Source organism: Hemiscyllium ocellatum, chromosome 5, assembly GCF_020745735.1.
Source record: "Hemiscyllium ocellatum isolate sHemOce1 chromosome 5, sHemOce1.pat.X.cur, whole genome shotgun sequence".
Lineage (NCBI taxonomy): Eukaryota > Metazoa > Chordata > Chondrichthyes > Orectolobiformes > Hemiscylliidae > Hemiscyllium > Hemiscyllium ocellatum.
Window position 1 is genome coordinate 3,153,937 of NC_083405.1, and position 144,179 is coordinate 3,298,115.

The following is a 144,179-nucleotide window of genomic DNA, read 5'->3' on the forward strand; positions in this document are numbered from 1 at the left end:
CCAGAAGGGATATACTTGCAAGATATGGCTGTTTACAGATCATTGTTACAAATGTTGAACTGCGCCATGTGCTAGTCCATTGACCAGTCTGGCCCACACACCTCTCTCCGTTGTTCAGGTATGTCTTTAACCAGTCTCTTGTGAGGGATTGTGTGAGCAACTGCCCAGCTCCAGTATGGAAGCTCTCTGGACAGATTTTGGAGATGGCCAGTGTTTTGGAGGTCATGGTGAGGGCCAGTAACACTGTGTCTGAACTCAGGCTTTTCCTCAAAGTAATTTCCAACAGCTTTGCTGCCCACAAGATGGTGCGTTCACTGAACTGAACATGAATCGGCTGTTTACTACAGTCACTGAACTGTAATAGTTAGCTGTGTGCTCTGGTAAATCAATTATTGCTCACTTCAATTGTTTTCAACTGAAAAATATTGATGTTTGGTTTATCTTAAAATATGTAAGAAACAAAGTGATATTAACACTTCATTATACAAAATGTAAAAGTGACCTGTTGTATATTTCCCATTGATTAATCATGTAAAAAAGAATCAGATATTGCCTGTGAAGCTGGATTCTGTGAACAGGACTATGTCCCTGGCAACTTCACCACCCTCTCTAGGAGGTTCTGTCCCACTGACAGGACATAGCCAGACTGAAGGGGCTGCTGTTTGATATATAGTCAATACAGTGCTCAGATAGTCAATACAGGATCCAGATGCTGGTTCCTGTAGCTGCGAGACTGCTCTGCGGCTGGTTATGAGGGAATCAGTAGAAGGGAAACAGATAGTTGACCACTGCACATACACCTCTCCATTTCATTTATCGGTAAGAATGGTCACTGCATAGTCCTTATGGGAAGCAAGGGCTACCTATAATTTTGCAGACCCTCCTAACCATTATATGGGTTCCTAATGGGACAGACGTTAAACAGATTGAGAAACTAATGATGATGCATCTATGAGGTGCAATTGGCCAACAGCAGTGGCCGAATCATACTCTGTATAAGTCAGTCTGCAACTCACAGCCTGACATACCTGCCACTATACAGTAACCATCACGGCCCGACCTCCCTCCCAGTGTACAGTAATCGTCATAGCCAAACATACCTCCCACTGTACAGTAACCATCATGGCCAGACATACCTCCCACTGTACAGGAACCATCACGGCCTGACACACTTCACACAGTACAACCATTGTACAGCCTGACACAGCCTGAAAATGTACAGCCTGTCTGTGTACAGCCTGACACACCTCCCCTGAAGAGGTGCTCACGCCCGAAACGTCGATTCCCCTGCTCCTTGGATGCTGCCTAATCTGCTGCGCTTTTCCAGCAACACATTTGCAGCTCCCACTGTACAGTATCTATTATGGCCTGGCATACCCCCTACTGTACAGTAACCGACACAGCTCAATACACCTCCCACTGTACAGTAACCATCACGGACCAATATACCTCCCATTGTACAGTAACCGCCATAGCCCGACGTAACTCCCACTGTACAGTAACCATCACGACCCGACATACCTCCCACTGTAGTGTAACCATCACTGCCCGACATACCTCACACTGTACATTAACCACCAAGAGTTCAATGCTTAGCACTGCTGCCTCATAGCACCAAGGTCCCAGGTTCTATTCCGGCCTTGGGTGACTGTCTTTGTGGGGTTTGCCCATTCTCCCCGTGTCTGCGTGGATTTCCTCTGGGTGCTCCGGTTTATCCCACAGTCCAAAGATGTGCAGTTCAGGTGAATTGGCCATGCTAAATTGCCCATAGTGTTAGCTGCATTAGTCATAGGTAAATATAGGGCAGGGGAATGGTACTGGGTGGGTTACTCTTCTGAGGGCTGATGTGGACTGGTTTGGCCGAAGGGCCTGTTTCCACACTGTAGGGAATCTAATCTAACCTCCAAGGTTCAAGTCAGGAATTTAATGGAATAATCACTTCTCCGAATGAGTGCAGCTCCAACAATACTCTAGTATGGACTTACCAGCAACAAGCAGCACAGTTGTGTGGGGAAGACCATGTCTCAAAAACTTGATTGATTTTTTTTAAGGAAGTGACAAAATTGCTTGATGAGGGCGTGGATAGGAAGATGGAGAAAACTGATGGCAAACTTGCAGACATGCATCACAGCATGCAGTGTGAAACGTAGCAGGTCATATTGCAGCTGTAGAGAAACTTAGTTTGGGTACATTTACAATATTGTGCACAGTACTGGTTGCCACATCAGCAGAACGATGTGGAAATGATGAAGAGGGTATGGAAAAGTTTGACCAAGATGTTGTCTGGTTTGGAGGGTATCAGCCAAAAGGAGAAATTGAACAAACATGGTTTGTTTGCACCTGGGCTTCATTGGCTATGGGGCTACCTGACAGATATTTACAAAATTATCAGAGGCATAGATACAAATAAGTTAGAAGTGTTTTTTTTTCCAGAGTAGAACTATCAATTACTCATGACCGTAGGTTTTAGGTAAAAGGAAGAAAGTTTAGGAGAGATGAGCGGCAAGGTTTATTTTTACTTTCCCAGACAGGATATGTAAGTGCCTGGAATGCACTGATAGAGAAGAAGAAGTTAACATAGCAAGGTTTAAGAGCAATCTTGGCACAAACATGAATAAGCAGGGAACAGAGCGACATAGAGGCTGTCGGAGCAAATACTTTCTTTTTAACTTTAGAAGGGCATCGTGTGTCAGTGTGGGCTTGCTGGGATGAAGGGCCTGTTCCTGTGCTGGATTGTTCTTTAAAACAAGATTTGAGCGCGGGAGTGGCAAGATGTTGACTGAATGATTACTGATGATCAACAGCCACATTCGGTGGATCTCTCCTCAACAACTTGCAGTTTCATACCCTCCCTCTCACAGTAGGGAAACTCAATATGGAGAATTGGACGTGAACATCAGAGCTGGTAACTGGTGACTCCATTTCGCCCCTCGCTCCTGTGACCTTCTCTCTTGGACACCAACGTCTCGAGGGACACTGCACAGACAGATTCTGCATGCACTACACACCCTCCAATGATGGAATCTGTCACATGCCAGTCTCACCATGCCATCCCAGCACATCACCGACCCACTGACAGTCCGCTTCTGCACTTTAATGCTGCAGCTCAGGGTGCACTGACAACCTCATTGCAATGTTGTTGCAAGGACACTGTGCTCAGGGACACACACCCAGCTTATGGCCTGTCCATCTGGGCTGCTCACTCGGTGTTTGTACACACTCACTTTGAACTGACTTGAATGCTCACAGAATTATTGCCTTGCCTTATCCTGCCCTCAGCAGTGTTTCCCCTCAGCCAGAGCTACCAGGCTTACCCTCCTGCTGCATTGTCTTGGTGTTTAGCACAGACACAAACCCAGGAAGCTGGATATCATTACCCACAGTCAATCACGGTGCCCAGCACAGTGAGACAAGGGGTGTTTCAGATCCCAGTCAGGGAGCTTGGACACGGTCAGTCAGCCTTTTGTGGTTTTTAGGGTCAGAATGCTCCCCTGTGATGGGGTGAGGAGCTGAATGTTAGGGAGCCCCCTATCCCTCTTGGCTCTTTCTCTCCTATTATGCGATGGTTCCTTCTGGGATGTGAAAATTAGCAAGAGGTATTAAGGGAGATTGAAGAGGATGGTACAGCTGTTTGTGATAGGACAGCTGAGGGAAAGGTGGCGTGTTGGTCTGAGTGAGTGAATAGGCAGCACTGACATCAGGCAGAGTTGGCTATGGGCCAGAGATGAGGTTCGAGAGACTGAGAGAAAGTGCTTCATTCCGTGAGGGTGGGCAGGTCACATGCACTTACAGGTGTGAGTGTCGGTGAACATGAGCATTGGTGAGAAATGGGTGCAGAAATAGAGAGAGAGAGAGAGAGAGAGAGAGAGAGAGAGGTCACAAAGTGCAGATGGTGGCACTTAGTCTAGTGGAGTGGGGAAGGTCACTGACCTCCTTCCTACACTGCTGGCCATTCACCCAGAAGGTTCGCACCTCACTGACCCAATGGTCAGCCTCGGATCAAGCTGGAAGAGTCTGGTGCCATGGACTACCCTACCAGTCCTGGAGGCAGATAACATCCCTCTCTTACAGCATGGTATCCATTAGAAGCTCAGGGGCTTGACCACAAAGTGAGGCCCTAGTTTTGCCACCTCTGCCATGTCCAGGCAGTCTCGGATTGACAATCCAAGAGTGCAATGACATTTTAAAGATGGTCCCTGTGACAGGCAGGACAGTGCATTTTGGGATACCTAAGCAGTTGTTATGATGAATGGAAAATCATCGCATTATTGTCAGATGAGAGGAAGACCACACCGGCAGGGAGGGTATTTAATGGGATGGTAACATGAGAAAATACACTTAACCTTGTGGAGATAAACCATCCATGGACCTCACTAAAATGAGACTTGACCGAATCATAAGATGGGTTCGGCCTCTGTCTGTTTGAATCAAAACAGGGATGCAGTGTGAATATTGGGAGCAACAAAGTTGGAGCAGAGAATTATACAGGAGATTCAAAACTTGAAAACAGGGGTAACGCAATGGTCCAGACTGTAAAAAGAAGCCGGGGAAAATCCCTGCCTTATAATTATCTGCATTTTCCAATCCTCACTGGATGCAAGGATGGTGCCAGAGAAAGGCAAACACCGTTATTTTGTTTAATGTGTAATATGGGACTGACTGAATAGGTCGCGTCTGGAATTCTGAGACGGTGGATAAACGATCACTGAAGAAGTCACAGGGACTTCAGGACGGTCGGTCTGGATTTGTTCAAGGAAGATCGTGTGCAATTCATCTGACTGTGTCGGTTTGAGGCAGTAACTTTTAACTTCATGTGGCTTACTTGGAGTTGATGAGAGATCCCACGGCAGACTGTTTAAAAAGAGAAACTATGGCGTCCAGGTGAATGGAGCAATCAACCCCGAGAAGTGGAAGGCAAGGCATTTGGGGACATCAACAATAGAGAGGAATACACAATAAATGGGAGTGTGGTCAGTGTGGGCAGGTAAATTAAGATAGATGGAAACATCAATAACTTCGTTAATGTAGCAAATGGCATCATTTCCTCTAACAGCCAAAGTGCAGAATTTCAGAGGAGGAAGCTTATGCTGGAACTATCTAAGTAATGAGCTCAGTCACAGCCTGTGAACCGTGTGCAGTTCTGGTCACCCCATCACATGGAAGGATGGAATTGGACTGGAGAGGGTACAGAGGAGATTCATCACTCTGTGAAAGTGCAAGTGCAGTTATGAGGCATGATTGGAATGGAGGATGCTGAGAGGAGATTTGATTGGAGTGCACATGCTATGACAGACCTGGGTAGAGAGGGAGACAACACATTGGTCCTGTTGGACAGCTCAGTTACCAGTAGCGAATATTTAATGTAATTGGATAAAACATTAGCGAAGTGATGAGGAAAGTTGTTATTTCATCCAGCGTACGGTCTGGATCTGGGAGTCACACATGAAAGTGGAGGAGAGGCAGAAACTCTCAAACCATTTTGCAAAGTTCTGGGATCTGCACCTGAAGTCCTATCATCTCTGGGGAGAGAGAACACGGGTTACCATGTTTTGAGAAGATTTGTAGCTCAGACGGAGGTTTTGGATGTAGGTTTACTTGCTGAGCTTTAAGTTTCATTTCCTGACGTTTCGTTAACGTACTAGGTAACATTTTTAGTGGACCTCATGCAAACTAATGCTGAAAACTCATGCTTTCTATTTATATGTTTGGGTTTCATTTCTTTGGGTTCCTAGAACAAGAGTTTTTAAATAAAACATTACTTCTTGTCCAATGAAGACAGTGTTCAGAGTGATCTCCTCTATACTGTGCTATTTTCTAAAATTTTCAAAGGTTACCAATATCTGCGAGGATCAATACACAGAGATGAAGTGAGAGGGCAGGAAGGAGCAGCGTGTAAGCTGATTAGCATCACAATAATACTGATTCCATCATTTATCTGTACCTTCTCTAGTCCAATTCCATCCTGCACACGGTCCACAAGCTGTGACTGAGATCATTATTTCGACAGTTCCAGCATAAGCTTCCTGCTCTGAAATTCTGCACTTTGGTTGTTAAAGGAAATGATGCCATTTGCTACATTAACGAAGTTATTGATGTTTCCAGCTATCTTAATTTACCTGTCCACACTCCCATTTATTGTGTATTCCTCTCTATAGTTGATGTCCCCAAATGCCTTGCCTTACACTTCTCGGGGTTGATTGCTTCTTCCGCCTGGACGCCATAGTTTCTGTTTTTAAACTGTCTTCCATGGGTCTCTCGTCAACTCCAAGTAAGTCACATGCGGTTACAAGTTACTGCCTCAAACTGACACAGTCAGATGAATTGCACACTATCTTCCTTGAACAAATCCAGACCGACCGTCCTTGATTCCCCGGGACTTCCTCAGTGACCGTTTTTCCACCGTCTCAGAATTCCAGACGCGACCTATTCAGTCAGACCCATATTCCACATTAAACAAAATAACGGTGTTAGCCATTCTCCAGACGTCCTGCACCATTCCTGAATCCATAAGGATTGGGTAATGCCGATAACTATAAGGCAGGAATTTTCCCCGGCTCTATTTAACCGTCTGAACCATTGCGTAACCCCTTTTTTTCAGGATGTGAATCTCCTGTATAATTCTCTGCTCCAAGTTTGTTGCTCCCAATATTTAACACTGCATTCCTATTTGATTCAGACACACAGAGGGCTAACCCATCTTATGGTTTGGTCAAGTCTCATTTTAGTGAGTTTCATGGAGGGTTTATCTCCACAAGGTTAAGCGTATTTTTTTCATGATACCATCCACAACCTGCCTCATTAAATATCCTCCCTGCCCGCGTGGTCTTCCTCTCATCTGACAATAATGCAATGATTTTATTTTCCTTCATCATAACAACTGTTTGGATGTCCCAAAATGCACTGCCTTGCCTGTTACAGGGGCAATCTTTATAATGTCGTTACACTCTTGGATTGTCAATCCGAAACTAACTGGACATGGCAGAGGTGGTAAAATTGGGGCCTCACTTTGTGGTCAAGGCCCTGAGCTTCTAGTGGATAGCATGCTGTAGAAGACGGACATTATCATCCTCCAGGACTGGCAGTGGAAGTGATGACAGCAGACCCTACCGGCTTGGTCCGAGGCTGACCACTGTATCAGTGAGGTGCCAGACTTCTGGGTGAATGCCCAGCAGTGTATGAAGGAGATCAGTGACCTTCTCTCCTCCACCAGGGTATGTGTCATCATCTGCACTTTGTGACCTCTCCCTCACTCTCTCTCTGTTACTGCACCCACATCTCACGAAGGCTCATGTTCACCCACCCTCACACCTGTAACTGCATGTGAGTTACCCACCCTCACTGCATTTCTGAGTTCGGAAATAATGACGGCTGGTGACAACGGCACAACAGTGGGATGAACATGTATATTGACTCAATTAATCAACTTGGCAAAGGTAGCCACAAAGAACAATTCATAGACTGTATGAAGGATTGCTTTTCAGAGCAACATGTCATGGATTCAACCAGAGAATGGGTTACTTCAGATTTGATATTATGTGACAAGGAAGTATTGATAAATGATCTTGCAGTAAAGGATCCTTTTGGAAGCAGTGACTGCAATGTGCTATAGTTTCAAACTCAGATTGAATGTATAAGGACAGAGTCACATATGATAGTTTTAGTGTTGAGCAATGATAATTATATTGGGCTAAGTTGGCTTGGGTGGACTGGCCAGGAAAAAAAGAAACAAAACTATCAAGTGCAGGACAGATAAAATAAACGGTAACGACACAATGAGATATTAGCAACCTCTTAATTAAATTGGTGAGAGGAAGAGGAATTGCGTAATGGAGAAAAATCATCCACGATTTGACACGGAAATCAATAATAGCTTGAGGGAAAAGTCTCGAGAAAATCATATTACACAAGTTAATCACACTCTGGAGGACTGGGCAAGGCAGTGGGTTGGTGGTGTTATCGCTGAACTGTTAAGCGAGAGACCCAGCTAATGTTCTGATGACCTGGATTTGAATTCTGCCATGATAGATGGTGGAGCTTAAATTCAAATGTAGAATTAAGATACTGATAGTGATCATGAATCGATTGTACGGGAAAACTCATTTGGTTCACTGATGTCCTTTAAGGAAGGAAGCGTCCATCCTTACCATATACTCAACACTCTCTGGCTGAAGACGTTTCTCCTTATCTCCGATATAAAATGTCTTCTCTGAACTATGATACTATGCCTTTGGGTCCTTTCCCTCCTAACAATGGAAGCATCTTTCTGACATTGACTCTGGCCAGGCATCTAGTATTTTGTATGGTTCAATTAGATCCCCTCATCCTTCTCAACTTCAGCGAGATTAATCACAGAGACCTCATATGTTAGGCTTTTCATTCCTGAGGCCATTCCTGTGAACACGCTCCAGGGGCAGTACTTTCCTGAGATATGGGGCCAAAACATCACATAATAATCCAAATGTTGTCTGATTAGAGTCTTATAGAGTCTCAGAAGTACATCCATGCTTTTATATTCAAGTCCTCTCACAATAAATGTCATCAATGTATTTGCCTTTGTGACCAGTCGTGCCACCTAAAATAATGAACTTATAATGGACAATAGCAAATTACCATGGAGTTACAAAAATTAACAATGATTAAAGCATGCTGTGAAATGGATCCCGGCATTGAGTAAACTCTCTGTGGTAATTCACATGCTGCAGAATCCAGACAGGCTGCAGCTACCCACAAAAGATTTGTAAAACAAACTTGACAGCTACAGACCCTGCAATACACAACTGGAGTTGAATTTGATTGCGACAATGGAATGCCACCGTTGGGCCATCAATGTGCCAACCCTTGATTGGGTCTGATTGATCAGAGTTATCCAACATAGTCATTCTGTTGACAGATCTTCCATATCCTCCCAAAATGTGGTAATGACTCTGAAGAATGAGGATCACCGCAAAACCCGCAGTAAATCAAGAATAACCAGTAAAGCAGAAGATGCCTCCAAGTCCATTGTAAGAAGGAGAAATCAGTACGTGGAACCCGGCAACGTTCTGTTGGGGTGGTATACGATCATACAAAGTTAAGTTAAAGCATAAGGTAGTTTGTAGTGTGTTTCATTACATTATAGTAAAATTTATTGTTCTAATATTAATTGTGTTCAATAAACAGATGTTGTTGTTTATGAGTCGACTCACAGTTCCTTTGGTGAATATAAGGTTTTAAAACACACTGTGTCATGATATAAAAGTTTCCTAACAATTGCAGTTCACCTGCAAGTTTACCTTGAGACAATCTTAGTCAAGAACTCCCAAGTCTCTTTGCACTTCAGACTGAAGAATTTTCCCTCATTTAGAAAATAGTCCATGCCTGTATTCTTCTTACAAAGTGCATGACCTCACACTAGACCCCATTGTACTCCATCTGCCACTTCTTTGCCCACTCTCCTAATGTGTCTAAACCCTTCTGCAGCCTCTCCATTTCCACAATGCTACCTCTCTCTCCACCTATCTTTATATCATCTGAAAAGTTAACCAGAATGCCCTTAGAACATTCATCTAGATCATTAATTTACAAAGTAAAAAGTCGTCGTCCCAGCACTGAGTCTTGTGGAATATCACATGTTACTGGTTACCGTACTGACATGATCATTTTTATCCTCACTCGCTGTTTTCTGACTTTTTAACATTTGTTGTTTCTCAATTCCACCCACACAAATTCTACACCATCTGTCCATATTTCAATGATGGGAACTGAGTGATGGGACTGCAAAACACTTTAGCATTGTCACTAATTTATAGCTTGGATATGGACTAAACTTATGACATTGTCAATTCCACTGAATTATGGCGACAAACTATGCCTTTGACGAAATATTCTATTTGCATTATGGAAGAATATAAACATATGAACCTGCTTGGAAGGACACAGACAATTTCAAATGTTTGTATTCTTCCATAATACAGACAGAATATTTGGTCAAAGACATAGGCTGTCGTCACATTCCAATTGAATTGAAAATGTAATATTTTGACTTTTTTGTTTTTGTTTGTATATGAACAAGACAGTAGTTAATAAGGAGATATAAGAGAGTCAAATGAGCAACAAATATTGATGTATGGAGCATAGAATGGAAAATGTGTCTGTGTTCAATTGTGTTGGAAGTTTAATGGACATGCACGGATTATTTAAATGGAGAGATTGGATTGAGGCACAGAGGAATCAGGCACCTGGATCACACAAAAAAGGTCGTGTACATCAAGGTTTTAGAGAGGTCAGACAAATGTTGCAAACTTTTTCAAACAGAATTCATTCAGATGTAGGAAGAATTTTCTACAGTTTTACAGGGTACTTATGAGACCACATCGAAAGAGTTATGGCCATAATGACCTGAAAAGCAGTCCAGAGAAGATTCACTCAACTGACTCCTATGAAGAATTATATTTCAGGAAGTGATGTTGTCCGGACTGGCCATGGATCTCCTGGAGTTTAGCTGGACAACATGTGATCTTGTTTAACCTCAGAATATTCCGAATAGTCTTTTTAAGTTAAATTCTGAAAGAATATTTCAGTTTGTATGAGAGATTACAATAGGTGGATGGAAAGTAAAACTGGAGAGTATCTCATTTCGTAAGATGTGGATTGTTTCAGCCCTTTCAGAGTGTTGTGTAGTCGTGATCTCTCTTACCAGAGAGCGATGAAGGATAGGGCATTGAATATTCATAAGGCAGATGCAGGCAGATTCTTGACTAAGAAGTACAATCTCACGTTGTAAGGGCAAAGAAGGAATACTTACGTCTGATACTAGTTTCTACATTTTTGTTTTCTTCAGCCACCGAAAAGTTAGGAGACCATTCTCATGAACAGATTGATAGGCACAACTTTCCAAATGTGTTTTTTTTAAAATGAAAACTCCTTTATAAATGAGATTATGGCGAATAGATGTCTTAGTAGTGCTTCCTTTCAGTTGTTGTTTGTGAGGTGAGTTTCATTAGCAAAGCCACCGATCTGTTGCTTCTGTTTAATTTCCACTAATAATATGTTAGCGAACCCCAGTGATTGTCGTGGTGCAGGGACATAACATTTTTGTTTCAGGGAGAGTTACAGAATTCTGAACAAGTGACAGTGAAGGGACAATGGTTTCGATTCAAGTCAGGATGCAATTTGACCTTGGAGATTATATTCTTCACCAATTGATGCTCACAAGCTATGGAAATGGTGAGACTATTTTCTGTTTACAAGAATTGAAGTGATAGAGTTTTGTGATACACAAATAGGCCATTCAGCGCAACATATCTACACCAATCAGAAAACACCAAACTACATTCATGAAAGTTACCTCAAGGCGTAAGGCCGACTCTGCTCTGGCATTTTGTGCTCATTCAGCTGCTGATTAAATACTGCATTAACTTGCGTTATTTGTGATCTGGGCTGTCAGTTGGCTGTTTATTTCAAAGTATTCACACGACTTCAAAATCTGCAACAAGCTCATCAGATCAATAAACATGGTGACATTGTTCAATTATTATGAGGAAATTGGATTTTTCAAAAATTCATTTGGGATTTTAATGGAGCTAGACCAGCATTAATTTGTCCTTGCGAAGTTCCAGTCCAGTTGGTGTTAGTCCATCCAAGTGGTTGTTGAGAGGGAGTGCCAGCTGTGCATCTTATGTACTGGTTTAGCAGGGAGTAAATACTACTGGTGGTGGACGTAGTGTTAAACAAGCCGCTGTACTGTGATGCTGGATCAGTGGTACTGGAAGAGCACAGCACTTCAGGCAGCATCCAACAAGAAGCGAAATCGATGTTTCGGGCAAAAGTCCTTTCCTGATGAAGGGCTTTTGCCCGAAACGATGATTTCACTGCTCGTTGGATGCTGCATGAACTGCTGTGCTCTTCCTGCACCACTGATCCAGAATCTGGTTTCCAGCATCTGCAGTCATTGTTTTTACCTAGCTGTACTGTGATGAACAGTTGGCAGGAAAGCTGGTTTTTTGTCAAAGCAAATATGTGGCAAGGAATTTATTATTCTGCAGAGAAATAACAACTTTACAACTAGAAGTCTATATAACAAAGTAGGAAAGTTTGTTTCTATGTTATTGGTGCCCTTAAACTAATGGTGTCAAACAGCTGGAATAATGTTGGTGGGCTTATTGAACGAAACTTACACTGAGCATGTGAATTATCTTGGATATTTTCAGAGTTGGATGGCCTGTCCTAGGTTTAGTAAGTGCTGATGCTCCATGGGATGATGCTGATTTGGAATCTCCCCACTTACTGAGTACACTACAATGGAACAGACCAGTAATTACCGTTGGGTGGTGCTTCACAATATATCATGGAATCATATAATAAAGAAGATGCCTATTAAATCTGGCACCATCGAGTGCTAATACAAGTGTTTTTCCAACTTTGTGCGGTTTCCTTCCTCAACCACCCTCACAGGCTATGCATTCCAGAAGCATATCACCTTCTGGGTTCAAAACAGATTTCAGAAATCCTCACTCAATCTCTTGTCTTTCACTTTTAACGTGTATTCCCTTGTGTTTAACCGTATGACTAAGAGGAACACCTGCTGTCTGTTCACTCTGTCTATACCTCTCATGTAGTTATACACCTCTGTCAGTTTCACACCATAACCTTCTCTGCTCCAAAGTAAAACAAAAGCAAATCTAGCCTAATTTAATGGTTTGAGTACTCCCTTGTGCTGTTATTCTTTCAAAGTGCAGCATCTCACATATTGCAGTGTTAAGTTTTTCGGTCATTGATCTGGCCATCTGAAAAATCCAGTTGTACCCTCCTGTAACCTAACACTTTCTTCCTCACTGTGAACCATGGAATAATCATTGTGTCATCCACAACATTGTTTATCATTCTCTAACCCCAACCTCCATCTCCCACATTCTTATCATCGACGTGTATGAATATCAGAAACAAAACTTGATTTTCTACCTGTTCTACAGTCTTTGTTGCAGAGGAAGAATTGATAATTCCAGTCCATAGTTTTCCCTCCTTTGGTGAATTTGCAGCATGATGCAGGAGAGGGCTTTTATTAGGGAGCCACAAATACTCTTTTGTACATGGAAATGAATTCTGCTTTTATACACTGGCCATCTGTATCAATTATTCATAGAACATAAAACATAGAACATAGAAAAATACAGCGCTGTACAGGCCCTTCGGACCTCGATGTTGCGCCGATCCAAGCCCACCTAACCTACACTAGCCCACTTTCCTCCATATGCCTATCCAATACCCATTTAAATGCCCATAAAGAGGGAGAGTCCAACACTGTTACTGGCAGGGCATTCCATGAACTCACGACTCGCTGAGTAAAGAATCTACCCCTAACATCTGTCCTATACCTACCAACCCTTAATTTAAAGCTCTGCCCCCTAGTAATATCTGACTCCATACGTGGAAAAAGGTTCTCATGGTCAACCCTATCTAAACCGCTAATCATCTTGTACACCTCTATCAAGTCACCCCTAAACCTTCTTTTCTCCAATGAAAACAGCCCCAAGTGCCTCAGCCTTTCCTCATACGATCTTCCTACCATACCAGGCAACATCCTGGTAAACCTCCTCTGCACCTGTTCCAGTGCCTCCACATCCTTCCTATAGTATAGCGACCAAAACTGCACACAATACTCCAGATGCAGCCGCACCAGAGTCTTATACAACTGCAACATGACCTCAGGACTCCGGAACTCAATTCCTCTACCAATAAAAGCCAGGACACCATACGCCTTCTTCACAGCACTGTTCACCTGGGTGGTAAATTTCAGAGATCTGTGTACATGGACACCAAGATCCCTCTGCTCATCCACACTACCAAGCATCCGACCATTAGCCCAGTACTCCATCTTCTTGTTACTCTTACCAAAGTGAATCACTTCACACTTAGCTACATTGAACTCCATTTGCCACCTTTCTGCCCAGCTCTGCAGCTTATCTATATCCCGCTGTAACCTGCCACATCCTTCCTCACTGTCATCAACTCCACCGACTCTCGGATCATCCGCAAACTTGCTCACCCAAACTTCTAGCTCCTCCTCCAGGTCATTTATAAAAATGACAAACAGCAATGGTCCCAAAACAGATCCTTGCGGAAAACCGCTCCTAACTGCACTCCAAGATGAACCTTTACCATCACCTACTACCCTCTGTCTTCTTCCAGCCAGCCAATTCCTAATCCAAACCACCAACTCCCCCTCAATGCCATACCTCCGTATTTTTTGCAGTAGCCTACCATGGGGAACCTTATCAAACGCCTTACTAAAATCCATATACACCACATCTACCTCTTTACCCTCTTCCACCTCCTTAGTCACCTTCTCAAAGAATTCAATAAGGTTTATGAGGCACGGCCTGCCCTTCACAAAACCATGCTGACTATCCTTAATCACATTATTCCTATCCAGATGTTCATAAATCCTATCCCTTACAATTCTCTCTAAGACTTTGCCCACAACAGAGGTAAGACGCACCGGACTGTAGTTACCAGGGTTATCCCTACTCACTTTTTGAACAAAGGAACCACATTTGCTATCCTCCAGTCTTCTGGCATATTCCTGTAGACAACGAGGACATAAAAATCAAGGCCAATGGCTCTGCAATCTCCTCCCTTGATTCCCAGAGAATCCTAGGATAAATGCCATCAGGCCCAGGGGACTTACCTACATTCACCCTTTCCAGAATTTCCAACAACTCTTCCCGACATATCTCAAAGCCATCCATTCTAATTAATTGTGACTCAATATTTACATCGGCAACAATGTCCTGTTCCTGAGTGAATACTGATGTAAAGTATTCATTCAGTGTCTCCCCAATTTTTTCAGCCTCCACACGCCACTTCCCACTACTATCCTTGACGGGACCTATTCCTACCCTAGTCATCCTTTTATTCCTGACATACCTATAGAAAGCCTTTGGGTTTTCCCTAATCCTACCAACCAAGGACTTTTCTTGTCCCCTCCTTGCTTCTCTTAGCTCTCTCTTTAGATCCTTTCTGGCTACCTTATAACTCCCAATCGCCCCAACTGAACCTTCACACCTCATCTTTACATAGGCCGCCCTCTTCCCTTTAACAAGGGATTCCAATTCCTTATTAAACCACGGCTCCCTCACACGACCCTTTCTTCCCTTCCTGACAGGTACACACTTATCAAGGACACTCAGTAGTTGCTCCTTGAACAAGCTCCACATATCGATTGTACCCTTCCCTTGAAGCCTACTTTTCCAAGCCACGCATCCTAAGTCATGCCTCACCGCATCATAATTTCCCTGTCCCCAGCTATAACTCCTGCCCTGTAGTGCACACTTATCCCTCTCCATCACTAGAGTAAAAGTCACCGAATTGTGGTCACTGTCCCCAAAGTGCTCACCTACCTCCAAGTCTAACACCTGGCCTGGTTCGTTACCCAGAACCAAATCCAGTATGGCCTCACCTCTTGTTGGCCTGTCTACATATTGTGTCAGGAAACCCTCCTGTACACATTGGACAAACACCGACCCATCTTACATACTCGAGCTCTCGCTTTCCCAGTCAATAACTGGAAAGTTAAAGTCCCCCATAACAACCACTTTCACTCTTCTCCTGAATTATCCTCATAATCCTTTCTTCTACATCTCTAGGACTATTAGGAGGCCTGTAGAAAACTCCTAACAGGGTGACATCATCTTTCCTATTTCTAAGCTCGGCCCAAACTGCCTCAGATGGCGAGTCTTCATCCATCGTCCTTTCCACCGCTATAATACTATCTTTGACCAGCAATGCCACACCACCTCCTCTTTTACCACCACCTCTGACCCTACTAAAACATTTAAACCCTGGAAAGTTTAAAGGCTTGTACATCATTATTCTTGGATTCGCTTCTGGCACTGTGCACTGCAACATTTCCATTTTATGTGGACCTGCAGCTCATTCTTTATAAGATTCGCTGCAATCCCGTCCGAGCACAGGGAACTGTTTTAATCTGCAGGATGGGCGCAGGCTCATTCATGAAGTTTGTTTGAAAGAATTAAGGTGATGAGGATAAAGATTCAATTAATTCCTGCGTTATAAGCATGCAGTAGAAGATCAAATCACATTCTCATTTCTACATGGAATTGGAAGCAAATTCATTGAAAAAAACACCCACCGTTCTGGATATTGTTTAGTGACATAAAGTGACATAATGTTGAGATAATGAATTAGAGAGAAAAGAAAATGTCTGCCCTTGATGGAGATACAGAAATGCAGAGTGGATGTACAATAGGAAAAAGAATCCTGTTAATAAAATAAGTATGAGAAACATTTTCCTAATATTCATAGGACACCAGATCCCAATTTTCCTTAACAGTGATGTTTGATTATCCATCAAATTGCATGGTATTGCCTGCCACAGATGGTCCTTCTTACAGACTACCTCCTCCCCTTCCTACTCTTTCCTTACCCACCTATTTCCCTTGCATTGCTCCTTCTGCTGTGACATACCCTTCCACTGAACATCTCCCTTCACACTTCTTGCACTGTGTGTCACACCAGTTCCCTATCACTCCCACTTTCCCTGACTCTCCTTTTCACTTTTTGCTCTCACACTAAAGGCTGGAAATTGCTGACTTCTGTGCTACTACATGTCATCAGTGAATGTTGCGTTTGAAATGATCACTGTCCAACAGCAACAGAAAACAGCATGTTTGCCACTGTCTGATGCGCCGTGACCAGGATGGCTTTGTTAATTATTGGTACAGAGTGGAGTTTCTTCTTGTCCCTCTATCACAACTCTTAACCAAACAGACTCATTACCAACAGGACAAACATCTTGGGACAGAATTGAAAGTCCATGTATCAATTTTCTTTTGTATATTGTGAAGATTCAAACAAAGAGTATTTTTGTTTTTGCTCCTTGTTCTTTTAACTGATCTTCCAATATTATTTGAGGTGAGATCAGAGAGACTTCCCTTTCAATCGAAGTAGGTCTTGACTGAGTGTGGAATCAGGACCCTGAGCAAAACTGTGATTAATGGGAATTAGGGAACATTCTGCACTGGTAATGGGAACAATGGGAAAATGATCTCCACAAGTTATCTTCCAAGTTACATGCCATCCTGACGAGGAACTAACCAGATGTTAAGACATCTTGGAATGTGCCTACAAGCAGCTCTGTGTGTATGTGCATCACTTGGACACAAGAGATTCAAATAGGCTGGACTATTTCACCTTTTCAGTGACCGAAAAACTTAACACTGCAATAGGTGAGATGCTGCACTTTGAAAGAATAACAGCACAAGAGAGTGATGATGTTTGACACGTAAAATCTGCCCATGCTAGTTCCTTCCAAAACCCGTGGATAACTGTGCCCTCTACCAATATATCTTATGTTTCCACAGTTTCATCTAAAGTTTCAGAAAAGTAAGACCTTGCTGAATGAGTATGAACCTCGTGTCACCAGAAGCATGATATGACATTGAGGTGATGATTCGGATTCTTAATTCAATTGGGTACTTATAGAGGATTGATCATGTGATTCATGGCCACTGAATTCAACATTTTCGTGGTGATTTATGACACGCAAAATGTTATTAATATATAGGGCTCTGTCAAATAAAAAACTTTTAATTTTTCATTCAAGGACCTTAACCAAATTCATGAGAGTTAACTGAAATGGCAGCTTCACTGTTCCCTTTCGCATCAGAAAAATATCCACACTCCAAACGAAAAGGGAAGTTGGAAGTGGTGAAAAACTTTAACAAGTCCAACAGCATCTGAGCAGAAACAGAATTAACGTTCTGAGACTAATATGACTTTTTCAGAACAGACTCATGTTCGTCTCAATATGTTAGCTCTCTTTCACTCTCAAGATATTGACTCATCAACTGTGTTTCACGAACATTTTCCACTTGTATTTGAGATTTCCAAGTTCCCTCGCATACGCTAGCACAGTGACATATTTGGGTGGGTGGCACGGTGGCTCAGTGGTTAGCATGGCTGTCTCGAAGAATCTGGGAACCGGCGCTCAAGTCCACCCTTGGGCCACCGTCTGTATTGAGCTTTCATATTCTTCCCGTGTTTGCAAGTGTTTCGTTTAGGTGTTTCTTATTCCTCCCAATTGACAATGAAAAATTGTTCATCTGTAACTACTTGCTTTAGCTATGGGTGATCGAGGAATCGTGTAGGAGGTGGATTTGTGTCCAATATTCTTCAGAGGATCAGTGTCAGCTCGATGGGCCGAAAGTTTTATTTTAACACTTTAGAATTGCACATCATTATTATAACAAAGGCAATGGTTACTGGGGCAAAGATCTCTGTATCAGCACGTTATGACCTTTATTTCTACTGATATTGCTCCGTATTCTTTCAATGGTCCTGCACATTGTGTTATCCATGTCATGGTTTTTAATTCTTTGCATCAAAGAGCCAGGAGGGGACATGAAAAGTCGTTGGTAGATTGCATCAAGGAAAACCAGAAGGCTTTCGATAAAGTCTGGTTGAAGATTTGTAGCTCGGGTGTCCGTTGTTGTACTTCTGTTCGCCGAGCTGGAAGTTTTTGCTGCAAACGTTTCGTTCCCTGGCTAGGGAACATAATCAGTGCTATTGGAGCCTCCTGTGAAGCGCTGCTTTGATGTTTCTTCGGGTATTTATAGTGGTTTGTTCTTGCCGCTTCCGGGTGTCAGTTTCAGTTGTAGTAGTTTGTATGTGGGGTCCAGGTCGATGTGTCTGTTGATGGATGTTCTTGCCGTTTCCGGGTGTCAGTTGATGGATTTTCAGCTGTAGTGGTTTGTATATGGGGTCCAGGTCTATGTGTCTGTTAATGGAGTTTGTGGATTAATGCCATGCCTCTAGGAATTCCCTGGCTGTTCTCTGTCTGGCTTGTCCTATGATGGTAGTGTTTTCCCAGTCAAATTCATGTTCCTGGTTGTCTGAGTGTATGGCTACTAGGGATAGCTGGTCGTGTCGTTTTGTGGCTAGCTGATGTTCATGGATGCGGATTGTTAGCTGTCTTCCTGTTTGTCCTATATAGTGTTTTGTGCAGTCCTTGCATGGTATTTTGTAAACTACATTGGTTTGGCTCGTGATGGCTATTGGGTCCTTTGTTCTAGTGAGTTGTTGTCTGAGTGTGGAAGTTGGCTTGTGTGCTGTTATGAGTCCTAAGGGTCGCAGTAGTCTGGCTGTCAGTTCTGAGACGCTCCTGACGTATGGTAGTGTGGTTAGTCCTTTTGGTTGTGGCATGTCCTCCTATTGTTAAAAAGATAGGGTTTAAACCCATCTAGAAAGAAATATTTGGATTAGGTATAGTCAACACGGTTTGGTGAAGGGTAAGTCATGCCTCACAAACCGTATTGATTTTTTTGAGAAGGTGACCAAACATTTGGATGCGCGTAAAATGGTTGATGTAGTGTATATGACATTCAGTAAAGCATTTTGAAAGGTTCCCCACGGTAGACTATTGCAAAAAAATTACGGAGGCATGGGATTAAGGGTAATTTAGCGTTTGGATCAGGAATTGGTCAGCTGAAAGAAGACAGAGGATGGTAGCTGATGGGAAATGTTCATCCTGGAGTTCAGTTACTCGTGGTGTACCGCAAGGATCTGGTTTTGGCCCACTGCTGATTGTCATTTTTATCAACGATCTGGATGATGGTGTAGAAGGATGGGCTCGTAAATTTGCAGATGACACTAAGGTCGCGAGAGTTGTGGATAGTGCCAAAGGATGTTGTGGGTTACAGCAGGACACAGATAATCTGGAGGCTGGGCTGTGAGGTGGCAAACGGAATGCAATGCGGAACAATGTCAGGTGATTCACTTTGGATGGAGCAACAGGAATGCAGAGTATTGGGCTCTTCATAAGACTCTTGGTAGTGTAGATGATTAGAGATTTCTCAGTGTCCATGTACATAGATCCCTGAAAGTTGCTACCCAGTTTGATAGTGTTGATCAGAGGGCATATGGTGTGTTTGCTTTTATTACTAGAGGGATTTTGGTTCGGACCCCTGAGGTCATGCTGCAGCTGTAAAAAAAACTCTGGTGCAGCCGCACTTGGACTATTGAATACAGTTCTGGTCATCTCATTCATGGAACAATGTGGAATCATTGGAAAGGGCTTAGATGAGCTTTACTAGGTTGTTGTCTGGTATGGAGGTAAAATCTTATGAGGAAAGGCTGAGGAACTTGAGGCTGCCTTGTTTGAGAGAATGTTGAGAGGTGACTTAATTCAGACATTTAATATAATCAGAGATCAGATAGGTTGGACTTCGAGAGCCTGTTTGTTTGGATGATAAGGGCTAGCATGAGGATATGTAGCTTTAACTTGAGTTTTAATGGATATAGGACAGATGTCGGAGGTCGTATCTTTACTCAGAGAGTAGCAGGGATCTGGAAAGCACAGGCTGCAACAGTAGTAGGCTCCCACCTTTAAGGCCATTTAAGTGATCATTGGATAGGCAAATGGATGTAAAATGGAGTAGTATAGTTTAGATGGGCTTCAGATTGGTTTCATAGGTTGGTGCAACATCGAGGGTCGAAGGGTCTGTACGGACTGTAGTGTTCTATGTTCTATATGTGCACATCCCCATCGAACTGCATATCCAGTGATTAAAAGACTTATGTAGTATACTATTCTTTCCATCTGAAATTGCCCTGTCCACGTTCATCGAATGCATGTTGTGTGGAAACAGGTCCTTGGAAGAATAACCTGACCAGGCCCATTCATCTACCTCCCAATATTGACCACTCACGTTTGTGCCTAACCTACACATCTGTGAAAACAATGAGAAGGTTAGCTTGGCCAATTCACCTAATCTGCATATCTTTGAACTGTGGGATGAAACACATGCAGACTTGGGGAGAATATGCAAACTCCACACAGAGATTCGCCTGAGGTTGGAGTCGAACCAGGCCCTAGCACTGTGAAAATGTACTGCTAAATCCCTGACCCACAAAGCCACATCAGCAATCAGCATTCTGTTTCCCAAATGTAATAAGTTCTGTTGATTTGCGTTGCATTTCATTCTGTCTGCCAGAAAGAATGATGGTGACGGGAAATATCGTTGTATTCCCCTCAAATCTCCCCAACCACTGCTGACATTGCTTTCTGTCTTCTAATTAATGTTATTTTCATTCTGTCTCTGGCTCATTAATCCAGAGATTTTAATGAACAAGGTCTTTGTACATTCCATATTTTTGTCCCCTCTGTCTCTCTTCCCTGAGTGTGGTCATCTTCTTTCATTCATTAAAGCGACATGGGTGTAAATGGCTGGGTCAGTATTTACTTCCCTTTCCAGATTGCCCATGAAAATGTGTTGGTGAGCTGCCTTCTTGAACAATAGCAGTCCATATGCCGTAGGCTGCCAGTGCTTAGATCTGTCTGGTTTCATTTCTTTGAGACCTTGGCCATTCAGAAGGACAGTTGAGAGTCTATCACATTGCTTTGGGTCTGGTGTCACATGTGGGCCTCACTACGTGAAGATAACAGATTTCCTTCCACGGAGGACACAAGTGGTCTAGGTGTTTGTTTTTATTTAAGAATTGACAATCTTTCATTAGATTGTTAACACAAATACTCCATTGAATTCAAATTCCACAATCTGATGATGCAGGGTTCAAGTCCAGGTTTGAGTCATTAGCTGGGTCCCTAGATTAATAGTCTGGAGATAATAGCACTAGACCATTGCATTTCCTGCATCTAAACTGGTAATGGTAGTGTTGCTGTTATTGTAACTGAGGTACAGAAAGTTTTTCAGTTACATTGTCAACTACTTCCATGGAGAACAGAACCAGTAGTATTTCAGCTCATGGGAACTGTGCAGAGCTGCAATGTTTTTTTTCAGGCAGGAATAGAAACTGAGGAGAGAAAGCCATTTCTTAAGGCTGAGCGGGTGTGACATGTATACAGAGATTTGACTTGGACCCGTCACTGGAAAGTGAAAGGAGGTTCTCTGGATTGTTTTCTTGGGTTTGTGTTATCAGATACTACAATGACTTAGGGAAATCTAAGGGTCTGGTGTCTCCACTCTGGACAAGGTTTGGGCACTGCATTTTGGAGAGAGTCTGGGTCTGCAGAGACCGCATAGGAAGGAGCAGGACACTGCTCTATCCTTTCTGAGATTTCCACAAATATTTCCCAATGTTGAATAGTTTCCATGTGCAAAGTGTGAAGCCAGTTAATTTCAATAATGTGGAGGTCACAGAAACCTCCTCCATCATAACCTGGAGTCTCACACCAGGGAGAGGACTATACTCAAAATGCCCATCAGCTGTTTTGATTCTGGAACTTTCCAGGCAGGAGTGGGTGAAGCATCCATTTTGCCAGAGTGCGATCCTCTCATGTACTCACAAGGTGACAGAGGCCATCTCCGTCCGGTGAGGTGAATATGTTGGTTCTGTCTCTACAGAGGAAGGAACAGAAAATCTTCCCGTGATGTTAGGGAATATGGTGACTGGCGAAAATGTGGAACATCAAGAAGTTAGAAATAGTAAAGAGGAAGTACTGGGCAAAAAAAAAACCAAAGCTCATTGTATTGAATGTTGGTACGTTGCTGGATTAAATGAGTTATGAATTGAGAGGGTTACAGAGTTAGGGCTGTAGAATTGTATTTGCCGGGTAGCTCTTTTGGGAGCAGGTATGGAATGGCCTGATCCTGTACAGTCAATTCCTTAAATCTTTGAGGGAGGGCAAAGTTTGTCAAAGCTTTTTGTGTTATGGAAAGGATACTGCCAACTTGGAAGTAGCTACTGTGACCAAAAATATTTAAAACAGGAGAGAGAGGGAAATCAGAATACCAACTGATAAATAAATCAATCTCAGATGTGAGAGAAAATATTAGATTGTTTTTTAGTAATTCGTAATAACTAGATCTTTGGACAATAATGATATGATTTGTGGAGTCAGCATAGATTTGAGAAAGGGAAATCGTTTTTGATAAATCATTTGGAGTTTGTGGAGGATGTTGATTGCGACATCGACAAATGAGAGCCAATGGGAACAGTGTATTTGAATTTTCAGGAGGCATTTGACAGGTAAGTGAAGAATGTTAGAGTCCTTGTGTAAGGAGTGAATATACTACATGGATTGAGAATTGCATAATGAGGAGAATACAGAGAGTAAGATTCTGCTCTGGACTAAAGGTCATTGCTCATCGGGTAGCCCATATATCATTGTTTGGAGCACAGCTGTTCACAAGGCAACGAAATGATTTTAATGTGAGCAACAAATACAGTTCTTCTCATTTTGTATTTATTAGAAGATGAGAGATTGAGAACGGCAGTTATCACTTATACAATTCACACTAGCCAGCAAGTAATCAGGACAGTAAATGGTATGTTGTCCTTCATTACAAAATGATTCAAGTGTTGAAGTAAATTCATGTCCCTGCAGTTGTAGCGTGTGGATTGGATAGTAGTTAGGCCACTGAGTACAGATTCTCTCTCCCTTATAAGGAATTATTTCATTGTGACTGAGATAGTTAAAAATAGTTTCACCAGACTTATTTCTGGGATGATGGTACCGTGAGGAAAGTGTGAGGAAAATGAATGTTTAATCCATGGCGCTGAGAGCGAATAACAGGCTTTTATATTTAAACTTGAAGATTAGGTACGACACTCATATTGTCAGGAAAAAGACAGTGGTCAGGTAAAACATTACATTTTGTCATGATAATTGATTCCCAATAGCCCACATACCTGCCCGGAGCCCCCATGTTGGTTGAGAGGCAGCTCCAAGCTCTGAATGTACTCTCACTGTCTCAATATGCAGTTGGTGTGAGAACCTGCATTGTTCACAAATCTGTCCGCAGCCACAATACTTTATTCCTGAAAGAAAGAGTTAGGAATCCCCACCAGTTTTTAATCCTAATCGCAACACCAGTATGCTTTCTCGGAGACAGAAGCTATTTCATTGAGACTTGGCACGAACCATCCACTTTCCCTTCTCACATTCTGTAAAGCAAGTTAAAGTAACACGTGTACCACTGGCAATGGATCCAGGAGGAACAACATGGAGCACTTTATCTGTATAGTCGCTGCTTCACTGTTTGTCATGTTGGGGCATCAATGACATCTTACTATTTCCGTATAATTGATTTGACAGGCTGAGTGCCCTCTTCCTGGTCACATGGAAGAGACTCAACGACCTGATTGGCAACTCCTGGTTCCTGTTTAACACCTCGATGTGCTGACTACACTCCTTCCCTCCTTGTGTAATAGGCAGGAAGGACTGCATTGGCTATGTCTGTTCTTGCCAAATAGTTTCAGTGGATTGAATATATTCCGTTGCAGCCAGCTTGAGATGCTGAATGAGCTTCTCTTATTTAACTGTGGGAAAGAGAAATTTCTAGTTGGACTATTACAAGAATGTTAACTTCAATTTAGCAACGCAGTTTAGATGCTATCCAGGTCTTGCTGCACATGAACACGGACTGCTTCAGCAGTGGACAGGTGACAAATTATTCTTAACAATCTTCAGTGAATACCTCCCACTTCTGACTGTATGATGTGGGAAAGACGTTGAAGCAGCCGAGGATGCGCCCTAAGATATCCTGTGACAGAGATGATTGATCCTCACCAACCACGAATACCTTCTCTTGTCCTCTGAATGCTTCTAACCAAGACTCATTCCTATTGCATTCAATTTTGTTTGGGTTCCGTGAAATCCTGCCTTGATATCGGCCAGTCACTCTTACTGTGTGTACATATTTTTATTCATGTGAATAGGTCACGGTGTCTTTGTGAGCAGCGTTTCCTTCTCACAGAGGGTAGTGACTGTTGGGACTTCTGTATTCCAGAGAGGTAGGGGAGGTAGATCACTAAGATGTTTACAAGGGGACACAATGGATATATGAGGCATCAGAATGTTGAGGGCTGCAATGATTGAGCATAAAAGAAGAATTGAGGATTTTGCAGAATACCTACGATCATATTGAAGGGAAAGACAGGCCAGAAGGGCTGAATGACCTATTCATGTACCTGATGTTCTCTCATTTTTTTTATTGGGAAGTTATTTTCCTGAAAATTCTGCTACTGGATGTTGCAGTCAGGGAGAACAGCGGATTTTGTGGGCCATCTCTGGGTGAGGTATGGGCGCTGTGCTTACAGGGAACCTGTATCGGCAACATGACCAAGAAATGAAGACAGTTCTGTAAAGACTGTGGAGTGAGATGTTTCACACCGTCACCTACCCTTTCTTTTCCCAAGAATATTTTCCAACGCCAAGTCAAAAAGTGTGTGAGTCTTCATCTGCTGAATGGTTTCCGCTGTTTCTGTGCACCAGTTTACTGGGTAAATGGTCTCCGACTGTTCCTGTCCAACAGGTTTGAGAGGTTCAATCGAACATATGAACTAGGGACTGAGGAGAAGGGCTGGTCATTAGACCTTTGGTGCCTTCTCCACTAGGCAATAAGTTTGTGGCTGATCAGGTTGTGGTTTCCTTTCTGTAGTTCATTGTCATTTACCATCCAATATCGAAGTAGCATGGCTTTCAATAAATGCAAACACACAAACATCACAAACGTCTGGGGGAGACCATTTCCACTCAAGCAGCCCGTTATGAATTTCTCCTCATTCCTGTTCAGACTGGCGCTGGAGAGGTCACTGTTTCATTTTCTAGTCCCCCTCCTCCATTGGTCATGGCACATTTTAAATGTGACTGGGTTGGTGATATAATCATTGATGTAGTTCTCAGACTAGGTCAGGTTCTTTGTTCGGGACAAGTCAGATAGATAGCTTAAATGTGGAAAAGTAATTTATCAATGTAAACTTACTTAACCTAATGGAAATATACATGACAAGCAGTGTGGACAAATATGTACATTAATATTTATCTTTCAATGTATACTGAGACACAGTTTGTATACACAGAAACATACACATACACAGGCACATACACTAAGACACTCACCGTGGCACACACACAAATGCACACAGACACACACATACACATGCATGAAGACAAAACAAACTCTGCCAAATATCAGCTTGAAAGAGATTTTCGTAGCAAAAGTTTAATTGAAGAAAAAAGGAAATAGTAAATTGTATTTTGCATCTGAGGTCATTCTGTTCACACAAGCTGCTGTCAATCGGATACCTTCCTGCAACATTTGGATATAGCAGAATTCCCTTTGCTTCTGGCAGTGTGGAAATTCCAATGAATCCTCAACAATAATCCTTCACGAGTGCTAAAGATGCCTGATGAGTTTTCCCCTCTCATATGTTGCTGTGAAAAGGAACAAGGAAATAAAAGAAACAATAAGCTGTGATGGCTCTAGCAGGTTGCATTTTCTCCAACTTTTAAATGAAATATACAATAACGTTATCTGACCACCTAATTGGACCAAATGAAGCCTCCTCGAATATGCTCTGCATTGTATGACTCCGTCCTGTTCCCTGATCCATGTGGGAGCAATATATAAGCTATAATTTGAAGATGCGTTTGTATGTGTCCTCATCATTTTGTCGAATAAATTCGTGTCTTGGGGCTATCTGTGTTAAAATGAATACATTGTTCTCTTAAATTTGAATCTTTAGTTCCAGTTTCCCACACCAGTGGAAGTGTCCATCAGCCAAGCACCTGATGCACTCTCCTCAAGATCTTATATGTTTCAGTATGAAACTATCTCATTCTCAAACCTTAAGTGCCCTGGCCTTGTAGAGGTTTATAAAATTATGAGGGGGCATGGAAATGGTGACTACTCAAGGACATTTTCTGAGGTTGAGGGAGTCCAAAACTAGAGCACATAGCTTGAAGGTGAGGGAGAAAGTTTTAAAAGAAATAAAAGTGGTAATCTTTTCTCGGAGTGTATGGAATGAACTGCCAAAGGAAGTATTGGCGGCTGGGAAAATTACAACATCTAAAAGCCATTTGAATGGGTACTTGAATAAGAAGGGTTATGGACCCAAGTCCTGGCAAATGGAACGTGATTAATTGAGGACACCAGGTCGTCATGGACAAGTTGAATCGAAAGGTCTGTTTCTGCGCTGTATGACAGAATAAGGCCTTCTTTCTAGGAACACGTACACCTTTACAAAGCTTCAGAATCAATTTAGTATATTTATTTTTCAGTTTCGGGAATCATTACGACATGCAATACCTCAGATGTGGCCTCAGAAAGCCCCTGTAAAGGTGCAGTAAAATATCCTGATAGCTTTTGCATGGAATAGAATAATTCCATGTACTTTCCTAACCACTTACCACATCTGCATAATAACTTTATGTGATGCATGTACCAGGATGCACAAATCCCTTTGTACCACTGAGTTTTGTGATCTCTCTCCTTTTAAGTAGTTTACTATTGTTTTACCCTTTTGTCACAGCATAAACTTCATTCACTCAAGTTATACTGTTTCTGCTAAAGGTTTACACAGTAACCTCCCCTGTCTCTACCCCATTAGAGACTCTCTACCTCCACTTGACATCTTATTGGATTAATATCTTGGTGGCTGAGCTAATTGAGGTCCAACCCAATCAGTCCCCATATCCGAATCATTGACAGGTTCGAAATAGTTGTTGATCTTGCACTGATCTCTAATGAACTCCACCACGTTAAAGCTTTCCAAATTAAAAACAAACATCAATCCCTACTGTCGATTTCCTGATAGTTACTCAGGGTTCCCTGTTCCTGTGTAGCAGCTTAGAAAGGTTGGATGGCCTCCTCATGTGCTGTGTATTGCACTCAAATAGCTGAATGACTTTGTCATCTTCCTTTGTAAATCCTTAGAGGGCAAAAAGATGTCCTCGTGTCTCATTGCTGACGGATTGAATTGGATCTTCCTCTCCCTCTGTAACAGAATCGAAGGTTTGAGTGAGAGAACAAGGCATGGGTTAGGAACAGCAGGTGGCCATTCGGCCTTTCGCTCTGCTGCTCCATTCAGAATGTGCATTGTTGATGTGATTGTAACTAAACATCCCTTTCCTGTCTGTTCCCAATAAACATCAATTATTTTGTTCATTAATGATCTATGGAACTCAATTTTGAATGTTTTTATTAACCCAGTCTTCACTGCTGTTTGGGCGTGGGAACACTACAGATCACACAACACTGAAGAGAAAGGAACATCCCTGTCTCAGATAGAAATGGAAATGTCCTTATTCTTAAAATGTGTCCCCCTCAAGCCAATCACCACTCTTTTGACACAGGAACACAAGAATTAGAAACAGATATAGGCCATTCAAAACTCAAACTTTCCACATTTCCTTTAACAACTGACAATCAAATACTTACCAAATTTAACCTCAACTGAGGTTAGATGAACTCCAGATACCATAAGCTCACAAGAGTGTAGGAAATTGGAACATAGAACAGTGCAGCACAGCACAGTCCTTCAGCCTTCGATGTTGTGTCAACCTTTTATCTTCATCTAAGACTCATCTAAACTTCATACCTTTCATTTTATTATCATCCATGTGTCTATCCAAGAGTTGATTGAATGTCGCTAATATATCTGGTTCTACTACCACCGCTGGCTGTGCATTCCATGCACCTATCATTATCTGTAGAAAGAAAATACTCTCTCTGGCATCTCCTCTCAGCCTTCCTCCAATCACTTTAAAATTATGCTATCTGCGTGATAGCCATTCCCACACCTGTAAAAAGTCTCCAGTTGTCCACTCCATCTTGTTGTCCTAATCATCTTGCACACCTATATTATGTAGCTCTCATCCTTCCTCACTCCAATGAGAAAATCTTAGCTCCCTTAGAAATTCTCCATAAGACATGTCCTCCTGCACAGGCAACATCCTGGTAAATCCTGTCTGCACCCTCTGGAAAGTTTTCAATTTCTTTCCGTAATGGTGCGACCAGAACTCAACACAATACTTCATGTGTGGTCTAACCAGGGCTTTATAGAGCTTTAGCTTAATCTCGCGGCTCTTAAACTCAATTTCTCTGTTCACAAAAACCAACTCACCATGCTTCTCTTAATACCCCTATCAACTTGAATGGCAACTGTAGGTACCTAAGGACGTGGAGTCTAAGATCTGTCTGTTCCTCCACACGGCCAAGAATGCTACCTTTGACCCTGTAGTCTGCACTTGAACTCGATTTTCCAAAATGAATCACTTCAGAAAATAGGAAGTTGGAGCACATTTAAGCCATTTAGCCAATCAGATCTGCTGTGCCGTTTGAATACGGGTGAAACGTTTCTCAGCCACATTCTTCTGCCTTTGCCAACTGATCAAATGGTTCCCTTATTAATGAATAACGTATTTATCTCTATCTTAAATAAATTACTTTGTCAGTGTGCAGGAGTGTGCATGTCTTAGTGTGTAAGTGTTGATACCTGTATCTATATGTGTTGTGTGTTTAATGTGTCTATGTATGTTTGTGTGTATCTCTGTCTGCATCTCTGTTATACATGATCTTTGAAGGTTTTGGGGTAAATCCACTGAAATTGACACCAACACCCTCCCCCTTCCTCCATCTCTACTGTCTGTCAATTTTAAGTGTAGAGCTGTAAAATGCCACCCTCTGCTGTTCTACCCTGGCTAAACGTCAGATTTTATTCTCTCTCAAATGACATCAAATTCTGTAATTCTCTCGGAATGCACGTCTGCTGGAGTTTTCAAATAACGCTTGTTTAAGCACAGAGCACTTTCGTCTGTTACCTAGTGATATTGTTCTTGAGATATTACCAGCATCACTGGTTCAGTTTCAGGACTTTTCAATCTTTTCTCACTTATAATCCGTAAGAGTGCATAACAAAAGATTTTAACGTTAAAGAACGTGTAATAAATGCATTACATCAATTTACAAATGTTTCAGTCGACCTTCATTGGATGCAGTTGCAGTGGACATACTCTTTATTGTGTGCACTCCGTGTCACAAATAATCTTCAAGGAGAAATCACTGCCACGTTGTAGAAGGAGCACAGACATTACTCTACATGAGCATTCTCCACTCGTAGGGACCTCAGTTCAATTACGATACTCCCTAAACCTGCTTGTATGTGTGTGTGTGCATGTGTGTGTGGTGACAGTGCTGTCAGTTTGGATGGTGCTGTGAGCTGGCTCCTGCCCAGACTGAAACTCTGATGTGAGAAAGTGAGGTCTGCAGATGCTCGAGATCACAGTGCTGGAAAAGCACAGCAGGTCAGACAGCTTTCGAGGAGCAGGAAAATTAACGTTTTGGGCTAGAGAACGTCACCAGGAATGCCATCGATGTAGTAGAGTGTGAAGGCCAACTGAGGAGGCATTGCTTCACTTTGAACACCACAGAGGCTGACATATCCGCTATGCACATGGACACACACAGAAACACGCAGGTACACACAGAGACGAATACAGACACGCAAAGACACACATTATTGATTATAGATACACATAAAAAAAAAACTGACGCAGTAACACAGATACTAATACAGACATACAGAGACACATACCGATACACTGATATGCATGCGCAAACAGATACACTGTCATCAATACAGATATACTAAACACACGCTGACACACTGATGTTGATACAGACATCGAGAGTCTGCCACTATTGAATTTTCGCGTGGTGACATTCCCAATATTTCACTTTGTCTGTGTGGCGTGTGTTAATATTTCTGTTGCACTGCAGGAGATCATCTGCACCCTCTATAACTTCCACATTTTTCTATGACAAGGCGACCAGAACAGAACACAATGTTCCACATCTAGCGTTACCTCACGGCGATGAACCCTTCCACTAATTAAAGCAAACAGTGAGAAAAGCTCAACTCGCAACGTAATCTGTTAAAGTACAAGTGCCAAATCTCAAACTTCACTCTTTAAGTATAAATAATTTCAATTTATTCCTTAACTCTAAAAGTGAACATTGAACAACAGCTATTCAAAACTCGAAGCCCCTCTTTCTCTAAACAGATTGGTATTTGCTTCCAACTTTATAACAACATAATGTTCCAATAAGAAAAACCCATATTAAAATTGCATTAACTAAATTTCAAAACTACACAGCATCTTTCATCTCCAGTGTCATCTTTCTTTCAGCTGAAGATCTTCCTGGGTTATCTACTGAATTTTAGTGCAAGGATGTTTCATACAAAAACGGTATCTTTGTCAGAGAGTGTTTTGCATGGCCGTCTCCCTCGATGGCATATACTCTCAGCCCAACTCGCGAACTGCCTGCCTCTTTTATGCCACCCAATATTTGATTATCTCATTGGTTGAAAGACGGCAAAACAATACTTTCAAAATCGATCGACTTTTAAGTCCTAGGGCATAATTTAAACTAAATGATTAAATTCGAATTGTTGTCAATCAGCAACCAAAAGTCAATGTATCTGTTTCACAGCCAAAAGTTGAATGCTTTATATTTTCCAGTATTCTCTGGGACTGCTAGCTGGTCATACGAAGGCGTTTGCAAGCTCTCAGTGCAGAACAGCATTTAATCTCTCTTAAAAGGTACTATAAACACCTTCAATTTCATCACAGTGGTTTATTCCGAGCATTATAGAGCTGTAGCATAATCTCTTACAACTCTGAAACTCAGTTCCATAGCTTGTGAAAGCCAACACAATATATACTTTCTTAACAAGCACATCAAACTGGGTCTAGATTACGGTGGTGTTGGAAAAGCACAGCAGGTCACCCAGCATCCGAGGAGCGGGGAACTTGATGTTTCGGGCAGAAGCCCTTCATCAGATGATGAAGAGCTTCTGCTAGAAACATCGATTTTCCTGCTCCTCGGATGCTGCGTGACCTGCTGTGCTTTCCAGCACCAACCTAATCTTGACTCTGATCTCAAGTATCTGCAGTCCTCCCTTTTGCCGATTTACCATTAACCTGGGTGGTAATTTTAGATGACTTACAGTGTGGAAACAGGCCCTTCGGCCCAACAAGTCCACACCGACCCGCCGAAGCGCAACCCACCCAGACCCTACATTTACCCCTTACCTAACACTACGGGCAATTTAGCATGGCCAATTCACCTGACCCGCACATCTTTGGACTGTGGGAGGAAACCGGAGCTCCCGGAAGAAACCCACGCAGACACGGGGAGAACGTGCAAACTCCACACAGTCAGTCGCCTGAGTCGGGAATTGAACCCGGGTCTCAGGTGCTGTAAGACAGCAGTGCTAACCACTGTGCCACCGTGCCGCCCGACTGTGAGAAATATCCCGACATGGACCCCAAGATCCCTCTGTTCCTCCGTACTGCCAAGAATACTGCCTTTAACCCAATATTCCACATTCAAATTCGACCTCCAAAGTGAATGTCTTCACATTTTTCCAGGTTTAACTTGATCTGCTTCTCATCAGCTCAGTTCTGAATCCTGTCAATGTCCCATTGCAACTTACATTATACCTCACCATTATCCAGAACTCCATCAACCTTTGTGTTTTCAGCAAACGTACTAATCTGTATGTCCACTTCCTCATCCAAGCCATTAGTAAAAATCGCAAAGAACAGAAGTCCTAAAACTGATTCTGTTGGACACCATTAATCACAGAGCTCCAGACTGAATGCTATCTATCTAATACCAACGTCAGTCTTCTATGGGCCAGGAATTGTGTATCCAGGCAACTGTATTTCCCTGCATCCCATGCCTATTTACTTTCTGAATGAGCCTACTGTGGGTAACTTTATCAAACGTCTTGCTAAAATCTATATACACTACATTCATTGATCTACCTTCATAAATGTGTTTTGTCACATCCTCAAATGATTCAAAAAGATTCGTGAGGCATGACCTGCCCCTCACAAAGGCATACTGACTATCACTATCAAGCGATGTTTTTTTCCATGTAATCATAAATCATATCTCTCAGAATCCTCTCCCATTTTTTGCCCACCGCTGTCGTGAGACTGATTAGTCTATTATTCTCAAGATTATCCATATTCCATTGCGTGAACAAGGGAATAACATTTGCCAACCTCTTTTCATCTGTCCTGACTCCAGTAGACAGTGAGGATGCAAAGATCATTGCCAAACGCACAGCAATCTCTTCTCTCAATTTACTGTAGAATACTTACTGATATTCTGTTTGGCCAAGGAGAATTATCTATCCTTGTGTTTCTCAAATTTTTCGTCACACCCTCCTGTTCTAGCATATCAGCCTGTTTCACGCACTGCCCATGAACTTCAATGCCCCTCTCAATAGTGAATACTGAAGCAAAGCATTCATTAATGACTTCCCGTAGCTCTTCCAACTCATGACGCAAATTGCCACCGCAATCTGTGATGAGTCCTACCCTCACTCTGCCCATTCTCTTGTTCCTGACATACGTGTAGAACATCTTCGCTTTTACCCCCCAAGACTTTTTCATGCCTGCTTCTTGCTCTCCTGAGTTCATTCTTCAGTTCTTTCCTGGTTAACTTGTAACCCTCTCGAGCCCTGTCTGATCCTTGCATCCTCAACCTTAAGAAAACTTTCTATTCCCTTTTGACTAGATGTTTTGCATCTCTTGGCACAATGGAAGTATGAAGCTGTAAATGGAAGGAAACTACATATCCTGTCACTTCCAGCATGGGCTTCAGGTTTCCCCACACTGGGCAGTGATCTAACGCAATGTTACTGAACAATGTACTAGGGTGATGGACACAGCTTTACATACTAGGAGAGTAACTGCTCATTGGTTTTCAGATCAATGCACTGGGGTGATGCACAAAGTCCTACATGCTGCGAGGGTAACTGCTCCAGGTTTAAAGATCAATGCACTGGGGTGGTGTACACAGCTCGACATGCTGGGAGGGTAACTGCTCCTGGTTTAGAAATCAATGCACTAGGTTGGTGTACACAGCACTACATGTTGGGAGGGTAACTGCTCCTGGTTTACAGATAAATGCACTATGGTGTGTACGTAGCTGTACATGCTGCGAGGGTAAGTGCTCCAGCTTTACAGAGCAATTCACTGTTATACACTGCACAGCTGCCCACAGACTGTTGTGATTCGCACTGTCTGTACAGAGTACGGAGTTGTATTGAGCAGTACTCTAGCCTGGTCTGGACTGTGCTCCATGCTAAACGGATGTCTCCTCTGTATTATGGTGTCTGATTCTGTGTTGCGGATTGGGCATCTGATATAATTGACCATTTGAGCTTATCTCTCAGCATATTAATTCTATGTTCTTATTCTTGTTGTTGGACGTGGTCCCCAAAGTCTAAAATCTCCAGCTAGTCCTGTGTCGTTGAGAAGAGCCACGTTGATTCAATTTGTCAGTGAAGTAATCATCTAATTATAACATGAATATCTCTACCTTAACCTAGCAGTTGGTGCTCATATCCCTGGATTCCCATGGACATCATTATCAAGCTCAGAAACAATTGCAAGATGTATGGCTTGAGCTCTCCTGTATGTTCCGGCTGTGGGTCCCAAGTGGCTCCTTAGGGTATCGAGAGCTGGCATTGTGAAGGCATGTTTGTTCAGAATTCTTCCTCCCATGGGACAACTAGGACACCAGACACAATGCTTATGGTTACACAAAGGCCCTGATCAAAATAGCCAAACTGTCCGCGCCCAAACTGGTTCAGAAAGGACTGCCATGTCCTATGAAACAGTTCAATTTTCTGGTGCATGATAATTATAAGGAAGACCAGGGGGATGTGCTTCATAACCAACCTACTCAACCCCGAGATTCCTGGGGATGTCCGATACCCATCTCATCAGAATGTTCTTTCTAGCACAAAATGAAAGAATATTAAACAATTTCTTCCCAAAGATCGGTGATCTGGCAAACCCAAGAGGCGGGACATCAGATCTACCTTGACATCGATTCCCAAGACCCCTTCCAAAACACTCACTATAGGGCCCTAATAGCTACGAGGTTAGTGGCATGACCATAAACAATGATTATGCGTACCCACTTTTTTTTATATTTGGGCACACCGGGGAAGCTCCTTTCTTAACTTTGGCAAGCCATTCCGATGCCAAATAAACCATGTGTAGTCCCTTCAGTTGCATAGCTAGCGTCCTATTGCAAATCAAAATCTTCCAGACATTCTTCAAAATATCCGCCCGCTCCTCTGTTCAAGATTCCACCCCCAATTGCTGAACGCAAATTCCACACAGCTGCTCGATGTCCTTTGAGACACTACCTCCTATTAAATGCTAGAGAGTGCTGACCGAGAGAGTTCCCGTGGACTGGAGCACTTTCACCTCCATATTTGATTTATGGGGACTAACCATTAATGTAGTATTTTTCTGTATAAAATCCCTAATCTCCCAGATAGCTCATATTTCTGGCTCAGCTGCTCGAAAGACGCCATGCCCACCCCGTCAATTAAGTCTCCCAAACAAAAAGGTCCTCTGGACTCCCAGAGCCAAAAGCCAGAATCCATCAATCCCACAATGGGAGTAAAAGGGGAAGTGTTTTTTTTGTAAATTGCCCTCACTTTGTTGCATCATTCTCCAAGCTTTAACTATGTTAAGGACAGTTGGATTTCCGCAATGATCCATAACAGTTCGCAGCTTGTCCATGAACAATAGATTAATGAGGGGGCATTTTGCCTGGGAGGCATTGATGTCCAACCACATTGACTGCAGGTCTTGGCAAATCAAATCTGCCGAATAGGCTAGGAGGGAACTCAATTGGTATTTGTTAAAGTGTGTAAAATCCACATCCCTCAGCTCCCACGGAAACTGCAATTGGGTGAGCTCCGTAAGAGGCCGCCTTTGATGTCAAATAAAACATCCAAACCGACTGTAAAGCTTCGTATAGGCTGCCTGGGCAGTATCAAAATGTGCATTTGCCTGGAATATAATAAACGGAGGAACACATTCATTTTGACCGGAGATATTCTTCCCAACTAGGATATAGAAAAATCCTCGCAGTGCTGAAGGTCCTGCCTTATGTTCTCAAGCAACTGCAGGTTAAATAGCTTTATCTAATTGATTGAAGGCTGGTGTGATAAAAATGCCTAACTACAGAAAACCTCCCTCTGACCATCTGAAAGGGAATCGCATTCCACCTCCAAGATCGGGTATTCTAATAAGACCCCGACAGGCATGGTGTCCGATTTGATAAAGTTATTTTTATACCTCAAGAAAGATCCAAATACATTAATCATTTGGGGCACAGATATTATCAAGTTAGTTCGAAAGAAAAGAACGTCATCTGCATAAAGTGTGACTGTATGCCATCCTGATCCTACCTCCAGGGCAGTTACATTGTGGTCCCTCCGGATGGGCTCTGCCAACGGCTCAATCACCACTGTAAATAGTAATGGTGAAAGAGGACACCCTTGACGGCTGCCTCTGCCATTGCTAAAATTGTCAGACCTTATAACATGAGTGACAAAATAATACTGTCACCCGAGGAGAAAGTGAGGACTGCAGATGCTGGAGATCAGAGCTGAAAATGTGTTACTGGAAAAGCGCAGCAGGTCAGGCAGCATCCAAGGAGCAGGAGAATCAACGTTTCGGGCATGAGCCCTTCTTCAGGGCTAAAGAAAGGCTCATCCAAAACATCGATTCTCCTGCTCCTTGGATGCTGCCTGAACTGCTGCGCTTTTCCATCAACACATTTTCAATACTGTCACCCACCCGGCAAAAGCCCCTCCAAGGCCAAAACATTCCAGGACATAATAGAGGTACGGCCACTCCACCCGGTCAAATGTTTTCCCTGCATCCACTACCAAGTCTGGAATCGACCCTTGCTGGCACACCTGAACCATATAGGCTCTCACCTATTATTATTAGATGACCTGTGACCCGTAATAAAACCTGTCTGGTCCTATTTCACAATGATGGGCAAGACCTTCTCTAGCTTCAACGCCAGCATTTTCACCAAAATATGAAAGTCCACATTTAATAAAGATAAAGGCCTTTATGAAGTGCAATCCTCGGGAGAATAAGACAAATATTTCCTTCTCTCGGAGAGGATGAGAGGCAGGCCTGAAGAATTGTACATATCCAAATTGGCCCAGTCAGCATGTCTACGAACTCCTTTTAATCCTCACACTAAAATTCATCTGGGCCCGGTGCTTTACCACTCTGGAGCTGTCTCACGGCCTCCTGTATCTTTTGGCATGTCAGAGGGGCATTTGAAAGAGACACCTGCTCTGAAGTTACACCTGGGAGGTCCAGAGTACTAAAAGAAGGCTTCATTGTCGTCAATCTGTCCTTACAGCCCTCTGACTGGAAGAGCCCAGAAAAGAACTTCATGAATGCTGCATTAATCTTTCTGGGATCGCAGATGATGTTAACAGCACACGTACTAATGGATGTGATAGACTTGGGGCAATCTTCCTGCTGGCCAAGTCTGCCAGCTAGCTCTCCGGGTTATCACATTAATCGAATACTCTCTTTTCGGAAATGAAATCGCTATTTTTGCTGTCTGAGTGAGTGCAGAATTCAGAGTCGCGTGGAGCATTGTAATCTGCTGCAACTTAGTTACAGTCTGTCAAAATACGCTCTGTCAACTGCTACTCTGAGTCACCGAGTAAGAAATAATCAAACCCCTTGCACAGGCCTTGGCAGTCTCCCAAAGCACCGTCAGATTACTCCGTCCAAATTAATATACAAAATTTTTTAATCCCATGAAAAATATTCAATAAGAAAGCAAATCTTAGCAGGACTTATACTCTTAATGGCAAGGTGCTTGGGAGTGTTGCTGGACAAAGAGACCTTGGAGTGCAGTTTCATAGCTCCTTGAAAATGAGAAAAGCGTTTGGTATGCTTTCCTTTATAGGTCAGAGTATTGAGTACAGTAGTTGGGAGGTCATGTTGTGGCTGTACAGGGCATTGGTTAGGCCACTGTTAGAATATTACGTGTAATTCTCGTCTCCTTCCTATCGGAAAGATGTTGTGAAACTTGAAAGGGTTCAGAAAAGATTTACAAGAATGTTGCCAGGGTTGGAGGATTTCAACTATAGGGAGAGACTGAACAGGCTGGGGCTGTTTTCCCTGCAGCGTCAAAGCCTGAGGGGTGACCGTATAGAGCTTTACAAAATTATGAGGGGCATGAATAGGAGAAATAGATAAAGTATTTTCCCTGGGGTCGGGGAGTCCAGAACTAGAGGGCATAGGTTAATGGCGAGAGTGGAAAGATATAAATGAGACCCAAGGATAAACTCTTTTGCAGAGGGTGGTACGTGTATAGAATGATCTGCCAGAGGATGTGGTGGAGACTGGTACAATTACAACATTTAAGAGGCATTTGGATGGGTATATGAATAGGAAGCATTTGGAGGGATATGTGCTGGGTGCTGGCAGGTCGGACTAGATTGGTTTGGGACATCTGATCGACATTTATGGGTTTGACCAAAAAGTCTGTTTCCATGCTGTACATCTCTACGACTCTATGACAAGTTATCCTTCAGGAGGAAGGTATCCATGCACCACTGCTGCGAGCCTGTCACATTGCCACCATCCTAAACCTCCATGTACACTGTCGCATGATCAGAAATGAACTATGTTCCCAATTCTAGAGGATAGCACTGAATTCAAAAAGGCCAATAGGGCAAAGACATGTCGATCCTAGTTTGGCACTTAAAAGGGTTAGGTACAAAGGTGAAGTCCCTAACTTAAGGGTGAACAATCTCCACACATCCACAAAGCCCAGCTCCCTCTTTAGATCCACCAGCTGCCTAGGTTGCAGGGAAATATCGTCGAGAACCCGTAAGACCCTGTCCACCTTGGGATCCATATATTGGTTAAAGTCTCCCCCTAAAATTGTATGACGACCCCCAAGGGCCATCAATTTGGAGAGTGCATCCGTTAATTTGAAGGGTGTACCAGGGGCAAGATGGAGGACGGGAAAACTTTCTGGCTGTAAGAGCTGCTCCTTTTTTTGAGGTATTTTAGATGCTGGAGGTGATTTCCTAGAATTCCAGGAGCAGCAATTAGTTTTATATGCTGTTGCATTGTTTTGGAACTTTGGGGGAAAAGAAACAATGTCAAAACAACAGCAGTTTCAAAAGCGGGAAGAACAGACAAAAGAAGCACTTGGTGACGATAGTGCGGGGGGCGGGGAAAGAGAGAGAGAGAGAGACAGAGAGAACCTGCACAATTACTGCTTTTGCTGTTTTTGAATTCATGAATCGCTGGAGTGCTTCTGCAAAAACTAATAAACAGTGAATTTCACGACTAATCTTGGAGAAACCTGTTTGGGCGAAGTTCACAACACAGAATCAGATCAGTTAATCAATGTTTTAATTCTGTACAATAGAAAAGCTGCAGTAGTGAGTATAGGGGGTTCTTTCTTGAGCATATGTTTTTGGAGATAAGTCTGTTGGTTAAACTTAAAATAAAAGCCATAGCTATTAAATTAACCTGGAGCAGTGTTTTGTAGAGGAATAAGACAGTGTTATTTTCTGGGTCTGTAAATTATGACGGAGCAAAACTGGCCTTTGCAGTGATATGTATTTCTTGTCAGATATGGGATTTTAAAGAGAGCTTAAGGGTTACTCCGGATTATATCTGCCATAAATACTGTTGGATACAAGTATTACCAGATCAAATGGATCGGTTGGATAGACAATTAGAAGCGATGAGGAATTTGCAACAGCAACAGTATGTGATGGATGGCAGTTATAGGAAGGGGGAAAGTCTCAGATACAGTCACATAGATGGGTTAACTCCAAGAACGGTTAGAGAGGTAGTGACCCAGGGCAGGAGGTTTTTGTGGATGTTCGCATTCCAAACAGGTATGCTGTTTTGGAAAATGTAGGGGGTGATGGATTCTCAGGGAAACGTAGCACGAACAGTCAAGTTTATGGTATTGTGACTGGCTCTAATGTACTGAGTGGTACATCGGCTTCCAAGAGATCAATTGTGTTAGGGGATTCTGTAGTCCGAGGTACAGACAGACGTTTCTGTGGCCAGTAGAGGAAAAGCAGAATGGACTATTGTTTCCCCGGTGCCAGAATCAAGAATGTCTCGGAGAGTCTGCAGAATATTCTCACTGGGGGAGAGGCTTCAGCGAGAGGTTGTTATCCACATTGGACCAACGATATAGGAAGAGAAAAGGTTGAGATTCTGAAGTGAGATTAGAGAGAGTTAGGCAGAAATTTAAGAAAGAAGTCCTCAAGGGTACTAATATATGGATTACTCCAGCGCTACAAGCTAGTGAGGGCAGGAATAGGAGGATAGAGCAGATGAATGCATGGCTGAGGAGCTGGTGTATGGGAGAAGGGTTCACATTTTTGAACCATTGGAATCTCTATTGGGGTAGAAGCGACCTATACAAGAAGTACAGATTGCAACTAAATTAGAAGGGGACTAATATCCTGAAAGGGAAATTTGCTAGAACTGCTCGGGAGGATTTAAACTAGTAGGGTGGTGGAGGGGGGGAGGGGGGCGGGGTGGTACCCACGGAGATACTGAGGAAAGAGATCAATCTGAGACTGGTACAGTTGAGAACAGAAGTCAATCAAACAGTCAGGGCAGGCAGGGACAATGTAGGACTGATAAATTAAACTGAATGTATTCAATGCAAGGTGCCTAACAGGGGAGGAAGACGAACTCAGAGCATGGTTAGGAACATTGGACTGGGATATCATAGCAATTATAGAAACATGGCTCAGGGATGGGTAGGACTGGCAAATTAATGTTCCAGGAAGGATAGAAAGGGATGCAAGAGAGGAGGGGGAGTGGCATTTTTGATAACGTATCGCATTACAGTTGTGCTGAGAGAGGATATTCCCGGAAATATATCCAGGGACGTTATTTGGGTGGAACTGAGAAATAAGGAAGAGATGATCACCTTTTTGGGATTGTATTATAGACCCTCCAATAGTCAGAGAGAAATTGAGAGACAAACTTGTCAGGATATCTCAGCTATCTTTACTCAGTTCAACTGACATACAGCAATAAAGGGGGTCAGTATTTTTTACCACTATGGGTAAGAAAGAGAATTTGAATGCACCACTTTATCTGGGTTCTGCTGTAGAGCTGAGCAGGGCAAACCTACTGGGTCACCAATATCTTGGATCTCCCCCGAAAATATATCACCTTTAATGACTTTTTAAAAATGTTGCCGTAGGTCACCTCACAACCATTAAGAAGTACATGGACCAGCATCAGACTCTTGTAGCATTCCCGGCTACAGGCTGCATGTAGGAATGTGGGAATAATGTATATCGTGCTGTATTTCTGATGGTGCAGAATATCTCCTTCTCTGTATGATTGTGGAAGGGTAGTCATTAAGCAGCCTAAGGTAGAAAACTGTTGGGTTCTGAAAGCATGTATTAATAATGGTTATACAACTCAACTGCAATAGCTTCAAAAAGTATGTTATTAAGAAAGTAAATGAAAAATAACAGCTTATTACAATCTGAAACCAGAGAATGGAGAATGGAAAACAAGGAAATGGCAGAACTGTGAAGCAAGTACTTCAATTCTGTCTTCAGAGAAAAAAAATCAACAAAACAAAAATAAACTTCCCAGAACGACTAGGAAACCCAAGTCAGGTGAAAAAAAGAATAGAATGAAATTAGTAAATACATGTTTTTGTAGAAAATATTAGGACCAAAAGTAATGAACATAGACAACGTCAGCATAAGTTTATGAAATGGTAATCATATTTGAGATACTGGCCGGTTGGTTAATTATGGTGAAGCAATGGATGTAATGTTTTTGAATTTTTGGCAAGTTTTTCGGTAAAGTCCCAAAACTAATGTGCAGCATCATATCTAATGGAACTGGGCTAACGTATGGACATGGCCTTAACTCGGCATAGCTGGCAGGAAACAATGAATGGTATATTTTGATATCGATTTTGAGTTTCCTCAGGTGTATTTTACAGGGTAAATACAAGACATTTGTGCATCAAACTGGCACCGTTTTAAATAATTTGAATACTGAATATTGAAAAAATTAAAGGTATTGCTAGAAGAAAGTCCATGAGTCAGGACCTGAGTCAGCTCCTTACTATCGGTGACACCTGCATCCGCCATCACTGGACATCAGCTTCATCACCACCTACACCAGAGGCCACCAACATCGAAGTTGCTGATCCTCAGGTGCCATCTTTGCCGCTGGGCCAATACTCTTCCATCACCGCCTCGTCGCCCCCATTGCCAGACACTCCAATGTCAGAGACATGTCTCTTACTGTTGTGCCCACCTCATCGATGCTGCCATGATACCCTTCCATCGTCTACTTCATCAGCATCAACACACCACCCAACCAAAACGCAGTCCCCGATCCTCTGGCATCACCGTTTGCTACTGGACATACCTCACACACATTGCCTCTGCTGATTGTAGCAGTCGCCAATTCCAGATCCAGTGCTTACTCCAGAAAAGTAAGTAGGGACACACTCTCCTCCTCACTGGGCCCAGCTCAAGGTTCATACACTGTACTCCACGTGAGACCTCTCGAGGGGCATGCCCTGTGTCCATTCAAGGTCTGCGTGTTTGGGCTCTCGTTGCTGCTGATACTGTCCAAGCTACAAAGTCAGTAAGTTACAGAGAGAAAAGAGAGGGGAAGAAAATAAGGGAAAAAAGCAAGTCAGAGTGTACAAGCCTCTAGCAAAGGAGCCCTTGAACCAGAAACACTGGAATAAAAGGACCCTTTTATTGGAGACTAAGGCTCATGGTGTATCACAGGGATCAGGGATTAGGCCCCAGCTATTCCTAATACACATCCAACATTTGGTTGAGGGAACTGAATGCAATATTTCCCAGCCTGCTGACAGCACTAAGCCATGTTGGATTGTCAGTTGGTGAGGAGGATGTAGAAAAGCTCTGAATTGATTGAGATAAGTGGAGTGAATGTTTGGGAGATGGAGAGCAGTATGAGTAGATGTGACGTTGTGCAATTCGTTGGATAAATAGAGGAGCAGGCAACCATTTAAAAATGGATTGGTTCTAAAATGTTGGTCTATAAAGTGACTTATGCTCCTTTATTTGTTTCCGTCTGTGCAGCCTCCGAGGTCCATGTAGGGCACAGAGTTCTCAATCCAGAATTCAATACTGGGAACGGCATTGGCACGCTGACCAGTGTATATAGGCCCAGCAAGTGGAGAGCTGAAACTGATCTGGATCTCCCTGTACACCAGTCACTGAAAGCAATATTGCATGAATAAAAATCAGCTAGTAAGATAAATAATGTTACAAATTTCAGGGGGATTTGTGTCCAGGAGTAAAGTTGTCTTACTGCAGCTGTACAGGGCCTTGGTGAGACCCCATCTTGAACATTGTTTAGTATTGTGTGCAGTTTTGGTCTTCTTATCTAATAAAGGACAATGCTGACATTGAGGGAGAGCAGTGAAGGATGACCAGACGGATCTCTGGGATGACAGGCTTGTTGTCGGAGTAGAGTTCGATGCGACTGGGCCTGTATTCCATGGTGTTTAGGAAAATGAGTGGTGTTCACAGTGAGATATATAAAACTCTGACAGGGTGAGACAGATTGGAAGCATGGATTATAATTCCCCTGGCTGAGATGTCTAACACCATGGTCCATAGTATTAGGTGCAGACTGGCCACAGTGCATTGAAATGAGAATAAATGTCTACACTCAGAGACTGGTGAACCCAGGGAATTCTCTCCCAGATCAGGCTGTGGAGCCCATCATAATCCTTGTGATTATACACAAGGATTTCTAGACAGTAAAAGGGTGGCGATAACAGGCTTATGGTGTTTAGATAAACAATCAGCTATCTTTGTATTGAATGGGGTAGAACATTCTACTACTGTAGTTCCTATTTTATATTTTTCCAATGGTTAATCATGTTGCGGGATATGTATATTGTTTGGGAAAACGGCATTGAGCTGGAATGGGGGAAGGCTCAATGTGTTGATTGGCCTACTTATTGCCCGATGTTTCTGTGCAGTCTGTGGAAAAGCTCTGTCAATGTTGTCAGAAGCTCTTATATGTTAAGAAGGAGGTTTCTGCAAGGACAACATGACTGTGTTTCCCATTCCCTTTTCCGATACTGACGCTGGTGCCGAGTGTTCTGTCCGGGTTTATCCTTTAAGACTTCAGAGCACTTAGATGCTATTGAGTGTCTTCCTTGGCCAATTTAGAGACCGTTCAAGAGTGTTTCACATGTCTGTGTGTTCGGAGTCAGTTTTAGGCCAGACAAGGAAAGCACGGGAGATTCACTTCCTCAAAGTACATTGGAGAAGGAAATTGGTGTTTACAAATTGGCTTCAAGATCACTATTACTGACCAGATTTTACAACTCGATATTTTATTAATTGTTTTTAACTTCCACCAGCTGCCAGAGCATTGGCCTGGTCTGTATTAGTAATCCAGTGACATGTCCACAGCCGCACCATCTTCGTTTTGGGTACACTGAGCAGGGTATTTCTGTGCTGCTTGACAGATCTGTCGGAAATGACTCCCTTTGGTTTGAATATCGTGATGGGACAGACGAGGTGGTAATGACAGATTGTAATTATTGTCTATTAGGAGTCTGGACATAGCTGAGTAATTTTCCACATTGCCAGGGAGATGCCAGAGTTGGACCTGGAATGAAACAGCTTCCCCAGGGACATGGTTTGTTGTGCAGCACATGTCTTCAGTCCTATTGCAGGAATCGGTCAGGACCCATTGCCTTGTCTTCTGTGTCCAGCTGTTTCTTCACGTCACGTGCAGCGAATTGAATTGGTTAAAGGCTGGCATTTGTGATTCTGTGGGAATCATGGCGAGGATGAGGGAAGAAGGAGCAATACTTTTACACAGAGGGTGGTGTGGGTATGGAATGAGCTGCCAGAGGAAGAACGGCAGATGCGTGTACAGCCATAACATTTAAAAGACATTTGGGCATATGAATGGGAAACATTTATAGGCCTATGGGCCAAATGAAAGCAGATGGGACTAATTTAGTTTGAAAAACCTGGCCAGCATGGACAATTAGAAAAGATTCACGCAGAGTCAGTGTGGTTTGTGAAAGGGAAATTATATTTTGCTCTGTAAGATCATGCAAAGTGTTTCTGGAGATCCCTGAGAACGTAACAACCGGAATTAATAAAAGGGATCTGGCAGACTCAAGGCTTTCTAGAGATTTTCCACAAGGTATCACAAAATAAAGGTTCTTACACAAGACAGAAGGACATAGTCTGACAGAGAATGTATTAGCATGAGATGACGATTGGTTAACACATAGAAATCAGAGAGTCAGGATTAATGGATCATTGTGGTAAAAGTTTATCTACTGGAGTACCACAGATATGAGTCCGATGTCATCAGTTATTTACAATCTATACTGATAGCCTGACGGAGGACACCACAGAGAGCACAATACTATTTCATTGTGGGGCCCGTTATTTTAAGCTTTGTCAACCCAACATCAAATCACCACCTATTTTCAGATAAAAAGATACAGTAATTAGGAATAGACAGACGCCATTCCACACTCTAAACCTGTCCCACATTCCCACTGTCTCTTTCCGATTAAATACTTATCAAACCCAGCCTCTGCTGCTGTCTCAGGAAGAGAATACCAGATAGCATAACACCACACGAGAATTAGAAAAGGAGCAGAATTAGGATATTCGACCCATCGAGTCTGATATGCTGTACATTAATTTCTTATATGTTCCTCAACCTCATTCTTCTGTCTTGCCTAGAATCCTTGAACCCCTTGTAAATCAAAAACTGATCTATTTGTGTCATAATGAGAGAAGTGTCTGTGTCTGTGTCCACCTGCTTGTTATATGAGTATTTGTTTGCCTACGTCTGTCTGTGTATCAGCTTGTGTATTTCTATCTGTGTTTGTTTCTATTGAGTGTGACTGGATATGTCTTTGTGTGCTTCTAAGTGTGTGTATGCTTGTCTTCTTGTACATATTGTACATGATAGTATGTTGGGGTATTTACCAATATTTCTAAGTAATTCTATGCCTGCATCTCTGTGCAATGAGGTATCTGTTTTTCTTTTGAGAGTGAGAGAGCTTGCGCTGGAACTGCCAGTGGTTTTAAAGTGAGAATTGCCTTTCACTGATCATTTCTCCTTTCTCAGTTGGTGGGATGTGAATGTTTCAGAATCTGCAGACAATTCGTCCCAGTCCTCTTTGGCCCATACCAAGGTCCTCCCTCCACGACGTGGCGAGGGGAGAGGGAATAGATATCAGGCACCCCACCACCTATGTTGTCCCTTTCTATCCTATTCCAGGCTGTTTCTCCTGGAATGGGAGAAAGGGGGGTGGAGGGTGGGAGGATGGGAGTGGGTAGCCCTGCTGTTAGTGCTGGTCCAGGTGGGATGACATGGTGAGGCGCCCTGAGTGAGTCAGTCCAGTGTTGTATTCATTCGTGTTATCAGTGTGGAGGCAATTGCTTAAGTGACAGAGAAAGTGAGGGAAGAAGTTGCTGAATTCAATAGTGAGAGTGTCAGTGCTTGAGCCTTATTTGGAGATAGAGCTTGAGCCTTGTTTGGGGGCTAGTTGCTATAGCAGGTATACAGTGAGTGTGAGGGAGCAGACAGAACACAGTGACACTTATCCTGGCAGAGTGGAGAAGATTATTCATACTTGTCCTGTATTGTTGGACATTTATTCAGATCATCCCAGCATCAAGGTGAGCCTCCACGAACGTCTTGTCCATGTCTTTCATTAATAATGACACAGATCATGTCCCTCAGCTTTCACAGAATCAGTTTAGGTAGAGCTTACAAATAGCAAGGAGAAGCAAACATTGGTGTTTTATATATCTAAACCAAAAAGGTAGCAGAACATCTGAACATTGTGTGCTCTGGAAATTACACATGTAAGTATTGTGAATACTGCAGTCTTATTGGATGGTCTCAGTTTGTATCTAAACTGCATTAACTAAGTGACTGCCCATGCAGTGAAAAATAAATTCCATAAGTGTGTATGCGGTGGGTTGAAGTGTTTGTTGTGAACAAAACTAGATAGCAGGTTATTTCGGAATAGTGATATACCTCACTATTGTGCGGTAAGAAAGACTAATTACTAACCTTACTTTGAAGCAGCTTTTGAGTAATAGAGACGTTAATAAGGTGCATTTTACATGGCGTCCATGTACAATATCAACTTGGGAACATTCTGGTCAAGCATCATGGAAGCCTGATGGGTAGAGGGTCAAGTTCGCTCCAGTACATTGGGAAAGTACAATATAACATTCAGTGGGAGACAAGCAATGATGTTCAACTCATAGAGTCCTAGAGCTCATGGAGTTCTTCAGTTCAAAGTGGTCTATTCTGAACAAAATGTCAATTCACACAAACACATTTCCCTGCCATTGCATTGTATCCTTCTAATCCTTTTCTTTCCATGTATTTGTCCAAATGCCTTTTAAATGTTGTTAATGTATCCACCTCAACCACTTCCCTTAACAGCTCATTCCATATGCATACCAAGATATGAGTAAAGATCATTGCTTGTCAGTTTCCCTTTTATTCTTGCCCACTGATCTTAAACTGATGCCCTCGAGTCCGTCATTGCTGTCCAACCCTGGGAAGAAAAGATTGGATTCATTCACTGCATCCATGCCTCCTGTGATCTTTTAAACGTCTACGCGATCCCTCTCAGTCTCATACACTCTAAAGTAAAAAGTCCTAGCTTGTCCAACCTCTCCCTAAAATTCAAACCATTAAGACCTTGGCAACGTCCTTGTAAATTCCGTCTGCAATTTTTCCAGTTTAATAACATCCTTAGATGTGGAATGGCGTCTGTCTATTCCTAATACAAAGTGAACAAAGCTGATTATGATGCTTCAAATAATGTCTCACCAGCGTCCTGTATAAATGTGATGTAGCTCCTCAACTTCGATACTCAGTGCTCTGAATGATGAAGGCCAGTGTGCCAAAATCCTTCTTCACTGCCCTGTCTACTTGTGAATCAACTTTCAGAGTACCGAGCACCTGAACTCCAAGGTCCCTCTGCTCCACTACACTCCTTAAGGCCCAACCATTCACCATGAAACTCCAACCTTGACTCGACTTTCTAAAATGCAGAACTTACACCGATTTGTATTAAACTGAGAATTTTCCATTTCTCAGTGCACTTCTCCAGCTGATAAAGGTACTGCTGAAATTTCTGAAATTCCTGATAACCTTCCTCACTCTCCATGATGCTGTCGTCATCAAACTTGCAAATCATGTTTACCTATTACATACATCTATGATGTGGATATATATACATATATATAGAAACAAACAATGTTTCCAGCACCAAACTCTGAGGTATATTACTATTCACAAGTCTCCATGCCGACATTCATCCTTCTTACACTACCCTCTGCTTCCTACCACTAAGCCAATTTACCAGATCCCCCTGGATTCCAGGGGATCAAACATTCCACAGTAGCTGATCTTCTGTAACCTTATCAAAGACCTTACTGAAATTCATATAGACTATATAGACCATTCTGCCCTCATCACTGTTCCTCGTCACTTCATCAAAGCACTGTAACAAGTTTGTGATCCATGATCTCTGTGGCAAAAAATCATGCTGACCACTGCTAATCAAACCCTGTCTTTCAAGTACATGTACAGAGGAACCACAATTGCCCAAATATCAATTATCCGAAATTTGGATTATCCGAAGGTGTGCTCAAGGTCCCGATAGAAACATTCTGTCTTTCAATCCTGATTGTGTCTTTTGTTTGTAGGTACAATGATTAAAAAAAACTTGTCTTACTAAAATGCTGCAAAGAACAGTCCAGGCACCGTCTCCAAAAGACTGGCTGACCGCCTTCTCTCTTTCTTTCTCTCACCCCAAACTTTCCCTGGAGTTCTACACGGGGTTTACCCTAAACCTCCCCCCTTCCCCAGATAACTGTGCCAACATTGCCCTGTAGACAGCAAAGGTGGAACTTGTCAAAACGTGTGTGTGTGTGTGTGCGCGCGCGCGCGTGCGTGCGCTATTTGAAGATTTACCCCCACAAAGACAGCTGTAGTAGCAGTCCTGTTGGTGTACAGTCCGGCTGCCCTGGGGAGGTGGTTGGGGATGCTGGTTTGGGGGTACACGGCGAGGGGCAGATTGGGGCGTGGACGGGAGTCCGAAGATGGGTGGGGATGGTTGGGGGTGTGGGATTTGGGGTGCGGATTGCAGGCGCAGGGTTAAAGTCGTGCGGGGGTGTAGATAGGGTTTAGACGATGGGTGGGAATGGTTGGGCGAGCAGCGTAAGGGGACCAATATTGGTGTTGCAGGGTTAGGAACAGGCAGAGGCAGATGGGTGTAGCGTTGGAAGGTGTTGTGGGCTGGTGGGGGTGGTGTTGGGATGGGAGCAGACAGGGTTGGGGCGGGGGAGACAGGCAGCAGCATTGGGTGGGAGTGGATGAGGATGTGGGCGGGTGGCAGGGGATGTGGGAGCAGGCAGGTTGGGGGTGCATGGGGGCAGACAGGGATGTGGGGTCTGAGTGGACTGGGTTGTGGGCAAGCGGGGGGCAGTGTGGGACTGGACAGGGTTTCGGGGTGGACGGAGCATAGCTGGAGTTGGGTGGGAGTGGACAAGGCTGGGTTGTGGCAGATGTGGCATGGGATCTCGCACGAAATGTGCTTTTGCCTTTTCTCCTGAATGGGGAGCAGACCTCACAGAAAACTCCAAGCCCCAGATTGCATCAATTAACCGAATAATCAATTATCTGAATGAAATAGTGCACCATCTATCTCAATCGGATAATTGAAGTTCCTCTGTATACCTTATCTCTCAGAATCTTCTCAAGTAACCATCTACTACAGATGTTTGTTCTACTGATCTATAGCACCCAGGTTTATCTCTGTAGCCCTTCTTGGATAAGGGCACATCATTTGCTATCCTCCAGTTCCCCAGGAGCTCACCCGTTGGCCAGGGAAGGTGGAAAAGTACCAACCTGGGCTCCCATAATTTCTTCTCTATCCACCTGCAGAGTTCCTGAATAGATCTGGTCAGGATCAGGAGATTTATAGAAGTACTGCAAAGTCGGAAAAAATGCTTCTCTTTCTTGAACTTTAAAACACTACAGAGTGAACAAGTGACTTAATGATCGGTAACAAATTAAATAGTGTATTAATCATAGGAAGTGACTTCAGAAGAATTCCAGAAATTTTGGAAACCTGAGAATTCTCAGAAATTGATGATCTAGAAAAGATCAGAGGATGTTGGGGTCCAGAAGAGAGAGAATGATTGTTACGGGTAACTCCACAACAATTATAAAGTACTTGGATGAGTTTTCTGCAGTGTCATAACATGCCCGGTTCTGGGCCTCATGTCTGAAAGTGGGACTAATGTAGATCATGCTGTATTTCGGACGATACAGAGTCTGTCTTTCTGTAATTGTATGATTGTGGAGTGCTCATCATTGAACTATTTAAGACAGAAATCGATGCTTTTCTGAAGAGTATTTCAATGAGAGTTATACGAGCGAACTGTAATAACTTCTAAAGTTATGCCAATGTGAAAGTTAAGATAAAGCAATTGCAGCTCAGTACATTCTGAAACCATAGAATGGAGAATGGAGGACAGGGAAATGGCAGAACGATGAAGCAACTACTTCATTCTGTCTTCACAAAAGATAACAAAGCAAAAAAAAAAGTCCCACCAATACCATGAAACTTTAGTCTGGTGAGAAAAAGAGAATTGAATGAAATTAGCAACTAAACAGTTTTAGAGAATGTATTAGAACAGAACATAATGGACATAGACAAAGTCAACACTGAAAATGTATTGTTGGAAAAGCGCAACAGGTCAGGCAGCATCCAAGGAGCAGGGAAATCGACGTTTTGGGCATGAGCCCTTCTTCAGGAAGGGCTCACTTTTTCCTAGAAGATTTTAACCTACTGTGAATCCTCTTGCAAGGATGCCTTCCTTGAAGAAGCTCTCTTCCTCCCCCTAATCTGCAGTCCTCACTTTCTCACAGACAAAGTCAACATCGATTTATGAAATGGGAATCATATTTGACAAAGTGCATTTCATCAAAATTATGGAGAAGCTATCAATGCAATACGATTGGATTTTCAGAAAGATTTTTGATAAAGACCCAAGCCTATTGTGCAAATTTGAATCCTATGGGACTGAGGCTAATACATGGTCAAAGTTTGTGAGAAAATTTGTAGCTCGGGTGCTCGTTGTTGTGGGTCTGTTCGCCGAGCTGGGAGTTTTTCTTGCAAACGTTTGGTCCCCTTTCTAGGTAGACATCTTCGGTGCTTGGGAGCCTCCTGTGAAGCGCTTCTGTGCTGATTCCTCTGGCATTTATACTGGTTTGGATCTGCCGCTTCCTGTTGTCAGTTGCTGTCCGTTGCAGTGGCTGGTATGTAGGGTCCAGGTCGATGTGTCTGTTGATAGAATTCGTGGATGAATGCCATGCTTCTAGGAATTCCCTGGCTGTTCTCTGTTTGACCTGCCCTATAATAGTGGTGTCCCAATCGAATTAATGTTGCATGTCATCTGAGTGTATGGCTACTAGGGATAGCTGGTCGTGTCGTTTCGTGGCTAGTTGGTGTTCGTGGATGCGGGTTTGTTAGCTGTCTTCCTGTTTGTCCTATGTAGTGTTTTGTGCAGTCCTTGCATGGGATTTTGTACACTACATTAGTTTTGCTCATGCTGAGTGGTCCTTTGTCCTGGTGAGCTGTTGTCTGAGGCTTGCTGTTGGTTTGTGTGCTGTTATGAGTCCTAGTGGTCTGCAGTCTGGCTGTCAGTTCAGAAATGCTCCTGATGTATGGGAGTGTGGCCAGTCCTTTGGGTTGTGGCATGTCCTCATTTCATTGTCTTTCCCTGCGGCATCTATTGAGGAAATTTTGCGGGTATCCGTTTTTGTTGAATACCTTGTATAGGTGTTCTTCTTCCTCTTTTTGTAGTTCAGGTGTGCTGCAGTGTGTTGTGGCCCTTTTAAGTAATGTCCTGATGCAATTTCGTTTGTGTGTGTTGGGGTGGTTGCTTTCATAGTTCAGGACTTGGTCTGTGTGTGTGGCTTTTCTGTATACCTTCGTGGTGAATTCTCCGTTCGGTGTTTATTGTACCATCACGTCCAGGAATGGGAGCTGGTTGTTCTTTTCTTCCTCTCTCGTGAATTGGATTCCTGTGAGTGTGGTGTTGATGATCCGGTGTGTGTTCTCTATTTCTGTGTTTTTAATGATTACGAAGGTGTCGTCCACGTATCTGACCCATAGTTTGGGTTGTAATTGTGTTAAAACTGTTTTTTCTAGCCTTTGCATTACTGCTTCTGCTATGAGTCCGGAGATCGGTGAGCCCATGGGTGTTCCGTTGATTTGTTCATATAACTGGTTGTTGAATGTGAAGTGTGTTGTGAGGCACAGGTCCAGTAGTTTAAGTATGCTGTCTTTGTTAATAGGTCCAGCGTCCTGTTGTCTGTTATGTATGACCAGCAGGTTGGATATTGTTTCTCTGGCTAGGGTTTTCTCAACAGAAGTGAACAGTGCCGTTACATCAAATGAGACCATGGTTTCTTCCTTGTCTATGTGTATATTTCTAATGATGTCCAAAAATTCTTGTGTTGACTGTATAGAGTGTCTGGATCCACTAATCAGGTGTTCCAGTTTCTTTTGTAGCTCTTTAGCCAGTTTGTGTGATGGTGTTCCTGGAAGTGATACAATGGGCCTGAGTGGGAAAAACGGATACCCGTGCAACTTCAGTAACAGATGCCGCAGGGAAAGACAACGACATGAGGACATGCCACAACCCAAAGGACTGACCACACTCCCATACATCAGGAGCATTTCTGAACTGACAGCCAGACTGCTGGGACCACTAGGACTCATAACAGCACACAAACCAACAGTCACCCTCAGACAACTCACCAGGACAAAGGACCCGATACCCAGCATGAGCAAAACTAATGTAGTGTATAAAATCCCATGCAAGGACTGCACAATACACTACATAGGACAAACAGGAAGACAGCTAACAACCCGCATCCACGAACATCAACTAGCCTCGAAACGACATGATCAGCTATCCCTAGTAGCCATACACTCAGATGACAAAGAACATGAATTCGATTGGGACAACACCACTATTATAGGGCAGGCCAAACAGAGAACAGCCAGGGAATTCCTAGAAGCATGGCACTCATCCACGAATTCTATCAACAAACACATTGACCTAGACCCTATATACCCACAACTGCAACGGACAGCAACTGACAACCGGACGCAGCACATTCAAACCAGTATGAAAGCCGGAGGAATCATCACAGAAGCACTTCACAGGAGGCTCCCAAGCACTGAAGCTGTCTACCTAGAAAGGGGACGAAGCGTTTGCAAGAAAAACTCCCAGCTCAGCGAACAGAACCACAACAACTAATATATGGTCCTGGTTTTAGAATGGGAGACCTGGCAGGAAACAGTGAGTAGGAATAAAACATTTGTTTTAGAATGGAAGGCTTGGAGGATATAGCAAGGATCGTGGTTTGGTACCAGCTATTCCCAATACACATCATATCTTTTGTTGAGGGCCTCAAATGCAATATTCCCAAGTCTGCTGATGGCATTAAACGATGTTGGATTGTGAATGGGTGAGCAGGATTCAAAAAAGTGATTGAGACAACTGGAGTGACTGGGCAACTACGTGACAGATGAAGAGCAATGGACGGAGATGTGACATTGTGCACTTTGTTGAGAACAATAGAATGCCAGCAATTGAAAATAGATTGATTGAAACATGTTGATCCATAAAGGAACTTAAGCTGCATTTTTGTTTCCTTCTGCGCCGACCTGTGAAGGCCATGCAGGGCTTTGAGTTCTGAAACCAGAAGTCAGTACTGGGAATGGCACTGATACACTGACCAGTGTACACAGACCCACCAGCTGTAAAATTGAAAAGGATTTGGATCTCCTAGTACACCAGTCACTGAAGGCAATATTGCTGGAACAGAAAGCAGTTTGGAAGATAAATGGTGCGTTTAAATGGAAGATAAATCCTCCATTTCAGGAGTATTTGAGTACAGGAGTAAGGATATCTTACTGCAGCTGGACAGGCCCTTCGTGAGACCCCATTTCGAACATTGTGCAGTATTTTGTGCGGTTTTGCGCTCCTTACAGATACAGTACAAACCTGACATTGAGGGAGAGCAGTGAAGAATGACCAGGCTGATCTCTGGGATGACAGGCTTGTGGTGTGAGCAGAGTTTGGGGCGACTTGACCTGTATTCCATGGGGTTTAGGAAAATGAGTGGTTATCTCTGTGAAATATCTAAAATTTTGACTGGGTGAGACAGATTGGAAGCAGGGATGATTTTTCCCCTGACTGGGACGTCAAAAAACAGGGGGCCACAACATTAGATGCAGACAGGCCACTCTACATTGAGATGAGAATAAAGATCTTCACTGCTGAACTTTCTGAATTTTCTGGGACATAAGGCTGTGGAAGCCAAGCACTGAATATAAATGAGGATTTCTGAAAATTAAAGGGATGGACAGAGGGCAGGAGTATCGTGTGAAGATATAGGATCAGCTATCATTCCAGGTTTTTCTCCAATAACACGGTAGTTGTATTCCTGTGGAACACCGTGTTGTAGAAAATCATGCAATATTAATAATGCAGCCGAGGGGAAAAAGTGGGGAAGGGGCAAACACCCCCTCCCCCCAAAATCAAAATCATTAAAAAACAAAACTTTAAATTAACCTAACACACATGAGCATAGTCTAAGAAAATCTTCAAATCATATATTGTAATGAAACAATGTTGTAAATGTAACACTTTCACATCAAGCCACATATTTCAGCACTGTACCTTTCACCAAGCTCTTCGCCAGAAAGCGCGTGAGCTAACTGACCACATGATCCTGACATGGAATTCCGGTTTAAAATGAAGGTCCTTCTAAATGTAGACTACAATTCCTAATTTCAGTCTCAGTTTCAAGCCTTGCAGAGCAGGTTGCATTCCTGCTTTAGTGAACACACTGTGGTTGCATTTTGCAGACAGAGAATCCTGAGGCTGGGTTTTGCTGTTCAGCTGGTTCCAGGGATGGAATTGCGTTACAGTGAATGGGAGATCGCTTTATGAAGAGGATGCACAATTTACGAATTATGTTGCAGACAAGTTGTGTTTAATAAACATGCACTATTGGAGAACTGCCTGTATATTGAAGGGAGGATCAAAATTGATGGACCAAAGCAACTACAGTAGTTCCCAATTTATATATGCCGATGATTAAACAAGTTAGGTGATATGAACACTGTAAGGGGCAAATCGCACTGAGGAGATTTTCTCCTTTATCTAGAATGAGGGATGCCCAATGTGTTGAATGACCTCCTCCTTTCCCAATGTTTCTGTGCAGTAGGTGGGATAGCTCTGCAAATTCTCAGACGTTCGGAAGGAGATCTCTGTGGGGACGTCAGGACTGTGTTTCCAACTCCCATTTCCAATAACAAGGCTGGGACTGGGTGTTCTGTCCCAGTTTATCCTTTAAGAACGATGCGCAGTTTGATACAATAGAGTGTCTTGCTTGGAAGTTTCGGCGACCATTGAAGAGTTTATCACATGTCTGTGTGACTGGAATCACTTTTAGGCAGATCAGGAAAGCAAGGGAGACTCACTTCCTGAAAGTACATTTGGGAATGAAAATGGTATATACAATTGACATTGGCTTCAAGGTCACTATTCCTGACACCAGATTTTAGATCTCGATATTTTATTAATTGTTTTTAACTTCCATCAGCTGCCAGGGCATTAGCCTGGTCTGGATTAGTAATCCAGTGATATTTCCGTAACAGCACCATCTCCACATGGGGACCTATCAGAAACCACGCTGAGCTGGTTATTCCTGTTCTGCTTGACAACTCTGTAAAACGTATTCCCACTAATGTGACTATCGTGATCGGACTGAGCGGGTTGTAATTGGACAGATTGTAGTTATTCCCTCTTAGCGGACTGGGTACAGTTGAGTAATTTTCAACATTGGCAGGGAAATGTGAGCGTTAGAGCTGTAATGAACCAGCTTCCCCAGGGACACTGCTTGTTGTGCATCACAAGTGTTCAGTCCTATTACAGGAATAGTGCCAGGGCCCATTGCAATTGGATCATCCATTCAACACACCTGGCTGAGGATGGTGCAGACACTATATCCTTATCTTTTACACTGATGTATAGAGCTGTTACATTATTTAGGATGAAGATACTTGTGGAGTCCTCTCCTCCTGTGAGTTGTTTAATAGCCCATTGACATTTCTAATTGGACGTGGCAGGACTGCAAAGCTTAGATCTGATCTGTTGGTCTTGAGATAATTTTGTCCTCTCTATCAGATGTTAGTCCTGCTATTTGGAATTAACCGGTCAAGTACCACAGATTTAATGGTTTGTTATCAGGTTTGGGTACACATGGTCCTGACTCTGGTATGTTCACCCACGCTCCTTACTGAACCATGGATTAGTTCAATGGTAATGGTAGATTGAGAGATTATCCCAGGGAAAAAAGTTACAGATTGTGACTGAACACAATTCTGCCGCTGCTGCGGTGATCTACATCATCACATGAGTGCCCAGTTTGAGCTGCAATACCTGTAATTCAATTCTACTGACTGTCCCCCAATTCACACCGAGACCCATTCACCGATCAGCACTCTACTCAATGATCTAACCTGGTTTCTGATATAGTGGCATTTCCATTTTCATATTCTCATTCAGTTAGGATCGCTCCATTGTGTCACGCCTCCAGTTTGTCACCTTACTTATTCATTTGAACCATCTCCATTCCCGTAATGACATCTTCTTTATATAAAATGAATGTGTTTCCCTCTGTTTCTCTCCCTGACCATGATTAAGAGCTCTGCAGTGCCCGAGATGCAGCCCTATGCACCTTCAGAGCCAATGAATCTGTGCATCTGGTGTTATTCTTCACTTCCCTGGTACAAGGAGCTCCATATTGGACAGAGCTTTTGAGCATCTGTGGAACTAGTTCAAAAACAGACATAGCTGAAGAAACTAAGCAGGTCTGGCAGCATCTTGTGGAATGAAAGCAGAGTTCATATTTCAGGTCCAGTTTCTCCAGAAATATTTGTGATTTATTTCCAGTATCCATAATTATTTGTTTATTTGAAAATTTGTGCTGTGCCTATTCAACCCTTGAGAAACTCAGCAGGTCTGGCAGAATCTGCAGAGACAGAGAAACCGAGTTAGCGTTTCAAGTCTAGTGTGACACTTCTTCGGAATGGAAAATGATTGGAAAATGGGATTTTTAATCCCTTCACAGAGGTAGGGGAGTGGGTGATGCATAAAACAAGTGTGACAGAAGATAAATGGGCGTTTAGCTATGGTGAACGAGAAGATGATGCGAAACATGCGAATTGGGGGGAAGGGGTTCTCTCTATTGAGCGCAAGATAAAGAAGATGCAAACACACAAGGTCATAGCCAGAATAGGAGAGAGAATGTCTGAAAATGGAAAACAGTCATAATGGGGGCAGGCTGTGAAGTTATTAAATTGAATATTAACTGCTACAGGCTTCAACGTACCAAAGTGTAAAGTGAGGTGTTACTCGAGCTTGGGTTGTGCTTTATTGGAACATTTGCAGCAGCTCAGGACCGAAATGTCAGCATGAGAGCAAGGTAGGTTATTGACATGGGAAGCAGTGAGAGGGTCAGGGTTATTCCTACAGACAGAGTGGGAGTGTTCCTCAAAGCAGTTTCTGTTTCGTCTCCCCAGTGTGAAGGATACTGCATTGTGAGCAGCAATGGCAGGATTTTTTAGATTAGATTAGATTCAGCCCAACAAGTCCACACCGACTCTCTGAAGAGTAACCCACCCAGACCCATTTCGGTCTAATGGATCTAACACTATGGGCAATTTAGCACGGCCAATTCACCGGCCGTGCACATTATTGGACTGTGTGAAGAAGACGGATCACCCGGAGGAAACCCACGCAGACACAGAGAGAACATGCAAACTCCACACAGTCGCCCAAGGCTCTAAATGAACATGTGTCCCTGGTGCTGTGAGGCAGCACTGCTAACCACTGAGCCACCATGCCGGCCTCCAACTGTTTGGAGACGGTTTTGAAACAGTATAAGTGAATGAGTGTGAAGTGGAGGTGGCAACGCGGGAGATAGGTCAGTCACAGCATAAGGCCCTTTCCACTGTAGTTAGGGGATTCCTGGTTCGAAGAAAAAGTGCTCACATCAGAGGCAGCTCACTGGAATGTGGCATCATCAAGCAGAATCGTCAGAGACAGAGTAACTGGGAGAAAGGAGTCACCCTCCGCTGATCATGCGTTCAGCCACATGCAGAAGTTCCCTCTGAATGATTGAAAAGAACCAGACATTAAATGGAGGAGTTCTGACTCACATCTGGTCAGAAGCGTAATGTGGATAGAAACCCAGAGGAAGGTCAGTGAGTATATATGGGCAGACATTTAAGCAGATATCCCATAATGCTCAGCAATTATTTGATTCTGCTCACAAAGAAGGACTCGATAAGGAGATGAACATCCATGTTTGACTACAGCTCTCAAGGATCCTATTCAATCACAAATTGATGAGCATTGGTATCGGGCCAGATTTAGGATGTTTTTTTCAGGGACTACTGGCAGATGCTAGGCATGACTTTCAGCTGTGCTTCCTGAATTATCCCAGAAACCCCTACCGTTGCTGTTCCATCCTCTTCCCTGCTCGTCTCCCCTTCCTGATTCTAGTTTCTCCCTCTCCAATTACAAAGCATGTTCTCTCACATTATGGTCCCTCCCCACATGACCTTACGCTCTTTGATCCAGTCTACCTTCTCTGCACTAGCATTTTGTGCTGCCACTTTGCCTCTGGCTCGGCCTCTCCATTCATGCTGTTTTACACCTTCCACTCACATCTCATTCTGCAAAGTTTCCTTCTTGGAGTAAACCTTATTGAAAACACCTCTGCCCCTTTGCCCTGAATTCACACAGTGATCCAAATTTCAAAAAGTATACTTAGTCTACATTTCACTCTGCTAACTGTAACTGCATTCTTAACGTGTCGTGTAAGAATTCCCTTCGTTACATTTATTTGGCCAGAGATACGTTTTCACTGTAGAGATCAGCATCCCCTTTAGACAAAGGAATTCAGGTGTTTGATGCCTTTTTGGCACTAGTAAGAGATTCCTGCTACCATGGTATTGTAACATGGAGTAAAACAAATCACAGTATGAGGTTTGGGCTGAGTGTTGTTTACCTGTCATTTTTAATCTGTGGAGGTTAGATAGCTTTTTGAAGTTGGCTCCGTGGGTCGGCACATTATCGAGGTCCAAAGGGACTATACTGTACTGTAATATTCTAGGTAATATTGATGAAAAGGAGGTCATCCGGAAAGTAATAGCACAGGAATGTGCACAGAAAGTAGAAGCTAATGTGGGCTATTTGGCCCCTCGCATTCTGGCATTTGACAAGATCGTGATTGACTCCTTTCTGATTTGTATCCAACATTCTCTTCTACCCTCAAAAATGCTTGATCCCCTTCTTAACAGGAATATGAGTACATACGCTCCACCCTTCAATTTATGCAAAGAATCCATCTTCATTGCATTTTTATGGTTTGAAAAACGTAATGAGGGGTCAGATGAACAAGATGAAGCAAATGTGTGAGATAAGGAATTGCAAAATCGTCCAATAGAAGAAAGAAAATAAGACGAGAGCTGACTGAGTTATAGAATGCAATGAAATCTGGGTGCACATCTGCGTTATTTGTAAAATGTTTTATGCAGGTCCATTAAGTAATGAAGCAACATCACAGAATTGTATCAGTTATTGAGAGCAACATTGAATATAAATGTAGAGGTTAATATTTCAGTTGTATCAGGCACTGGGTGTTGGCAAATCCAGTTGTCGAGATAGCTAGTTAATCAATCAAAACGATACTAATTGCATGGGTTAATTCCTGCTCTCGCTTGATAGTTTAATTGAGTATAACATGTCTGCAGAGAGGATCCGCTGAAAGAGAAGCATCTAGGAACTATTTTTGGGATGATGAACTTTAACCAGTGCAGTGCCACAGGGATCAGTGCTGGGGCCGGAATTATTAATCGCACAATGACTTGGGTGTTAGAAATGAAAGTACTACCTCCATATCTGTGAGTAGCAGAAACAGAAGTGAGAAGGCAAATCGTGAGGATGATACAAGGAGTTTATCATGAGATAGAAAAAAAATAAGGCGAGTCAACAAAAAGTTGGCATCTGACATATAGCTTGGAAAGCTTGTACTGATTAACATTGTCAGGCAAAATAGAAGAGTGAATCTAATTTACAAGAGAAAAGTCTCAGGAATTTCAGGCCCTCAGCTGACAGTTAAAAAATTGACATGCAATTCAGCAATTATAGGAAATTCGAATGCACTATTAGCAATTATTTCAAATGTGATGGTGCATAAATATCATTCTAAACATGTACACGTTTCCATGCAGACTGAACGTGCAAAAATGTGAACGGTTCTGGTCTAAGTTTCTAAGGAAATATGTAGAGGAGATAACAGACGTATTGGTAGCAGATGGGAGAAGCTCCAGAGAATTAATCCTGAGAATTGAGGTATTTTCTTATGGAGTGAATTTGAGTAGCTTCGTCAAAAATTCATTGGAGTTTGGAAGAATGAGAGGAGATCTTAATGAAAACAAAAACAGATTGTCAGTAGGCTTGACAGACTCATTGTCAACAAGGTTGTCTCAGTTTGTGGGAGAGTCCAAAACCAGAGGGTACAGCCTCAATCAAAGAGAGCGTATCTATATGATGGAGGTGAGGAGTGCCTTCTCTCTCAGAGGGTTACTAAATAATAGGCCTGTTGAAACCCTGTTGCTAAGTGTAATCAAAGTAGATGGTTATCAGATTTCTAAGCAGCAAGAGCTATGGGGATAAGGCAAGAAGGCGGATTTGAGGATCATCAATCAGCCATGATGGTAATGAATTGTGAAGCAGACTTGATTTGTTGAATAGACTATGTTAGCCTAAGGTCTGATGAACATTGTATTGGATCCTGGCAGATTAGCTGGGGATAGAATGCTAAGACTTCCGTATAACATGCAAACTTATAGTCCATTTGTTAAACATGAGGGATCGCCCATTCAAAACAGCAATTAACTTTCCTTTCTACAGGTGGTTTTATTTTAGATTTTTCTACCTGAAAAATTAGTGGAAGCAAAGACCCTAAACGCCTTTTTAAGGCAGAGGTAGATAGGTTCTGGGTCAGGAAAGGGCTGAAAAGATTTGCAGATTATGGATTCTAGATTATTGGTGCCGGAAGAGCACAGCAGTTCAGGCAGCATCCAAAGTGCAGCGAAATCGATGTTTCAGGCAAAACCCCTTCATCAGGAATAAAGGCAGTGAGCCTGAAGCGTGGAGAGATAAGCTAGAGGAGGGTGTGGGTGGGGAGAATGTAGCATAGAGTACAATGGGTGAGTGTGGGAGGGGATGAAGGTGATAGGTCAGGGAGGAGAGGATGGAGTGGATAGATGGAAAAGGAGGTAGGCAGATAGGACAAGTCCTGACAAGTCATGGGGACAGTGCTGAGCTGGAAGTTTGGAACTAAGGTGAAGTGGGGAAAGGGGAAATGAGGAAACTGTTGAAGTCCACATTGATGCCCTGGGGTTGAAGTGTTCCGAGATGGAAGATGAGGCGTTCTTCCTCCAGGCGTCCGGTGGTGAGGGAGTGGCGGTGAAGGTAGCCCAGGACCTCCATGTCCTCGGCAGAGTGGGAAGGGGAGCTGAAATGCTGGGCCACGGGGCGGTGTGGTTGATTGGTGGGGGTGTCCCAGAGATGTTCCCTAAAGCGCTCTGCAAGGAGGCGCCCAGTCTCCCCAATGTAGAGGAGACCGCATCGGGAGCAACTGATACAATAAATGATATTAGTGGATGTGCAGGTTAAACTTTGATGGATGTGGAAGGCTCCTTTAGGGCCTTGGATAGAGGTGAGGGAGGGGGTGTGGGCACAGGTTTTACAGTTCTTGCGGTGGCAGGGAAAAGTGCCAGGATGGGAGGGTGGGTTGGAGGGGGCGTGGAACTGACCAGGTAGTCAGAGAGGGAACAGTCTTTGTGGAAGGGGGAAGGGGTGGGGAAGGAAATATATCCCTGGTGGTGGGGTCTTTTTGGGGGTGGCAGAAATGTCGCCAGATGATTTGGTTTATGCGAAGGTTTGTAGGGTGGAAGGTGAGCACCAGGGGTGTTCTGTCCTTGTTATGGTTGGAGCGGTGGGGTCTGAGGGCGGAGGTGCGGGATGTGGACGAGATACATTGGAGGGCATCTTTAACCACGTGGGAAGGGAAATTGCTGTCTCTAAAGAAGGAGGTCATCTGTTGTGTTCTATGGTGGAGTTGGTCCTCCTGGGAGCAGATACAGTGGAGGCGGAGGAATTGGGAATACGGGATGGCATTTTTGCAGGATGTAGGGTGGAAAGCGGTATAATGCAGTTGCTGTGGGAGTCGGTGGGTTTGTAAAAAAAAGTCAGTGTCAAGTCTGTCATCATTAATGGAGATGGAGAGGTCCAGGAAGTGGAAGGAGGTGTCAGAGATGGTCCTGGTAAATTTAAGGTCAGGGTGGAATGTGTTGGTGAAGTTGACGAATTACTCAACCTCCTCGCAGGTGCACGAGGTGGCGCCAACGCAGTCATCAATGTAGCGGAGGAAGAGGTGGGGAGTGGTGCCGATGTAATTACGGAAGATGAACTGTTCTACGTATCCAACAAAGAGACAGACATAGCTGGGGCCCATACGTGTTCCCATGGTTACCCCTTTGGTCTGGAGGAAGTGGGAGGATTCAAAGGAGAAATTGTTAAGGGTGACGACCAGTTTGGCCACACGAATGAGAGTGTCGGTGGAAGGGTACTGTTGGGGACGTGTGGAGAAGAAAAGACAGAGGGCTTGGAGGCCCTGGTCATGACGGATAGAGGTCTAGATGGATATCCATGGCGAAGATGAGTCGTTGGTGGCCGGGGAAACACAAGTCTTGGAGGAGGTGGAGGGTGTTGGTCGTGTCTCGAATGTATGTGGGGAGTTCCTGGATTAGGGGGGATAGGACAGTGTCGAGGTAGGTAGAGGTGATTTCAGTGGGTCAGGAGCATGCTGAAACAATGGGTCGGCCAGGGTGGTCAGGCTTGTGGATCTTGCGAAGGAGGTAGAACCAGGCAGTGCAGGGTTCCCGGACTATGAGTTTGGAAGCTGTGGGTGGGAGATCTCCTGAGGTGATGAGGTTCTGTATGGTCTGGGAGATGATGGTTTGGTGATGGGGGTGGGGTCATAGTCGAGGGAGCAGTAGGATGATGTGTCCTCGAGTTGGTGTATGGCTTCAACGGTTTAGAGGTCAGTGCGCCAGATTACCACTGCACCCCCTTTATCCACTGGCTTGATGGTGAATTTGGGATTGCAGCAAAGGGATTGGAGGGCTGCACGTTGTGAGGTTGAGGGTTGGAGTGGAGGGGGGGTAGACGGGTTGAGGCGGTTAATGTTCTGGTGGCAGTTGGAAATGAAGAGGTCGATGGAAGGTAGTAGGCCATCGCGGGGTGTCTAGGTGGATGCAGTGTGTTGGTGGTGGGTGAAGGGGTCCTCGGAAAGTGGGGTGAATCCTGATTGTGAAAGTAAGCTTGGAGACGTTAACGACGGAAGAATTGTTCGACATCACAGTGTGTATAAAATTCATTGATGCGTGAACAGAGGGGGATGAAGGTGAGTCCTTTGCTGAGGACTGTTAGCTCGTCCTCAGTGAGGGGGAGGTCTGGAGGGATGGTGAAAACTCAGCAGGGCTGGGAGCTGGGAACTGGTGTGGGTGTGGAGCTGGGAGTGGGGGTGGGGCTGGTAACTGGAGTGGGTGGGATGGTGCGGGGAATGGGGGTGGAGTCATGAGCAGGGAAAGTGTTTCCCTCAGGGTTCTGGGGGGTGGGAATAGTGACAGTGGAGTCTGTGGAGGGCGTGTCAGCAGAATGCAGGTAAGTGGCGCTGGTGGGGGCGGAAGTGGTATCAGGCATGGCAGTAGGGGTGGCAGAAGACACTGATTGTGTGATATCAGCGATGATGTGAGGGGCGGACGTGATGTCACGTGTGATGCAAGAGGAATTGTGAGGGGCGGAAGTGGTTGTGGGAGTTGCCATTATGAGGGCAGAAGTGACATTATCAATCAGCGTGAGGGTGGTAGCTGCATCAGCTGCATGGCTAATGGCATCAACATTGATGCCCTGGGGTTGAAGTGTTCTGAGGCGTCCACATTGCAGATTAGTTGGGGATACAGATTCAATGCTATAATCAGCTCAGCGTGACCTTATTCAATCAGGTTAAGCACAAAGAGCTGAATGGCACGCTCCCAGTTTGGCTGCGTCCATTTCTACATTCTTTGATATTGTGTTTAAAAAATCATACACAACTCATCTATGATATCAAAAGATAAATAGCAATGCTGAAACTGTAGGTGGAGCCACCAATAATTTACATCATAACATTCATATGCACATTGTGAATATTATACAGTGCTTTATAATTTCATTCCTCTCTCCTGAGCACACTCATGTAAACAAGACAAGATTATCAACTTTTTCTCAAAAGATATCTGAATATCTGAAGCTTCAATTGAATAAACTTCCTCTGGCAGCATCCAAGGTATTTGCTTACTTACAAAAAACACTGACCAAATCTGCAAATTCAAGATGTAAACTCACGAATTCCTGCAAAACTGTAGTCTAGCATGCTTACTGAAATGTTCAGTACCACTCCCCCCACCCCCATCTCCGCACGCAGACAATGAGGGAGCTGTGCTCTGCATCTTACACAGGCCATGCTTTTGTTTTGGTTCAAAGATTGTGAGAAGATTTGTAGCTCGGGTGCTCATTGTTGTGGTTCTGTTCGCCGAGCTGGGAGTTTTTCTTGCGAACGTTTGGTCCCCTTTCTAGGTGACATCTTCAGTGCTTGGGAGCCTCCTGTGAAGCGCTTCTGTGTTGATTCCTCCGGCATTTATACTGGTTTGAATCTGCCGCTTCCGGTAGTCAGTTGCTGTCCGCTGCAGTGGCCGGTATATAGGGTCCAGGTCGATGTGTCTGTTGATAGAATTTGTGGATGAGTGCCATGCCTCTAGGAATTCCCTGGCTGTTCTCTGTTTGGCCTGCCCTATAATAGTGGTGTTGTCCCAATCGAATTCGTGTTGTTTGTCATCTGAGTGTATGGCTACTAGGGATAGCTGGTTGTGTCGTTTCGTGGCTAGTTAGTGTTAGTGGATGCGGGTTGTTAGATGTCTATGAACACCAACTAGCCACGAAACGATACGACCAGCCATCCCTAGTAGCCATACACTCAGATGACAAACAACACGAATTCGATTGGGACAACACCACTATTATAGGGCAGGCCAAACAGAGAACAGCCAGGGAATTCCTAGAGGCATGACACTCATCCACAAATTCTATCAACAGACACATCGACCTAGACCCTATATACCGGCCACTGCAGCGGACAGTAACTGACTACCGGAAGCGGCAGATTCAAACCAGTATAAATGCCGGAGGAATCAACACAGAAGCGCTTCACAGGAGGCTCCCAAGCACTGAAGATGTCACCTAGAAAGGGGACCAAAAGTTTGGAGGAAAATTTTGTTTTGGTGATCAATCTTTTGGAAGCTGTGAGATTGTTTAATTTGTGTAATACTTATTCTAAGTATCATATCAATGATAGAATTAGTGTCATACTCTATTTTTTTAGAAATTCATTTATATTTCTTCCTTCTGCTCCATAGATAATTCCTGCATTAATCAGTACTGACTGTTCTGTTATAACATAGGAGCCCATATCATCAAACTCTGCTGTGATTTCCCACATGTACTGACTTTATTCCTCTCCCAGCTTTTACCTGAGCCTGAACAAGTTTGTGTACAATCTCAGCATTCCATTTTAAAGTGAATTGAGTTTCTTCTTCAGTTTCATCTCTGCCACCAAAACTTTCCCCTTTTCCCAGCTCTATTGCAGCCTCGATCTGAATCCCTGCCTTAGACACTCTGCTTTTGAAAACTTCATCCATGTCGCTGTCTGCTCCAATCTCAACTATTCTAATAATCGTCTCATTAGCGACTAACTTCAAACTCTCAATGAACCTCAGGTTATCCTCAACTCTGCTGCTTGTCCAACAACTCACACGGAGTCTAATTCACTTATCACCCCTATAATCGTTGACCTACAGTGGTTTCTGGTGTGGTAATATCTCATTTTAAAGTTCCCATTCTAATCAGTGTCTCTCTCTGCCCTCTTGTTTCCAATTAGTATCATTCCTCAAGTAATTTCTCATAGATCCTTCAAATTTGTTCTCCCTTCCAAAATTGTGCTTAAAGTGAATGTGTTTCTCTCTGTTTCCCTCCTTGAACATGATTTGAGCCCTTGTACAGTTGGTGGTATTGTGCCATTGCTTGTATTTTCATTCACTTCCCAAAGCGTCACACGTGGAGCTCTCTGTCAGAAAGGGACATCATTGACTTTGACACATGACTTTCACAATTATTCTCTGCCAATCCATTGAAACTCCATGTTAGTCATCGTCAGCTGATCATACTTGAATCCACATGGGCAAACCCTTTGGAGGTTTGAGAAGAATCAGGCATGAATTACAGACTTTCGGTCTGCAGGTACAAGAAGTGGTTAGGAAGGCAAATGTAATTTTCTCCATCATTGCTAAAGGGGTTGAGTTTAAAAGCAGAGAGGTAATGTTGCAGCAGTACAAGGTGCTGGTGAGATCACATCTGCTGTACCGTGTGCAGATTTTGTCTCCGTACTTGAGAAAGGATGTACTGGCAATGGAGGATGTGCAGAGGAGGTTGATTCCGGCATTGAGGGGGATTGATTTATAAGGAGAGACTGAGTAGAGTGGCATTATATTAGTTGGAATTCAGAACAATAAGGGGGGATCTTATAGAAACATATAAAATAATGAAGGGAATGGATCAGATCGAAATAGAGAGGATGTTTACACAGACATGTAAAGCTAAGATAAGAAGGCACAGCTGCAAGACTAGTGGAAGCAGATTTAAGACTGAATTGAGAAAGAATGTCTTCACCAGAGGGTTGTTCGTCTGTGGAATTTCTTGCCTAGTGAAGTAATTGACGTTATTCAGGAAACTGTTTTAAAGTAAGCTTTATTTATTTCTAACAATGGAAGAAAATAACAGATACTGTGAAAGGTTGAGTAAGTGGAGCTGAGTCCACAAAAAGATCAGCCATGATCTTATTGAGTGATGGAGCAGGGTCGAAGGTCTGGACGGCCTATGCCTGCTTCTAGTTCTTATGCTACAATCAACAGCTTAGGCACTTGTTGGGAAAATGAGCTAGGAAAATGAACTGAAAGGAAGTTCAGTTGATAACATTGGCAGATATTTAAATTAATATTTCACAATTATTCAACATGATTGGGAGACGATGGCCTTGTGGTTTTATTGCTAGATTGTTAATCCACAGACTCTGATAATGTCCCGGAACCCGGGTTCAAATCCTGCCACAGCTGATGGTGAAAATTGATTTCATTTCAAAAAATCTCGAATTAATAATCTCATGATGACCCTGAATCCATTCTCAATTGTTGGGCAAACCTTTCTGGTTCACTAAAGTCCTTTCGGGAAGGAATTTGCCATCCTTACCTGGTCTGACCTACATGTGACTCCAGTCCCACAGCAATGTGGTTGACTCATAACTGCCCTCTGGGTAATTAGCGATAGGAACTAATGTTGACATAGCTAGTGATTCCCTAATTCCGAGAACCAATTTTAAAAAGACACTTAAAAGGAATTGATGAGATGGTAAACTTTGTATGATAAGCAAATAGAGTCAGGGTGAGTATCCAATGAAAACAAAGGCGCACAAATGATGAAAAGTGCTGGTAGACCAGAGGTTTGGGACTTTTGTTTAGAGCCCACCAGTTGAAAACGAATAAAGTTGGAGACACTTGATTTAGGAAGGTCAATTGTTAAAAATATGAACAAACATAGCACGAGGGTCCATGTGGAAATAAAAATAAGACAAAAAAAAAGGTAAAACTTTTTTTTGAACAATTGGATAATGACATCGGGAAATTCCACACAGGAAAATGGAAACTCTCAAATATCTCAAACAACTATTTTATATTGGTTGTGACACTGTTTCGACAGAGAGTATCCCAAAGATCGCAGGCCTTATCTTCAGGACAACCAGTTTGATAAAGGATATGATTACGGATAAACTATCCACCAAAAGCCAATGGTCTGTTTTCTGGATTTTGAAAGAACATGCTCCAGACATATTCCTGGCATTTGTTGAAATATCACTACAGTGCAAGGGGATTTCAGCTGATTCAAAGGTCTTACTGTGATGCCTGTTCTCAAGAAGAGAGGAAGGCAGAAAACAGGAAAATAAATGCTAGGTAGCTTTACATCTATTATTAAGAAACTGCTCGAGACCATTATTCAGAAGAAAAGACGGGATTTACAATAATTTAGTGGGATAATACAAACTCAATAGAGTTATTTGAAAAAGAGAATCAGTGATAATAAACGTAAACCCTTAGATTGTGTAATTAGATTTGGTAAGCATCTTATGAACAACCATATAAAGCAAGTATTGCACAAGGTAAGAACTTGTGGGTTATTGTTCAGAGATTGAACATTTGTAAAGACACAAAGGAGTGAGTCTTGATGAATATGTCTGTGTGAGTTTAGACAGACATAATAAGTGGATTGCAACAAATGTCAGCCCTTGGATTCCCAGTTATTTACTCTCTGTGTTAAAGGTTTTTTTGGGGGTGATGTAGAATGAAGTCAATGCATAGTTGATGATGATAAAGATAGGTTGGAGTGTATGGTGTGATAAGGATGAAAGAAATCTGCACTATGTAATTGGAAGGTAGAGTTCATTATAATAAAGTGTGAGGTCAAGCGCTTCAGAAGGAATAATAGGAAAGCAAATGATTATTTATATGAAGAGAGGCTGTGAAAACAAAAGACCAGCGCAGAGAGATTTGGGTGTTGTTGTGCGTGCAAGGTCTGAGAAACCATAAGGATTGATCAATTTCCAGGACCAGATCATGTGTATGCAAAGACATTGTGGAAGTAAAATTATGTAGGTGGGAGAGTTGGACTGAGATATTGCAGATGGAGTTCCATCCTGTCAAATGCGAGGTCATGCATTTTGGAAGATCCAATTCAAGATCGAATTATACAGTAAGTGGAAATGTCCAGAGGAAAATTAATGTACAGAGAGATTTCTGGGTGTTCAAGTCCTTTGATCTCTGGAGGTGACAATGCAGGTCAATAGATTTGTCAAGAAGACATATGAAATGTTTTCCATCATCAAACGGGGTATTGAGTACAGGATTTGGCAGGTCATGTTACAGTTCAATAAGACTTTGGTTCAGCATTATATCCGGTACATTTTTAGTGATCCACATTACCAAAACGATGTGGATGATTTGGAGAGAGTGCAGAAGAGTTCACTAGGTATTACCTGATATGGAGGGTGCAAGATATGAAGAGAAGTTGAGCAGATTAGTATTATTTTCATTAGGAAGATAGAGATCGGGGAGGGGGAATCTGAATGAGGTCTACAAAATCATGAGAGGTATAGATAGGGTAGATAGAAAGAATTTATTTCTTCCCAGTGTGGCGTACTGAATTTCTAGGGGCGACGAGTTCAATGTGAGATCGGATATGTTGATGGGAGGTATATGTGGTAAATTCATTATGCAGAGGGTGGGGGTGCCTGGAACGTGTTGCCAGTAGTGGTTTTAGTGGTGGACACAAGAGCGACATTTAAGATATATCTAGACAAATATATGAATGGGCAGGGAGCAAAGGAATACAGATCCTTAGAAAATATGCTTTGATGGAAGAACTGGATCGGCGCGGGCTTGGAGATATGAAGGGCCTGTTCCTGTGCTGTAATATTCCTTGTTATTTTTTTCTTTGCTCTTCGTTCTTTGAAACTATGGGAACCCAGCAGATATAGTTGAATCATTTATACACACAAGTGAGTTACTGGAGGACTGGAGGGTGGGTAATGCTGTGCCTTTAGAAAGGCTGGAAGGAAAAGCATGGAAACGATAGATTGGGTCTGACATTGCTGATGAGTAAGTTGTGGTAAGAGATTCTGAAAGATAAAATTTACATGCATGGAGAGGGAAGGGCTGATTTGTGTTTGTCAGAAAGGGTTTGTATGAGAGGAATCATGTCTTAAAAACATGATTCTAGTTTGTTTTAAATGAAGTAACCAGAAAGATTGATTGTAGCAGAATGGTAGATGTTGTTTAAATGACCATAGCAAAGCCTTTGATAAGGTTCTGCATGGTAGACTAATTAATAAAGTTAAAGCACATGGGATTGCGGGTAAGCTTGACAACTGTAAATTGTCAATTCTGTAAATTCGGCTTTACAGAAGGAGACAGAATAGAGGATTTTTCTTTGGCCTGGAAGCCTGTGACAAGCAGTGTTCCATCGGGATCAGACTTTTCCTTGTCATTGATGTGAAAGGTTAGGATGATAATATCGAAGGCATGGTTGGTACATTTACAGATGATACCAAAATTGCTGTTATATTGGGCAGTGAGACAGTTGTCTGAAATTGCAAAGAGATATTGTGCAATTAGGTCAATGGATTGAGGAGTGACAGATGGAGATTAGATAAAGTAAAGTAAACGTGAGGTACTGCATTTTGGTGAAATAAACAAGTGCATGACATAAAACAAATAATTATATGGTCCCAAGTAGTACACTAGGCCACAGAGATCGAGGAATGTTTGTACATAATTCTTTGAACTTTGCATCAAACGTGGTAAAAGTATTTTAGAAGGCATTTAGTACGTTTGCCTTCATCTCTCAGACGTTTCACTATAGGTGGCGGTATTTCATATTGAAATTGTACAGGGCAGTGATTAGGCCTCTTTTGAAGTACTGGGTCCGGTTCTGATCACTCAGTCAGAGGAAGGACATTATTCAAATTTCGCAAGGTTTGTTAAGGTTTGTAGCTCAGGTTGAGGTTTGGGGTGTAGGTTTGCTCGCTGAGCAGAAGGTTTGATATCCAGACGTTTCATTACCTGGCTAGGTAACATCATCAGTGGCGACCTCCAAGTGAAGCGAAGCTGTTGTCTGCTGCTTTCTATTTATATTTTTCTCCTGGTTGAGATTCCTGGGGTTTGTGGTGATGTCATTTCCATTATTAAGCTGATTAGGGTTAAATATATTTACCAGAATGTTGCTAAGAATGGAGAGATTGGGGTATAAGGAGAGATTGGATCGTATCATATGTTTTTTTCCCTGTAGCACAGAAGATCCAAGGGTAACATTATAAAATCATGAGGGATATTGATAAGGCGAATGGCATGTTTCCCTCGGACGGAAGAATTCTAAACCAGCGAGAATATTTTAAAGTGAGAAGAGAAAATTTCAAAAGTACATGTGTGGCAATTTGTTCTTACGTAGAGATATTAGTGAGTGTAATGCTCTTTCAAAAGAAATGGCGGGTGCAGGTACAGTTGCAACATATAAAAGATGTTTGGGTAAGTACAGGAATAGGAAAGGTTCGGTGAGATATGGGCCAAACTTAGGCTGGTAGTGTTAGTTGAACAAAAGGTGTGGTTCCATGTTGTTCAATTCTGTGACTGTGATTCTTTTGCCCTTTATAAAAAAAAGTTAATGACTTTCCAATATCAGTGTCAAAGTGAATACTTATTCTTAAAATGGACTTCCTAGTTTTAGACTCCCATACACGTGGAAATTCCATCAGGTATTCACCTGATACACGGTTTTCAAGATCTTGTTTAGTACAACAGAAAAATCAGTTATACTGAGACCTAAAATGTATATCCTTCATAATACAAGGCCTTCAACACAGAAACAATAAAGTGAAGTACCTTTGGAAGTTTCTAAATCAATTTTTTTTCCCAGAAAACAAAAGAACTGTGGACAACGGATATAGACTGATCCCTGGAACAATCCACTTTCAGTTTTCCAAGCAGAAAATCAATATAAAATTCTACTCATAACTTCCTGTTGTAAATCAGGAATGAAAAAAACAGAATCGCCTGGAAAATCTCAGCAGATCTGGCAACTTCCATGAAGAAAAATCAGAGTTAGCATTTTGGGTCTGGTGAACCTTCCTCAGAATGGTGTCCTTCCTCAGTTTGAATCTTTCTTTTTGTCAGTTTAGGATTCAGAACAGTTCACACTGCATCAGGTGTGATCACAGCGATTCCCTGTACTGATGCAGTAAAACATTCCTACGATTTAACCCGATACCCTTTGCAGCATCATTCCATTTACCTTCCTAATCATTTGCTGCACATGCTGACTAACTTTATATGATTCATGCAACAGTACTCACAAATCCTTCTGTGTCCCTGGTTCCACAATCTCTCACATTTAAACAGTTACTGCTTTTATATCCTTCTGCCAAAACACTAACTGTCATAATTCACATTAAACAGTCTCTGTTGAAGGTTTTCACACTAAACTACCCCTGCCTGTATCCCATTACTGACTCTCTGCATCCAGTTGACAATGTATTGAATGGCTATCTTGATAAATTAGCTCATTGAGCTTCAATCCATTGGGTCATTCAAATAACTGTAAGACGTTGAGTGCCTAAAAGATTAATCTGCATCAGTTTTCCAACCTGCAAATCCATATCAATCTCTACACTCAACTTCCTGTGATATTAAGTGATCTGCTGTGCTTGTGCAGCACCTTAGGCAGTTTGAATTGCCTCGTCCTGTGCTGTGTCGTGTGCACTGAAGGGCTGATTAACATCACCATGTTTCTGTCTAAATCCTTAGAGGGGCAGAATGGTCCCCCACTATCTCATTGCCTCACTAGCTTAATGTGGTCTTTCTCTCCTTTAACTACATGGAGGGGTGGATTGAGGGAACAACACAAGAGCTAGAATCATCATTTGGCCAATTGGCCCCTCAGGCCTGCTGCAACATTCAGAATGCTCCTAGCTGATGTGATTGTGTCTGAGCATCCCTTTCCTGTCTGTTCCTAATAAACACTGACTCTGTTGTCTATCAAAGTTCAGTTTAGCTCAGCCTTGAATACCTTCATGAACCAAGTCTTCACTGTTCCCTGGGAATGAGAACATGCCCAAGCAGAAAAAAATTATCCTTAACTTAGACTTAAATGGAAGCCGCTTATTTTTATAATTTGTTAACTTCAAAAGAGATCATCACCACTTTTGAGGAACAGGAAACAACAATAATTAGGAATAGGCAAAAACCATTCAGCCTTCAAAACGTGCCCCACATTACCACTGACTATATTTTGGTTAAATAACTATTAAAGTCAGCAAGCACAGCACACTCACAAAGACATTTCCAGGTATCAAAGAATCATAAGAAACGAGAACAGAATAAGAACATTTGCTCCACCGAATCTGCTCTACTGCTTAATCATGGCTGGTCTGTTTCTCAACCACATGCTCCTCACGTCTCCTCATTATCCTGTATTCCCTTATTAATCAAAAGTTTATCTAACTCTATCTGAAAGACACCATCGTGTCAGTGTGCTTGCATGTTTTTTTTTCCATATGAGTGACTGTATGTGTGTTTGTGTGTCTGTTGTATATTTAAGGAATTATTTTATCCTGGGATCTTTAAAGTTGTTTCCAGGCACAGGTACCGAGCAATCTTTAAGAGCAATGAGAGCAAATAACTTGTGAGGCCTTAGTTTTTTTTCTTAAAGTTGGAACAATAGAAGCAGCTTCAATGAATACAGTCAAGGTCTAACAGAACCAGGGCATATAGTCGGCAGTTTGCAACAGTTGTAGCCGGGATCGCAACAGGGTTGGAAACTGGACTACATGTCGCTGGCTGCTACTTTCTCTGAATTTTCCCTTAAGGGTTGCAAGAGTTGGTGGCTTCAATTTGTTTTCCTGAATTTCCTGCCCAAGGTGTACTTATGAACTGTTCCAACTTGGAACAGTTACTGTTTAGTAGTAAAATAATTCTTTAAGTTTTACTATGTTTTCCAACAGAGTTAAGTTATTCCACATTCATCTTTCTTTGATTACAATTTTACTATTGTGTTTGAATAATTTGTCTTTTGCGTAATGTCAATTAGTTTGGTCAATTGAATTGGATCTGGAAAACAGCACCTTACATTTACCTTTAAAATAAGAAAACGTTAGGGTCCAGGTTAACTTCTTAATCACATTTCAGAGTTCTGATCACATCTGTAACACTTTGTAATGGGATCACTCTTATTTTGGGGACAGTGGATTAATTGAAATGGGGGATAATACCTTGTTTCCTCGTGTGTTTAAAATGATGTAATATCGTCCTCTGCTGGTTCACCAACCCCACTGTGCAAGCAGCAGGTTTCATAGAATCCGATCAGTGAGGAATTTAGTCAATCTAGTTCACACTGACTTGCCATAGAGTGTCATGCAATCATTCCCATCCCGGTAACCCTGTGTTTCACATGGCTAATGCAATTAAGCTGCACATCTCTGGGCATTATGGGTAATTTAGCATGGTCAGTCTACCTAACCTGCACATCTTTAGACTACAGGCGGAAAGTGGAGAACTCATAGTTTGTTTGAGAATGCATCAATGACTGTGAATCAGCCACGTTGTGCGACTGTGTGATGCTTCACAGAATAGCCTTGGCAACAGAGAGGAGTTTGTCTGATCCCTTGCAATGCTGTCACTGGGATATTAGAGAAGGAGGTGGACATGTCTAGCATTGACCTGCTGGCACCATTGGGTCATTGAGAATGCTTTCACACTTATCATTTGTCAGAGTGTAGAGCAAATAAAATGCAAATAGCACAACGTGCAATCAAATTATCTTGTCTCCTGCCAACAATGGTTCACTGAAGGCAACTGCTGTGGAAACACTCCTTAAAATGAACACTGCTTGTCATTAATATCTTCCAAAGATAAAGTTATTCTATATTGCAGATGTTTCTCCATATAAGCCTCAGGACAACTGCAATCCTCTACGTACCCCTCTAGAAAGAGACTGTATGTGTGTATGTGTGTGTGTACGTGTGTGTGTTTGTTTATGTGTGTTCGTGTGTGTGTGTTTGTTTATGTGTGTTGGTGTGTTTGTGTGTGTGTGTGTATTCCTATTAATGTTGCTGTCAATTTATATGATGCTGTGACCTGCTGCACTCCCTCTCTGACTGGGTTCCAAACAGGGGTTTTCACCTTCCATCACTGTCTGTGCAATGGAGTGGAGAGGCCAGCACAATGTAGAATTACATCATATTAAGAAACGCAGGGACCATCAAATCAGTCTCACACAGAGATACACACAAACACTAATGCACACAGATACACACACTAATACTTACATGCAGATGCAGCCATACAAATAAATGGGCATATGCGCACACAAACAGACACACACAGAGATACATTGACATGAGACAAACATGGGAATCGATGGGTCTTTCTCTTTCTTTGTGGCAAATTCTCCCTATTTCACCCACTCTATAAGGAGGGCAACATTGTTTCTATTTCTCTGTTTGCAGCATGTCATTTTTTTTCTCTGGGTCTTTGGAGTGTGTGTTGTTATTTCTGACTCTCGTTTGGTATCAGTGTATGCCTTGATCACACCAATGAGTCTGTCAGTATTTCGATTGTTCTGCAGGAGAAAGTAAGGACTGCAGATGTTGGGCGTCAAAGCTGAGAGTGTGGTGCTGGAAAAGCACAGCAGGTCAGACAGCATCCGAAGACCAGGAAAACTGGCATTGCAGGCATTAGATCTTCATCAGTCCTGTCTGTAATCCCGATTCTAACCTGGCCTGCTGTGACTTTTCCAGCACCACATTCTCTTTCAGTTATTTTGACTGGAGTGTGACACTATGAAAAACTCGATACTTGATGTCACCAATACTGGAAGAATTGCGAAGTGTGTGGAGGACGGAGTCCAACAACAACAGAACAATGCTAACTTGGTGTAGAGTTCAGGTATATTTCATACGACAATCAAAGCAGGACAGTGTGAGGTGATGCACTTTGAATGGAAAACTGGCTGTACTGTTATTGAGGGGGTGCAGGAGCAGAGGGACCTGGGTGTATTTGAGCACAGATTATTGAAAATGTCAGGACATATGGGGAGAGCAGTAACTATCACAGATTAGTTTCAGTAACTGAGTTGTTTACCAGGGGAGGTGTAGGAGGGATCCTCTGTGCTCCCTTCCTGGGAGGTGGTGGTGACGATGTGTTGTGATTCCACCCTCCTGCCCCCCGAGATCATGGGGATTCCGTTTGTACCAGCTCGAAAGCAAAGGGAGATGGCATCAGGGACACGGCTTCGAAGTTGTGCCGGGGGGAAATGGAGCTGCCAGTGGACTTAAAGTGAGAATTGCCCTTCACTGAGCATTGCTCCTTACTCGGTCGGTAGGATGTGGATGTTTCAGAATTTCCACACGAAGCAACCCGGTCGTCTCAGCTCATATTACGGTCCTTCCTACATGACAGGGGAGGGGTTAAGGGAACGGATATTCGGCACTCCACCTGTTTCCCCTGGATTGGGAGAAAGGGAGTGAAGGAGTGAGGGTGGGGCTTTCTGATAATATGCTCTAGGTGGGGGTGGGGCGGAGTGAAGACGTTTTCGGTGGGGGTCTGTCCACAATGTTGTGCATATGTTGTGTTATTAGTGTAGGGTGTATACTGAAGATGACAGAAGCAGAGAGAGACAGAGAGAGGGAAGATGCTGCATGCAGTAGTGACAGAGGTGAAGCATGAGCCTTGTTCGGGGCTGGGTACTATAACAGGTATACAGTGAGTGTGAGGGAGCAGAGAGAATACAGTGACCTTTATCCTGACAGAGTGGGGAAGGTTATTCATGCTTCTTCTGTATTGCTGGATATTTCTTCAGACTGCAGATACTACATTGTGTTGGATGGTGAGCCCAGACCATGCTCGGTGGGTCTGGTGTTGGTGTGGCCCCCTCTGGGAAGAGAATGGTCCTTCTCTGTGCTAGCTTACCTATCAGGACCTTTGTGCACCTGTCTAAAAACCGTGGTGTAATTGTCCCTTATCTGCCATGCTCGGGGTAAACTGTGCAGGGCAGCTCCGAACCAAGAATTCTCAACCGTGTGCCCATTGGCCTTTTAAAGATGGCACCAGTGCCAGGAATCACGGAATATCCAAGGGCATCCGGACGATGGTAAGTACCTCGAGCCATGATAGTTGGTAGAAACAGGCTGGCATTGAATGAGAGCGACACCATGGGGTGGGTGGGTAGTTAATGAGGTGACTTCGATAAAATAGCACCAGAAAACTAGCTCATCCTCATGTGGAAGTTTCCCTCAGTCAGAGTCAACGTAAATGACACTGAGACAAATTATTATTAGATTCAGCCCAATGGGTCGATGTCTATGCTGACCCTACTACCAGTTAAAAAGCTGCAGAAGAAATGTTAATCCAAAACTCTGCTGAAATCACTCCAATATCCTGTTCACCCATCATTCCTGGAAGCACTGGCTCATCTTACAGGATACAGTCGAAATGTCGACATTTCAGCAATCTGGAACCTGTCATCACATCCTTCCATCACATTGTCTTTCAATCTCGCCCTCTGTGTACACCACAAACCTCTCCCATGTGTTGGTATTTAAACTGATTCCCCCACCATCTCTCTTTTGCAGTGATTTTCACACCCACAGCACTCCTTCGTATGGCATAAGGGAGATATAGAGCTGTAAATAGATGTAATCTGCACATTTTGCACTTTCGGCATCTGTTGCAAGTTAACCCACACTGGGCAGTGATCTAACACAATGTTACTGAGCAATGCACCGGGGTGGTGGACGCAGTTCCATACCCTGGTCACATGTATCCTCTCGGTTTATAGATCTTTGCACTGCTGTGGTCTACGTATCTTTCCACTCTGGGTAGATTGGGGATTGCATTGTACAGTACACTACTCCCGTTTGCATAGTGCTCCCTCCTGAACATATATCTTATCTGGGTTTATAGATCAATGCACTGCTGAGGTCAGCACAGTGTTCCACTCTGGAGCGATTGCAGGGTTGTGTTCAGCAATACACGAGTAAACCTGATGAAGGGCTTATGATCGAAACGTCGAATTCCCTATTCCTGAGATGCTGCCTAACCTGCTGTGCTTTAACCAGCAACACATTTTCAGCAATACACGAGCCTGGTTTGCGAAGCGCTCCATGCTGAATAGATATCTCCTCTGCGTTTATGGTGTCTGGGCTGGTTTTCTGAGGTGGATTGAGAATGTGATACAACTAATGATTTCAATTGATATGGCAATGGCTTTAACTTTGTTCTCATTCTTGTTATTGGACCCTCCAAATTCTGAATCCTCCAGCCAGTCTCATTCTTCAGTCGACCTCCATTGTTCAGTAACTTGTTGTCCCATGTGTAATTGTTCAGTTCTATTGTGAGTAAACCTGTTCTGTCTATTTCCCTGGCCTTTGCCATTGCCCACCTTGGAGCATCGGGATTCACCGTAATAAAGGTAAGGTCACTCCTCAGACTCAGCGCTCCAGGGAATATAGCCCCAGCCAATTCATACCATCCGTTTAGCTCAACATTACCCCATCCTAACACCAGCAGCATAACTGGAAAACTTTTCTGCACTCTTTCAAGTTTAACAGCATCTTTCCTATAGCAGGGAGAACACAACTCAAGGCAGGATTACAGAAGTTGATGAATCTTGTGTGTTGGCGGAAATGACTATTGCAGATACTGAATATTAGTGTCGATAATGTGGTGCTGGAAAAGCACAGCATGTCAGGCAGTATCTGAGGAGCAGGAAAATCAATGTTTCAGGCAAAAGCAATCTCGGATGCTGCCTGACCTGCTGTATTTTTCCAGTACCACACTCTGAACCCAGTGTGTATCCCTGATGGCCTCCTTATTCAAAGACTGTAATTTTTCCTCCCACTTGGTTGATGCCCTACAGTGCATCTTATCCACTTCCCGCACCTTCACCCTTGAATCGCACCCCTCCAAACCCAAAAGGGAAAGAACACCCTATGCCTCATCTTCCACATCACCAAACTTTCAGATACAATGCATTATACTCCCACATCTGTGCCACCTAAAAACAGACCCCACCACCAAATATGCATTTCCCTCTCCACCCCAATCTGTGCTACATAAAGAACATTCCCGGCGCCAATCCCTTGTCAGGTCCATGCCAACCATCAACTAACCCTCCACTCTCAGCACTTTCCCATGCCACAGCAAGAGTTGTAAAACCTGCACCTTCACCTCCCTACTCATTTCTGTCCAAGACCCCAGAGTGACCTTCCACATCCACAGGAATTTTTCCTGCACTTCTACACATGTCATCTACTGTAACCATTGCTCCCGATATTGTCTCCTCTCCATTGGGGATTCACCATGCCAACTTGCGGAGCATTCCAGATAACATCTGTGGGACACCCGCACCAACCAATCACACCGTACTATGGCTGAACACTTTACCTCCCCTCCCACTCCGCCAAGTACCTGGGCTTCCTCCACAGCCAGTCCTTACCCACCCGATGCCTGGAGGAAGAAAGCTTCATCTTCCGCCTTGGGACCCTTCAACCACACAGGGTAAATGCAAATTTCACCAGTTTTTACATTTCCCATCCCCCCACCTTATCCCAAATCTAACCTTCCAACTCAGCACGGCCCTGTTGATGTGTCCTACCCCTTCCATCTTCCTTCCACCTAACCGTTCTACCCTCCTCTCCAACATATCAACCCAACCCTAACTTCACCGATCTATCACATTCTCAGCTACCTTGCCCAACCCCATCACCCTCTTATTTATCTCTCAGCGACCTTGGGCTACAAGCCTCATTCCTAATGAAAGGTTTACACGCGAAATGTTTCTCCTGCTCCTCGGATGCTGCCTGATTGGCTGTCTTTTCCAGCACCACATTCCCGACTCTGATCTCCAGAATCTGCACTCCTCACTTTCTCTCTTGAGTTAGTGTATCCAGAAATTTACCCAACAGATATCTTACACAGTTATTCTGATATTTTATCCTTGTATCCTTTTTATAAATATAGTGAGAAATATACGATACTGCAGTTCTCTAACAATACCCATACATTCAAGGAAGAATATTAGAAAATTGGAAGATTTATAGTCCATCCATCAGTAACACTCATCCATTCCATCCAGTCTGAGTAAATATTCCCTTTTGTTGTGGTATGAAATGTGATGTAATGAAGTGGTTAACTGAACCTGTTTGTTCAGTGACTGTGATTAATGTCAGTCTCCACGGATTGTAATTATCCAGTGGAGTGTTTCCATCTTCCAATCATAAATGGGCTCCGTTCGATGTGTTATCACACAGTATGAGTGGGAGCATCAACAACAGCACGAACAGGGATCAGTGGCTTCGGAGTCAGAGCGAGGAGAGATCAGAATCTGAGAATATTAGACTGGAATGTTCCAACAATGGAAAGGAGGTTATGTTATTTGATTTGGTATCTTTTGACCAATTCTGATCGGTTGTCATTATCATCGCAGATCTATTATGCACTTCACATCATTCAATATTTTCATTATCCTCTCCTGTCTATCGTTGGTGTCCCTGGTAAGTCTCACTGTTCAGATTTTTTCTATAAACCAGTTACGACTGACTGCATTTCTGTTACTTCATATAGTCTACATCGCTTGCCACCAATAGTGTTCCTGTTGATACTTTGAATCCAGTTCAATTCCTGTCTCCCTCCTTGCATCTGGCTGTGTTACTCATGGGTCTCTATGTTGACCTATTCTGTTGCAGATGTGAACCATTGTCTCTCTGTCCTTCTTATTGAAATATTGGGAGCTTGGATGTCATTGTGGTCTATTATGTTTACAAACTCCACTTCCTTCCTGGGATTCCATCCCATCCCTGGCCAATATACTTTATTTTCATTCATTTCTTGGACTTGAACATCGCTGGCTGGCCAGTATCAATAGCCCATCTCTATTTACTCTTGAGACGGTGGTGGTAAGCTGCCTCCTTGAATTGCTGCAGTCCACTTCCGTCGGTTGACTCATAATGCCGGTAGGGAGGGAATTCCAAGATTTTGACGCAACGACTGTTAAAGAACAGCATGGGAACTTGCAGGTGGTGTTTGAAACTGATGAATCACACCTTTGATGATCCCTTTGGTCATGAGCTGATTCCTGACACCATACCCTGACAATTATTAACTTTAACACTCAAAGCTCCAAATGTAATTCAGTGGTTTGATTCATCTGCTGTTTGAACCTTGAGCTGTGAAATACAGACTTAGTGATGACAACAATCTGCTGCTGACACTTTCAGGTTGAAATCTGTAGAAACAATCTGATTCGAACTCATCCCAAAATCCCATCCGTCTGACATTCCTGTGCACGCTGATCTATATCGCTATTGTGTCTGCAAATGCCTCTATTTTAATATTCTCAAACACTTTAACTCATCTGTTCATGGAACTTCCCTCAGTCTCTCTGTGTCGATTATCCAAATCCCTGACAGTGGTTCACATTCAACCTGGTTTCCTTCGCGTGTATTTTCTGTCATGCAATGATTTTATGCATTCAACCACGCCAAATGCATCACACACATACACACACACGTCCAATGGAGATAGAAATCCTCCTCTTATCGGCAGTAATCTGATGTGTGTGTGTCATTCCTACATGATAGTAAAGTTTTGCAATACTCCCCATGCTGGGCAGATAGTGCAGATTACTGACCAATACACTAGCATAGACTGCACAGCTCTCGATGTCAGTTTCTCATCTTGTTCCAGCTTATGTTGTTTGAAATGTTTTGTGAAGCAGATTCAGAATTTGATTGAACAAACCATTTCAGCTCATCTGAAAATACCTTTATTCAATGTTCTCAATCTTGTAATTTTGCTCTCGAAGGATTCATTCCTTCAGTTAGTCCCACTGCCCTGACTTTTTGTCCATATTTCCACAACATGCTGACAGGTACTTAACTATCTGTTTCTGATTTTAATCTGAATCTCTCTGACCCTCTGTACCTTTCCTTGGCCTTTGTTTCTGCCTTCCTAGTGTATCACTGCTGGCATTGTGAAGTTCAGAAACAACGAAATGGTGTGTATCAGGCTGTTGTTCACTTCCTGTTGTGTCCCATGTGGCGCTCCATGGACAGAGGGGTGTATGTCAGGCTGTTGTTTATTTGCATCCCTATTGGAGGAGGTACCTGAAGAGTATAAGAAGGTGAAGAAAGCCATCTGAATTACATATGGCCTTGTGCCAGAAGCGTACAGACAGTGTTTCAGGAATCTAACAAAAAGTCCCTGGTAAAACGTGCATTGAGTTTGAAAGAATCAAACAAAGTAACTTTGAAAGGATATTGAAAACAGAGCAAATCCATGACACTCTTAGAGAAAGTCTCATTTCAAAGGAGTTCAAAAATTAACTTCCTGCAATAGTGAGAACTCGTGTTACACAGCAGAGAGTTACAATGGCAAGATTACAAACTGAAATCAGTGATGTTTGGATTTCATGAGGGATTGAAAAGAGTGTGTGAGATCTTCTTAAAATATATACCTGTGAGAAAGATTTACTGGTATAGGCCACGGATAGCAGGTAAAGAGATTACAGCATTAAGAGGTACAGAAACGTGTAATTTGTTAATGCTGAGACATGAGGAGACATGTCATTGCGAAGGACTATTGGAGAGATGAGAAGTGCTCCATGATGTAACGTGAGGTTGGAGTGTCCGGTGAATCCATCAACAGAAATATTTCACAATTGGGAAGGAAACATTGAGCTTGTTGTTGGTGTTACAACATTCCTGAATTTAAATTGCCAATAACGTTTAGGGTGTAGGTTTGCTCGCTGAGCTGTCGGTTTGATATCCAGACGTTTCATTACCTGGTAAGGTAACATCATCAGTGGCAACCTCCAAGTGAAGCGAAGTTGTTGTCTCCTGCTTTCTATTTATATCTTTCTCCTGGATGAGGTTCCTGGGGTTTGTGGTGATGTCATTTCCTGTCCGTTTTCTGAGGGGTTGATAGATGGCATCGAGATCAATATGTTTGTTTCTGGCGTTGTGGTTGGAGTGCTAGAGACATGCCAGAGAACTCCAACCACAACGCCATAAACAAACACTTAGATCTAGATGCCATCTATCAACCCCTCAGAAAACAAACAGAAAATGACATCACCACAAACCCCAGGAACTTCATCCACGAGTAAGATATAAATTGAAAGCAGGAGACAACAGTTTTGCTTCACTTGGAGGTTGCCACTGATGATGTTACCTAGCCAGGTAATGAAACGTCTGGATATCAAACCTACATGTCAGTGAGCAAACCTACACCCTAACCTTCAACCTGAGCTACAACCCTTCAGAAACCTTGCCAATAATGTGACTGAGACAAATCTATATACTGATCAAAATGCCGAAACGTTTTGGAGAAATTTAGGGAGAAAACTTCTAGTATGTTCAATTTGAAAGTTATACAGGTGACTGGATGAGAAGCTGTACATGCTGACAAGTTGTCGAGATTTGGATGAAGAAAAACAGAGGTGTTCTGTGGCAGGAGTAAACCGGATGAAATAGAATGGAGTTGTTAATATTTGCATGCTTATTGTCAATGTCATATATAAGTATTCTATTCAACTAAAACAGTAAGAATAATGGGTTTAAAATAAAACCACCGTTCTGTATTGGTGGTTCATTTTGTCAAAGGGGGTTTGTGTGAGGATACTGCCATTTTGAAAATGATATATTCTCTTGTGTTTTTTTGAAGAAACGTCTGCAAGGCTGAGATGCCGAACTGCCGCCTGAAAATGGCTGAAGCAAATAACTGAGGAGACCTTTACGTTTTATTAAAACGATGTTAACAATGGAAGTGCAGCGGCCAGGTCTCCCAGACCAGGCTTTCTCATTTTGTTTTTAGCTGCAGCATTCAGAAGCTGTTCGGTGTCCCAGAAGGGTTGGAAATTTCAATACATAATCCACAACAGCTATTCTCTTTGAAAGCTCTCTGGAAGTTGCTTACACCTGGATTCGGGTATTGTACATAAGATTTTGTGTTTGCATGTACATTTTTGCCAAGTGGTACGTTTATGGGATGTTCCGGGGTTAGCATAGTTAATTAGTAGAATGCAGAGTATCTATTGTTTGTTGTAATAGAGAACCTATCCCAACTTGTTCTTCTCTTTGATTGTGTTTTGATTAGAGCGTTTGAATGGACTGTATTTTGTTTAATGTTGAGAGGGTTGACCCGTCGCAACACATCTGGAAGACATAGTTCACATCTACGTTTAAAATACGGAAAAGGTGGGGTCGATGCTGTCTTCTTAAAGTATTTTGTGGTTGTCTGGTCCGGTCCATAACACTTGTAGCTGAGGGGCTTCTGATTATCTCCTGTTATTGAAAAGTTAGTGGAAGTGCCAGGGATGGTTTGCTGGAGGTTGTGCTGTGAGTTGCATCAGACATTCAGGGAGACCTGACAATTTTGTGACCCCACTCTGAATGAAGCATGGCCACTGTAGTTACAGCATCTGGGTCTGTAACATGAACAACAAATGGGGCAGAGGCTGCAGAGAGGGGAAGCTATGAAACCACGGAGTGAGTATGGGTGGGGTAAGGATCTGCTGTATCCTCCCCGGGTTTTCCAGGAACAGTACCCCAAGCTACACTTAACCCAGGAGCAGAGTTTGAGGGGATCCTGGTTGAACAAGGAGCTGGTCACAGAGCAGTGTCACCTCTTTCAACACGACCTGCAGCTTCACACCAGGAGGAAGACGGTGCTGCCAGTAGCTGTTAGAGTGACCATTTAATTCAGCTTCTAATTTCTGGAACTTTCTGAGCAGGAGTGGGTGACATATCCATCATCTCCCAATATCGCAGCATCAATGTCACCATTCAGTGACAAAGGATATATATGCTGGATGAGGTGAATGTTTTCTCCCTCAGCAAGGAGATGCCAGGTGTACCCATGTTTTCCCTGTATAGCAGGATTCCTAATGACATACATGGCTCTCTGGGGTCCCAATATCCGTAACGAGAGGTGGAGGAACTGAAGGAACTCTCACCTCATTAATATTACAGTGTATCCATGCACAGTATATCATGTTGGTGAATACTCACTGTCTTGGAAGCAGCCGCAGCCTCTTCATACAGAAGCAGTCAGCCATCCCCATCGTCTTTTGGTCTCCATTCGGAAAGAAAGGTTAGCCTCTCGGCTAAAGGCGATCCCTGAGACACACGGCTCAAAACACCCTCCCCTCACCACGCCCCACCGCCAACTAACCACATCAAACTATCCCGTGCGTACTGAGAGCAATGGAGCAATGGAAAATCAAGGAGCAGACCACCAGGGAGACGGCGCAACACTTCCCATGTCTAAACAGGTCAGAGTGAACACTCTAGTACACACTGCATCACTATGTCCTGTAATCGCTCTGCATTTCAGTAACATACTGCCTTCCATTCTTCCAGAAAAAATCTGGCAGGTAATACATTCTGTTATATTCCACTTGGCAAAGTATTATTCATTGACTTTATCTTTCATATCAATTTGCAGACTCTCCACTTTCTCTTGATAACTTAATGTCTTGCTTATCTTACCAAATCTAGTAGCGGCACATCTGTTCTATCGACTAAATCATTGATATTTATTGTAAACAGTTGAGGACCGTGCACTGGTCACTATTAGTCACCACTGGTTACGATCTTTCGAAGTGATGAAGACTGATTTATCTGTAGTTCTTACTTCCTGTCTGATACCTAGTCCTCCTCCATTTCTGTGTAACAGTGTCGAAGGGCTGAATAAGAACGAGTTGCATCAGTCGGCAATCCAGCCCCGTGAGTCTGTTCTGCTGTTGAATACAATCATGGCTGACATCATCGCGGTTTCAGTCCCACATTCCTGCCCGCTCTCCATACCCCTTCATTTACTCAATGTCCCAACATCCCCTGCAATCTGCGTTACACAGATTCACAACCCTTTGAGCGAAGTAAGTTCTCCTCACCCCTGTTTTAAATCTGCTCTGCCCAATCCTAAAACTGTGATCTTTTGTTCTAGTTTGCCCCACATGAGGAAATATCTACTCCATACCGATATTGTCAATCATCTTTAACATCCTCCAGACCTCAATGAGGTCTCCTCTCATTCCGCTAGGTCTGAACTGCTCAAACTCTCTTTAAAAGAAAAATTCATCTCTGGAATCAATCTAATTAATTGTTCAGTAACTTCATTGTAACTACATGCTTTCTGCAGTCAGGACACCAAACCTGAACACAGTATGTCAGTTACAGTCTCCCTAATACCTTGCAGAATTGCAGTAATTCTTCCCTCCCTTTATACTCTATTCTTTTACAAGTAAATGCTGAAATTGTACTTGCCTTTCTTATTCCCTGCTGTACCTGCATGTGGGTTTTCTGTGGTATGCACAAGGACACCCAGATGCCTCTACACATAAGCACTCTGAAGTTGTTCTCCATTTCCATAACATGTTCGATCCTTCTGATCAGAATGGTTAATCACATATTATTCACGTTAAATTTTAGTTGCCAGAGGTGGCACATTCATCGAAACTGTTGATGTCCATTTGTAAATGTTCTACATCTTCATTACATTAACCTACTTTTCCACTTGTTTTAGTGTCAGTTGAAAATGTGGCTGTCGTGTTTTCTCTCCTCTCATCCAAGCGATACAATGGATGGTAAATTGTCAGTTCGTCTGGTCTGAACTCTATGGAACCCCAAAAGTTGCCAACTATTCCAATCCCTCTGCACTTTGATGGCTCACCAGCCCTCTATCCAAGCGAATAACTTAGTCCCAAACCCATATCCTCTTATTTTACAGCTTAATATTTTGTGCTGCGTTTAATCAATGCCTTTTCAAAGTCCAGGCACTTTACTTCTCCAGGATCCCTCTTGTCTATTTTGCTTGTCACATCTTTAAAGAACTCGAGCAAACAAATCCTTAAATAATCATGCTGATTCTGATATATTCTGGCTCGACTTTGCAAATCCCCTGTTGTTAATTAATTTATAATGGATTCTCCCAATTTCCCTTAATTCTCAACAGTTTGCTCACAGCCTTTTATTGACAAATGAAGATGATTATTCCAATTCCTAACTTTTCTGTAAACTCTACGTTCCCTTTCTCGTGTTCCTCTGTAACAGGTGCAAAGCTTGAAATAATCTGCTCCAATCGGTGTGTAAGAGGTTTGAGTGTCTGAATGGATTCACTCAGTTCCTGATTTACACGCTCAATGGGCTGAATGTCCCCATGGTGTTCTTGCATTACAGTCTCGATGGCTAGAATGTCTTGATTTACAGACTCAAGATCTGCTTCTTCTCCTGATAATATGTCAGAAGCCTGAGGGCTTCTGGAATCTTCTTGTTGCTGTATAACATTTTGAGGGGCTGAACGGTCTTTTCATATTCCTTCATAGCAGGCTTGAGATACTGAACAATCAACTCCTGCATCCCTGAAATAGGATCGATGGAGTGATTTGGCTCCTCCTGTTCCCATACAACATATACATGGGTGAATTGCCTCCTCCTTTACATAACAAGTCTCAAATAATTTTATCTCCTTCTTTAATTCTCGTGCTGAATGTTATTCGAGTGTGCCAGTCTCTTCCAGTTCCTGTGTTAGAAACTTGAGGAAGCTGAATGGCCTGATCCTGTTGCTGTATATCAGGATACCGGTGCCTCATGGCCTACTCTGCGTGCAATGTTATAGACTCAAGGAGCTGATTGACCTCTTCCTGTAACTGCATAGCAGGCTCCAGGGGCTGAATAACCTCGTCCTGTTTTGGTGTGACAGGGTCGAAGGCCTAAATGTCCTTCTGCTATTCCTGTGTAACAGGCTGGAGAAGTGGATTTGGCTGTGTATTTGACTTCTGTTGCTGACTCTTTCCGGTGTCCGTAGTAAAAATAAGATATTCTTTTGATCAACCTGATCATCCTTTCAATATAAGATAACACCTTCATTGCAGGAATCAGTTGAGGAAACCATCTCTGAGCTGCTTCTAGTGTAACAATAGCCTTTCTTCAGTGAGGCGACTAAATCGGTACACACTACTCCAGATGTGATCTAATTAAGATCCTGTAGAGCATCAACAACACTTTACCAGCCTGCTGTAAAGTTCCCACCCAGGTTAGAGCCGTCTCAGCTGTCTGGGGGAATGCATAGCTTTGTTGAAAGATCATTGTCCTTTTCCACTCCTCGTTCACAACGAGAGATCTGGTGAAAATGTCATAATAACACTTGAGAAGAATGAATAACGTGACAAAGTTAACTAAATGTCCAAATAGGCTTCACCAATTATCTCACCTGAATCTACCATTAATCTCCCCAGAAGCCACATCACTCAGATTCCACATGATCTGGTAAGGTGAAGCTTAGAAACAGCAAGGAGAAGCAAAGATTGATAGAAGTTATATATCACAATGAAAGTTGCAATGCAAATGTTGGGTATGTTATAAAACAGGAAATTAGATACCCAGCTTTGTGGGTACCACAGTAATAATGAACAGTTTCAAGCTACATCTAAACTGTGTTGACCAACGTGAATGATAATGCTGGGAAAATGGATTTCCTTAGCGTATTTGAGATGGTTTCCTTCAACACTATGTTGAGCACTGAGGTACAAGTTAGGCAGTTTTGAAATTGATGTTATGTGATCAGAAGAGCTAATTGAAAACCCTGCTGAAAAGGGTTTTTTTGGGAAGTAATCATAATATATTATATGACGTCTGAATATAAACAGTATTTTTTTTAAAATTGTGTTATAAATCTGAGTCGTGCAAGTCACGAAAGTATGAGAGGCACATTAGCTTCAATGAATTGAAGAAGGACAAGAAAAAGATTTACTGGAAGACAAGCCATGGTTGTTGTTTAAATAAACAGCTTAAAATGTAAAATATACACATGTCCACCACAGTTCAAACAGCAAAGGGGTAAGGTGACTTAACAATAGTTAACAAAAGAAGTTAAAGATTGCATTAGATCAAAGGAAGCAGCTCAGGAAATTGCCAGACATTGGGATAAGCTATGGAATCAGAGACATTTGAGGACCAATGAACTGAAAGGGAAATTTCAAAAAATGCAAACGAAAATGAAACATTAGGATGACCAAACGCTTCTCTCGATACTTGTTGGGAAAGTGAAGGCAAGGACACGTGCGGAATGGTGAATACCCACACAAGATAATTCCTTGCAAGAAGTAGAAAATCACAGAGAAACTAAACAGTTACTTTCATGTCAATCTTATTACAGGCAAGATTAACTGACGGAGAAACTCAGTTTGTGTTCTCCAATGATTTACAAAATGAAAGGAGATCGCAGTGAAGCTTAGAAACTTCACACAGAGAGACGGACTGACACAGGGGCATGGAGAAGTGCTGCCAGGCAAGGTTTGGGAGAATCCAAGATATTGTCCACGGACATCAATCAGAACAGAAAAAACCTTTGGGATTTGGGATATTTGGGAGAATGAGGATGCAGGGACAGAATTCAAGAAGATGGATTGGGCCGCTCTTGAACAGATTGATATAATATGCGAGAAGGGATTGGAGGCTTTGGCTGGTAGAAAATTGCCATGTTGAAATGAGTTGTATCACAGGCTGCTGCTGGAGACAAAGGACAAAAGGCACTGACTCAAATGTTTAGGTCGAATCTGGACACAGGGAAATTGGAGATGCCAGATGACTGGAGAACAACGAATGTAGTCCCACTTTATGTGAAGTTTGGTGTAAATAGACCAGGGAATTGTAGTCCAGTGACTAGTAGATCAGTGTTAGTGGAATTATTGGAGGAAATAGGAACGGTGAAAATTGACCTCCATTTAGAAAGGCAAGGTTTGATCAGGAATAGTCAGCATGACGTCAACATTGTCTTAGTGGCAGGAGACAGACGGTGGTGGCGGAAGGTTGTTGTGTGACTGGAGACAAGTGTCTGCTGGTGCAGTGTATCTTATTATTTGTGGCATTCATTAATGATCTAAACAGATAGTGAATGTGTATGGGGTGGGGGAGTGTGATAATTAAGTTTGTGTTTGTCACAAAGTTTGGCTGGGTGGTTGGCAGTGAGGAGGAAGGCCTTATGTTACAGGAAGATACAGATGGAATGTCAGATGGTCAGATGGAATGTAACCCTGATATACTTGTGGTGATGTACTTTGCAAGAAGGAACCAAAAATGGGGGTATGCAATGAATGGCAGCATACTAGGAAGCTGAGAGGTTGTTTCTCCACAGATCCCTGAATGTGACTGCACAGGTTAATAGGTTAGGGAAAAGATGAGGACTGAAGATGTTTGAGATCAGAATCAAGAAGTGTAGATCAGGAAAAGCACACTCGGTCAGGTAGTATCCAATGAATTTTGCTGAAATCCCAAGCCCAGTGTGCGAAATCAAATCTTGTGGGATTGTGGCAAATATTTGAGTTCAAACTCAGATTTCTCCAGCTTCCTCATTTCTCCTCCCAACTTGTCTCAGTACCAACCCTCCAACTCAGCACCACCTTCCTAACCTGCAATCATCTTCCTGACCTCTCTGCCGCCACCCCCACTCCGGCGTATCACCCTCACCTTATCAACCTCACCTTAACCTCTTTCCACCTATCGCATTTCCAACGCCCCTCCCCCAAGTCCCTTTCCCTACCTTTTACCTTAGCCTGCTGAGCACACTTTCCTCATTACTGAAGGAGGGCTCATGCCCGAAACGTCGATTCTCCTGCTCCTTGGATGCTGCCTGACCTCCTGCGCTTTTCCAGCAATACATTTTCAGCTCTGATCTCCAGCATTTGCAGTCCTAAATTTTTCCAGAGTGCACAAGCTCCAGCAAAGGAGCCCTTGGACCGGAAACATAGGAATAAAAGGATCCTTCTATTGGAGATGAAGGTTCGTGGAACATGTTCCTTGAGGTCCCAACTATTCGCAAATATCTCAAACAGTTGGTTGACGGAATCAATTGCAATATATCTCAGTCTGCTGTAGGAGAAATGTATGGAGGAGATTCTCGGCCATGATGAGAACGTGGTATGCTCACTGTGTTGAATTACCTACTCCTTTCCCAATGTTTGTATGCAGCCTGTGGGAAAGGTCTGTCAGTGTTATCACAAGCTCTCAGATGTTAGGAAGGAGGTCTCTGTAGGGTTGACAGGCCTGTGTTTCCCTTTTCCGATGCAGAATCTGGTGCCGAGTGTTCTGTCTGGTTTTACCCTTTAAAACCTCGAAGCAGTTTGATACAATTGAGTGCCTTGCTTGGCTGTTTCAGAGACCATTGAAACCTGTGTCTGGAGTCGCTTTTAGGTTAGACCAGGAAAACACGGGAGATTCACTTCTTGAAAGTACATTAGGGAAACAAATTGATGTTTACAATTGACATTGGGCTCAAGCTCATTCTTACTGACACAAGATTTTAGATATTTTATTAATTGTTATTAACGTCCATCAGCTGTCAGAGCATTAGCCTGGGCTTGATTACTAATCCAGTGACATTTCCATTGCCACATAAGGAGCTATCGCAAACCACGCTGAGCAGTTTATTTCTGTGCTGCTTGACAACTTTGTTAAAAAGAACCCCCAACCATTTGACTGTCATGATGGAATGGAGGGGGTGATGTTGGTCATACTGTAATTATTCTCTTCTTAAGGGACTTGTCATAGTTGCGCAATTTTCTACATTGCCAGATAGATGACAGATTTCGAACTGGAATGAAACAGCTTCCCCAGGGACATAGTTTGTTGTACATTGCCTTTTGTCATGTCTACTGTGTTCAGATGTTTCTTCATGTCACATAGACCGAATCAGGTTGTTTGAAAATTGCCATCTGTAATTCTGCGGGCATCCTGACGAGGTGAGTTAAGTCATTGACTCAACATTTCTGGCTGAGTATGTCGCAGATAACTACATGCTTGCCTTTTTCACTGATGTGCAGAGCTGTTGCATTATTAAGGAGGGGGACATGAGTTGAGCCCTCTCCTGCAGTGAGTTGTTTAATCCATTTATAACTGGATGTGGCAGGACTGCAGAGCTTCGAACTGATCTGTTGGACTTGCAATTATTCAGCCCTCCCTATCAGATAGTAATTCTGCTGTTTGGAATGTAAACAGTCAAGTGTGCTAGCTCTATGGTTTGCCATCAGTTTTAGGTTCACATAGTTCTGCCCTGGCATGTTCACCACACTCGTAGCTGAAGCATAGATCCGCTCATTGGTAATGGTAGACTGAGGGATTATCCCGTGCAAAAAGTTACAGATTATGGTTGAATATAATTTTGCTTCTGCTGCTGTTGTGGTCTACAACATCACATGGAACATGCAGTTTGAGCTGCAATATCTCCAATAAAGACCTGCTGGCTGTCCCCCAGTTCACACCAAGTCCCACTCATCCATGTACTCAGTGACCTACTCTGTTTTCTGATGTGGTACATTTCTAATTTTATACTCTCATTCTACTGAGGGTCTCTCCATGATGTCACACTTACAATTTGTCTCATTGCCCAACACCCTTTAACATAATCATCGAATTATTTCCTTTCCAGTATGTGCTACCTTCTGTGCATGTCCCTCTGTTTCTCTCCCTGATTAACAGTAAGAACTCTGTGGTTTCTGTGATAACAGCTTTACGTCATTTCAGAGACACGGAAATTGTGCATCTTGTGTTATCTTTCACTTCCCAATATATGGCGCTGCAGGTTGAACAGGGCATTTGAGCGACTTTGAAACAGGTCTTTGAAACGTGATGAAAAGCAGAAATTGTGAGTGTAATTAAGCAGGTCTGGCAGCATCCGTGAAGTGAAAGCAGACTTAATCATTTGGGAGCAGTGACCATTCTTCAAGGCTCACAGTTTCTTTTTTTGTTCGCGTTTCAGATTTGAAGTATCTAGAGTTATTTGTTTTATTGAAAATATGTTTTGTTCATTTCTTGGGAAACACAGAAGATCTGGCAGCATCTGCGGAGACAGAGAAACACAGTTAGTGTTTCTAGTCCAGTGTGACTCCTCTTCAGAACAGAAAAGGATTGGAAAATGGGCTTTTAAATCCCTTGACCGATGTAGAGGAGGGGTGATGGGAAACAAGATTGCGTGGAGGAGCAATGCCACTGACAAATTGACTCTTATTTCTGGTAAAAGAGAATCAAATGTAAAATGAGTATTAATTAGATTGCGAAGGGCGGAAATGTGTTCATTAATTAAGTGCATGACAAACGTTTCACAAACAGGGCAAGTTCATTGGGAGACCAGGAGAAAGAATGTATGAAGAATGGAGAACAGCCATAATGTGGTCAGGTTGTGGAAGTATGGAATTGAATAAAAACTCCTTCAGGATAGAATGTACCAAGGTCTAAAGTGAGGTTTACTCGAGGTTGGGTTGCGCTTCATTGGAGCATTACAACAGCCCAGGATTGAAATGTGAGCATGAGAGCAAGGTAAGTTATTGAAATGGGAAGCAATGAAAAGGTCAGGGTTATTCCGACAGACAGAGTGGGAGTGTTCCTCACAACAGTCTCTGTTTGCTCTCCTCAATGTAAAGGAGACTGCATTGTGAGCAGCAATGACAGGAGACTGGATTGAAAGAGTACAAATGACATGCTGCGTTATCTGGAAGGTGTGTATTGGGTTGTTAAGAAATAACAAATGTGTCCACGATCTTTTCAAGTGTCCAATTTTATTTCTTCTTATATGTAGACCACCTAGTTCCACAGCTTGTAGAAAGTCAGTACTATAGGTGCGGGAGGCCATACTTAATAAACTTGGAGCTGGATAAATACAGCTGAAAATGTGTTGCTGGTTAAAGCACAGCAGGTCAGGCAGCATCCAATAGAGCAGACCAGACAGAACAAGAGGAGCAGTAAAGGCAATATTTTGATCTTGGATCTTTCGTCAGGACTGGTGAGGGGGAGGGGAGTCCAGAAATGGAGTGATGGGATATGAAAGGGCGGCGGGTAGGTATAGTGGTGGTAAGCACATGCAGGTATGAGGTTACTGTGATCGGTCAGTGGGAAGGGTGGAGCAGATACAGGTGGGTCTGGTCAGGGAAAAGTGATATGGGATAAGGCTGTGGGTGGAGGGTTTTTGAAGCAGATTCAATCAATATTGAGGCATTGGGCTATCAGCTTCAAAGGTAAACTCTCAGGCAGTGTTCCTCTGACAGTGGACAGGCTAAGGATGGGCATGTCGCCGCGCAAGTGGGAGTGGGAATTAAAATGAATGGTAACTGGAAAGTCAGGTTGGTTGTTTCGTGCAGAGCACTCATGCTCCACACAGAGGATGATTCTGGCACACCGAGCTCGTCTCCAACTCCCAATGTGGTCTCCTCTATGTTGTGGAGACCAAAGGGATACTCAGGGACATGTTCATGGAGCATCTGCTCTCTGCACGCTTTCACAAACTCAGCATTCCAGTTGCCACCCATTTCAATCACTCCCCTCACCGTGCTAATCTGGCAACAGGTCCATCTTTGGCCTCATCCACTGTCAGAGTGAGGCCAAACAGAAACTGGGGAACGCAACTTGATATTTCAGCTGGAGACCTTACAGCTCAATGGTCTCAATATTGACTTCACTGGCTTCAAAAATCTCTTCACCCACAGCCTTACCCCATATCTCCTTTCTCTGACCTCATCAAAGCTGTCCATCTTCCCATTCACATATCTGTTGCACCCTTCCCACTGGCCAATCACAATAATTCCTTGCCTGTATCCCCTTATCACCATCCCACCCACCAGCTCCATGCCCCTCCCTCTATTTACTTCCAGGCTTCCCTTCCCTCACACCAATCCTGATGAACACTTTTAGCCTGAAACGTTGACTTTCCTGTTCCAAGGATGCTGTCTGACCTGCTTTGCTTTTTCAGTTTCATATGTATTGGGGACATAGTTGCACGTAGAGAACTTATCAGCAACAGATTTTACTGTGCTTTTTATACATGCCTTTTTGTCAGTTTACTGACAAGCTTATCTCAACATTCTCACAGCAGGATCTAGGAAACTGTCTTTTTCTCATTAATGCTCCTAACTCCTTCGAACTGATTTCCTTTGTTTTAACCGTACTTTCATCTCTGCTGTTCGCACTGGCATTGTAAATGTAACTCCTGTTATGCTGTGGCTTAATCACAGCATTTCCAATATACTTCAAAACTTCCTTGTTCTTATATTCCACACATCTATTCATAAACCCAAAGATGCAATGAGTCCTTCTATAATTTCCTGTCTTCTGTGTCCTTCTCTCCTTAAACGGAGAGGTTATATTTACCATTCTTCCCTCACCCCAATTTTTCCTGAAAGATCACCAGCAATGCCTCCACAATCGCCTTCGATGTCTCTTTAGAACTACGAGCTGTTGTCCACCTGGTCTCGCGGATTGATCCAACTTCGCCTTCCCCAACACCTCCTCCTTACTGAGGTCAGTATACTCACCTCTATCCTCTGACTGTCTTGATGTTCTGGCATTTTGCTGGTGTCTTCCACCGTGAAGACTGACGTAAAGTACCTGTTCAATTCCTCTGCCATTCCATTGCTTCCCATAACTACTCAAGTCTCAGGATAATGCCCGACACATCGATTCTCCTGCTCCTTGGATGTTGCCTGACCTGCTGCGCTTTTCCAGCAACACATTTTCAGCTCATTTTCTAAAAGTCCTTTGGTTGTTTTTTACTCCCTGTCTTCCTTATTATATATCTAAAAATCACTTATCATATTCTTTTATATGATTAAGAAAAGTAATATCATATTTCACCCTCTCCTCCCTTTTACTGTCATTAGTTATCTGTGCTCGAATTTGTAGGCTTTGTAATCCTTTGGATTCCCAATAATCATCACCACATTGAGTGCATTTTCTTTTGTTTTTATGCTGTCCTTGAGTTTGTTATCACTCACGGCTGACTTGCCTTCTGCTGAATATTGTTCTTCTTACTTGGGATGCATTTCTGGTGTGCTGCTGAATTATCTCCAGAAACTCCTGTCATTGCCGTTTCACCATATTCCCGTGCTCAGCTTCCCTTCCAACTAACTCTGGCCAACTACCCCCTCATCCCCTCTATACTTTTCTCCAACCAGCTTAAAACTATGATCCCTTGTGTTAGTCATTTCTTACCTGGGACATAGTCTCTGGTTATCGACTCTCTCTATGCCTCTCATTATCTTGTATAACTAAATTAGGTCCCCTCTCCTCCGCCTATTTTCTAATGAAAAAAGTCCAAGCTCAGTCAACCTCTCTTCATAAGATAAGCCCTCCAGTCCAGGCAGCACCCTGGTAAACCTCCTCTGAACCCTCTCCAAATCATCCACATCTTTCCTATATTAGGGCAACCAGAACTGGACGCAGTATTCCAAGTGCGGTCTAACCAAAGTTTAATAGAGCTGCAACAAGATCTCATGACTCTTAAACTCAATCCCTGGTTAATGAAAGCAAAAACACCATATGCTTTCTTAACAACCCTGTCCACTTGGGTGGCCATTTTAAGGGATCTATGTACCTGCACGCCACGATCTCTCTGTTGCTCCACAGTGCCAAGCATGTTATCCATAATCCTGTACTCAGCTTTCAAATTCGACCTTCCAAAATGCATCACCTCGCATTTATCCAGGTTGAACTCCATCTGCCACCTCTCAGCCCATCTCTGCATCCTGTCAATGTCCTGCTGCAGCCTACAACAGCCCTCTATAATGTCAACAACACCTCCAACTTTTGTCTCATCTGCAAACTTGCTGACCCATCCTTCAATTCCCTCATCCAAGTCATTAATAAAAATTACAAACAGTAGAGGCCCAAGGTCAGATCCCTATGGGACACCACTCACCACTGACTTCCAGACCGAATATTCTCCTTCCACTACCACCCGCTGTCTTCTGTTGGCCAGCCAATTCTGTATCCAGACAACTAAGTTCCCTGTATCCCATTCCTCCTGAGCTTCTGACTGAGCCTACTATGGGGAATCTTATCAAGTGCCTTGCTGAAGTCCATATACACCACATCCACAGCTCGAACCTTAATAAAGTTTATAGTCACAAGTCACATCCTCAAAGAACTCGATGAGGTTTGTGAGGCATGACCTTCCCCTCACAAAGCCATGTTGACTACATTTAATCTAGCCATGCTCTTCCAGATGGACATAAATCCTATCCCTCAAAATGCTTTCTAACACCTTACAGATGACAGACGTGAGACTTACTGGTCTGTAATTGCTTGGGATTTCCCTATTTCCTTTCTTGAATAAAGGAGTCACATTTGCCTCTCTCCAGTCTTCAGGTACGACTCCAGTGGAGAGAAAGGATGCAAAGATCTTCGCAAGTGGCGAAGCAATTGCATTTCTTGTTTCCCAAAGCAGCCGAGGACAAATCTGGTCCGGGCCTGGCGACTTGTCAATCTTAATGTTTGACAAAATTTTCAGCACATCAGCTTCCTCTCGTTCTATCCATTCCAGCATGCAGACCTGCTCTTCAAAGGTTTCATTCACAACAAAGTTCATTTCTTTCATTAAGACAGAAGCAAAAATCTCCTTTAGGGCTTCCCTTACCTCGCCAGACTCCACACACAAAATCCCTATGCTATCTCTGATCGGCCCTACTCTTTCTTTGACCATTCTCTTATTCCTCACATTAGTGTAAAATGCTTTTGTGTTCTCCCTTATCTGTTCTGCCAAGCATTTCTAGTGCACCCTCCTGGCTCTCCTCAGACCATGTTTGAGCTCCTTCCTCGCCTGCCTGCAACCCTCTAGAGCTGAGCTTGACCATAACTTCGTCTATCTTATGTAAGTTACCTTCTTCCTTTTGACGTGAAGCTCCACCGCTCTCGTCATCCAAGGTTCCTTTATCTTACCACTTCTTGTCTGTCTCAGACGGACATATTTATTCATCACTTGCAACAACTATTCCTTAAACAGTCTCCACATGTCTATAGTGCCTTTACCATGGAACAATTGCTCCCAATCCGTGCTTCCTAACTCATGTATAATCGCATCATAGTTTCCTCTTCCCCAATTAAATAACCTCCCATTTTGCCTAATCCTCTCCTTCTCCATAGCTATGTAGAATGTGAGGCAGTTGTGGTCACTATCACCAAAATACTTTCCCACCACAAGATCTGATACCTGCTCCGGCTCGTTCCGATCACCAAGTCTCGAATGCCCTCTCCCCTCGTCGGCCTGACAACGTACTGAGGTAGGAAACCCTCCTGAACACACCTTACAAAAACAGCTCCATTCAAATCTTCTGCACGAAGGAGGATCCAATCAATATTGGGAAAGTTAAAGTCACCCATTGCAACAACCCAAATCTGCCCACCTATGCTTTCTTCCATCTACCTGCTGCTATCAGGGGGCCTGTAGTAAACCCCTAAAGACGTGACTGCTCCCTTGCTGTCCCTAATTTCCACCCATACTGACTCGGTAGGCAGATCTTCCTCGACAATGGTAACTTCTGTAGCTGTGATACCCTCTCTGATTAGTAGTGCTACACCCCTCCTATTTTCCCCCCTCCCAATTCTTTTTAAATGCTCTAAACCCTGGAACATCTAGTAACCATTTCTGCCCCTGAGATACCCATGTCTCTGTTATGGCAACAACATCATAGCACCAGGTACTGATTCATGTTCCACGTTCATCACTTTTATTCCTGGTGCTCCTTGGATTAAAGCAAGCACACTTTTAAAAAAAATCCCTTGGTTCCTTCCCAGCAAAATCCTTCCCACTAGCTGGTCTACCTCTTGCTATTGCCTCATCTGCATCAACTCTCACCACCGGTATACAGCTCAGGTTCTCACCCCCTGCCATACTAGTTTAAATCCTCTTGAACTAAACGAGCAAACCTTCCACCAAGGACATTGGTCCCCTTTCAGTTCAGATGGAACCCGTCCTTCTTGTACAGGTCCCACCTTCCCCAGAAGGCATCTCAATTATCTACATATCTGAAGCCCTCCCTCCTACACCAGCTGCTCAGCCACGTGTTCAGCTGCGCCCGCTCCCTGTTCCTCGCCTTGCTATCTCGTGGCACCGATAGTCCACTAGAGAACACTACTCTGTTCGTCCTGCTTTGCAGCTTCCATCCTAACTCCCTGAAATCACATTTTATATCGTCGATCCTTTTTCTGGCTAGATCATTAGTGCCAATATGGAACACGATTCCCGGCTGTTCGCCCTCCCCTTTTAGCAACTTATGCATCCGATCGGAGATGTCCCAGACCCTGGCACCAGGGAGCAACATAACTTCTGGGAATCCCGATCCTGACCACAAACTCTCCTGTTGATTCCCCTAACTATCCAGTCCCCTACCACGAGTACTTTTCTATTCTGCCCCTTTTCCTTCTTTGCCACAGTGTCAGGCTCAGTGCCAGAGGAACTGACTGCTATGGCTTTTCTCTGGTAGGTCATCCCCCCAGCAGTATCCAAAACGGTATACTTATTGCTAAGGGGAATGTCCACAGGGGATCTCTGCACTGTCTGTCTGTCCCCTTTCCTCCCCTAACTGTAACCCATCTATCCTTGTCCTGAGCCTTAGGAGTGAGCATCTCCCGGTAACTGGTCTCAATTACCCCCTCAGCCACCCGAATGATTTATAATATCATATAAGGTTTATAATATCATGAAGGGTATCGGTAATGTTGAATGTTAGAACTCTTCCCTCGAGTGGGGAATTGTCTTAAGATAAGAGGAGGAAGTTTCTTAAAATTCATAGCATTATAGAGCTGTATAGATGGAAACAGACCCTTTGGTCCAATGTGTCCATGCCAACCAGATAGCCAAAATTATTCTCCTCCCATTTGCCGGCGTTTCGTCAACTTCTATCTAAAACCTTCCCATTCATCTGTCCATCCAGATGCCCGTTAAATGTTGCAAGTGTGCCAGCCTCAATACATTCCTCTGGAGGCTCATTACACAAGAACCATCCGCTACATGAAGTTGTTGCCCATTAGAACCCATTTTTGTCTTTCCCATCCCACCTTAAACCTTGCCATCTAACTTTTGACTCCACTACCCAAGGGAAAAGAACTTGGGTATTCACACGATCTTTGCACCTATGATTTTACTAACCTCTAACATCAACCCTTATCCTCTGATCCTCCAGGGAAAACAGGCTCAACCTATTTAAACTGTCCCTGTAACTCAAACCTTCCAACCATGGTAATCTCAGTGTAAACATTCTTGAACCCTTTCAAGTTTGACAACATCCGTCCTACTGAGCAGGGAGATCAGAATTGCATACAGTGTTCCATAAGTGGCCAAACCAATGTCCTGTACAGTTGCGATGCAGTCTCCTAACGCATATACACAAAGCACTGACCAATAACATATCAAGTACTTTCTTCACTGTCCTATCTACCTGCAAATCCACTTCCAAAGAACTAGAAACCTGCAATCTGAGGTCACTTTGTTCAGCAACATTCCCCAGGACTTTACCAGTAAGTGTATAAGTCCTGCCCGGATATGCCTTTCCAATATGCAGCATCTCACAATTATCAAAATTAAACTCTGTCTGCCACTCCTCGGTCCATTGGCCCATCTGATTAAAATCCCGTCGTAATCTGAGATAAACTTCTTTGCTGGCCACTCCACGTCAAATTTTGGTGTCATTTGCAAACTTACTAACTGTCCTATGTTCATATCGAAATCATTTATATAAATGACGGAAAGTAGCGGACCCAGCACCGATCCGTGTGGCACTCCACTGGTCACAGGCCTCCAGTCTGCAAAACAACCCACCACACCACCTCTGTCCTCTACCTTTGAGCCAGTTGTGTATCCAACTGGCTAATTCTACCTGTACTCCATGTAATCTAACCTTGCTAACCAGTCTCCATGGGGAACAATGTCGAATGCCTAACTGAAGTCCATATAGTTCACATCCAGCGTTCTGCCATCATCAATCCTCCCTAGTACTTCTCACCAAAAAAAATCAAATTAGTGAGACATGATTATCCACGCACAACCCCATTTCACTATCCAGATAAAGGACCTTTGCCCAGAACGTCAATTTTCCTGCTTGTCAGATGCTGTGCTTTTCCAGTACCACTCTCATCTAGACTCTGTTCTCCAGCATCTGCAGTCCTCACTTTTGCCTATCCCTAATCAGTCCTTGCCTTTCCAAATGTAAATCCTGTAGCTCATGAATCCCTCCAACACCATGCCCATCACTGATGTTAGGATCCCCAATCTATTTTGCTTGTCTTTTTCTTTCCATTGTGTTTAATAGAAAAACTTTAGTCAAACTCATGACTTCCAGCATCTCACCTGTGGTTATTGATGATGATAACGTCTCAACAAGGGACCCAGCAATCACATCCTGAGCAACGTACAAATTTATTGTGTCCACCTGATCAGGGCCTTTGATTTGATTCTTTTTTTACACAGAATGTGGTTCATGTTACTGAGGAAATTATGCATTGTGGGTAAAGTTATAGTACTTAAAACGCATTTAGCTAAGTACAAGAATAAAATAACATTTGTACAAATCTGGGCCAAGCGCATGCAGATGGGATTGGTTTAGCTTGGGATTATGGTCGGCATGGACTGTATGGGCCGACAGGCCTGTTTGCAATTGCCCTGTATAACTCGATGAGTCTATGTGTGTTTGTATGTCCAAGTATGTATCTGCATATTTCTGCTCGTATTTGTCTATTCCTGTGTGTCTATATATGTCTCTGCTAACCTCTGTGTGCATGTCTATCTCTCTGTGCATGTTACATGTGTTCCTGCATTAGTGTGTGGATCTCTGTCTCTGCATCTCTGTACAATAAGAACTCTTCTTGTTTTTTGTGTGAATCACTAAAACCGGGTCAAAATCCACTCTCCCTTCCTCTCCCTTTCCCTCTTTTCTTTAAAGTGATACAAGCTCACACTCTGCTGGTCTGGTTTAGGTCTTTTCAATCCTTTCTCAGTGTAAGATTACTTGTAAGAGTAAAACATGAGAAATTCCAAGTTACAGGGAGTGCATGAAAATTAATCTCATCACCCTGGAAAGTGGCTCACTCGGAATTGCTTGGATATAATTGCAATGGGAATATGATTTAATGTGTACACTGTGTGTTGGAAATATTACCCATTGACAAACCATTTCTGCATTGCAGAAGGAACCCAAACATTTCTCCACATGAAAATGGTCCACTCTGAGGGCCTAAGTTGAACTGTGCTATGAGCTGCTGCCCTCCCTCTCTCCCTACTAGACTGAATCCCTGATAGTTTACACACTTCAGCATCACAATTACAGTGGGGTGGAGGATTGGGGTGGGGGTGCAACTGAGATTGACAACAACAGAAATCTCTGCAGCTCTGGAAGCATCTTTGGACAAAAATGAAAGTTGACGTTTTGGATCGAGTGATCCTTACTCAGAACTCATATCGGGGGATATTACATCACTTTAAACACCACATAGACGTCCAGACTCGCCCCAAACAGATACATTCAAGAATACAGACACATAGAGGCTCTCACTATACATTGACAGTAATACAGACAGGGAGAGCGTTCACTGGCTCAGCCTGGTGTGTGTCAGTATTTTTGGGTGGAGTGTAACTGTAAGGCAATTTCAATATTTGCAGATACCAAACATAAAAGAATTGTAAAATTTGTTGAGGACGGTGTGGAACTCTAACAGGAAAGTTATAAATTGGTGTAGTGTTCAGGAGTATGGTAAATAAGGATCAATGTAGCGCAGTGTGAGGTGATGTTCTGTGGTAGGAAGGACATTGAAAGACTATATAAAATAGGTTGTACCATTATGAAGGAGGTGCAGGAACAGAGGGCCCAGAGTGTATATGAGAACAGATTATTGAAGATATCAGGAAAAGTGGGGATAGCAGTAAATCCCACAGGTTAGTTTCAGCATCTGAGCTGTTTCCAGGAGGAAGTGTAGGAGGGAGCCTCCGTGCTCCCTTCCTGGGATGTGATGGAGACGATGTTATGTGAGCCCACCCTCCTTCCCACCTAGACCGTGGCAATTGCATCTGTACCAGCTCGACACAAAAGGGAGATGGCATCAGGGCCACGGCTTCTAAGTTGTGACGGGGGTATACAGAACTGTCAGTAGGTTTAAAGGGAGAATTGCCCTTCACTGAACATTGCTCCTTACTCGGTAGGTGGGACGTGGATAGTTCAGAATCTCCACATGATGCGTCCCAGTCATTTCTGACTCATACCAGGGTCCTCCCCACATGGCAGGGGATGGGTGTGAGGAACGAATATCGGGCACTCCACCACCTGGCTTGGTCATTTCTGTCATATTCCAGGCTGTTTCTCCAGGAATGGGAGAAAGGGAGGGAGGGAGTGAGGGTGGGAGTGGTGGTGCTGTTAGTGCTGGTGTAGGTGGGGGGAGATATTGTGAAGTGTCTGGAGGGAGTCAGTCCGCAGTGTCGTATCCATGCAATGTTATTAGTGTGTGCGTGTGGGGGGGGGGGGGGGGGGGAGGTGGAATAATGGGGAGAGAGAGAGAGAGAGAGAGAGAGAGAGAGAGAGAGAGAGAAGTTGCTGCAAGCAGCAGTGAGAGTGGAGGAGCATGAATGTTGTTCTCGGTCGCTGCTATAACAGATATACAGTGAGTGTGAGGGGGCAGAGAGAATTCAGTGACCCTTATCCTGACAGAGCAGGGAAGGTTATTGATGCTTGTCCTGTATTGCTGGGCATTTCTTCAGGCCGCAGACACTGCAGTGAGCTGGATGGTGAGCTCAGACCATGCCAGGTGGGTCTGATAGTATGACCCCCTCTGGGAAGATAATGGTCCCCCTCTGTACTGGCCCATCCACCAGGACCTCCGTACCCCTGTCGACAAAACGTGGTGTAATTGCCTCTTATCTGGCATGCCCGGTGTAAACTGTACAAATCAGCTCCAAAATAAAAAAAAACACAACTGTGTGCCCTCTGGCCTTTTAAAGATAGCACCAGTGCCAGGGATAACATAATATCCGGGGCATTCATGCGATGGTAAGTACCTCCAGCCATGATGGAGGGGAGAATAGGGCTGACATTGAATGAGAGGGGGACCATAGGGTGGGGGAGGTAGTTAATGAGGTGAGTTCGATAAGGTAGCACCAGGAAATTAACACGATCTTGTGCTGTCAATCTCTCTGTCACACTCCATGAAAATGACATTGACCTAAGTTATGGTTCGATTCAGCCCAATGAGACGAAGACACTGTTGAGCCCAATCCCAGTTACAACGCTGCAGCTGCTTGACCAATGCTCTCCATCACAGAGAAGGAGCTCAACGTCACCTTCCCCTTGGGAAATATGGCAGGGCAGGAGACTGAGGTATCAGTGGGGAAGAACTTTGAGACACAATCATAATTCTATTATTTTTAAAATAGAGATGGAAAAGGATGAACTGCGTCTGAAAGATAACGCTCTAAATTGGAGGAAGGCCAATTTTGATGATATTAGCAAGAACTTGCAAACTGGATTGGAACAGATATTCGCAGTTACAGGGCCAGCTGAGAAGAGGGAAGCCATCATAAAATGAGATGTCAAAATCGCAGAGACAGTCTGTCCCTGTGAGGGTGAAGGGTAAGGCTGGTAGTGTAAGGAATGCTGGAGGATTGGAGAAATTGAGTGTCTGGTCACGGATAAGAGGGAAGCATATGTCAGGTAGAGAGAGAGAGCAGGAGTCAAGGTTTTTTCAGTACTCATTCACGGGATGAGGGTATCACTAGTTGGGTCTGCATTCATTACCCAACACTAATTGCGCAGACGGCAGTTACGAGTCAAACACATCGTTGTCGGTCTGGAGTCACATGTAACCCAGGCCAGGTAAGGACGGCAGTTTGCTTCCTTCAAGGCCATCAGCGAACCTGATGGGGTTTTCCAAAAATCAAAAATGGATTCATCATCGTCGTTTGGCTCTTAATTAAGATTTAAAGTGACTATCGAGAAGGGTCTAAAGCCAGTAGGAGTATACATAAGAGGGAAATCTGGAGGCCATAAAGGGGGCATGAGATAGCTCTGGCAAATGGCGTTAAGGAGAATCCAAAGGGACTCTACACATACATTAAGAAAAAAAGAATAACTCAGGAGAGCTTTGGGCCACTTAAAGATCAGCAAGGTTGCCAATGTGCAAACCGCGGGAGATGGAGGCAATGCTAAACAAGCATCGTTCATCAGTATTGACTGTGCAGAAGGACATGGAAGCTAAAGAACTTTGGAAATAAACCGTGACATGTTGAAAAGTGTCTGTACTACAGAGAAGGAGATGCTGAAGTTCGTAAAGCCCGTAAAGGTGGGGAAATCTCCAGGACCTGATCAGATGTACCCTAGAACTCTGTGGGAAACGAGTGAAGTGATTGATGGGCCCCTTGCTGAGATATTTGTATCGTCAATTGTCACAGATAAGGTACCGGAAGATAGGTTTGCAAACTTGGTGTGATTATTGACAACATTTAAGAAGGATGGTAATGAAAAGCTAGTGAGCCTGACGTCAGTGGAGGGCAAGTTGTTGGTAAGGATTATGAGGCACAAGGTTTGCATGGATTTTGAAAAACAAGGACTGATAAGTGATAGGCAACATGGCTCGAAGTTGTGACTCACTAAATTGACTGAGTATGTTTGAAGAAGTGAGGCAGAGGTGTATATCATTGATATGGACTTCAGTAAGGCATTTGACAACTTTCTGCATGGTAGATTGGTTAAGAAGTTTAGTTCGTATGGAATACAGCGAGAACTAGCCATGTGTATATAGAATTAGCCCGAAGGCAGGAAACAGAGGGTGGTGGAGAAGGATCGTTTTTCGAACAGGAGAGTTGTGACTATTGGTGTGCTACAAGGATTGGTGCTGGCTCCACTACTTTTCACTATTTACATAAAATCATTTGGATGTGAACATTGCAGCAATAGTTGCTAAGTTTGCACCTGAAACCAAAAATGATGTATGGAGAGCAAAGTAAGGTTTACCTCAGAGTACAATGGAATCTTGTTGAGATCGGTAGATGGGCTGTGAATTGGCAGATGGTTTTTAATCCAGATAAATGGGACATGCTGCATTTTGGAAATGCAAATCAGGGCAGGACTTGTACACTTAATGGTAAGGTCCTGGGGAGTGTTGCTGAACAACGAGACCTTGGAATGCAGGTTCATAGTTTCTTGAATTTAGAGTCGCAGATAGATAGGAGAGTGAAGAAGGCATTTGGTGTGCTTGCCTTTATTGGCCAGTGGTTTGACTATATGAATTGGGTGGTCATGTTGCTAATGTACGGCACATTACTTTGGCTACTTTTAGAGTACCGCATTCAATTCTTGTCTCCTTCCTTTTGGAAATATATTGTGAAAGTTGAAGGGAGTCAGATTTACAAGGATGTTGCCAGGATTGGAGCTATAGGGAGCGTGCGAGTAGTTTGGGTTTTTTCATTCCTGTAGCGTGAGGAGCATGTATAGGGTGTATAGCCAAGGTCATTTTCCCCAAAGATAGAGGGCATCGATTTCTGATGAGAGGGAAAAGATTTTAAAATGACTGATGAAACAACTTTTTCCCACAGAGAATGGTGCATGTGTGGAATGAGCTGCCAGAGGAGGTGGTGAATGCTTTTACAATTACACCTTCTAAATGACGTTTGGATGGGTACATGAAGAGTAAAGGTTTACATCGATATTGGCCAAATGCTGGAAAATGTGATTAGTTTAATTTGGGATACCCCACCAGCATGGACGAGTTAGACTGAAGTGTCTTATTCCGTGCTGTACACCTCCGAATCTCTGACTCTATCTGACCTTGCACCAATATCGTATTAATTCATCATCCCCGGAAATACTAACCGATGTTGCTAGATATGATCGAAATGTCTTCATTACAGCATTCTGAAACCTGCTAACACATCCTTCCATAACACTGACTCAGTCTCTCTCCCTCCGTCTATTTCTCAAATCCCTCCCATTTTTCAGTGTTTAAACTGCTTCCCACCATCCAGTTTTAGTTGTCCAGTTTCAATGTGAATAACTGTCCTATATCTTTTCCTGCCCTTGAATGTTGCTCACCCAGAGCATCAGATTCCAACACTAAAAAGCTTAGAAACAATGTTCAAAAAGCATTGCTTGCGTTTTCTTTGACTTCCCAGTGTCTTGCCCTGTGCTCTATGTTGGAAAGTGGTGTTTTAGCAGTTTTGAGGCACACCTTTGTAACTTGCTCTGTGCCTATCCATTGAACGCCTGTGTTAATTACTCTCTGCTGCTCATGTGCTCAGTAACATGAAGAATCCTCACAACTGATAGTGATTCAGAACAGGCTTCTCACTTGCATTTGACCGACATATGACTTAACTCTAGTTTTTTGTACGTTCGTGGAAATGCTGGGGACGGTTTCCTGGAGGCTGTGTTTTAAACCTCTGTGGAAATTCAGGAAGACCAGAGGCTTTGATGACCCAACTCTGAATGAAACATGGTGACTGTAGTTACAGCATTTGGATCTGCAACATGACCAACAAATGGAGCAGAGGCTGCAGAGAGGGGAATCTCTGTTAAATGGAATGAGGGAATTACAATTAGATCAGCCATGGATTTGAAGAATGTTGGAGCAGGATTGAATGGCTCACTCATGCAACGTATTCAGATATTTCTGTTAGTATCAAGCCAAGTTCCCTTTTCTCCCAGTGTCCCAGACTGGTGGTTAGTGAGTCACCTCCTCCTGTTCCTGGGGAACAGAAATCTGGGGCCTCACTAGCCTCCAGATTTAGGTGTATCCCAGTCTCAAGCAGTTGAGTGATTGCCTCCTGTTCCTATCTCCCAGGCTCGAGCAGTTGAGTGACTATCTCCTGTTTCTCCCTGTTCCTGAGCAGCAGTTTCAATGCTCTGAATGATGTCACGCGGTTAAGAAAGGACTTGATAACAGGGAATTCCAAACTTGGAGCAGCATTACAAAATGGTATCTAGAAACTTCTCTACCAAACATTTTATGCAGCTCGTCTGTTAATTTATTCCTGTCTCCTTTCATAGACAGTTGTGAAACAGGGCAGTGTTCCCACAATACTCCCACATACAGGAAGACAGGTTAAAGAGATTGAAAGATTCTATGGTCTATCCCTCAGCAACCCTCATCCATTCTATCCAAACCGAGTAAATGTTCCCTTTCATTGTGTTATGTAAAATGATGTGAGGAACTGGTTAACTGAAACTGTTTGTTTGGTAACTGTGACTAATGCCAGCCTCCATGGATTCTAATTATCCCAGTGGGGGGTTTCCATCTTTTAATGATACAAGGGCTCCATTCAACATGTTAGCCCATGGTATGGGTGGGAGCATCATCAATAACACTAACAGGTATCGGCTGCTGTAGAAAGAGGGAGAGATCAAAATCTGGGAACAATAGACTGGACAGTTCAACGGTGGATCAGAGTCTGAGAACGTTATACTGGAATGTTACAACAATGGATCAGAATCTGAGAACAATAGATTGGAATGTTCCAACAATGGACAGAAGGTTATCCTATTATGTTTGGATATTTTCTACACATTATTAGTGGCCGTTATCATCACGGATCAGATATGCACTTTACATTATTCAATGTTTTTATTATCCTCTCCTGGCTATTGTTGGTGCCCCTGGTAAGTTTCACTGTCGATTTATCATTTGCATTAACCATGTGCGACTGCATTACTGTTCTTTTCATTTACTCTGCTCTGTACGTATTCACGCTCCAAACTACATCAAACAACAGTGAACTTGTTCATTCTTTCTCGCCTTCTTTAGTTCTGGCACTGTGCCTTGTTGGTTGACCTACTCAGTTTCAGGTATGACCAAGGATTCATTGCATCACTGCCCTTACTATTTAAATTTTGAAAGCTTGGAGGTCACGGTCTTCTGTTCTGGCTGCAAACTCAATTTCCTTCCTCTGACTCCATCTCATCCCTGGCCAATAACTGACGCTGAAACAGACGAGTCACAACTACAGTGATCCCTTTTGCCACAAGCTGATTACTGACACCATATACTGACCATTCCTAATTTTAACTATTGTCAACTGCACAATACATTTCACTGGTTCATCCCATCTGCTGTTTGAACCTTTAGCTATGAAACACAGTCTTAATAAAGCTAATAATCTGCTGCTGCTTAACCAAATCTGTGTCGGTATTCCATGGCTTGTATTTAAATGCAGACAAAAATCCTATCATTCCTGTACGGATTGTTTTATATTGTTGCTGTGTCTGGCAATGCTTTTTCTTTAATATTCACAAGCACGTCGTCACCTCTGTCTATGACACGGTCCTCAGTCTCCCTCAGTTAATGACACAATGCCCTGTCAGTTGTTCACATTAAACTGACTTCCTCTATATCTATTCTCTCTCAAATAATTATTTTCATATCTACCGCCACCAACACACATACATACACACACACACACACACACACACACACACACAGTCTCTTACCTTATATTTCGGTAGTGGAGATGCAGAGCCATACATTTATGGGAGCCCATTTACTGTCACTCACTGCATGGGTTACAAATTCTCCCGTGCAAGACATTTCCGTAGTGCAAGTATAGTAGCAATATACTGGCAAAGGTTTGCAATGGTCCCCGTGCTGGGCAGGTAGTCCACTAGCATGGTGTGCATAGCTCTCCATTCTGGCTGGTCCCTTGTCCCAGTTTATGGTGTCTGGGATGGTTCTGTGAGGCAGACTCACAATTTGATGGAACTAACTATTTCAACTGATCTGGCAATAATTTTATTGAATGCTCTCATTCTTGTGATTGGACCCACCATTTTCTCACTTCTCCAGTTACTCCCACTCCCCTGTCTCCTTATCCATATTTTCACATGTTATCAGTTAATTCATTGTTTGTTTTTTCTATACCTTTGCCTGGTTTTGATTTTTGGCTCCCGAGTGTATCGAGTGCTGGCATTGTGAAGCTCAGAAACAATGAAATGGTATGTGGCCGGCTGTTGCTCCAAATTGGAAAGGGGGTCCCAGCAGCTTTGAGACACGTCTTTGAAACTCGGTCTGTGCATGACCACTGAAGGCCTGTGTTTGTCCCTCTCAGATGATTGTGCGATCCATAACATGAGGAAACCCCTCGAGTATTATTGTCAAGGAACAGGTCTCTAACTTAGAGCTGAGGGGCTTTTGACTGACTCCTGTTACTAAAACGTTAGTGGAGGGGCTGGGGACGGTTTGTTGCAGGTTGTGCTGTGAGCTGCCTCAGGCATTCAGGGAGACACGAGGTTTTGGTGAAGAACTCTGCTTGGAGCATGGGGACGTTAGTTCCAGCATCTGGGTGTGTAACATGAACAACAAATGGAGCAGAGGTTGCAGAGAGGGGAAGCACTGAAACCACAGAGTGTGTGCAGGGAAAGGGATCTGCCAAATCTGCCTGTGTTTTAACGAGGAGACACACATCCTTTCCCTCTCCCCTTTAAATACACCCATGCAAATTCACGCTCTCCTCCCCGCATGCAAACACACTCCCCCTCTCTCATACACACGCACATCCTCTCTCTCCCTCCCATGGACTGACATACTTCCCCTCACTCTCTCACAAACATACACTGCCTCTGTCTCCCTCCCACAGACACTCCACCTTGTTGCCAAACACACACACACACGTGGGCAAACACACAGATACACGCACATATATCTAATCTGTAAGATGAATTTTTATTTGTTGGCTTGTATTTCCAGATGCATTATAGTTTCTCAAAAAAATATACAATTTGTAGACAGCCAATCAACGCGATATTTTATGAACTCATACTTTAGAAATAAACTCAGTCTGATTCCAGGTGAAGACACATACACTCTCCAAACAAGATCGCTTGCCTCAAATACGTTGTCTGCCTGGAGGGGTCCGTTCACCAAGCTGGACGTTTTTGCTGCAAACGTTTCTTTCCTTGGCTAGGGAACATCATCAGTGCTATTGGAGCCTCCAGTGAAGCACTGCTTTGATGTTTCTTCCGGTATTTATAGTGGTTTGTTCTTGCCGCTTCGGGGTGTCAGTTTCAGCTGTAGTAGTTTGTATGTGGGGTCCAGGTCGATGTGTCTGTTGATGGATGTTCTCGCCGCTTCCGGGTGTCAGTTTCAGCTGTAGTGGTTTGTATATGGGGTCCAGGTCCATGTGTCTGTTAATGGAGTTTGTGGATGAATGCCATGCCTCTAGGAATTCTCTGGCTGTTCTCTGTCTGGCTTGTCCTATGATGGTAGTGTTTTCCCAGTCAAATTCATGTTGCTGGTTGTCTGAGTGTATGGCTACTAGGGATAGCTGGTCGTGTCGTTTTGTGGTTAGCTGATGTTCATGGATGTGGATTGTTAGCTGTCTTCCTGTTTGTCCTATATAGTGTTTTGTGCAGTCCTTGCATGGTATTTTGTAAACTACGTTAGTTTGGCTCATGCTGGGTATTGGGTCCTTTGTTCTAGTGAGTTGTTGCCTGAGCGTGGATGTTGGCTTGTGTGCTGTTATGAGTCCTAAGGGTCGCAGTCGTCTGGCTGTCCGTTCTGAGACGCTCCTGACGTATGGTAGTGCGGCTAGTCCTTTTGGTTGTGGCATGTCCTCGTTCCGTGGTCTATCTCTTAGGCATCTGGTGATAAAGTTGCGTGGGTATCCGTTTTTGGCGAATACCTTGTATAGGTGTTCCTCTTCCTCTTTTCGCAGTTCTGGTGTACTGCAGACTTTAAACCTGAAGGTATCTCCAAGCAGGACTTGAAAGGAACTCGGGGAATTGCATATTCATCAATCAAAACCTGAATCTCCACTTTAATCGATTTAAGATTTATCAACTATTTTAGATGTGTTCAATTCATATGCATGTGTTGTACAACCCTTTCATCTTTTCCTTATAAATTTTGTGATAAGGTCCTCTCTCTCTAACACCTGATGTAGGAGCAGGACAATGAAAGCTTGTGTTTTCAAATAAACCTGTCACACTATAACCTGGTGCCATGTGATTATTGACCTTATTCAACCCAGTCCACAGCTAGCACTTCCATATCATGGTTTTTAATGATTGGCCAATTTTCTCTCCAAGCAAATAAATTGTCCCAACCCCATGTGCTCTTGTCTTGCATATTAATCTTTTATCAAGCATGTTATGCATTGCCTTCTTGAAGTCCAGATATAATACATATTTTAGATCTCCGTTTTCAACTTGTTTGTCACACTTTTTAATAAAAAAACGTTAGGAAAATCATTCAAACATGATTTATCCTTAATAAACCATGTCAACTTTGATGGATTGTGGTTTGACTTTCAAAGTCTCCTGTTGTTAATTCCTTAATAACAGATTCGAAAATTTGTCGTCAGCCCCAATCGTTTGCTCATCCCTTTCCATTCTCGAGTGAAGTTGGTTATTCGAAGTTCTTCCCTTTCCATAACCTCGACAGTCCGTTTCAATTCCTGTGAAATTGGCACGAGGCTGTAAAAGATCAACTCCAATTGCTGTATAAGACGCATGGGTGGCTGATTGGACTCATTCTGTTCCTGCTTTACACACACCATGGGCTGAATGTCCTCCTGATGTTCCTACACTATAGTTTTGATGGCTTGCATGTGCTGCACCTGCTCCTGAACAAGCCACTCAAGATCTCAGTGTCCTCCTCCTGTTGTTCAATGACAGGTTTGGGGATTTAGGGAATCTCCCTGCTGTTTTGCCACATTTAGAGTGTTGAATTGTGCAGGCAGGTTGCGTTGCCCACAGTGGGTAGCTCAGTGGTTAGCACTCCTGCCTCCCAGCACCAGGGATCTGGGTTCAATTTCAGTCTCGGTTCACTGTTTGTGTGGAGTTTGCACATTCTCCCTGTGCCTGCACACAATAGCACAGGCTACATAAATCTTTAAACAGTATATTGTAATGAATTAGTACAGCAAATGTCACACTTTACCACTACAGTCACTGACTACAGCCCTGCACCTTTCACCAAGATCTTCACCAGAAAGCGCGCGAGCTGACTGACCACATGATGCCGATGTGGAATTCCAGTTCTCGCCAAGATATTCCCCTCCCGGTTGAAATAAAGTTCCTTCTAAATGTAGACTACAAGTCCCACATTCAGGCTCAGTTTCAAGGCTTGCAGAGTGGATTACATTCCTGCTTTAGCTGAACACACTGAGGGTGCATTTGGCAGACAGAGTTATCCTGAGGCTGGGATTTGCTGTCCAGCTGGTGCCAGAGACGGTCTCCCATAACAGTGAACGGGAGCTCGCTTTATAAAGAAAGGGGCGCAATTCACTAATTGTGTTGCAGCGAAATTGCGTTTAATAAACACACCTTTATTGGATAACTGCCTGTATATTAAATAGAGCATCATAGTTGCTGGACCAAAGCAAATATAGTAGTTCCTATTTTATATGTGCCGATGTTTAAACATACTAAAGAATATGTACACTGTGTGCGGAAAACTGAATTGAGTAGGTTTTCACCATGAACTAGAATGGAGGATGCTCAGTGTGTTAAATGACCTACGCCTTTCCCAAAGTTTCTGTGCAGACTGTGGAAAAGCTCTGTAAGTGTTGCCACCAGCTCTCAGGTGTTACGAAGGAGGTCTCTGCAGGGTCAATAGAATAATGTTTCCCTTTCCATTACTGAGGCTGGAACCGGGTGATCTGTACGCTTTTATCCTTTCAGACCCCAGAACAGTTTGATACAATAGAGTGTCTTGCCTGGTCGTTTCTGAGACCATTGAAGAGTGTTTCACATGTCTGTGTGTCTGGAGTCATATTTTGCATCATATGGTCTGGAAATTGGATATGCAAGTATATGCAAGGGAAAGCAATGACATAGTGATACCAGGTAATGTTGTGGGGACACGGGTCCGAATCCTGCCATCTCAGATGGTGGAATGTCAATTAAATAAGTATCTTGGATCAAGGGTTTATGATGACCAGGAATCCATTGTTGATTGTAGGAAAAACTCATCTGGTTCACTGATGTCCTTCAGGGAAGGAAACTACCGTCCTTCCCTGGTCTGACTCCAGACCCAAGGCAATGCTGCTGACTCTTAACTGCCCTCTGCCATGGGCAATAAATGCGGGTTATAAATGTGATGCCCTCATCCTGTAAATGAGTAACAAATAATCGTGGGTGCTGCAGTAATACTGGATGTCAAGTTGCATCGAAACTGTGTTAACTAAGTGACTGTTCATGTTGTGAAAAATAAATTCAGTAACTGTGTATCAGGTAGGCTGGAGAGTATTTTGTGCACCAAACTAGAGAGCAGGTTATTTCGGATTTGGTGTTTTGTGGTCAAGAGGACTAATTACTAACCTTGCTCTGAAGCAGCTTTGAGGAATTGTGACATTAACATGTTGCATTTCACATACCATCTGCATGCAATATAGAAATTTTGAACATTATAGTCAAACATCATGGAAGCCTGGAGGCTAGTGGTCAAGTTAGTTGAGTGAATTGGAAAAGTACAATAAAACATTCAGTGAGAGACAAGCAATGGTTGTTCGAGTCATAAAGTCCTGCAACATGGAGATATTCCCTTTGTCTCAAAGTGGTCCATTGCGAGAAAAATGTCCATTCACACTAATCCTATTTCCCTGCTATTGCCCGGTATCCTTCTCATCATTTCCTATCCAAGTAATTTTCCAAATGCCTGTTAAATGTTGCGTCAATGTACCCACCTCAACCCAATTCCATTGGCAGCTCATTCCATATTCGTATCATTCTGTGTGTAAAACAAATTGCTCCTCAGGTTCCCTTTTATTCTTTCTCCTCTGACCTTAAACTGATGCCCTCTAGCCCGGGATTGCCCAACCCTGGGCAAAAAAGACTGAGTGCATTCACTCTATCCATGCCTCCCATGGACTTATACACTTCCATCAATTCCCCCTCCGTCTCATACACTCTAAAGTAAAACGCCCTAACTTGTCAAAACTCTCCTTAAAATTCAGACCATAGAGTCCTTCCAACATCCTTGCAATTTTCTTGTGCACTCTTTCCAGTTTAATAACATCCTTCCAAGAGCATAACTGAACATAACGCTACAAGTATAGCCTCACCAACATCCTGTATAACTGCAACATAACTCCCCAACTTCGATATTCCATGCTATGATTAATGATGGTCAGTTTGCCAAAAGTCTTCCTCACTGTCCTGTCCTGTCGATCTCTGAATCAACTTTCAGAGAACAGTGCACCTGAATTCCTGGGTCCCTCTGTTCCACTACACTCCTTAAGTCCCAACGATTCACCATGAAACTCCAGCATTGAATTGACTTTGCAAAATGCAAGAACTCACATTTATCCACATTCAACTCCACTTGCAATTTCTTGGTCCACGTCCCCAACTGATCAAGGTCCAGCTGCAATGTCTGATAACCTTCATATCCTGACTCAGGCGACTGACTGTGTGGAGTTTGCACGTTCTCCCCATGTCTGCGTGGGTTTCCTCCGGGTGCCGGTTTCCTCCCACAGTCCAAAGATGTGCGGGTCAGGTGAATTGGCCATGCTAAATTGCCCGTAGTGTTAGGTAAGGGGTAAATGTAGGGGCAGGGGTATGGGTGGGTTGCGCTTCGGCGGGTCGGTGTGGACTTGTAGGGCTGAAGGGCCTGTTTCCACACTGTAAGTAATCTAATCTTCCTCACTGTCGACGAGACCACGTCATTTGTGTCATCTTCAATCTTACTAATCATACCTTGTACATTCTAAACTAAATCGTCATCCATAAAATAAACAGTAATAGTCCCAGCACCGAACACTGAGGCCCTCCACTCGTGACAGGTCTCCAGTCCGACCAGCATCCTTCCACTATAAATATCTGCCTCCAACCATCAAGACAATTTTGTACCTAATTTGCAATGTTCCCACTCCATTCCATGCAATCTTACCTTCCAGAGCAGTGTACCATGTGACCCCTTATTGAAGGCCTTACTAAGATCAACTGGACTACGTATACCACCCTGCTCTCCCACACACAAAGCCGTGCTGACTGTTCCTAATCACACCCTCCCTTTCCAAATGTATATATATTTTATCTATCAGAATCTTCTCAAATACCTTACCTACTACACATGTCCATTTTTTGGTCTATAATGCTCTTTTTCAACTAAAGACACAAAGTCAATTCATATCAGTAACAAGGTAGCAGTTGAACATGTAGCTGGATTAAGCATTGCCACGTCTAACGAAACAAATGTAATTCATTTCAAAATGCCAGAAATAAATCAGCATAGAAGTATTAATTGCACTGCCAATGGCTGTGTTTTATTTTCCTGTATATTCCACAGAGGCTGGAAAGCCATTGCAGATACATTGAAAGTAATAAACGTGATCCAAGCATGGTAAGTAGATGAATGGAATGGATCCAAGCAGCTCGAAAGGGAAAAACTGATAGTGTGAAGAAATGCAGACCAATTAACTTGACATCTATAGAGAAACTTTTGGAATCTATGAGACAGGGTGCGATATTGGATATTTAGAAATTAACAGCAACATTGGAGAGAATCAGTATACATTTTTGAAAGAGAAATTATACTTGATAACTTCAGAATTTTTGAAGGGTATTGGGAAGAATATATGAAAGTGGTAAGTTAAAGTTGGGTTCACTTTCAATTATAGGAGTCAGAATAACGATGCAACGAAACGTTGAAGTAGTTTCACAACGTGTTGGTGAGACTGCATCTGGAGTATTGTGTACAGTTTTGGTGACCTCACCTGAGAACAAATATCCTGACCACAGAGGATGTGCAATAGACATTCTCCAGATTAATCCCACAGGTGGCAAGATTGCCTGATGAGGAAATTGGCCTATGATCTCTAGAGTTTCAAAGAATGAGAGGTGATCACAGTGAAATTTAGAAAATTCACAAAACATATGACAGGCTGGAAATAAACAGAATGATTCCCTGGCTGTCTACTCCACATTTAAGACAAATAATGGCAAGATAAGGGACATGCCGTTGAAGACCGCAATAAGGAGGAACTTCTTCAGTCAGAGAGGACTGACTAACGCAGCGACATTGAAACCTGCTGGCAGGGCAAGTTGAGGGCGAATCCCCAGATAATCTACAGTGTGTCAATCGGAAAAGAATAACCAGGGAACAGGTAGGACCCATTAATGACTTGCCAAGTTGAATATAAATCAACTTTAGTGGTAGGAGACAGAGGATGGTGGTAGAAGGCTGTTTGTGTGACTGGAGGCTGGTGTCCAGTGGTCCACGGGAATCAGTGTTGTGTGCCTTGTTATTTATAATTCGGAGATGCCAGTGTTTGATTGCGGTTGACAAAGTTAAAAATCACACAACACCAGGTTATAGACCAATAGGTTTATTCGGAGACATGAGCTTACAAAGTGCACAACCATCTGATGAAGAAACAACACTTCAAAGCTAATGTCTCCAAATAAACCTGTTGGACTATAACCTGGGGTTCTGTGATCTTTAACCTTATAATTTGTGGTATTCATAAATGGTATATCCGTGATTATGGACGGGGTGGGGAGAGTGAGATTATCAAGTTTGTGTTGGACACAAAAATTGGACGGGTGGTTGGCGGTGGGGAGGAAGGTTTTATGTTCCAGGAATATACAGATGGAATGGTCAGATGGTCAGATCAATGGCCGATGAACTGTGACCTTGATAAATATGAGACGATACACTTTCGAAGACGGAACCAGACAGGGGAGTACTCAATGAATGGCAACACACTAGGAAGTCCCTTGAATGGGACTGGACTGGGTAATACACAAGTTGAGAAAGCATCGGGGCCCATAAAAATAGCCTTCATTCATAGAGGCATCGATTATAAGACCTTTTCAAATGGTAGGCTGCCGTGCTTTTTTTTCCCATCAAAGGGCGCAACGTCACATCTACCCACATTGCTTTTCATTGCTTCGTATTTGCACAGACACTCCACTCCTCAGTCACACTAGAGCTATTCTTTCATCTTCATCAACCACTCACAGTCCAAAATTGATTAGTGCTATCAGCAGACTGGGAAATATTGCATTTGATTCCCTCGAACAAAGGTTTGGTGTGTATTTGAAAGAGCTAATGCCCAAACAATGAATCCTGCTATATCCCCGAGTCCTCCGCTCTAAAAAAAACATAGTTTTATTCCTACTCACTGTTTCTATTTAGGTCTCCCATTTGAAAACCATGCCCATTCTATTAGCCCCAGTCTCATATGTTTCTAATTTGCATAGTAGGCTTGGGACTTTATCAACTAGCTTTCTGAAAATCCAATCGTATTTCATTGATTGCTTCTCCATCGTATTGCTGAAAATCAGTCTCTCAAATATGATTCAGATTTGATAAATCTCTGTTGCCTTTGTCTCAGCCCATTACTGTCAGTTAAAGTTCTATCTCCTTAACGTATATTAGCTAATTTTATGTTGTGGTTCTGCTCGCCGAGCTGGAAGTTTTTGCTGCAAACGTATCGTTCCATGGCTAGGGAACATGATAAGTGCTGTCGGAGCCTCGTGTGAAGCGCTGCTTTGATGTTTCTTCCGGTATTTGTATTGGTTTGTTCTTGCCGCTTCCGGGTGTCAGTTTCAGCTGCAATGATTTGTATATGGTGTCCAGGTCGATGTGTCTGTTGATGGAGTTTGGGGATGAATGCCATGCTTCTAGGAATTATCTGGCTGTTCTCTGTCTGGCTTGTCCTATGATAGTGGTGTTTTCCCAGTCAAATTCATGTTGCTGGTTGTCTGAGTGTATGGCTACTAGAGATAGCTGGTCGTGTCGTTTTGTGGCTAGCTGATGTTCATGGATGCGGATTGTTAGCTGTCTTCCTGTTTGTCCTATATAGTGTTTTGTGCAGTCCTTGCATGGTAGTTTGTAAACTACGTTAGTTTGGCTCATGCTGGGTACTGGGTCCTTTGTTCTAGTAAGTTGTTGTCTGAGCGTGGATGTTGGCTTGTGTGCTGTTATGAGTCCTAAGGGTCGCAGTAGTCTGGCTGTCAGTTCTGAGACGCTCCTGACGTATGGTAGAGTGGCTAGTCCTTTTGGTTGTGGCTTGTCCTCGTTCCTCGGTCTATCTCTTAGGCATCTGGTGATAAAGTTGCGTGGGTATCCGTTTTTGGCGAATACCTTGTATAGATGTTCCTCTTCCTCTTTTCGCAGTTCTGGTGTACTGCAGTGTGTTGTGGCCCTTTTGAATAGTGTCCTGATGCAGCTTCGTTTGTGTGTGTTGGGGTGGTTACAGCAAACAGTGAGACAAACGGTAGTACCCATGATGATAAGAAAACGACAAACACATAAACTCAACATCAAGGAGAGGGAAGCACTGAAAGCACTGAAAAATGACAAAAACATAATCATACTACCGGCAGATAAAGGCAGAATGACGGTCATCCTAGATAAATCAGACTACATCAGTAAAGCACAACAACTACTTGCAGACACCAACACCTACCAAATGAAGGATTCCGACCCCACACCACAACTCACCAATAGAATAAACAACACACTAAGGAATCTACAAAAAAACGGACAGATAACCAAAGCGGACCAGCAAAGAATGAAACCTGAAAGCAACAACACACCCAGATTCTATGGACGACCCAAAGTACACAAACCAGACATCCCACTCAGACCCATAGTATCACTACCAGGGACACCAGCATACAAACTGGCCAAAGAACTACAACAAAAACTGAAACACCTAGTCAGCGGATCCAAACACTCCATACAATCAACACAGGAATTCTTGGACATCATCAGGAATACACACATAGACAAAGAAGAAACCATGGTATCATTCGACGTGACGGCACTGTTCACTTCAATTTACAAAACCCTAGCCAGAGAAACAATAGCCAACCTACTGGACATACATAACAGAACACAGGAGGCCGAACCTATCAACAAGGACGGCATACTTAAACTACTGGACCTGTGCCTCACCACACACTTTACATTCAACAATCAGATATACGAACAAATCAACGGAACACCCATGGGATCACCAATCTCGGGACTCATAGCAGAGGCAGTTATGCAAAGGTTAGAACATACAGCCATACCATAAATCCAACCCAAACTCTGGATCAGATATGTTGATGACACCTTTGTAATCATCAAAAACACAGATACAGAAAAAACACACCGAATCATCAACGCCACACTCACAGGAATCCGATTCACACGAGAAGAGGAAAAGGATAGCCAACTCCCATTCCTAGACGTGTTAGTAGAGAGAACACCCAACGGAGAATTCACCACAAGGGTACACAGGAAACCAACACACACAGACCAAGTCTTAAACTATGAAAGTAACCACCCCAACACACACAAACGAAGCTGCATCAGGACACTATTCAAAAGGGCCACAACACACTGCAGTGCACCAGAACTGCGAAAAGAGGAAGAGGAACATCGATACAAGGTATTTGCCAAAAACGGATACCCACGCAACTTTATCACCAGATGCCTAAGAGATAGACCGAGGAACGATGACATGCCACAACCAAAAGGACGAGCCACTCTACCATACGTCAGGAGCGTCTCAGAACTGACAGCCAGACTACTGCGACCCTTAGGACTCATAACAGCACACAAGCCAACATCCACGCTCAGGCAACAACTCACTAGAACAAAGGACCCAATACCCAGCATGAGCCAAACTAACGTAGTTTACAAAATACCATGCAAGGACTGCACAAAACACTATATAGGACAAACAGGAAGACAGCTAACAATCCGCATCCATGAACATCAGCGAGCCACAAAACGACACGACCAGCTATCTCTAGTAGCCATACACTCAGACAACCAGCAACATGAATTTGACTGGGAAAACACCACTATCATAGGACAAGCCAGACAGAGAACAGCCAGAGAATTCCTAGAAGCATGGCATTCATCCCCAAACTCCATCAACCGACACATTGACCTGGACACCATATACAAACCACTACAGCTGAAACTGACACCCGGAAACGGCAAGAACATCCATCAACACACACATCGACCTGGACCCCACATACAAATCACTGCAGCTGAAAATGACACCCGGAAGCGGCAAGAACAAACCAATACAAATACCGGAAGAAACATCAAAGCAGCGCTTCACACGAGGCTCCAACAGCACTGATCATGTTCCCTAGCCAGGGAACGAAACGTTTGCAGCAAAAACTTCCAGCTCGGCAAGCAGAACCACAACAACGGATACCCGAGCTACAAATCTTCAATCAGATTTTAAGCTAATTTTATTCTATTCCCTTTCTTCTCACCAGATTAACGTTTCCTAGTATTGCTGGGAAGATTGCTTTTTGTTTTGTTTGCTCCTGTGAAGACATAATTGAAATATTTGCTGCATAGTTCTGCCATTTCCCTGTTCTCCATTCTCCACTTTGTGATTTTAGCCAGTAACGAAGCTGCACGTTCTTTTCCCTTAATTTTGACATTGGCATACTTTATGAAGTGGTTACAAGTTCCCTGTAATTCCTGTCGTAAGCTTTTCAATGATTGACCTTGCACAGCCATGCACTCATAGAAGTCTACAGCACGGGCTACATTAGTCCCACTTTTCTACACGAGCCCTATAGCTGGGAATGTTATGACACTTCAAGAGGTCGTCCGAAGTACTTTCTAATTGCTGTGAGGTTACCCGTGACAATTCCTTCGCTGGTAGTACCTTCCAGACCCCAAAACCCTCTGGGTGTAAAACGATCATCAAACCCCCTCTAAATCTCAAACCCTTCACTTTATGAATGTGCTCACCCTTGTTCTTTTTCCTCTGACGAAAAGAAACGGCTGCTGTCTATCCATACTGTCCACGCCCCACATAATCTTGTCCTTCTGAATCATGTCCCCTCAGCCTTCTCTGCTCCAATGTCAACAACCCGAGCTTATCCAGCCCCTCTCCATAACTGATATACTCCATCCCAAGGAACATGCTGGTGAATCACCTTTGCACCCCCTCCAGTACAATCACATCCTTCTTGTAATGTGTCTCTCAGAACTACACACAGTATTCCATCTTAAGCTAACAAATCTATGCCTCGATGAATGAAGGCTGTATTTATGGGCCCCTAGGATTTCTCAACTTGTGTATTACCCTATCCAGTCACATTCAGGGATGTGTGAGGAAGAACCCTCTGAGCTTCCTAGTGTGCTGCTATTCATTGAGTACTCCCCCGTCTGGTTCCTTCTTCAAAAGTGCATTTGAAGGGGTTGGAAAATGTTACTCTAGAAAGGGGCTTACGCCTTCTTTTTGTTTCATTCTTGACAGACCTCCGCCGTCCATACAGGACAGTTAATTCTGAAGCCAGGAGTCAATACCGTGAATGGAAATGGGACACTTACCAGTGTACGTAGACTCACCAGTTGGGTAGCTGTAACATTGAAACGTATCTGGATCTTCCTTTACAACAGCCACTGAAAGCAATTTGACATGATCAGAAAGAAGTTGGGAAGATGAATGTGGTGTGTTGACCCTCATTTCAGGGGGATTTGAGTTCAGGAGTAAGGGGGTCTTACTGCCGCTGTACAGGGGCTTGGTGAGCCCCCATCTCGAACATTACGCAGAATTGTGTGCAGTTTTGGTCTCCTTACTTAACAAAGGACAATCCTGACATTGAGTTGACATCAGTGAAGGATGACCAGACTGATCTCGGGATGACAAGCTTGTTTTGGGAACAGTGTTTGGGGTGACTGAGCCTGTATTCCATTTATTTTAGCAAAATGAGTGGATACCTCAGTGAAATAAATAAAAGTCTGACAGGGCGAGACAAATTAGAAGCAGCGATGATAATCTTAGAGCCATTTCAGAGACCATTGAAGAGTTTATTATATGTCTGTGCATCTGGAGTCACTTTTAGGCCAGACCAGGAAGCCACGGGAGATTCACTTCCTGAAATTACATTGAAGAAGCAAACCGCTGTTGGCAATCAACATTGGCTTCAGGGTAACCATTACTGACACCAGATTTTAGATCTCGATAATTTATTATTTGTTTTTAACTTCCACCTGCTGCCAGAGCATTATCATGATCAGGATTAGTAATCCAGTGACATTTCCACACCAGCACCATCTCCACATGGGGACCAGTCAGAAACAATATTGAGGGCGTTATTTCTGTGCTGCTTGACAACACTGTCAAAAAGAACTCCTACCAATTTCACTGTCATGATGGGACTGAGGGAGTGGTAATTGTTCAAATTTTAAGTTTTCCCCTTTTAGAGGACTAGATATATCTGAGTAATTTTCCACATTGCCAGGTAGATGTCAGAGTTGGAACTGGAATGGAACAGTATCTCCAGGGACACAGCTTGCTGTGCAGCACAAGTCTTCAGTTTCTATTGAACGAACGGTGTCAGTGTAAAAGACTCTGATGTATTATCTGCATCATCCTCAGCCAGAAGTGTTGAGCCGATCATCCAATTCACCCTTGCCATGATGCCTACAGATTCAGAGATGCCAGCCTTCAACCAAGCCGATCCACTGCAATTGGTATGAAGAAACAGCCTAACACATTTGTCTTTCTCGTATCTACTGTGTTCAGCTGTTTCTTCATATCAATTGCAGTGGATCGACTTGGTTGAAGGCTGGCATCTGTAATTCTGTAGGCATCATGGCGCGGGTGAGTTGGATCATCGGCTCAACACTTCTAGCTGAGGATGGTGCAGTTACTACATCCTTGTCTTTTACACTGAGGCTGCAGGGCTATTTGATTACTTAGGAAGGGGATGCTTGTAGAGCGCTTTCCTCTGTAGCTTGTTTAATCGTCCATCAACATTTATGACTGATTGTCACAGAGCTTCGATCAGATCTGTTGGTCAAGTGCGGTATCTTTAATGTGTTAGCATCAACTTTATATTCACGTGGTTCTGACCCTGACATGTTCACCCACAATCGTCACTGAGCCATAGATCGTGTTGATAGTAATGGCAGACTGAAGGATCATCCCTGGGCAAAAATGTTGCAGGTTGTGGTTGAATGCAGGTCTGCTTCTCCTGCTGCTGTGGTCTACAGCACTACATGCATACATAGCTTTGAGCTGCAATATCTGCAATGCAATTCTGTCTGTTCCCCAGTTCACATTGAGACCCATTCACCCATCAGTCCTCTATTCAATGTCTTACTCGGGTTTCTGATGTGATAGTACTTCCTTTATCAAATCTTCGTTTTACCAGGTCATGCTTTCAATCTGATACATTCCACAAAGGCACTTAACTGATTTTTATTCAGTTGTTTTATTCATCTGAATCTTTTCATTGAGTAATGCCATCTTCTGCGTTTAAAGTAAATGTGTTTCCTTCTGTTTCTGTCCCTGACCATTTTTTAGAGCTCCATAGTGTCAGTGATACCAGCCTTATGTAGCTTCAGAGCCAATGGATTTCCTGGATTCCCAAAAATCTTCATTATATTGTATGTTTACTCTTTTGGTTTGACGCTGTCCCTGACTTGCCTTATCGCTTGTGGCTGCCTGGTGCTCCCATGTGTATGTTTAATCTTCTTTGGGATGAGTGTTATTATCTTCTGAATTTTCCACAGATAAGGGGATGGTCTTTCCTGCTTGGCTCCCCTTCCAATTAACTCTTGCAAGCTCCTCCCGAATGTCTTTGTAGTTACATTGCTCTATTATAATCACATTACAGCAAGAAGAGAGCAATAGACAGAAACCGAAAGAAGGAATTTTGAGAGAAGGAACACAAAGAATAATTAGCGGATTTCTTAACTAGATACAAAGAGAGAAGGAGAGAGAGAGGGTATAGATATGGAGATGTGAGAAATGCGAAAACTAGATTATTGAAAGAAGTGGATGTATATCCCTCAATGTTTTGGCAATTCCTGTGTGCTGTGGTCTTTTGTACAGGTGCATGTACAGCAGAGTAATATGTTCAAATGCTGGGCCTGATGCCAGAATTTTTCTCTCCAATAATATGACAGACACTGGCTTTGGAAAGAACCCAACAGGTCAATATATTTAATTCCTGATTGAAAGGAGATTAACTGAAATAAATTGGGACACCATAAGCAATTTTAAAACACACACCCTGAAAAGAATGAGAGACAGGAGTAGGGAATCCCAGAAAAGGAGGATCTTAGAGAGAAATGGAACATATCACTTCAGATGAGGATCAAATATTTTTTAATGCTTTATAAATTTTATTTATCATGTGCACCATGTTTAATTAACTGTGCCTCTGTTGTTCATTCAGAATGTGTTGTACACATATGAACAACCTTCCTTATCTGAACACACACTGATTAAAAAGTGTCTATCAAATAATTTTTCCTCCATTTCAACTCCCCTGTTGTCGTGCTGCCAGGATACATGAACACTAACTGGCCACTAAAAGATATGACCCACTATCACTAGTTTCCATACATACAGACAAAGAAGAACACCACTTTGACTGGGACGACACACACATCCTAGGACAGGCAAAACAAAGACACGCACGGAAGTTCTGAGAGGCATGGCAATCTAACCAGAAGTACATTAATAAACACAGCAATTTAGATCGTATCTACCTTCACTTGAAAAAAAATACTGGAAATGACATCGCCCACCTTAAGAAACCAAAACTTATAAACAGAGAGGCGGGACATACCACCAGTGTATCATCGGAGAGTCTCACTGATGATGTTACCTCATCATGGTGACGAAACAGCTGAAAACAAACCTTCAAACCCAGCGAGTTTACTTACATATTTACAAATTGTTATTTTTATTTTAATATTGGAATTTGGGACTTCTCTGTCACTCATATTTTAACACAGTACAAGACTAGATGAGCTTTTCTGGGTGTGTGGTTTTCATTAACTGGGGGGTTCATCGTCGACATCATAACAGTTTGAGGGCTCGTCGTATGGGATTAGGACAGATTTGGGATACAAAAGGTCCCATCAGATTCCATCACTTGACAGTTAAATAAAACAGGTGAGAATCTTCATTTAATTTTGTTTCCTTGTAGTTGGTTAAATGAAAAGAAATGGCTTTTAGCAATGCTGAAGAAGTTCTGGGGTTTGAAGATGATTTCAAGTTTGCCAAGAAACTTTAGAAAGACAGAGGAAGGGCATACTTTTAGAATTAACAAATAGATTAGAATTGGGTTTAACCAGGGACAAAAGGAAAGCTGAAATTGTAATGGAATTGGTCAAGTACTTTGTTGTATCAGAGAAACAGGCAACTGCAGTCGAGTGAGAAAAAATACCTAAATTGCAAATATGACAACTGGAGTTAGAAGATAAAGAAAGAGACAGGAAGCGTGAGAGAGTAAAAAAGATTAAGAGAAAGAGACGAAAAAGAAAGAGAGAATTTGAAATTCAGAAGTTGGGAATCATGTAAGAAAGTTAAATTAGCAAGATGAAGGTGAAGGGAGGATGTAGGGACGTATACAACTATGTTAATACATTGCCATATTTCAGTGAAAAAAATGTCAAACCTTTTTTATTACATTGGTAATATTGGCTCAGCAGATGGTGTGTCCAGTGAACTTGTGGGTAATTCAGTTAAGACTAAGCTGGTGGGCACAACTAGTGAGAAACGTGCAGCGCTATCAATGAGGGGTAAGGAGATTATGCAGTTGTGAAACAGTCCATTTTGAGTGTTTATGAATTGGTACTAGAAGCATATAGACAAAGGTTCAGAAATATAGAGACGGAACGAGGTCAGAGTTATGTTGAGTTTGAAGGAATTAAACACAGTCATTTTGATAGATGGGTGCAGGCCTTAAAAATGTGGCTCGAAGGGAGATTATTCTGCAGTAGAAGTTTAAAGGCTCACTTCAAGAGATGTTAAGAATTCACGTGAATGAACAGAAAGTTCAAGAAGTGAGAAGCGCGGCAGAAATATCAGGTTACTATGCATTGGTGCATGAGATTAAATTTAGCTTCTGGGAGGATTTTCATCTTGTAAAGAATATAAATTGGGAGAAGGGGAGATCCTACACTACAAGAGATAGAGTAAATCACAGTGGCAATAGTTTATCACAGGTGAAAAAGGAAGCCCAAGGGGTTGAAAGGTGGTGAATGGTCTCAGGTGTCCTCACTATAACGGAGTGGAACGCATAAAATTGCAGTGCCAATAGCTTTAGAAGGTGTTTTCACTACAGTCAGCTGGGACACACAGTGTTGGGCATTGAAGGAAGTAACTTTGGGAAAAGATGTGGTAAAAGAGGTTAAGCTAGTGACATTAGTGAAACCGGTAAAAGAGACCCAAAGTGGAACCGAGGGGCTGCAGGAGAGTGTACATCCTATGCAGGGGCTGGTATGGAGGCAGTGCCTGATCTCAATAAAGAATTCGCCTCTGTGGATAATGTTTACTCAGAAAGATGTATGGGGGGGGGGGTAGGGGGGGGTTGTGGACAAGAAATTATATTGTGTGAGATACGGGATCTACTCAGTCTCTAATAGTTGAGAAGTGACGTGCTGGAAAAGCACAACAGATCAGGGAGCCTATGTTGTAGGACAAACAACATATCAGGCATAAACCAATCATCAGGATAGTCATGTGGGGTGGGGGAATAAGGGGACTGATAAATAAATAGGACAGTAGGAGCATGGCATGGCCGAAGGGTCACTGGGAAGCTGATTGGATGACGTAGTTGGCAGTAATAGTGATATGTCAGAGGGGAGGGTGGAGTCGATAGGTGGGAAGGAAGAAGGAAAGTTGGGACAGTTCAAGAGGGTGGTTTGAACGGTTGGATCTGGAATGAGGTTGGAGAGGGGAGATTTGGAATTTGGTGAAGTCAACGTTAATGCTGTATAGTTTGAGGGTTCCAGATGTCCTATCACCTATCCACTTCACCCTCCTCTCCGACCTATCGCCATCATTCCCCCATCTGCATCTACATATCGCCTTCCAAGCTACCTTTCACGCAGCGCCACCCACACTCCTATTTATTTCTCAACCCCTTCCTCCTCCCTTGCCCCTCACTTTCCTGAAACGTCAACTCTCCTGACCCTCGGATGCTGCCTGAACTGCTGTACTTTTCCAGCCTCACAGTTTTCAACTCATCTCCAGCATCTGCAGTCCTGTCAGGATTGCCCGACCGATTGGGACAAAGGTGTCCCACTAAATTGCTTGCCATTGGAGATGCCCCAAATAAATCTATTCAGTTTACTTCCTTTAAGTTAATGTTCGTACATGAAGTGAGAGGTCCTTTGAAATTAATTAAATGTTAATTGAGGAGACTGAAGTCGGAGATCTCACACTTGGATTATATATGTGAGGTGAGGGAGAGATTAAATGGAGTGGGTGAGTTAGCTAAACAGCATCTGAAGAGGGCACAGCGTAGAGTGAAGCAGGTGGCAGAGAAAACTCTGACACTTTGATGATTTTCCATGGGGATGATGTATTATTATTGCCACCAGTGGTAGGAAATCCCTTCAAAGCCAGGTTTGGTGGCCCCTTTCAAATTAAAAAACATTGTGTTAGTTAAGCTATCTAGTAAAGACCGGATATGACAAAAACGTTATCATGTATGCCATGTGAATGAATAATGCTCCAGACTCATGTAAGTCTCAGGAACAGAGTTATGGCCAAATGAACAAATTGTGCAGTTTATCTGTTTGATGAAGTCATCTTTAGCAAGTGATTGAAAGCTCACATGTTATAGTAGACAGAGCATATTGAACGATTACAAGAAGCAAACTTTGTAATAAACTTAAAGAAAACAGAATTCGCGAAGGCAGAGGTGACGTTCTTGGGACATTACATTGGACATTGAAGGTTGACCCCATAGAACACAAAGAGGAAGGGCTTTGAGGAATTTCCACGACTATCCTCGAAGAAAGAGGTGTTTCAATTTTTGGAACCGAGTGGTTTCTATTGGAAGTTCGTTGAAAACTTCAGCAGCGTATTGGCACCACTGCTGGATTTATTAAAGAAGAACACAGAATTGTGGTGGACAGAACAATGCCAGGAGGTATTTGAGAATTTTAAAGTAGGATTAATCACCGCACCAGTTTGAGTTACACCAAATATTTTGAAACTCTTTGAAAACTGTGTTTGATGCTCGGAATATAGGGGTCAGAGATGTATTGATACAGAAAGTTGTTGATGGAATTGAATGTCTAATTGGCTACATGTCGGAAAAACTGAATATCCACTAGGAAAAAAACACAAAATCTTCCTTACTGACAAAGAATGGTTGAGTTTCGTACTGCCCTAACAATATTTTTATGTTTATAGGACAAATTTCGGAGTTGGTTGTGGACAACAACAACAATCCTCTCGCATTTTTTAAGAATATTTATAGACCAAAATACAAGACTATTTAATTGGAGTCCTGTGTTACCGACTTTAAACCTACAAAATGTGCATGATGTGGGTTCTAAAAATGTAAGAGCAGATGTGTTATCGTGAATTTAAAGGAATACATGTGGATAAGATTTGACTTCTTTTAGTATTATATATGTGTACAGAATAATATGAATGGTATAACTGAGATTAATGACTTTTTCATTTCATAATAACAGGATTAAGAATTAAAGGAAAAAAAATGAAGCCATCTTTTTGTACTGATGGTTCATTTTATTTCTGACGGGGGGAGGTGTTATGAAGCCGAAAGCATGCCTGGTCACGTTAAGACAGAACGGGTTTTGCTGAATAGAAAGTACAGATGCCAACTATAGGTCACACTGTTCCACATGTCACCATTAGCTGGGAAATAGATACCTGGGTTTTGGTTGCTGTTTTGACAACATTTCAAATACAACCAAAGAGTTTTTAAATAACGCTTGTCAGACGAGAAGCCAACGGAATTTCAATATTATTGTTTTCTACACCTGGAAAATATGAGATTTCTTGTAACATGGGAAGTATATAAATGCAGCGTTTTGAACATTAGAGAGAGAGCGACTGCCATCCAACAGCAGAGTAAATACTTAGAGCAGGAGTGCTAACTGGCCATCTCAAACACTTTTTAACAAAGATACATGTTCATGCAAAACCATCTTGCAGTAAAAAAAAATGACCCAGGGAGATCAGCAGCTGGAAGAGTGAACACAGTGGGGAAGATGGAGACTGTGTGGTCGTGAGATTGTAATGTTTAATATGTGGGTTGTTGGAACAGCATATTTTTACAGAGTTGGAGTCAGACATAAGTAGTTAAGAAAAGAGGAGCTTGTATTTGTGAATAGTTGTTTAGTGTTCACTATTAAAGTTAACAAACTGACTTGTTAATTTTTGTTTAAATAGTGGAATGTAGGAGATCTGTGTGGCTCATATTTTAACAGATTACAAGCTGAGGCGAGCTTTTCAGAGTGTTTGGTTTTAATTAACAGAGCGGTTCGTCTCCACCTTGTAAATGTCGATCCATTCTACTCCCATTTCCCTGCAGTTGGCCCATATCCTTCCAGTCCTTTCCTTTCGACATATTTATCCAAATCCTTTTGAAATGTTGTTAATGTATCCCCCCAACCATGTTACAATAAAGCCGCTGGCAGCTCATCCACGTACTATCCTCTATGTAAAGAAGTGGCCCCTCAGGTTCCCTTTAATTCCTTCCCCTCTCGCCTTAAACTGATCCCCTATAATCCTCAAATCTCTAAACCTTGTAAAAAGACTGAGAACATTCGCTGTATCCATACCCCTCATGATCTCATACAGCTCTATAAGGTCCCCCCTCTGTCTCCTACACGCTAAAGAAAAGGTCCTAGCTTGTCCAACCTCTCCCTATAACTCAAACCTTTGGGTCCTGGCAACGTCCTTGAAAATGTCTGCTGCACTCTTTATAATTTCATTACATCCTCCCCATAACATGGGCGGCACGGTGGCACAGTGGTTAGCACTGCTGCCTCACAGCGCCAGAGACCCGGGTTCAAATCCTGACTCAGGCCATGCTAAATTGCCCATAGTGTTAGGTAAAGGGTAAATGTCGGGAAATGGGTAGGTTGCGCTTCGGCGGGTCGATGTGGACTTGTTGGGCCGGAGGGCCTGTTTCCACACTGTAAGTAAGTAATCTAATCTAATAACAAGGTGACAAAAACTGAACACAATACTCCAAGTGCTGAATTATCAAAGTCATGTGTAACTGCAATATAAGTTCCCAACTTCTATACTCAATGTCTTGCCTCATGAAGGCCAGTGTGCCAATAGCCTTTTTCACTGGCCTGTCTACCTGTGACTCTTAGAGAAACGTGCACCTGAATGGCAAGGTCTCTCTGCCCACTACACCCCTCAAGGCCCTCCCGTTCACCGTGAAACTCCTACCTTGATTTGATTTTCAAAAATGCAAGACTCACCACTTCTATATTAAATTCCATTTGCCATTTCTGGGCCCATTTCCCCAACTGGTTAAGGTCCTGCTGCAATTTTTGATAAACTTCCTCACTGATTACGATACCACTTATTTTTGTGTCATCTGCAAACTTACTAATCATGCCTTGTATATTTTCAACCAAACCATAGATACAAACAGCCCTGGATGAAGCCTCCAGTCTGACAAGCATCCTTCAACTAAACCCTCTGCTTCGTACTATCAAGCCAGCTGTGTATCCAATTGGCCAGTTCCCCCACCATTCCACGCGTTGGAACCTTGCAGAGCAGCCTGCCATGTGGAAACTTATCAAAGGCCTTACTGAAATCCATAGAGACTACATCTACTGCTCTGTCCGCGTCAACCTTCTTGGTCACTTCATCAAAGAACTCTAAAAACATTGGGAGGCAAAATCTCCCACTTACAAGTCTATGCTGACCTGTCTGAATCAAAACCTGTACACGTAAAGGGTGCTGTAAATGGTATGCTGTGCTTCATTGTAAGATGATGCGAGTACAGATGTAAAGCCATCTTCCTGCTGTTGTAGAGCCTTGCTGAGAGAGCATTTGGGGCACTCTCTATAGAGTTGATCACCTTTGTAAGGTATGATCTCCTTACCACAGATACAGGTGATGGTAACATGAGGATAGAGAGGAGAAGTTGAGTGTTTAATCTGTAGAACTGTGAGAGATGAAGAAATGGTGATGCTGAAACACGAGGAGTGGCAGCAATCACTTATTTCCAAACGAGACATTGATATGGTGAGAAATTCCATATCTTACCCAGGATTAATTGGTGTGATTTATTTTCACGTGTACCTCAGTACTGGGAAACACTTTATTTATGAGCAGTGGAGGCAGATCATAATAAGCATGGCCAGACAGCTTATAGGGTGGAAATAGACTTGGACAGAGCAAGGCATACAGAATACACTGCACTCGACAAGATGAACATGAACAAGATCAGCATTATTTGAAAATAGAGAGTCCATTCATCCCGTCTAACATGACTTTCCTAATAGTTTATATGCCTTAATTAACTCTCTTCATGCTATTGTGCAGTCGGCGTTTGAACCCGTACTGAACATCAGGTTGCTCACAATCCCCAACAGCAGCCACAATACGTTCCTTCTGAAACAGGTAGCCATTCCCACCAGCTTCCGACCTACATAGAGAACACCAGGCTGGCTTCTCGGAGATGGAAGATGCCTTCTTGAGACTTCACACAAGACATATGGCTTCCCTCCTCACCGCAAGAAAACCACGTTTAAGTCCCACTTGTGTGTCGTGAGTGACGGAGCCAGGAGGAACAAGGTGCATCAGTCTGTCTGTGCAGCCTCTGCTCCATTTGTTTATCATATTAGAGCATCAATCTGGAGACAGTGAGGACTAGCCATGCTGGAGATCAGAGTAGACAGTGTTTTGCTGGAAAAGCACAGCAGGTCAGGCAGCATCCGAGGAGCAGGAGAATCAACATGTTGGGAATAAGCCATTCATCAGGAATCAGCTTACCTTACCTCATTTTGTCCCTGTGTAAGTGCGTTGAGGGGGGAATGGCCTCCTCCTGACCCTGCATAAGTGGCTCAAGGGGCGGAATGATTCCCACTTGTTGCTGTGGAAGTGACTCAAGGAACTGAATGGCATCTTCCTCTTCTGATTGGACAGGGCCAAGAGCCTGATTGGGTTACCCCGGTTCCTGTTTAACACCTCGATGTGCTGACTAGTGTGATGATGCTGCAGCTGTAAGAGGTCAATTTTGTCCTGGTTTCTTTTAAGAGAGAGATTGAACGATTGTTACCAAGCTGGCTAGTTCAGATCACTAGAGCAGACAGCTAGGGAGGCCTTAGGTTTATTTTAATGCAGCCTGAATGGGTGTGGCCAGTTCTCACAGATTAAGATCTCTGGGTTTTGGTTTCTCAGTAGCATCAGAAACTATTGGGATCTCCACAGAACAGGAAGCTTCAGTGAATGCCTCCTTGCTGCTACTCTCTCTGAAATTTCTCTTGATGCTGTTTTTAATTCCTGGATTGGAGAAATGTTTGTGACAATCTCTGTCTGAATATTCTTTTCTGCCAGGGGCTGTGTTTATGCGATTTTCCTATATTGGAACTGTTCATCAGTAATAGTTCCTAGATCTATTGTTCTGTTAAGTTGTCCAATAGAATTACGTTATTCTAAATTCCTCTTTCTTTGGTTTAATTTTATCTTTCGTGTTTAAGTAGATGGTGTTTTGCTTCACACCGAGTAGTTTGACCATTCACATTTCATCTGGAACAGAAACTTTATATTTCCTTTAAAATAACAAAGCATTAGAGTCTAGGCTACCACCTTCAAATATTTACATGGGGCTCTGGTGTTGTCCATCACACTAGATTCGCTCTGTTCCTGAATAATAGGCTGGAGGCACTAAATTGGCTTTCCCTGTTCTTCTCCAATAGTGTCAATGGGCTGAATGACTTCCTCATATTCCTGTGAAACCAGCGTGAAGTGCGGAATGAACTCTTATTTGACTGGCAATGTGCAGTGTCAGGCAGTGCTGTTACATGAATGTTACTGGCCCTTTAACAGCACAAGCCTCAATGGAGTCCGTGTCTTGCTGCACATGGACACAAACCAGTTCAGGAGCTGACAGGGGACAAAATGTTCTGAACATTGTAGAATCATCAGTGAACATCCCCACATCTGATCTTATGTTGTGGAGAGTGGGGGTGGGGAGACATTGATGAAGCAGCTGAAGATGTTTGTGAAGAGGAAGCTATCCTGAGGATCTCTCATAGAGCTGACCCAGGATTGAGATTATGAACATCTTTCTTTGTGCCATGTTTGACTCCAAACACTATAGAGTTTCTCTGATTCCCAATAAGTCCAGTTTTGTTAAGCTTTTTGATGTTAACAGAAGTCAACCACTGCCTTGATATGAATAATTGTGTATGAAAGAGGATTTGAGACCTAGAGCAGATCAGCCATGAACATGGAAAAGGGCAATGCAGGCTTGGGGAGTGAATGACCTGACCCTGTGTCTGATGTTCTCCCATTCTGTTATTGGAAAGTTATAAGGTGTAATTTTCAGGAATATTCTGTTATTGAATGTTTCAGGCAGGGAGTTCAGAGGATTTTGTGAGCCATCTCTGGGTGAGGTATGAGAGCTGTATTCACAGTGAATCTGGGTCTACAACATGATCAACAAATTGTTGATCATGTTGTAGACCCAGAGTCACTGTTGCAGAGAGGGGAAGCTCTGTAAAAAGAGATGAGCGGCCTCTTTCATACCCGTGCCTGGATTTTCCAATTGCACTTCCCAAATCACCTCAAAGCGTGTGGGGCAGTCTTGAAGGGCCGAATGGTCTCCATAGATTCCGTGCAACAGTTTGTAGGAGTACGTAGACTCCAACTGCTCCTGTCTAGCAGGTTTGAGGGGCTGAATGGAATTCATGAACATAGGACTGAGGAACAGAATTAGGTTATTAGATACTATGAGCCTTCTCTACCAGGCACTAAGATTTTGGCTGATCAGGTTGTGGTCTCAGACCCACTTTCCTGTCTATATCCCAAAATCCGTGACTCACTTTTCTGTCAAATATTTAACTAATGCAGCTTTCGATCCATGTGAAAATAGAGACACAATAAACTTCCAGTGAAGAGAATTCTGTCTTGAAAAGTCCTTACAGATTTTTTTTTTGTCATCCCTCTTATAGAATCAGAGAGTCGTGCAGAACGGAAAACGACCCATTGGTCCAATCTGTTCACTACGATCCGATATCATATCTGATCTAGTCCCATTTGCCAGCATTTGGCCAATATTCCTCCTCTTTCAGATACTTTTAAAACATGCAATTGTAACCACCTTCATCACTTCCTCTGACAGCACTTTCCGTACATACACCATTATCTGTGTGAAACATTTATCTTCAGGTCCCTTCTAAATCATTTGCCCTCTCGCCTTCAACCTATGCCCTCCTGTTCTGGACTCCCCTATCCAGGGAAGCAGAACGTGGCTCTTCAGAATATCCATGCCCTGAAGGTTTTATGAACCTCTATAATCTCACACCTCAGCCTTTGCCACTCCAGGGAGAAACACCTCAACCTAATAAACTTCTTCCCTGAAGCTCAAACCTCCAATCCTGCAACCGAATTGTATACAGTATTCTTAAAGTGCCCTCCTGCAACATGCCACCAAAACTCCTATACTCAATGCTCTGACTGATTAAGGCAAATGTGCCAAATGTGTTCTGCACCACTCTCAACCTGCAACTCCAATTTCAAGGAACAATGTACCTGCAGCCCTTGGTCCCTTTGGACCTTCCAGGACCTTCCCATTAATATCTACCCTGATTTGCCTTCCCAAAATGCAAAATCTCGTATTTATCTATATTAAACTTCATCTGTCACTCCTTGTCCCTTTGCCCCATATAATTGTAATTTCGTTGTACTCTGAGGCAATCTACTACGCCACCTTTCTGATGTAATCTGCAAACTTATTAACTATGGCCCCGATATTCACATCCAAATCCTTTACATAAATGATGAAATGCAGTGAACTCAGTACTGATTCTTGCAGCACACTGCTGTCACAAGCCTCCACTCTGAAAAATTCCGCTCTTCCTTCAAGCCAATTGTGACTAGCTTCTTCTGTATCCCATGTGACCGAAACTTCCTAATCAGTCTACCAATCGGAATGTTATGAACACCTTGCTGAGTTCCTTATTGACAATGTCTATCAAAATGCCTTCATCAATCTTCTTTGTCAACTCTTCATAAACCTCAATAAAATTAATGAGACATCATTTCCCACGCAGAAAGCCACATTGTCTACCCCGATCAGCCCTTGCCTTCCCAAATGTATTTAAATGCTATCCCTCAGAATCCCCTCCAACAACTTACCCACCACCGACATCAGGCTCACCGGTCTATAGTTCCCCAGCTTTTTGGGTCACTGTTTCCTTTTCTAGTCCCACTCCTCCACTGCTCACAACAAACTTTAAATGTAGCCAGGTTGGTGAGATGGCCGATGATATCGGTCTCAGACTGGGTCAGGGTCAATTTTAGCAACATGTCAGGCTAGTTTCTTTAATCTGCTAAAGTAGCATGTTTATGATCGAGAGCAATGTTACTCAAACTATGGTGGAAAGATGAATGGTAACCGATCTGGATATTGAAAATAAAGAATCAATATTTCCCCTTCTATAAACACTGGCGTAGGCTACAGGTTATTAAGGGGGACAAATTCCCAAGACCGAGTTGGATCTATCCCAGTTGCTGAGGGAGGCGAGAGAGGAAATAACTGGGGCCGTGACAGAAAGCTTTGTGGCATTCTTAAATACATGTGAGGTGCCGGAGGACAGGAGGGTAGCTTATGCTGTCCCCCGGATAAGAAGGGTAGTAGGGATATTCTGGGTAACCAAAGACCAGTGAGCCTGACGTCAGTGGTGGGAACTTTGCTGTAGAAGGTACTGAGAGATAGGATCTGTTTATATTTAGAAAAGAATGAGCCTATCAGTGACAGGCAACATGGTTTTGTGCAGGCGAGATAGTGCCTTACCAACGTAATAGAGTTGCTCGAGGAAGTGACCAATTTGATAGATGAAGGAAGGGCTGTTGTTGTCATATACATAGACTTTAGTAAGATGTTTGATAAGGTTCCCCATGGTAGACTAATGGAGAAATTGAAGTCATGTGGTGCGCAGAGTGTTCAAGCTAGGTTGATAAAGAACTGGTTGTGAAACAGGAGACAGAGAGTAGTACTTGAAGGGAGTTTCCCAAAATGGAGAAATGTGACCAGTGGTGTTCCACAAGGGTCAGTATTGGGGCCACTGTAGTTTGTGATATCTTTGAATGATCTGGAAGAGGACACTGTTGGTATGATTAGCAAGTTTGCAAATGACAACAGGATTGGTGGAGTAGCAGAAAACATAAGGGACTGTCAGAGAATACAAGAGGATATAGATAGACTAGAGAGTTGGATGGTAACGTGTCAGATGGTTTTCAATCCAGACAAATGTGACGTGATGTATTTAGGCAAGACTAATTCTAGAGTGAATTATACAATGAACGGAAGAGCCATGTGCAGAAAGATCTTGGAGTGCAGGTCCATTTTACCCTGACGTTTGCTGCACAGGTGGAAAGAGTGGTCAAGAAGGCATATAGTACACTGGCCTTCATTGGACAGGGTATTGAGTATAAGAAGTGGCAAGTCATCTTAACATTGTACAAGGCATTGTTTAGACCGTATTTAGAATACTGTGCACAGTTCTGGTCGCCACATTACCAAATGATGTGGACGCTTTGGAAAGTGTGCAAAGAAGGTTTATGAGAATGTGGACTGATATGGAAGGTGCTAGCTATGAAGAAAGGTTGACTAGGTTAGAAAGAAGGAAATTGAGGGGCAATGAAAGGTATAGACGGGGTGGATAGAGACAAGCTTTTTTTCCCAGGATGAAGGATTAAATAACGAGAGGTCATGGTTTCAAGGTGAAAGGTGGAAAATTTAAGGGGTATATACACAGCAGATACTTCACACAGAGGGTGGTGGGCGTTTGGAACGCGTTGCCTGTAGAGGTGGTAGAGGCAGGCATAGTAGATTCATTTAAGGTACATCTGGATAAATGCATGAGTAGGTGGGGAGTAGAGAGTTACAGATGCTTAGGAATTGACCGAGAGTTTTTGACAGTAGATTTGGATCAGCTCAGGCTTGGAGGACTGAAGGGGCTGTAAATTTTCTTTGTTCTTTGTATACACACACACACACACACACACACACACACACACACACACACACACACACACACACACACACACACACACATGATAAACAAAATTTCTGCAATTTCACGTTGAAAGAACTTTACCCAGATATTAGTAGAACTCATGACAAAAGTAAAAATTGAGAGATTGCCCAAAATGTTATTCTGCTTCTGAAGACATTCTACCCACACAGGCTGCTAAAAATGGGATTTCATCCTGGAACAGTTGGATTTGGCTGAATTCCCTTTGCATTAGGCAGTGAGGAGATTCCAATGAATTCTGGTAAGTGATCACCCAAAGAGGAACACAGTGGCTCAGTGGCTAGCACTGCTGCCTCACAGCACCAGCGACTTGGGCACGATTTCAGCCTTGGGTGACTATCTGTGTGAAGTTTGCACATTCTTCCCTTGTCTGTGTGAGCTTCTAATGGGTGCTCCAGTTTCCTCCCACAGTCCAGATCTGTGCAGATTAGGTAGATTGGTCATGCTAAGTTGCCCACAGTGTTCAGGGATTTTTAGGTTATTTACATTAGTCAGGGGTAAATGTAGGGGAACGGGTCTGGGAAGGTTGGTATGTACATATTGTGCCGAAGGGCCTGTTTCCACACTGCAGGAATTCTATAAAAACAAGTATGGTAACGATGACTATAGATGTTTTTTTAAGGTCGCACACATTACTGTGATGAGAAACAATGAAGGAGAGCGAGTGCAGTAGGCCGTTCCTTCTCGGGCAGATTGGACCATGTGAGGTCTCCTTGTACATTGTCCAAACTATGTCTCCATCACATTACCTGCTCCATGTAGGTGCATCATTGCTGCTGTCATACACAGAGCCATACCCTTAGCAGAAAATGGTCTCAGTTGATTTGAAATATGTTTACATGTCCCCGAGTCATTAAAATATAAAATGTTTAATATATTCAGAATACGTGTGTTAAAATGAATGCATTTTGTAAAAAATACAGAAATTGCTGGAAAAGCTCGGCAGGTCTGTCAGCATCCAGATGCCTTTTTCCATGCTGTATTTGTATCAGCCTCCACCACTTCCTCTGGCAGCTCATTCCATACGCACAGCACCCTCTGTGTGAAAAGGTGCCCCTAAGACCTCACCAAAACCCTTCCCTCTCATTTTCAACCAATGCCCTCTAGGTTTGGACGCCTCTAACCTGGGGAAAAACCCTGACTACTCACTCTATCCATGACCGTTCTGATTTTATAAAATCTGTACTGCTGTAAAATGTGACTGCAATCACATTTAAGTCATCCCGGGCCTAAATTCTGAAATACAATACTGACATCTCTTCCTTCTCCATCAAGTCACAATTCTAAATCTATTTTAATCAGTTTGTTCAGAGGTATCATGAGACACCTCTGTGGGATTTATACCCAGACCTTTGTGCCGGAGGTGTGTTTGCTCATCGGCCTGTTCTGACATGCTGAGACATACCTCTGCAACAGGCAGAACTTGCATCCAGACCTTCTAGTCCAGAGCTATGAACACCACTATGCAAGTTCAGCAATTGGTATCAAATCCAGAGTTCTGACTCAGAGACAGGGACACGACCCACTACACTACCATACCCAGATTTTGGGTCATACTTTAAGTGCCAGCTTTCTGCTCGGTGTGGATTTATTATAATCAGGTTCCCATTACTGAACTACACAAACATTTTGTATTGTTAAACAAGTGCAGGATATTTGCAGAATGTTGAGTGCATGTGCTGTGCCATCGAAATTAACGATGAACATAGTGAGTTTTGAGAAGATTTGCAGCTCAGTTTGAGGATTTGGATGTAGGTTTGCTCGCTGAGCTGAAAGGTTCATTTCCAGACATTTCATTACATTACTAGCTAACATCTTCAGTGGAATTTATGCAAAGCAATGCTGAAATGTTCTGCTTTCTATTTATATGTTTTTGTTGCTTTGAGTTGTGATGTCATTTCCTTTGATGATGTTATTTCCTGTGGTGAAGTCACTTCATGTTCCTTTTCTCAGCGCGTGGTAGATGGGGTCTAACTCGATGTGTTTGTTGATAGAGTGCTGGTTGGAATGTCATGCTTCTAGGAATTCTCGTGCATGTCTTTGTTTAGCTTGCCCTTGGATGGATGTGTTGTCCCAGTCGAAGTGGTGTCCTCTTTAATCTATCTGTGAGGATACCAGTGAGAGACGGTCATGTCCTTTTGTGGCTAGTTGGTGTTCATGTATTCCAGTTTTCTGCCTGTTTGTCCAATGTATTGATTGTTACAGTACTTGTACGGTATTTTGTAAATGACATTAGTTTTGCTCATTGTCTGTATAGGGTCTTTCAAGTTCATTAGCTGCTGTTTTTGTGTGTTAGCGGGTTTGTTGGCTACAATGATGCCAAGGGGTCTGAGTAGTCTGGCAGTCATTTCTGAGATGTCTTTGATATGGGGAGAGTGGCTAGAGTTTCTGGACATATTTTGTCTGCTTGTTTGGGTTTGTTACTGAGAAATCGGTGCACTGTGTTCATTGGGTACCCATTCTTTTTGAATACACATTCTTGGTGAGTTTCCTCTGCTCTTTGTAGTACCTTTGCGTTTCAGTGTATGTTTACTCGTTAAAATAATGTTCTGATGCAACTTCATTTGTGGATGTTGTGACGATTACTTCTGGAGTTCAATATTTGGTCCATGTGTGTTGTTTTTTCTGTAGACGCTGGTTTGAAGTTCCCCATTGGCTGTTCGCTCTACTGTGACATCCGAAATGGCAGTTTGATGTTGTTTTCCTCCGCCTCACTGAATTTTATGCCAGTAAGGCTATTATTGATGATCTTGAAAGTTTCTTCAAACTTGTTTTGTTCAGTGATGACAAAGATGACATCCACGTAGCGGACCCAGAATTTGGATTGGTTGGCTGGCAGAGCCGTTTGCTCAAGTCTCTCGTTACTGCTTCTACTAAGAACCCTGATATCGGAGATCGCATGGGTGTTCCATTGGTTTGTCTGTAGATTTTGTTGTTGAAGATGAAATGGGTGGTAAGGCATATGTCAACTAGCTTGATGATATTTTTCTTGTTGATGAAATTACTGGTGTTTGGTATCGGTGTCTTTGGGTCTTCTAAGAGTGTAGTCAGTGTTTCCTTGGCCAGGTTAAAGTTGATTGAGGTAAACAGGGCTGTTATATCAAAGGACACCATTATTTCATCCTCTTATATCTTAGTGTCTTTAATGGTGCTCAGGAATTCTTGGGTGGAGTGGGTGGAGCGGTGTGAGTCTTCTACTAAGTTTAGTAGTCTTTTGTGAAGCTCCTTGGCCAATCTGTAATTGGTGTTCCAGGAAGTGAGATTAACGTCTGAGGGGGGCTCCTCGTTTGTGAACTTTGAGTAATCTGCAGAAGCCTGGTGTATTGGATCCATCTTCCACTGGAGATGCTACCTAGAAAGGCAATGAGACGTCTGGAAATGAACCTTTCAGCTCAGGGAGCAAACCTACATCTATAACAACGAACATCTTTAATTGCTATTATCTGTACTCTGCAATATTAAGGAAAGAAATCCGGCAGATGCACTTTGCTCAATGAAGGGTCTCAAATAGATATTTACTGAAGTCTGGTTGAAGATTTGTAGCTCGGGTGTCCGTTGTTGTGGTTCTGTTCGCCGAGCTGGAAGTTTTTGCTGCAAACGTTCCGTTCCCTGGCTAGGGAACATCATCAGTGCTATTGGAGCCTCCTGTGAAGCGCTGCTTTGATGTTTCTTCCGGTACTTATAGTGGTTTGTTCTTGCCGCTTCCGGGTGTCAGTTTCAGCTGTAGTAGTTTGTATGTGGGGTCCAGGTCGATGTGTCTGTTGATGGATTTTCAGCTGTAGTGGTTTGTATATGGGGTCCAGGTCCATGTGTCTGTTAATGGAGTTTGTGGATGAATGCCATGCCTCTAGGAATTCGCTGGCTGTTCTCTGTCTGGCTTGTCCTATGATGGTAGTGTTTTCCCAGTCAAATTCATGTTCCTGGTTGTCTGAGTGTATGGCTACTAGGGATAGCTGGTCGTGTCGTTTTGTGGCTAGCTGATGTTCATGGATGCGGATTGTTAGCTATCTTTCTGTTTGTCCTATATACTGTTTTGTGCAGTCGTTGCATGGTATTTTGTAAACTACGTTAGTTTGGCTCGTGCTACCTATTGGGTCCTTTGTTCTAGTGAGTTGTTGTCTGAGCGTGGAAGTTGGCTTGTGTGCTGTTATGAGTCCTAAGTGTCGCAGTAGTCTGGCTGTCAGTTCTGAGACGCTCCTGACGTATGGTAGTGCGGCTAGTCCTTTTGGTTGTGGCATGTCCTCGTTCCGTGGTCTATCTCTTAGGCATCTGGTGATAAAGTTGCGTGGGTATCCGTTTTTGGCGAATACCTTGTATAGGTGTTCCTCTTCCTCTTTTCGCAGTTCTGGTGTACTGCAGTGTGTTGTGGCTCTTTTGAATAGTGTCCTGATGCAGCTTCGTTTGTGTGTGTTGGGGTGGTTACTTTCATAGTTTAGGACTTGGTCTGTGTGTGTTGGTTTCCTGTGTACCCTTGTGGTGATCCTAGTCAGCGGATCCAAACACTCCAAACAATCAACACAGGAATTCTTGGACATCATCAGGAATACACACATAGACAAAGAAGAAACCATGGTATCATTCGACGTGACGGCACTGTTCACATCAATTGACCAAACCCTAGCCAGAGAAACAATAGCCAACCTACTGGATATACATAACAGAACACAGGAGGCCGAACCTATCAACAAGGATGGCATACTTAAAATACTAGACCTTTGCCTCACCACGCACTTGACATTCAACAATCAGATATACGAACAAATCAATGGAACACCCATGGGATCACCAATCTCGGGACTCATAGCAGAGGCAGTTATGCAAAAGTTAGAACATACAGCCCTACCACAAATCCAACCCAAACTCTGGATCAGATACGTCGATGACACCTTTGTAATCATCAAAAACACAGAAATAGAAAAAACACACCGAATCATCAACGCCACACTCACAGGAATACGATTCACGAGAGAAGAGGAAAAGGATAGCCAACTCCCATTCCTAGACGTGCTAGTAGAGAGAACACCCAACGGAGAATTCACCACAAGGGTACACAGGAAACCAACACACACAGACCAAGTCCTAAACTATGAAAGTAACCACCCCAACACACACAAACGAAGCAGCATCAGGACACTATTCAAAAGAGCCACAACACACTGCAGTACACCAGAACTGCGAAAAGAGGAAGAGGAACACCTATACAAGGTATCCGCCAAAAACGGGATACCCACGCAACTTTATCACCAGATGCCTAAGACATAGACCACGGAACGAGGACATGCCACAACCAAAAGAACTAGCCACACTACCATACGTCAGGAGCGTCTCAGAACTGACAGCCAGACGACTGCGACCCTTAGGACTCATAACAGCATGCAAGCCAACATCCACACTCAGACAACAACTCACTAGAACAAAGGACCCAATAGCCAGCACGAGCCAAACTAACGTAGTTTACAAAATACCATGCAACGACTGCACAAAACACTATATAGGACAAACAGGAAGACAGCTAACAATCCGCATCCATGAACATCAGCTAGTCACAAAACGACACGACCAGCTATCCCTAGTAGCCATACACTCAGACAACCAGGAACATGAATTTGACTGGGAAAACACTACCATCATAGGACAAGCCAGACAGAGAACAGCCAGCGAATTCCTAGAGGCATGGCATTCATCCACAAACTCCATTAACAGACACATGGACCTGGACCCCATATACAAACCACTACAGCTGAAAATCCATCAACAGACACATCGACCTGGACCCCACATACAAACCACTACAGCTGAAACTGACACCCGGAAGCGGCAAGAACAAACCACTATAAATACCGGAAGAAACATCAAAGCAGCGCTTCACAGGAGGCTCCAATAGCACTGATGATGTTCCCTAGCCAGGGAACGAAACGTTTGCAGCAAAAACTTCCAGCTCGGCGAACAGAACCACAACAGATATTTAATACTCAACACCAGAGACGAAGGAAGAGCTTAATTTCTGACCCCCAAAAAACTATCAGGATTACCCAACTCTAACGTTCTACTGCCCTTTTCCTAAAGCCATGAAATTCCACCAGGCCGGTGATTACTGTCCAGCTCCTTCTCACCACTGACTGTGTCTTTAATCTGTCCATCCTCCCCCAAATCGCACAGGGCAAATCAAGCTCAGGGTCTTTGTGAAAATCAAGACTGGAGTGTGTAGGTGTCCTGGAGAGGAGGAGGATATTTTAAATTGAAGGGGGAGGGTGAGGTGGCAGTAATATATTACACCGGGCAGAGGAGTGGCAGATGGAGTTTAGTTTGGATTAATGCGAGGTATTGAATTTGGTAAATCAAACAAGAGCAGGATCGATACAATTAAAATAGGGCCTTGAGAAGTGTTGTAGAACAGAGACCTAGGCCGTCAGGTATAATTCTTTAACACTTACATCTATGGTTAAGTGTGGTTAAGAAGGTATTTAACACACTTGTCTTAATTGGTCAGAACTTTGGGTATCGGAATTGGAACGTCATGTTGAGGTTGTTCAGGACATTGGTGAGACCTCTCCTGGAATACTGTGTCCAGTCTGGTCATCCTGCTTGCTTATTCCATCGGCACACCACCCTTTGGGTGAAAACGCTGGTCCTAAGGTCACTTTTAAATGTTTCCCCTCTCACCTTAAGTCTGATTCCTAGGTTTGGACCCCCCACCCTTAGAAAATACCTTGACTATTCACTTTGATATTATTGCCCTTGGTATTATTAACCTGGAGAGGGTTCAGAAGAGATTAAC